The sequence below is a fragment of the Leiobunum rupestre genome, chromosome 5 (assembly GCF_980474605.1).
Source record: "Leiobunum rupestre chromosome 5, qqLeiRupe1.1.hap1, whole genome shotgun sequence".
NCBI classification, from domain to species: domain Eukaryota; kingdom Metazoa; phylum Arthropoda; class Arachnida; order Opiliones; family Sclerosomatidae; genus Leiobunum; species Leiobunum rupestre.
In genome coordinates this window covers 34,768,608-34,912,786 of record NC_143388.1, presented here as the reverse complement: position 1 = coordinate 34,912,786, position 144,179 = coordinate 34,768,608, and the positions used below count along the sequence as shown (strand labels likewise).

At 34.6% G+C, this 144,179-nt stretch overlaps 4 protein-coding genes and 1 pseudogene across 5 annotated transcripts; 4 read left to right on the top strand and 1 right to left on the bottom strand.

Moving 5' to 3' along the window:
• Positions 1 to 34,492: 34,492 nt before the first annotated feature.
• LOC149944359 (2-Hydroxyacid oxidase 1-like) lies at positions 34,493 to 43,981 on the top strand. 2 transcript variants are annotated; one of them, XM_090174690.1, is made up of 8 exons: positions 34,493 to 34,899; positions 36,057 to 36,208; positions 38,153 to 38,408; positions 40,078 to 40,229; positions 41,391 to 41,482; positions 42,689 to 42,847; positions 43,595 to 43,664; positions 43,841 to 43,981. In XM_090174690.1, exons 1-8 carry the CDS (start codon positions 34,691 to 34,693, stop codon positions 43,924 to 43,926), a joined length of 1,176 nt encoding a protein of 391 aa, XP_090030816.1. In that variant the 5' UTR covers positions 34,493 to 34,690; the 3' UTR covers positions 43,927 to 43,981. The 2 variants fall into 2 exon arrangements, with proteins under 2 accessions (XP_090030816.1, XP_090030817.1); XM_090174691.1 differs by lacking the exons at positions 34,493 to 34,899; positions 36,057 to 36,208 and adding an exon at positions 37,800 to 37,920.
• Positions 43,982 to 46,475: 2,494 nt separating this feature from the next.
• LOC149944358 (uncharacterized) lies at positions 46,476 to 47,102 on the bottom strand. Its single transcript, XM_090176318.1, has one exon. It carries the CDS (start codon positions 47,100 to 47,102, stop codon positions 46,476 to 46,478), a length of 627 nt encoding a protein of 208 aa, XP_090032444.1.
• Positions 47,103 to 67,424: 20,322 nt separating this feature from the next.
• On the top strand, positions 67,425 to 78,346 carry LOC149944357 (2-Hydroxyacid oxidase 2-like). Its single transcript, XM_090176316.1, has 8 exons — positions 67,425 to 67,624; positions 71,693 to 71,844; positions 75,311 to 75,566; positions 75,651 to 75,802; positions 76,328 to 76,419; positions 77,048 to 77,206; positions 77,737 to 77,806; positions 78,273 to 78,346. Exons 1-8 carry the CDS (start codon positions 67,425 to 67,427, stop codon positions 78,344 to 78,346), a joined length of 1,155 nt encoding a protein of 384 aa, XP_090032442.1.
• A 2,580-nt stretch (positions 78,347 to 80,926) lies between these two features.
• On the top strand, positions 80,927 to 115,871 carry LOC149944356 (2-Hydroxyacid oxidase 1-like; annotated as a pseudogene).
• A 10,308-nt stretch (positions 115,872 to 126,179) lies between these two features.
• On the top strand, positions 126,180 to 127,287 carry LOC149944355 (uncharacterized). Its single transcript, XM_090176315.1, has 2 exons — positions 126,180 to 126,259; positions 126,783 to 127,287. Exons 1-2 carry the CDS (start codon positions 126,180 to 126,182, stop codon positions 127,285 to 127,287), a joined length of 585 nt encoding a protein of 194 aa, XP_090032441.1.
• The last annotated feature ends 16,892 nt before the right edge of the window (positions 127,288 to 144,179 follow it).

The following is a 144,179-nucleotide window of genomic DNA, read 5'->3' as shown; positions in this document are numbered from 1 at the left end:
TTTAGTCGAATATTATTGCACTTATTAAAACTGTTAATAAATTTTTAAAAATAAAAGATTATTCTTATTGTTTCGATTAGACGGTTCATAAATTAATAAATTAACAAGAAGATATGTTTTCTTATATAACTTTAATTCACGGTTTTTTTTCGAAGCCGATAAAAATATTAAGCTTTTTAGATATTGGGAACCCCAGTTGGGTGAACGGCTTAAGCACCTCCAAATTTCAATTACTAGTGACGTAACTGCTCGTGGCACCGAGAAAAATCTTTTTAATTACATTTTAATTATTATCATTTAAGCCTAATATTCCGCGTATCAATCGTAAACCTGATATTTCGGCTTGGCGGAAGTCTCGCATACTTTAGACACTAGGGCGCTCTGTGCTGGTAAAACATTTTGATTGCTCAATAACTATGATAATCAGTTCCATTATAATTCTAGTGAATTGTAATACTTATTTTTTTTATGTTACTTATGGTATTGTATACAGCGAATGTTCGCACCCGTCTTCGGCACTTTCACGATGTATCGCACGAAATTCTTTTGAGGAAAGGCTTAGACTAAGTGTTAGGCTTGCAGGCGGTTCGGGTTCGTATAACAGTAACAGTCTGCATGCCTTAAGCGTATGGTCGGTTGGGGTCAAACCTCACCCGAACCGACAAATTTCAGGTTGGGTCGGGTTCGAGTTGGAAGTGGGTTTGGGTTACTTCCAACCCGACCCGGTGTTATGCTCAAGTCCAGATCGTAATATCCCCAGTAGCAATTGCCGCCTGCCCGACGGCGCCGATTTTCGGTTGGGTCGACAGTCCGACGGCGACTATTTCGTGGCCAAAATACAGTCGTTAAACTACTCTTTTGACTGGTACTTCGTCCGCCCGAACTTCAGCCGGGGAAACCATTTTTACCGCAAAGAAATTTCTTTCCGACTAACAACAAGTAGTTATTACGACACAATATTGTAATGATACCCGATTCCATTTCGGATTCATACCAGACCTGGTTTTGGAACCATACCCGACTCCAATTAGGATCTTTTCCCAACCCAATTTCGGATCCTTACCCGACTCCGAATAGGATCCTTACCCGACCCTATTTCGGATCCTTACCCGACAATATTTCGGATCCTTACCCGACCCCGTTTCGGATACATACCTGACACCGTTACGGAGTCTCATACCCAACACGAACTCTTTGGAATATTAAGATGTCTCTAGACGTACAGTGCCGGATTTAAGACTACTGGGGGCCCTGTGCTTAACATACTTATAGAGGCCCCCATGGAGGTACTTGAACACAGTTTCCCAACAAACAGGCTCCCTTTCGTGCTTCGAGCGTGGTGCCTAGCGCAGCTTAACAATCTGGACTGGCTCTTCCACTCCTCCAGGAGTCCCCTACCCATTACATACTCCCAGCCATGGGTGCCACCAGAGGCCACGATCATTCCGCGCTGGCTATCTACTCCCAACTATTCTTTGAAGCCTTAGATCCTCACCTCACAGACGCAACGGTGATATATACGGACGGCTCAACGGCTCTTCATTCAGGTGTCGCGGTTCATCCTATTAATAGGATAAAACTCTTCGCGATCCAAATGGCCCTCTCATACGCGTTCACGCATCTTAAAGGAGCTGTAGTGATTTGTTCAGACTCACAAAGTGCTCTCACGCAACTATGTCAGCGATCTCTTGACCCGGTGGTTACGTTTATTCATAATTTACGCGATCGGCACACTAGCCCAATTACCTTCTTGCGGTGACCAGCTCACGTTGGAGTTAATGGTTATGAGTCCGCCGATCGGCTCGCGTCTGTTACTCGGTTGGTTCGTCCTTCGAAGGTAGACTTCCTTCTACCTTATTCTCTTGCGGAATTAAAGGGTGCCTGTGCGTGGTCGGTCCTCTTCGCGTGGACACAGCACTGGCAGTCTATTCCGGGCTCCTGGCCCCTATACGCGAAGGGAAGACATTACCCAGTTCTAGGGATGTCTTCACCGTTAAACTCTCGCGGCGTGACGACACTCTACTTGCGCGGATCGGGTGTGGACGGCTACCCACCAATTCTACCCTCAGTCGATTGCGTTTAAGCCCAACTGACTCTTGCCCTCACTGTGGGGCAAGGGAAGGCTTCTCGCTATATACACCAATCTCACTCTCCCACGTTATTCTGCCCCCCCCCCCCCAGTAAGGTCCAAGTCGTAGAGCATCAGCGGCGTTAAAGCAAGTCGCGGCTTTAAGAAGATGTTTCAATATTATACAGGGTGTTTAAAAATTCAGTACAGAAAATTTGAGTAGTTGTAGGGGGTTGAGTAAAGATGTATAACTGTCTTCGTGGCGATCCTCTGCAACGAATTGGACAAGCGCTAGAGTCTTTTAAAGTTCGGCCCGAAGACGCCAATACAGTAGACTACCACACGAACTCAAGAACCCAGATTGGTAAGCCGATTTCAGGGGTAGAAAATGGGACTTTACAAAACATTATCGTGTGCGAAACGTTATTTTTATTAATGCTCAAAATTTCGTCCTCCAACTCTTAGAAAAGAAGGCAGCTGCGAAGAAGAGATGAACGTATGTCCTCGATCACTCCAGGTGTGGTACGAATGGGTCAATCAATTATTACAACTAAATCCACCTCTGATTCGACTGGAGGTTCCTAGACAAAATCTTTCATCCAGCCCACAAGAAAAAGTCTATCGTCTTTAGATCTGGCAGGCCTGGCGACTAGACCTCGACCAATCCATTTTTGTGGAAATTGTTCGTTGAGGAATTTACAAACCCGCAAGGAAAAGTGAGCCGGAACCTCGTCATACTGAAAGCACATTTATCGTAAAATTGCTAACGGGGCATCATCAAGAAGGTCCGGTAAGTCATCACGCGGAAAAGCACTATACGTCATCCCATTGACTTTTGGCGGCAGCATGTAAGGACCAATCAAATCGTCTCCGTTAATCCAGCCCAGAAGTTAACAAATAATCTTTCCTGATAACCACGGGTAAACGTCGCATGATGATTTACATGAGCCCATTCGAGCTGGTTGTGAGTGTTAAAAACACCATCCCTGGAAAATGTTTCTTCGTCACAGTGGTTGGAAAAACGGAATCTTGGACGGAACGTTCTGCAACCCATCGCGCAAAAATCCACGCTCAATGGGAAATTGGTTGCTGTAAGATCTTGCACCTTTTGCCGATGATAAGGGTGCTGTCCGTTATCGTGAAGAGCACGAGAAGCAGATGAATGATTGTATCCGGGCGGACTCTGTCATGATTGGCTGCCTGTCAGCAAATCAGGTTAGTATCTTTATTAAAAGGTTATTACTACACTTTAAAGTAATACCAAGTAGTTTAACTACCATATGTTACCAGTATGGTGCCTGTCTCCGCAATCAACGATGGACATTTGCTAAAATTCGTGGGTTAAAGATATTCTTGTTTGGATACCTTTCACGGTAAATTTGTTGAACAGAATATGTATTACCATCCGCTTCGTAAAATTTATGTCCGCACGTTCTTTAGTCGCGTAACGATAAGGCTCCATTATATACTTGTGGTAATTTCACAATGATTGAGAACATCGGTCAAAGCCTTTAAATACCCTATTTAACCCTGCCGATACGATTCAGTAATTTAAGCCAGGCTTTTTCTAATTGGTCTAAAGTAATAACTAGCTTCTAGAATTTTCGAAGTTTGTTGTAGTGAAGTGCGAGGCCTGGCTGTCAGCCTGCCGGTTTCGTCACTTTCATTTGACTTTTGAATCGTGTCACGGCTCGCGCGCGTAAGGGTAGGTAGGCCTAACCGAACTTACCGAAGTAAACTAGTCTTTATCAATCAAATCCTATATGGGAAGTTGGATTGAAACTTTGAAGGAAAGAAAAAAGATCTGATTTAAAAAGGTTGGGGGGACTCGAGGGAGCCATGCGCTAACTGAACCTTGATAGCGCAATAACTCAGAAAATCAGTTACCTTTAGGAGAAGAGATGAAGCCTAGAAGCGGGGAGACCCTTTCAAATCGCGAGGCCCTGTGCCGTAGCACACTTAGCACATAGGTAAATCCGGCACTGTAGACGTATAATTCTGGTATGAACCTATAAAAACGTATTATATTATAAACATATATTTATTGAGAAATAATTTATAAAATTTATATAACCATGTATTGATCATTAAGATCGGACTAGAATTTTTTTTAATACTGTTAAGATTTGCAACATTTCTCCTAGTTTTCCCTTCAAAAGGAACTTACACTTTAAATTTTGCTTGAATTATATTTCCCAACAAATTAAACTAAGTTAGGTTTCATTTATTAATGAAACATTTAAAGCAGCAAATGAATAACTAATATAATCCTTACTCCTTGGGGCTAAGCTTTCTAAAATCGTGCATGCCTTAGAGCAGGCGGATGAAACCTAGAAGAAGAAAACTTCTAAAATTCTCTATAATTGGCTATTTTAGCAATTGGTCGAAAAAACCATATTTGGTCTTTAATAACTCAATAAAACGGTAAGTTGGGAATATATCCACAACAAGAAAAAACAGTCTACTTGCGATGTGACTATTTCTCCCACACCTGAACGCTGAATATTCGGTCCGTCACTGCGTAACTTAAATAGTCTTTAAACAATCGTCTAATCAATTCGATACCGAAACCAAGGAGGATAGAAACTTAGAAAGGGAGACGAAGTAGGAGGCATGAACGCATGAACGCGCCAGTATCCTTGTTAAAAGTTTAGCGCGCGCTCGGTGGGAAAAATTGCGGGAGCACGTGGCGCAAAGTTGGTAAAATTTAAACTAGAAAAGGTTGCGTCCAAAAGGGGGTTTCAGTTTACGCATCGTCTGATTCTAGGTCTGTTACTCAGGCTTCTACTGTATTACTTGACGTTACTGGTTCGGAAAATGCTTGCATTCTCAAAGTTACAAGTGACGTCACCTGGTTCAGCCAATATGCATTGATAAATTCCAATGTTAAAAAACTAGCTCTTCTCTCGGCGCGATCTCACTCAGCCCGCCGTCAGCGTTTTCTAGTGAACGAATTATCCCGCCGCTGGAGGACGTGGCGCTTCAAATTGAGCAGGCTAGCGTGTCGATCAACCGATTTCGCTCAACGCACCGTGAAAGATCAGTGACTGAGAGAATTTCACGGTGCTCGGCCTGAGCTGGTTCAGTTTAAGAGAGAAAATAGCATCGCCAGTATTGAGCACTAGCTTACTTGATCACTCAAATTAAAAAGGTCTGAGCGTTCATTTCAGAATTCGCTCACCATTTTTTCCCACCTCTGGTTCCAGACTCCCAGCCTGATTAAAAGAACCAAAGCAAAATTTTTAAAAAGGTTGCTAATTTTCTACGTTAGATGTCAGTTTTTAACTTATGTCCAAGAGTTTGAGGTTGGTATTTAAACTCCAGAAGTCCATTTTCATCCTCCTAGGTTAACCGAAACTCGTCTAGGTGGCAGGGTGGGAAATAAGGATTTTTTTAAGTGGATATGTGATCCCTCTGGCTTAGAATAAATAAACTGGACCTTGACCAACGGGGTCTCGATCGAGAAACGGTTTGAAAGAATTATTAGATTGCCTCAAAAATTCGTCTGTTGCTGACGTCACCCAGATGATATCCCTTTGATTTTCAATAGGATCTCATATCAGTGACGTCACGATTTTCGTTAGCAACGAAGTAGCCAGACTTAGCCCTTAGCAACCACAGCGTTTCGAGGCAACCTTTTATTACTAAATTTTACTAACCTTGGACCAGTGAACGCCGTCTGCTACATTAGAATATCGTGTTTTAACTTTTATCCGTTTTCAATAGCGTGAATTCAAAATGAAGTGTTTTACAAATTACTAACAAAAAAATTAAACACCTTGAATTAACTATCCCCTCCGATTTAATTAATAAACTGGTCCGAGTAATTTTTGAACTGTTCATTTGCCCACTGCCACCGCTTTCTTTCCCACGCTGCTAGGTGGCGCAGCGACGCTGTAGTTATAGCGTCTGCTAAGGGGTACACTGCGTATCAGTCGTCTCTTAAGCCTATGCTTATTCATTACTATAGTGATTGTTATGAAATAATTATTTTATATTTCGGTCAGTAGACGGCTACAATTCGTAGAATTTACTCTACGCAAGGGGAAGCAGGGTAGGAAACATGGTAGACCTTTAAGAATAGAGAGAGGCACTTTGTAAATCTCTCGGCCAGCCGTTAACTAACTAAATTAAAAATAAGATGTTCTCGCGACCAAAGTCGACTGACTGTCGGTTGTATAAACTCAATTGAGGTTATTAGTGGCCTTTAATGCAACGGTCGGCCGACTGTCGGTAATCAGGCCCGAAACAAGTATACCGCCGACAGTTATTTGAAGAGTCAGCTAATTGTAATTTTTACCGTCTACAAACTTTGGACTCTTACCCGACACATGGACTCTTAACCAACTGTATTTCGGCGCTTACGTGCTACTGGGGATCAGTTTAAACCCATTTTATCGTTCTAAAAATAAAACATTAATCTATTTATATTTTATGATTTTTTCTCTCTAAATGATACCTTCTTTTCAAACATCATAATTTTGTTAAATATAATTTACTAGCTGAAATGTCGGGCCTTCGGCAAAAGGGTTGTGTTGGAGAAAACGCTATCAAAGTTATTGAAATTACTTTTGAACTTCAGTGACATCTACATTTTAACAACGAGTCTTCCCAGTGGTTTTTAGCTAAACTTACAGAAACTAAGATGGTTTTATCTATTCGAACTGTGGTTTATCCAATAATGAAAATTATTTTAAATTCTTTTCTTGACAAGTGTATCAAATAATTAAAACAAAAAATTATTTTGTACTTTGTATAAATGTATTAAATGGGAGTTTTACAAAGCAAAATAGCATTTGGAATAGACAATTATAAAGCACTTTAATTTCCCGAGTAAGATTTTTTTGAAATTTTATTTCTCTTTGCTTTCACATTGATATACGAAAAATCGGCTTTAGACCGAATACAGTAAAATTAGAAATAATCAACGAGCGTAGGTTGCCGCCTCGTATACACCTTCCCGTCTGGAATACACCTTCTCGCCTCGACAGCAACTTCAAGCCTCGTATACACCTTCCCGCCTCGTATACACCTTCCCGCCTCGTATACACCTTCCCGCCTCGTATACACCTTCCCGCCTCGTATATACCTTCCCACCTCGTATACACCTTCCCGCCTCGTATACACCTTCCCGCCTCGTATACACCTTCCCGTCTGGAATACACCTTCTCGCCTCGACTACAACTTCCCGCCTCGTATACACCTTCCCGTCTGGAATACACCTTCTCGCCTCGACTACAACTTCCCGCCTCGTATACACCTTCCCGCCTCGTATACACCTTCCCGCCTCGTATATACCTTCCCGCCTCGTATACACCTTCCTGCCTCGTATACACATTCCCGCCTCGTATATACCTTCCCGCCTCGTATACACCTTCTCGCCTCGTATACACCTTCCCGTCTGGAATACACCTTCTCGCCTCGACTACAACTTCCAGCCTCGTATACACCTTCCCGCCTCGTATACACCTTCCCGCCTCGTATACACCTTCCCGCCTCGTATACACCTTCCCGCCTCGTATATACCTTCCCACCTCGTATACACCTTCCCGCCTCGTATACACCTTCCCGCCTCGTATACACCTTCCCGTCTGGAATACACCTTCTCGCCTCGACTACAACTTCCCGCCTCGTATACACCTTCCCGCCTCGTATACACCTTCCCGCCTCGTATATACCTTCCCGCCTCGTATACACCTTCCTGCCTCGTATACACATTCCCGCCTCGTATATACCTTCCCGCCTCGTATACACCTTCTCGCCTCGTATATACCTTCCCGCCTCGTATATACCTTCCCCCTCGTATATACCTTCCCGCCTCGTATACACCTTCCCGCCTCGTATACACCTTCCCGCCTCGTATACACCTTCCCGCCTCGTATACACCTTCCCGCCTCGTGTATACCTTCCCGCCTCGTATACTTCTTCCCGCCTCGTATACACCTTCCCGCCTCGTATATACCTTCCCGCCTCGTATACACCTTCCCACCTCGTATATACCTTCCCGCCTCGTATACACCTTCCCGCCTCGTATACACCTTCCCGCCTCGTATATACCTTCCCGCCTCGTATACACCTTCCCGCCTCGAATACAACTTCTCGCCTCGTATACAACTTCCCGCCTCGTATACACCTTCCCGCCTCGTATACACCTTCCCGCCTCGTAAACACCTTCCCGCCTCGTAAATACCTTCCTGCCTCGACTACAACTTCCCGCCTCGTATACACCTTCCCGCCTCGTATATACCTTCCCGCCTCGTATACACCTTCCCGCCTCGTATATACCTTCCCGCCTCGTATATACCTTCCCGCCTCGTATACACCTTCCCGCCTCGTATACACCTTCCCGCCTCGTATACACCTTCCCGCCTCGTATACACCTTCCCGCCTCGTATACACCTTCCCGCCTCGTATACACCTTCCCGCCTCGTATATACCTTCCCGCCTCGTATACACCTTCCCGCCTCGTATACACCTTCCCGCCTCGTATATACCTTCCCGCCTCGTATACACATTTCCGCCTCGTATACACCTTCCCGCCTCGTATATACCTTCCCGCCTCGTATACACCTTTCCGCCTCGTATACACCTTCCCGCCTCGTATACACCTTCTCGCCTCGACTACACCTTCCCGCCTTGACTACACCTTCCCGCCTCGTCTACATCTTCCCGCCTCGTCTACACCTTCCCGCCTCGTATATACCTTCCCGCCCGTATATACCTTCTCGCCTCGTATACACCTTCCCGCCTCGTATACACATTCCCGCCTCGTATACACATTCCCGCCTCGTATACACCTTCCCGACTCGTATACACCTTCCCGCCACGTATATACCTTCCCGCCTCTTATACACCTTCCCGCCTCGTATACACCTTCCCGTCTCGAATACCCCTTCTCGCATCGAATACCCTTTCTCATCTCGTAGGATTCCTATCCTTTATAGAATATCCCTTCCCAGTTAAACTTTACAATGGCTTTAACAAACACACATTCTGGCTCTGTGTATACCTACCTGTGTAAATAATTTTGGCTGAAACGGCGTTCCATAGACCCCCGCAATTTCCAACATTATAAATCCGCGGGTTTATAGAGGTCCACGCACCCGTTTCCCTCTAGCGTTTTTTATCTCTCCAAAGGGACAAAGTCCCCTAGGAGGGGTAATACAATCACCGTGTCTGTCTGTCTGTCTGTGGGTCTGTCAGTCAGGCCTGCGAACGCGTTCGCATTTTCGGGGCCAAAGGTAATCACTGCGTTCGCAGTTTCTCGAAGGGTTGGCAAAACCACCGTGTGACGGTGAGCGTTAACGGATTGATTTGCGGTTGGGTTCGGTTTCGTTGGTCTTTTTTCGTCAACGCTCACCGTCGCGACAGTTTTAATTGGATATTTCGTTATTGTAATGTTTATGTGTAGGTTGTGAATGTTGAGTTCGTGTTATGACGGTTATGGGTGTTGAGTTTGTCGTGTTGGTGTTATGATGGTTGTAGATGTTGAGTCTGTATGGGCGTTTTCTCTCCAACTTCTTCTTAATGACTTGGGACGGACCGAGTGCTGAGTGTTATGCAACCTCTCAACGTCCAATGGCAGGGTTTCCACCAATTGTACACGGTATTCGTCTAAAGCCCAGTTCACACTATACATTTAATTGGGCCACTTAATTGAAACCAACTAATTGTAAGCAAAAATATTGAATAGTGTGAACAGAAAAATTGTAACCATTGATCCAACTTTTTCTGTTCACACTGTACAGTTTTCTTGCTCACAATTAGTTCGTTTCAATTAAGTGGCCAAATTAATTGTGTAGTGTGAACTGGGCTTTAGTATCAATTTGCGATTTTTTGGCGCCGGACGGGATTCGAACCCGGGTGTGGCTCGTGCAAGAGATGTACTCTAACCACTCAGCCACCAATGCTTGTCAATTTACGGTGTTTTTCTAAAAAACAGCTTTGGCGAATGTCCTTTACAAAGTTATAACGTTAGGTACTATAATTTATTCAACATCATTTTTAATATTTATAAATTAAATTAATCTTATATTTAATTAAATATTTATAAATTATATTAATCTTATATTTAATTAAATATTTATAAACTATATAAATCTTATATTTAATTAAATATTTATAAATTATATTAATCTTATATTTAATTAAATATTTATAAATTATATTAATCTTATATATAATTAAATATTTATAGATTATATTAATCTTATATTTTATTAAATATTTTAGTATTTTAATGTAAAATTTGATCGTGATCAGGAAATGAACTCGGGTCGCATTGTAACAATGCGGATAGTTCACCGCCGAGCCATTGACTTCCTTAGGGAAAATATTTAGGTTAAGGAACAATTATGATATGACGGGTTTTTTTTACTAAACGGATTAATACAATATCTGTATATATTGTTTATTGAACTTTGTTTGTTTATTCTTTGGTACGGTTTTTGGTTTTGTTTTAAATTTTTGTTAAATTCTTAACAAAATTTCGTTAAAACACAAAAAGTAGTTCATTGTTACCTTTTAATAACGCTTAGAAAAAGGATAATTATTCAATACTCCCGCGGAAACTATATCAAAGTAATAATATAGCGCCACCGTGTGGAGAACTATCAATCAAACCGGGTAAAAAATATAATATTTTCAATTTTTCGAACTTTAGTCAAATCTCGACGGATAAAAAAAAACACAAAATAAACGTATATAAGGCCGTTGCCGTCAATATACATGTAGAAGATTTAGTCTTTCTTAGTTCTTGGATGTCAGACGAACTACTACAGGACGGGGTCCTGGTGTCGGTCAAAAGTTATGAGGTAACTTTGCGGTTTTAATTAGTATGTTAGGTCTTCGGTCAAGAAAAAGAGTTAAATTGTGTTTCGCGTTTGGAACGTGAGTGAATGGACTTAAGTGTATGAACAGTGCGTGTTTAAGACTGAAAGTGTCAAAGTAATTGTGAACTAACTCAAGTCAGCTGTAAGATAAAAATTTTTGTTATTATTTTTTGAATTAGAATAACCTAATTATACCCTTGAAATTATCAACTCAACCTGTGAGGCTAATTAAGTAGATTGGAAGTAATTAGTAGCGAACAGCTCTGTTGTTAGTTAAGACAGAGTTTATATTTAGGTAGTTTGAATTAAGTTAAAATTACTCAGTATCATTTATGATATTTACTTAAGTGTTAGTGTGTTTTGGTTTATTTTTCAATCACGATGAACTAAGACAAATCTAGTCTTAGACACTTGAGTACAATTACGTAGAAGGGATATATATTGTTGGGTTATTGATGAAAGTTAAATCTAGAACGTTCCATAGACTGTTCTGAATAAAAATAAACATTTATAATTTTGCATAATTCTGGTTGCCATTTTATTTTCTAATCACTCGCCCACAACATTACAGTTCTGGCAATCCCGAATCAAATAAATTTTCGATATAACGGCGACGGGAAATTATTCTCGTAAATTTATCGCGCGGCCTTAGGGAATATTCTTTTAACAAAATTTCGATAAACTATCGTTTAATTAAAATCGGCCCGATTCCGTTAAAATTATAAACCAAAAAGCGAACGGTCGTTATAATACCCTCTGTAGATATTTCTTTCATTAAAATTTGCTTTGTAATATTTCCAAGGCCGTTCTAATATGACCTGAAGTAACAAATAAGTGTGACACTTATCGGAGTAATACGCGATCCTTACAATGTATGACCTGAAGAAACAAATAAATGAAGTAATACGCGATGCTTACAACGTATGACCTGAAGTAACAAATAAGTGTGACACTTATCGAAGGCCGTTCTAATATGACCTGAAGTAACAAATAAGTGTGACACTTATCGGAGTAATACGCGATGCTTACAACGTATGACCTGAAGTAACAAATAAGTGTGACACTTATCGAAGGCCGTTCTAATATGACCGAAAGTAACAAATAAGTGGAGTAATACGTGATGCTTACAACCTATGACCTGAAGTAACAAATAAGTGTGACACTTATCGGAGGCCGTTCTAATATGACCGAAAGTAACCAATAAGTGGAGTAATACGCGATGCTTACAACGTATGACCTGAAGTAACAAATAAGTGTGACACTTATCGGAGGCCGTTCTAATATGACCAAAAGTAACAAATAAGTGTGACACTTATCGGAGGCCGTTCTAATATGACCAAAAGTAACAAATAAGTGGGACACTTATTGGAGTAATACGCGATGCTTACAACGTATGACCTGAAGAAACAAAGAAGTGTGACACTTATCGGAGTAATACGCGATGCTTACAACGTATTACCTGAAGTAACCAATAAGCGTTTTTGATAACGTACATCATCCCTTTTGGCGAATGAAAATTCTTAAGTTCAAAGTCAAGCTCTGAAGTATTCTTTGTGTTATGAGTATAATTGTGATTCTATACAATATGACCTGTTTGAAGCTTCCAATTCTTAATTTTATCTTGTAAAGTAACATTCACACTATAGAAGTTTCGTTGGTTCTCTTCTTTAGGCTTAACTAATTTAACACTTCGATGTGTCAGTCATTTCGGAACCTCTTTCAACGCGATCTAGGATGATTTATACTCGATACAAGAGCTGACCTTAGACTTCGCCATTCCTCTCCCCCTTCTCTCCTTTAAAGGCATAATCCAATGGTTAAATAACCTACTCTCTATCGAAATGTAGATGGAAATTAAGTACAAAAATTTTATTTACATAATTTTATTGATTAAAACCAACTTTTAATATAATAAAATCATCGTGTAGAACTTGCCAAAAGCATACGAAATTCTTCTTCGCGGCTTGGGCGTGGGGATTACACAGCTTGGGCTTCTGGCATTCAGAAGGTCGCGGGCTTTAATTAAAAAAAAACTCTATGGTAAAAACGTTTGTACTATAGAGTGTTGTTAAATTAAATATTAAAGAAACCAATTTAACACTGTTAAAATTGATATCATAAGTCGGGGGGTTCTGGGCTTCAAAGATCGCGAATGCCCTAGGTTACGCTGGGGCTCTCTTTGTATCTTAGAATGCGGATCTCTGCTTGATATATAACGGTTCGATTGAGTGCCGGGCAATTAAATAATATTAACGCCTTCTTGGCGAACTTGTTTAGCTTTCTATTGTCCGACTCTTGGGGCTCCTGGCAATGGCCAAATGGCTGGAATGTGCACGGAGAACAGACCAGGGTCGACTTGTGCCTTTTCTTGCAACTTGGGTTTTGCAATTGACGGATCTGCCAATTTGACGTGCGGCGACAATGGAAGGTGGAGTGCTATGACGCCTCGCTGTTTTCAACCAAATCAACCTTATCAACGTTTAAAAAACACAAATAGTTAATGTGGTTTTCTCAATTCTTTACACCCTGTAGAATTAAACTTAATTTTTAATGTGGTTTTAAAATTATTAAGACGAAAAATTCCACTCTCACTTAAATAATCGGCAAAATTTTAATGATTTTTATTGATGTTTATACAACGTCGACTTAATTTAATTGGTCACGAGGTAAATGTTCAATTATAAAATTAATCAAGAGGTCTCAGAAGCGAATCTGGGGCTTTGAAATACGAAGATTCATGAATAAATTATTTTAAAGATGTTGGCAAAATCCAGGACCGACTTCTGGATTATTTAAACTCAGCATTTTCAGCTCCCAAATTATCATTGTATCAAGAAAAAGCAATGCTTGTAGGTAAAATGTCTGTTTGATTTTTGTATGTAAAAATAAATATTTACTCCCAAAACTTTATAAAAAAAATTCTAAGCACTATCACTAGTTACAACAAAATAATGAACATTTTCTTAAATAAAAAAATAGAAAATACCCATTGTATTGTAAACATTATACGTCTCACAAAATTCCTTTTAAAAAAAAAAGTTTAATTGTATAGGAAGAATAATTGCATCCTCTGCCTTTCAATAACAAAAATGTTTCGAGTTTTCAACTAGCAGATGATGCTACATTCAGATTGCTTTTCTGATAATTATGAAACATGACCACGTATTGTCTTGAAATCACGTTTTTAAGGTCCAATATACGCTTAAAGAGAGTTGACTTAAAGTGTTTTGGTTGCGAATATGTGTCCGGATATTCTAACTCCAAGTAATGGATGGACGAACGGCGTGTACGTTCAAGCGACCAGGAACTCTATCTGCAAATTCGAATGCCGCCCAGGATTCAAACTACAAGGCTTGCCGTCGCTGCTGTGTAATCAAGACTGTAACTGGTCCGGAATACCTCCAACATGCAGGTGGTAGCATTTTTAAAGAGATGTACCATGCCAAGTACGGATATTTTGATTGCGAATTGTCAATTTTGTACAATTAGATTATATTTTATTAAATTTCTTTGCAATATATGATCTTAGAACATTTAAGTATTCTGTATAGAAATTAATATATTGATTTTCATGTATTTCTTAAATTGACTTCTGTGTTATATAAATCAACAATTAAGAATACATAACTTCAGTAACACAACTTGTTGCTTTAGCCGTCAGGGTTGCTGGAATAGACCAAAAATGAATATCATCCGCTTTGCCACGTCCTAATTTTAGAAACTCAAATGATTCAATATAAAAAACCGACAGTTTTAAAGGGCTCCTCGGACTTTTTAAAAATACATGCGCGTGAAAAATAAATAGCTTTACTTCTTTGTGATAGCAAGTCTGGTAAATTAGATTCTGATATTTTTCTTCTCCTTTACTGGGAAAAGCGCGTGCAACGAGTGAAACTCGCACGCCTTTGTGTTCGTTTAAAAAATAAGGATCGAGAGTTTACTAGCGATAATAAATTAATAATATTAAAAAAAGGGTTTAAAGTAGCTTGAAATTGAAAATTAATTGATAATAATATCAATTGTGGCATTGCCCTAAATTTATCCGCCAAAACTATATTTCCCAATAAATTCATGATTTTAAAGGCTAATTTGTTCTCACCTAAAGACATGCAATAAAATGGAAATGTGACGTAAAAATGACGGGATATGAAGAAATTGTTGGAAGCTGGTTAATATACTCTGATATAATCTTCGTTCCGAATCATATTTTATACTTAATAAAGTTGAGAAGATTAGAGTTGTCGGGCATTTTTAGGGATCGGCACGTAAATTATACGTCGTAGTTCATTTTCTTCAGTCTATCCCGGGTAAATTACCTCGGGAATGCCACAAAAATAACAGAAGTTTCCGTTTAGTTTTAGAAGAGTCACGATTTTCCGAATTGACTTTCTCTCTTCTCATCTATTATAAAATTATTTCTTTCTATGAATTTGTTCAGACAAAATAGCGTCATGAAATTTGTTATTCCTTGTAAAAACGACTAATATATTGGCGAATAACCATACTTTTATCTCAGTTTTCATGGAAAACCCCATCAGGGTTTGGTAAAAATATCCGCTTAAAATATATAATTTATACAAGAATTACTATGCAACCAGCTATTTATGTTGACAGTTCATTTCTAAGGTTAACTTTCTCATTCAACCCGGGTTTCAAATATGTTACTTGACCCAAGAAAATTTGAAAAAATTTATTAGCGGGCCAGTAATACCTATAATTAAAAGGATATTAGGAATTTCTATAACAAAATTATATTCAACACATATTATATTAAATAAAACAAGTTGGCAAGCCAAAATATACCTCTCCTCGGAAGAATGGTCCCTATAGTGGTATTAATTTCTCGAGACGATCCTTAAAGATATCTCCGCAATTCAGAGTTATTTACTAAAAACGTAATCTCGGTTCAATCCCTGCCCGGTATAAAATTTTAATTTTAATTTAAATAGTTGAGACGAAACAACCGAGTTTAATTTATTCAGAATATTATAGATTAAGTAGTTACAACAGAGAGTTAGACTTACTAAAACAATGCACAATTGATTTTAACCCTATTTACAGAACAAGTTTATCAGTAAATAATACGAAGCAAATTTTAATGAAAGAAATATCTACAGAGGGTATTTGTATTTTTCTCGCTTACGAAATACTTGCCGCATCTTTAACGCTCATTTTATTTCAACACTCGCCCTTGATGAAGATGGTAGTGGACGACTCGTAGACTTCCTGTTGACGTTGTGGCACATACCGCATGAAAAAGACCAATACCATCCAATTTCCTATATCATATAATGACTCGCACACCCAGGAAATCAATGACTGCATAAGGAATCGTAGATGTCCAAATATCCACACCAATAAAAAATGTATTAACAAGAAGCGAAAAACTTACCCTCACAAAGTACAGAAAGCCACTTGACTAAACCACAGCTCGTATATCAATAAATGACCGTAGACGGAATAGTTAGTGCGACACCTTACCATTAACAAAAAGGAATTATCGACGTTATTATCATGAAACCGGATAAGCTAAACAACACGACCTACACACTATAAAGTCTCCTCCAAAACTGGACGTTTTCGTGGAAACAAAATAATCTCAAAAAACCAAAGATAAAAATATAAGATCAAAGAATAGACAAAAAACAACATTATCTCGATCAGTAAAAATAACATACGACCCTTCCTTTGCCTAAAACCCAAATACATATTATATTAAAATAATTTAAATCTTACACGAAATCTTGTTCTATTTCAATTAAACCAAAATTTCATACTCTATTAAATACGCTTCCGATAAAGCTGAAGGTCTAATTTTCAATAAAGCGTAATAAGCGTCGGTGGTTGTGTGGTAGAGCGCTCGACTGCCAAGCCGAACGGCCTGGGTTCGAAACCTGGGTGGCGCATTTGTTTTTAATCAATAGAGAAAACGCTTAAGAATTTCTTCTATGCAATAATTTAAATCTTACACGAAATCTTGCTTTTTTCAATTAAACCAAAATTTCATACTCTATTAAATACGCTTCCGATAAAGCTGAAGGTCTACTTTTCATTGAAGCGTAATAAGCGTCGGTGGTTCTGTGGTAGAACATCCGCCTGTTAAGCAGGACAGGGCCGGCGGATAATGTGGGTATGGTGGGTGTCATCAAAGACGGTACTATGGGGATAGAGCCACGGCCATTGTCACAGAATAGCTAGGTTTCCACAATTTTCCAGGGACTACGTATTTTTCCTATCCCCTCCTTGATTAAGTTAATTCATTCAGTATAAAAACTGCAGAAGTAAATTTGTAAAATAGGTTATTAAATATTAGTTTTTAATTCTAATGAGACAAGCGTGAATAGTAAAATGCAGTCTTCCCAAAAGGGCAAATCACGTTCTTAAGCATAGACCTTTGACAAGTCTTTTCATTTCCTTCGCGTCCATCCCCTTTCTATTTCTGAAAATACGGTAAAGACTGACTTCTATCGGGAAGTGATGCAGAAGTTAAATACAACACTATCTTTATCTCATGCTTTAAATATCGGTGCTGTTGAAAACTATGCACGCGGCACTGCCCCGATTGAAATAGATTAAAGTAAATCATCAAAATTAAAGTTTAAAAATACATAAAATGACAAAAGCATAATTTTCATAAGTGTATTTAAACGTTAATGTTTGTCGTCATTAGTCTCTTTGTATCAAACATTTATATAAAATAGTTATTAACTAGCTCCCGTTGTGAAGTAGGAATTATAAGTGCATATACATACACTATAAATTTTAGAAGGTAAACGATACTAAATGTATATTACATATATGATATTGAGTTGATTATTTGGTTAGTAGTGGGCTCTAATGTAAGTGTTCAAAAAATAAATAACTGATTCTCCCTAAACTGCTTATTTGACACCAAAGCCATAAAGTCTCCATTTATTTTTTAAATAATTGTAATTTAAATAATCGGTGCCTAATTTTAAGGATCGAAGTCTTCTACCACAAATTGGGGTAGTAAAAGTACCCACAGTTGTCAGTACTACGTTTTATAACGTTGTCTCTACCTTTCTATATAATTGAGTTTAAATATAAGTACTCAGATCCGTCAAACATCGTTACACGTAGCCATATGAATTTTAATAGCTACATGAAATCACGCGTCAAAATATTTGGAAAAATTGTTGAATCAGTTCATTTCCGAAAATGCAAAGCGCAGTACAGTTTTTGCATTGCGCAATTAATACTATGTAATAATAAATTTGAATAATACTAAATTTTTGTAGTTTTTACCTCTATCAATTTCTCTTAATTAGTATTATATAGGCCTATCTTTTTATGTAGGATAACCCAATAAATCCGCCCCCCCCCCTTCTTCTGACTACCCACCCGAGATTAACACGATCCGCCGGCCCTGAAGCAGGTGGTCTCGGGTTCGAAACCCGCCCGATGCTATCGCAAATTGATACTAAGACGAATACCGTGAACAATTGGTGGAAACCCTGCCATTGGACGTTGAGAGGTTGCCATAACACTCAGCACTCGGTCCGTCCCAAAGTCAATAAGAAGGAGTTGGAGAGAACGCACCCATAACAACTGGCGCGACGGTGAGCAAATTTAGCCGTTAACGCTTACCGTCACACGGTGGTTTTGCCAACCTTTAAACTGCTAAAACGGCTATTCGACTGCGTACGCAGTGATCCAAGAAACTGCGTACGCAATGATTACCCTTTGCACAGACCCACAGACAGACAGACAGACTGACACGGTGGTTGTATAACCCCTCCTAGGGTACAACGTCCCCTCGGAGAGGTAAAAATGCTTTTATCAAAGCAGTTGGAAGGTTGATTTAAGGCGTAGTTCTGATCATATTGGAAATGTTTTAGAATTAAAGAGTTATTTTTTGGAATTATTCTAAAAAGCAAAATATATTTCTAAAATAATTTCCATCAATTTTTTATCACCTTTTATATATTTTAAAACCCTTTCCTTAAATTTGAGCCTTGAATCTGTAACAGTAAACTGAGAAAATTTTCAATTGTAAAGGAGTACGCGTGTTTAGTTCAGAATTATGCATATTCTAATGGAAATATTTAAAATGAATTTTAAAATCGGCCGCCATGGATATAAAATAGGGCTGTGGGATGAAAAATTCGAAAGAAAAATACATACTACCAAGGTTTCTTAAGAACCCTTGAAACTACGAGCTGAGTTATGTTGCTTGATAAGGCACCATATTTTTTAAACGCTTATTTCTAGAATTGATTTTCAATGCTATAGACGCAGTGCTTCCATGTGCATTGAATTTTTCCTTTTTCCGGAATTTTTCAACCTTTAAAAACGCTAAAAGGGAATAATGCAATTTAAGAGGAAAAACGGGAAAAACGATGGAAATTTAATAAAGGGTCATTATAAAAGTAATGAAAGTCACGAACAAAATATCTAAAGCAACTTTTGAGGATATATGTTTATGCAAAATTATTCAAATGTAAGTAATTTTGTAATAAATATAACCTTATATTTGGATTCATTTTCAGAATTAATCTGAATATCTATATAAATTAGTATTAAGAGTGAGGGATACAAAATGGAAATTTCTAGGTCGAAAACGCGAAAAACGGTATTTTTGATTTAATGAAATTATCGCAAGAGGAAAATTTTATATCAAATGTGGAAGCCCTGTATAGACGTCTCCTATGCTATCGTAACTGGATTCTGTAGTTTGATTGTTTGAAACATCTGCAGTTTTGTGTTTCAAACTACTACTCGCAAAATATTATAACTTTAATAAATATACTGTTTTATATGTATAATTAAAATTTTGTATAAATATATAAAAAAAAATAAACGGTCAAAGGAGTTTGCAACTTTCTATGCAAGCTAATTCTCTTAATGAATTTAATGAATTTATAAAACAGACATGTACTTAATTCTATCTATTCAAGTCTGCACTTATTATTTTAAACTTCGGGTTTAAAGTAGAATTATACATCAGTATTTAAATTTGGCATGCATCATGAAAAACTGAAGATCCTCACAAGTCAAGTACCCGCTGGTAGTAAAAAAGAGTGATCTTAGAGTTACATTAAAATGACCGTATTTCTTTCTAGAAAGGCCTGATGAAATGTGTGCAGTTACACTGCAGTAACCTGTTTGAATTGTTAAAGAGACTTTCAAGAAAGACCTAATCGAATTGAAATAAGTCATTCAGTCGTAACTTTGGGTTCACAATGTACGGCATGTTAACTTTCATAACTTTCTTGATTAAATTGATTGCAAATCTCTTTTATTGATGACTTTTTTACTAGTTTAGTTTCTATAATGAGTTTCAGCAATTTAAATGCTGTAATTTTACACGTAATCCTTTACAATTGAAAATTTTCTCAGTTTACTGTTACAGTTTCAAGGCTCAAATTTAAGGAAATGGTTTTAAAATATATAAAAGGTGAGGGAAAATTTATGGAAATTATTTTCGAAATATATTTTGCTTTTTAAAATAATTCCAAAAAATAACTCTTTAATCTAAAACATTTGAAAATATCTGTGCCTTCATAGATCCGAACTACCCCTAAAATCAACCTTCCAACTGCTTTAATAAAAGCATTTTTTGTTTAATAGCTGTCTCTTTGCTCTGCCCCACAGGGCATATTTAGCCTAAAATTTATAATTGAAAATAAATGCCTTAAGTTAGAAAATAAATAGGTTTTATTTTTAAATATATTTTGAACAGACATTTTAATATTATTGAATGTAATTTAAAATATTGAATATTATTTTAAATATTTTACTTAACCAATTATCATCATTATTTCAAAATGTTATGTCAAATTGAGTTTTAATTTCCCATTAAGACTTAGAAAACAAGATAATAGGTGTATAACTGGTTCTAGTAACTTAGTAAGCAAGTGAAATAAGCTAATTTTGGTAAAACTTTCAATAAAAAACAGACCTTTTATAAGATAGTGATTATGGGTAGCATAGCATGATTTGTGAAGAGCTTTTAATCGTTTACTTTTATCTCAATCATGTATCAAGAGTTTTCCAACTCTGCTGAGCTTTGAAATAAAAAACCAACCATGTGTAATTTATATTAAAAAACTAAAAACAAATTCTACGCGCGTAGTGTAAGTAAGCACATTTATCAACAGTACTTTAATGTCCTGTTCTGACTGTACTACCTTACAACGGTATGGCTCGTACACTACTGATCCTCAAATAACAATAATTTCAGTCTACTCACTCTTTAAGCTTTTGAATAATTAAGACGCCTTTACATAGAGGATTAAGTTTGAATGCCCAAAACGTTTATTGTTATGAAGAATTATTCAAATATTTACCACACTACATTACTGTAATTAAAATTCCCAAAATTATTCACACAATGCTAGATGGATACACCTAAATGAAAATAAAATTCTTAAATTATTTTTTAACTCTGTATAAAATCAGCTGGGTAAAAAAACTTATGGAAGAGATAAAACAAAATTAACTTTAAACTAAATTTCACTTTCCACAAAATTCTTTCTGGTACTACTAAATACGTTATTTTTAACCTAGAATATATGATCGGGTTCAACGGGCTAATTTTCCCTTCGAAGCAAAGGCTTAACGGTTAAATGTAAATTACTATTCAACTGCAAGTAAATTAATTACGATAATGATATTTTTTACTAAAACAATACAGTACCCCCGCCAGGAATTTTTAACACACAGGCCCGGTCTGATTTAAAGACTCCCCTATCTATATATTTTAATTTTGAAATATCCGATTTTAAAGAATTGTCTTGACTTTAGTTAAAATTTTAAAATTACGACACTAATATGTTAATTTAAACCTTTTCTTAGGAAAGATAAAATTTTCTGCCCTCGCAATTTAATCAAAGAATGATTCTCTTCGATTAGAGCTTTTACCAAATTCGTCAACCACTAAATTAGGGTTTTCTTTTAAACAATTCGACAAATCCCGATTAATGGACAACGTAGCCAGATTTGAAAGTCTAAATTATCCCATAGTTGTTCGAAGACGTGTTTCTGTTCTTTCAGGGAACTGAAACTTCATTCTGAGATGGTGTTTGCGACAGGAATGCATTGAACAACCTTGTAGTACTTAACAAGGTCAGGGAAGCCTGGTCATTAAATAGTGGAAGCGGTCGCTTACGCTGTTAAATTTTTTGGGGATAATTAGATTTCTCGCAATTTCAATTTTACTTTTTAAGGAATCAAGGTCGAAATGAAACCTATCGTATGTGTTACAATCTGTTAGGATATCGATTTCGTTTAGGAAGTTCTCAGAGTTAGGGTCAGACGCCATGATACCATTATATAGACCAGAGTTTTCTAATAGCCGGATTTTCATTTCAGAAATAAATTTGTCTATTAATTCGAAATAGGTGGACCTCATCTGGTCTATTAGGGTTTTTGCTTCAGTTTCCCTGGTCCCCGTTGTAATTGTTACCACACTATGTTTTAATCTCCTGTTAGGGATAATTTTATGTTTACGTAAAGCTAATGGTTCGCTGTTACGGTCAGGTATTGCAATAAAAGCCGATTCCGCGATTTTAGTAGCTTCTTCCCAAATAGAATCAAAGCGTTCAGAGTTACTACAATCTTCTAAGGTCTTGACAGTAGCTTGGCAAATGGCAACGGCTTCCGTAAAAATAACTTTGGAATTTTGTATATATTCCGACAGGGAATTTGTTACACCTAATACTTCGTCTAATGCAACGACTTATATTAAGTTGTTAAAGTTATGTAATTGGGATATATACCCACGACACTTAGCAGCCTCTTCGGGTTTTCCGTTTTCAATCAGATTCTCTAAAGTTAAAACTACGGAATCGAGTCTATTTCTAAAATAGTTAATCCCTTTTTTTTTCCTCCTCCATCGAGTGTCGCAATTTTGTGGCATTTTCAGTATGTCGTACCCTAGATCTTTTTGAGAGTTTTCAAAATATTCACTTCTAATAACCGAATTGCTTTGAAAGTTGTAAATGGCTTGAACCAAACCAAGTAATTCCCTAACTGTCGATATTTTGGAGCAACAGTCAACTAAAACTAAATTTAAGCGGTGGGCGTAGTAATGAACGTACGGACAATGGCCACCTACTGCTTCTTCTACTTTAACCCTTACTCCTTTTACGTGTCCACTCATTACACTAGCTCCATCATAAGTCTGTGCAACACAATTCTCCAGTTTGAAACCACCCTCTTTTAAAAGATTTATAATTGCCAAGCTGATACTCTCAGAATCAAACTTGTGTAAATCTGTGAACCCTATAAATCGTTCTACGACACCTTTTTCTGCTTTAGTATATCGAATACAAAGACTTAACTGCTCTACTCCCACGTTGTCTCGTGTTTCGTCAGCTATTACAAAGTAGAATCTACCGGATTCGTTGACCTCTTGAACAATAATTTTTCTCACTAAACTTGCACAAATGCCAATTATTTCATTTTGTATGGTGCTGTGCAAATATTTTGGCATTATTCGGCATATTATCGCACTTGGCTTTTAAATTAGGACATTTTCTTTTTAAAAGATCTAATATTGCAATGAAGTTTCCCCTATTCCCAATATTGTCGGCGGATGTGTAAGTGTTCCCCTGAAGTGCTAAATCTTGTTGGGCACATAAAATAATCACTTCCACGTGTGTAGATAGGACCTCTCTGTTTCTAATAACGTCTAGTCTATGGTGATCGTTAACCTGGCAAACTATTGATCCACGGGATTTGGATTCCATGTAGTCTAAGTACATTTTGTAGGCTAGTTGGTGAGAAGATTTGTTGGAAGTGAAGTGTTCTTCAAATTGTCTCCCCATGTTTTTCCAATCCGAAAATCCCTTTAGAAATGCAGTGTTTCTACTGCCTAAAAAATGACGGCAACAAAAACAATACACTGCATCCTTTTCAACTGCATATTCAATCATTTGATATTTGTCATACCAAGAAGAATTGAAACCTCGATTTTTACCGCCAATTAATCTTTTAGGAAAAGGATTTAGTTTAGGCTGAACTGGAAGGCAATCTTTGCGCCGACGATTTCAAAAAACGTGCCAGTGCACCTTTCTGACTACTAACGAAACTATCTTCCCTTTTCCGTTTTTCTCGTTTTTGGGACCCAGATAAAAATTTTCGGGTACTCGTATTTCAAAATGCTACTATTATATACTAATAGCGAAATAACCTTAAAAAGGTTTAAGAAAATAAAGCTTAGTTAAAGCTATGTAGTCTTCAAACAGACTTTTTAATAATACCAGCTATATCAAAGCCCTGAAAAAAGCTGTTTGAATATTTTTTCTAGAATAGCTAATTAGCCTTGAAAAAGGCTTTTTGAATAATTTAGCTAGAAAAGCTAATTAGCCTTGAAAAAGGCTTTTTGAATAATTTAGCTAGAATAGCTAATTAGCCTTGAAAAAGGCTTTTTGAATAATTTAGCTAGAATAGCTAATTAGCCTTGAAAAAGGCTTTTTGAATAATTTCGCTAGAATAGCTAATTAGCCCTGAAAAAGGCTGTTTAAAAATTAGCTTAAAACAGCTAAATAGCCTTTAAAAAGGCTGTTTGGCAAAGTTAGTCTCGGAAGAGACTTTGGAAAAATTTGACTGGGAGAGAATCGAAATTGAGAACTACCTGTTTGTTCAGGAGCAGAAAACGAAATGAAGAAACGCGCGTTTTCTGGGACAAGTCCGACCACCGAAGGTCTAGGTCCTTTCTCTACGATCAGTGGTCACTGATATCACGTGATTTCGCAAAAGGGACAAAGTGTAAAAAAGAAAAACCCCTAATCCCCAGGACGCTCTCTATTCAAAGTAGTGACTGGTACGACGCTTTACGCTTCGACTTCAGCTCCGCGGGGATTTCCCTTCGTTTAAGCGTTGCAACGGTTTAAGTCGTATTAAAGAAATCCAGTTTCTCACTTTATGCCCCCTTTTGTAGAATTCCTAGAAACTAAGCTTATGTTTATTGTGTTGGTTGGAGCTAAGTTATCACTGAGGCGAACAGGTGGTTTTTTTGCTGCTTTCCTTGATGACCAATTTTTAAAAATAAATAAAATTTTAAAATCACATTTGGAGGCCCCAGAGGCAATTTTTTTAAACATTTAGAGGCCCCTAAAATAGGCCTAAAATTTTTGAACATAGGCACGTGCCTACTTGTGCCTACTGCTGGCGGGGCACAGAAAAAATACTTAATTACCTGTAGCCTTTTTAGACGTTCCTTTTTAAAATCGTTGCCCGATTTAAGATTTCGATTTAACATATTTATTTCTACGCGCTGGTTCACGAAGCAATGCGAAGAGGGTTCGGCCAAAGATAATATAACTAAGTATCCTAGATTCGAAATCTCGGCGTTTCTCGATAGACTGTTTTCTCGTGAGGCTTTTACTGAGTTCGCGCCGGAAGTCGGAAAAATCTGGCTCCATAGCAGCTGGGTGAGAAATAAGGAATTTCAATAGATAACCCAAAATTATATTACTCCCCTTTAGTTTTCTTTCGTTTAGAAACATTTTTAGAGCTACAGGCATGATCCATTATTGTTTTAAAACCATATAACGCACAAATATCTGGTATCTTGAAAACCGCAAGTCAAAAACCACAGCGCAATTTTCACTAAAACTTTACGTTTTAACTATATGTCGGTAGCCCTGCCAGCTCCATTGAGGCAGTTTTTTCCGACTTCCGCCGGGAACTCAGTGAGCCTGCGTTACGTTCAAGGAGCTTGATTTCCAAACTAGGGTACGTAGTTATATTATCTTTGGTTCGGCCAAGGATAATATAGATAAAATATATATTATCTATGGTTCGGCTCGAGTTTCGGCGGGGAAAGCACTCGCTTGCACCTTTTTCGGATAAAGCAGGATACACGAAGAAGAAAAAGTGACTGAACGATACTACAGCAATATTCAAAATCCCATTGGACTACAGTCAGGGACGTCATTTCTGGATTTTTCAGGCGGGGCCAGAACTTGATTTAATTACAACTTACAAGAAATTACGTCTTTTATTTTCTTAAAAAAACACTATTTCGACTACAGTCTGCAGCCCTAGGTACTACCGAAAATGCCGCAGTTTTGGTTACAGTTCCTCAGTCCTACTAAAAACGAAACAATACGGCGAAAACTTTCCAGTTTAAAATGTAAAAAAAATCGATGTTTAGACTATCGCGTGTTAAGTCACTGAAGCTGCATAGTGTAAATGGATATCGCCGAACTACTTAAGAAGGAAATAAATAATAGCATTAAAGCCAAAACAATGTATACATGAAATTAAACAATACCTTTCTAATGTAGTTATATGAAATTTTTTCGTGACCTTTTTGGCTCACAAAAATGGCGGGGGGCAATGCCCCCTGCCCCATTCTAATGACGTCCCTGACTACAGTTCATGCTTAATATGACGTCGTCATGTATTTTGTTGTAGCAAATATTGTTACGACGTTGTACTAACGAATACTAGTTGTTATTTAGGGCTCGTGTGAACTACATTTAGTAAACTAGCATTGAAACGGTTAAACCGTTTTTAGCAGCTAGTTTATAATGTACTATCGAATCGCAAGCGAGGGGGTCCGACACTCTATCAAATTTCGTACACGCCAGTGATTTGAAAATTTCCAAATTTCAAATTTCTGATTAAATTTTAGGAAATCTTTTCAAATTTCTCAAATGTTTTGGCAAATTTTCAAATTTTTATCGATTCCGACAAATTCCTCAAATTTAATAAATCTTATGAAATTTGATGGTTTTCCGCAAATTTTTATGAAATCTTGCAAAAATTTGTAAATTTGAATTGAAATTTTAGCAAATCTTGAGAAAATTCATAAATTTCTAAGGGAAATTTAAGAAATCTTCAAAATTTACAAATTTACAAAAATCACAGCGAAATTCTCTTCGCCCTCGCTAAGATATCCGAGCTCGGCTTTATAGGGTGGAACAATGGGGTCGGCCCTCGGATCTACCATAGTGATCTACCTAGTGTTCGTTCACATACTATATATTTGTAAAACAAATGGGATTTCTACCATCAACTTCGAGCGCTCAACTTAGTCTAGCATTGTTTTTGTATAAATCGTAGTTCTACTTCGACCTTGAATTTTGTCCCTTTTGGTTTTTGTCTCAGTTGTTCGCTCGTTTTTACACACGTAATAAATAAGTGTGATCAGAAGTAACAAAGAAGTATGAAACTGATCGAACTTGTCTTGGTCGTAAAACCAGAAGAAATAAGTGTAACAATCAACGGCTGACTAGTAGTAACAAATAAGTGTGATCAGAAGTAAAAAATAAGGGTGACACTGATCGAAGGAATCTTCGATGTTTTCAAAGTATGACTAGAAGTAACAAATAAGTGTAAATACAATTATGTGTGGATATATATTGCTTGTGATACCGGCGTTGCAGGTTGCTGTGAATAGCTCAAACAAACTTAACACAATAGAAGGATTGTGTGTATTCTGACCGTCGTACGTCTTGTTGTTTCTCACTCGGTCCAGAATTAAAGATATTTCGTCGAATTTACAAATTTAAAAGTACTGTTACACTCTTGTCTATCGAAAAAATACTACCTGAATATTACGGTAAAATCCGAGCGGTAAAATCCCGGACATGTTGGTAATCTCGAAATGTTGATGTACTACCCTTTGGTCATAATAAACCGAGTAATATACACTTTTAGATTGATTAGTTAAGTAAATTCAATAAAATTGGCCTCTTAACACAACTTTAGAAATTCAAATGCTTAGATATCCCTTAAAGAAATTACTCTGGTTTCGTTGCTTTAAAATTATATAAATTTCAAATTTAAATATCTAACTGCAGTAAGTTTCCTAATTACAATCAAAATTTGCGTTTCTCATAAGCTTTGGTCACACGTTGGAATCGATTTCGAAACGGTTTTGGACTACTTTGGAAGGACGGTGTTACGTCACGAAAACGATTTCTGACGAAAATGGTTTGAAGCCCCTTGAATCGATATGAGATAATGAGAGAAATGTGAACCGAGCTCGAAAGAGCTATAGATTTTCGAAAAACAGTCAAATTAATCAAATATTAAAATGACGATCACGATCAAATCTCATGAAAATTTTAAAATGACGATCACGATCAAATCTCATGAAAATTTTAAAATCCCTATCAAATCTCATGAAAATTTCCAAATCCTTATCAAATCTCGTTAAAATTTCCAAATCCCTATCAAATCTCATAGAAATTTGCAAATCACATATAAAATTTGGAAATTCTGCAAATTTTGTAAATTTATGAAATTTCGGTCAAATCTTCAAATCTGGACGAAAAGATTTGAAGATTTTCAAATTTCGTACGCATTGTAGACGAGTGTCGGACCCCTCGCTACAGAGTCCCAAAAAAACGTATCCTAGCTCGAAACAACAAATTTCGCGACAATGTCCGTCATTCTCTATTTTCACAAACAGTTTATTAAAATATTAAATAAGTGTCTGTAAACGACGGGAGTAGTGGCTCACTCCTGTAATCCCAGGCGTCCGGGAGGCAGAGTTTGTGGAAGGCCGTGTGAGGACGACCACTAATCCCCCAACGGGTGGTTGTCATACTTCCGCCACGGGTGTCCCAACCCTATCCCCAAGTATCCCCCCGTTGGCGTGGCCGTAACACATATCTCGCACTTGATTAATCAAATGGACAAGCGGACTGTATTGTCCCACCCGTCACAATTAAAAAAAAAGTGTCCGAAAATGCCTGGTAGATAGAAATCTCTAGTGAATCTAGAATATCACCAAATAACAATTTTTTTTATCATGTTACCGATAACTATACTTTTTTATTTGTATTTTACATTCTTATCTTTTTATCGATTTTCTCTTGTTCTAGTTTAGAATCTCATTTTGGGGCAATTTTAGGAATTTTTGGGCACCTACAATGTTATGGCTTGCGGATTTTTTTCCCAGATTTTTTGCGCCCTTTCAGCTTTCAGGTCGGGACATGGCCCACCCTGGCCCTATCGTGCGCACGCCTATGATTTTAATAGACTATTAAATAGTATGAATTTTAGAATTTATGATGTAATTGAAATAAGGTAAATTTAATTTTTTATGCTTCAGAAATAGTCAACTTAAGAAATGAAAGTAATCAATATTTAGTAAACTTAAGAAATTAAAGTGCTGAATAATTAGTAAAATTAAGAAATTTACTGTTCAACAAATAGGAAAATTTGGGATTTAATGTTCCGTAAACATTGAAATTTATTTAAAGTGTTCCATTAATAGTAAACTTAAGAAATTATAATGCTGAATAAATTATTAACTTAAGATATTAAAATGTTGATTAAAAAGTAAACTTAAGATATTAAAATGTTCATTAATAGTAATCTTAGGATATTATAAAGCTGAATTAACAGTTAACTAAAGAAATTATATTGCTCAATAAAAAGTAATTTTAAGATATTATAATGTTCAATAAATAGTAATTTTAAGATATTATAATGCTCAATAAATAGTTATTTAAAGATAGTATAATGCTCAATAAACAGTACTTTAAAGATATTATAATGCTCAATAAATAGTAATTTAAAGATAGTATAATGCTCAATAAATAGTAATTTAAAGATAGTATAATGCTCAATAAATAGTAATTTAAAGATAGTATAATGCTCAATAAACAGTACTTTAAAGATATTATAATCAGAGAGTGTAAAGGTTATGAGAGGCGTCTCTCTTTCAAAAAAGCGTACTAACTTTTTTTTCCCAAAAATGTCCACTACTACCGTAAGAGCGATGGCGCCACCAGTGGCGCCGTTCTCACAGCGCGTGCGTTTCGATGTTAGGTTTAAAAGAGACGCAAAAACTTTCCAGATTTTTAATGCTAGTTTTACAAGGTTTTTAAATAATTTAGTGGGTCTGGGGTATATTCTTTTGTTTTAAATTGTAAAATATTGAAAACAAGAAATCCTTGTTCATCTTTTTTTAAGTTTCCAAAGGAAAAAGACTGGTAAATTCGCATTTTCATTAGATAGGCTTTGGCATATTAACTTAATATAAGGTTTAGTTCTATTTTGTGGCTGAAAAATGTAAATAATGATGGGCTTACAAATAAAACTACGGAATATTTACACGTTAACCATATAATTTGCGCGAATAATTTCATTGATGCCAGTTTCATGAATATTAGAACTAAAAATAGGCTCACACCATCCGCTGTGCCAACAATTTTCAGTCTTAATGACTCTACACCATTGTAAATTTCAGAAAATGGTAATTTCAATTCAAGCCTTGCTACTCCTCTGGGAAGATCTAAAGGATAAAACCAAAATTAAGTTTTTATTAACGGACAGGATTAGCCAAGATTTTGTAGATAATTTTCTTGGATCTATAAGACAGAAAGGAGGCAACCGCGAGTCCGTGATCATCCCAATCCACAACAATTTCGAGCTGCATACAGGGCGGCCTCTGTGAATAATCTCTTGAAACCACCGGATTCTAATTTTGAAAATCTTGTAGTCTCGCAAAGCCAGGGGCAATGTTCCGATGAAGACTTAGAATTTTGTAATTCTATTGGAAGTCCAAACCTGCTAAAACAAAATGTTCTTAGTTACATTTCAGGATATCTAATTCACCGCTGCTACTCAAACCTTCAATGCTCTTCTTGCATAAGTCAACTCAAAAAAGGCAATCCAATTGTTGACCCAACAAATCTGCTCTTTTACTTTAAAGCTTTCAAAACAGCAAAGAATTCTTCTATCAGCTGCTCAGCAGCCTCATCGTACCAACTGATAGTTTCTTCAAATTTGTAACGGAGACAAATGAATTAAGTATTTGACACCAGTGTTAAGCTTTTATCGCACATGACAAATATTAAAGGACGTTTGGAGAGATTCATCATTCAAAGAATTGACAAGAAATATTTTAAAGCTAATGAAGATTCTCCATGTGCAACTGCATACCAAAACATGATATCTTTTTTCATAGTATTCTGCATACATAGTTCCCTTAAAAAACAAGATCTCAATTAACCAAGAATACACGAAAACCCAGAAAAGATTAGATAGGAAACTGTTAAAAATACAACATTAATCTCATTTTACAAACTTCAATGTTTCCTCGTATTAAGTTATAACGCTCTGTTCTCGTTAAGCCTCGGCCATTTCATAAAATTTCCAATGAATTTCCTTGGTTAATCAAACAAATAATTCTTTTAGTATCAAAATATTATAAATAGTCCGCTTTCTTGTACTTACGTTTCGTTATTTTTCATGGAATTGAATTTTATTAATTTTAAATTAGCATAATTCAACTATGTTTAACAGCCATGACTGATGAAAAACTTTTCGGATGTTTACAAAATTTAAAAATTTTCCAGTAGCGACATCGTGTGTCGGATAGTATCGTAACCTCTCCTATGGGCGCGCGCTCTCAAAATCTTGTACGAAATTTTAACATTACGGGAATAGGAAGAGACGCCTCTCATAATCTTTACACTCTCTGTTATAATGCTCAATAAAAAGTAATTTAAAGATAGTATAATGCTCAATAAATAGTAATTTAAAGATAGTATAATGCTCAATAAACAGTACTTTAAAGATATTATAATGCTCAATAAATAGTAATTTAAAGATAGTATAATGCTCAATAAACAGTACTTTAAAGATATTATAATGCTCAATAAATAGTAAATATAAGATATTATAATGCTCAATAAATAGTTATTTTAAGATTTTATAATGCCCCATCAATATTAATTTTAAATATAAAACTTAAGCATTTATAATTTTCCGTAAACTTTGAAATTTATTGGTAGTGTTCTTCAAATAGTGAACTTATTTTATAACATTCCTTAAATAGTAAACCTAATTTATAACATTCCCTAAATAGTAAACGTACTTTATAGCATTCCTTAAATAGCAAACGTAATTTATAACATTCCTTGAAAAGTATACTCAATTTATATTATTACTTAAATAATGAACTTTATTAATAATATTCCTTAAATATTGAACTTTATTTATAAATAGTTTCTTTAATTTATAATATTCCTTAAATATTGAACTTTATTTATAAATAGTTTCTTTAATTTATAATATTCCTTAAAAAGTTTATTCAATTTATAACATTCCATAAAAAGTCATTTTCTTCAAAAATTAAATAAAAAGTAAACTTTATTTAAAATATTATATAAAAAGTAAACTTTATTTAAAATATTATATAAAAAGTAAACTTTATTTAAAATATTATATAAAAAGTAAACTTTATTTAAAATATTATATAAAAAGTAAACTTTATTTAAAATATTATATAAAAAGTAAACTTTATTTAAAATATTATATAAAAAGTAAACTTTATTTAAAATATTATATAAAAAGTAAACTTTATTTAAAATATTATATAAAAAGTAAACTTTATTTAAAATATTATATAAAAAGTAAACTTTATTTAAAATATTATATAAAAAGTAAACTTTATTTAAAATATTATATAAAAAGTAAACTTTATTTAAAATATTATATAAAAAGTAAACTTTATTTAAAATATTATATAAAAAGTAAACTTTATTTAAAATATTATATAAAAAGTAAACTTTATTTAAAATATTATATAAAAAGTAAACTTTATTTAAAATATTATATAAAAAGTAAACTTTATTTAAAATATTATATAAAAAGTAAACTTTATTTAAAATATTATATAAAAAGTAAACTTTATTTAAAATATTATATAAAAAGTAAACTTTATTTAAAACTAGCTGGGAAGCCCGTCCTTTGGCCGGGCCCCATCTAGAACTAAAATCCCGTTGAGACTGAGTCATGGCATAAACAAAACTCTATCCCCCCCCCCCCCCCCCAGCGCAGCAACTAAATTGACTGAGTCAAAAAAATATTGGTTGTATAGGTGTATGTAGGTTGCAGGATTCACGGCACCTTTCCAGGGGCAAAAATACATATTTTGACTCGCTTTGTAACATTATTGAATTAATTAACTTAACCCAAATTGGAAATCGATGAAAATAGCGCGCCTCGCTGCCTTTGAGCCATAAGAATAGCTGTGAGAAATTTGGAGGTCCTAGGTTGAACGGCTCGGACGTCTATAGAGAAACAGATGCAAGACAGACAGACAGACAGAAGACACTTAGGAATATAGTATAGATATTTAATAAATGGTAAACTGAATTTTTAACATTCCATAAATGGTAAACTTAATTTTTAACATTCCATAAATGGTAAACTTAAATTTTAACATTCCATAAATGGTAAACTGAATTTTTAACATTCCATAAATGGTAAACTTATTTTTTAACATTCCATAAATGGTAAACTTAATTTTTAACATTCCATAAATGGTAAACTTAATTTTTAACATTCCATAAATGGTAAACTTAATTTTTAACATTCCATAAATGGTAAACTTAATTTTTAACATTCCATAAATGGTAAACTGAATTTTTAACTTTTCATAAACGGTAAACTTAATTTTTAACTTTCCATAAACGGTAAACTGAATTTTTAACTTTCCATAAACGGTAAACTTAATTTTTAACTTTCCATAAATGGTAAACTTAATTTTTAACTTTCCATAAATGGTAAACTGAATTTTTAACTTTCCATAAATGGTAAACTTAATTTTTAACTTTCCATAAATGGTAAACTGAATTTTTAACTTTCCATAAATGGTAAACTGAATTTTTAACTTTCCATAAATGGTAAACTGAATTTTTAACTTTCCATAAATGGTAAACTTAATTTTTAACTTTCCATAAATGGTAAACTTAATTTTTAACTTTCCATAAATGGTAAACTGAATTTTTAACTTTCCATAAATGGTAAACTTAATTTTTAACTTTCCATAAATGGTAAACTTAATTTTTAACTTTCCATAAATGGTAAACTTAATTTTTAAATTTCCATAAATGGTAAACTTAATTTTTAAGATTCCATAAATTGGTAAAATTAATTTGTGATGTTCCATTTATTTTAACTCAATTTCTTATATTCCCATAAATATTAAACTAAAAGAGTTTCTTTAATTGGAAAATGTATTCATATATCGTTTGCTATATTATGTTTCAAAACATTGGAAATGCCTAAAAAAATTACCTGCCCTTCTCTTCAAAAAAATGGGTTTTAATGTGAGTAAAAAAAGATATCTAAATCATAAAACGTAATTTTTTTATTTTTAACTCGTCTGCCGAATTATCAACCTGCGAAAATTGTTTGAAAGAAGTCTGTTCGATTATGGCCATAGTGCAGCTGTAGAGCCGTTTTCATCAATCCGGTTATTTTTCTCGGTAAAATATAAAGTGTCAGGCTTTAACCGCAGTTTCCAAGCGTGACTAACAAAAAGGTGTGGAAATTTAGTACAATTGCCCATTTGAGAGTAATTTTCGTTACATCGTTTTCACTTAACCATTTATTAACTACCTATAGGGTTTTATTAAAAAAAAATTGTAAGAAATATACCAATTTCAGTAGAAAAATAAGGTTCTCTGAAATTATTCATCACGTGTTTAAATAATGCTGTCTCATAGCGTTTTCCTTTGACCTGGTCCGAGTGATCGCGGACTGCTCTTAATTTTTTTTCGTTTTCCATTGGGTAGAAAAAACCTGCTCCATTGGCGGAATCACTCGCTCGCGGACCACTCAAAACTGGTCTGTCTCGAGCTACAGATCAACTCTATTTTGCTCTCTCAACGATTTCGCGTCGGTCCGAGTAAGAGTCATGACGTCATCGTAAAGTCCCGAGCGGTCTCCGAGCGGTCTCCGAGCGATCCCAATGGAAAACGCTATCAGTCATTAAAAAAAAACACGATCTGATTTGGAATCGACGGTTCGTCGTGTCAAGACCTCATCGTTCAAATTAAAATCTATAATGCGTTTTATTTTAATTGGAGCTTCGATAATTTGCCTACTACAATTTTCTATCGGTGACGCTGCGGATTTGTCGTGCGATGGTTTCGTGAACGTTGAGGATTTTCACAATTACGCCAAACAGAATGTCGAACCTCGGGCTATGCAATATTTCGATGGCACCGCTCTGCTTGGATTCACTAACGAAGAAAATATTCAAGGCTTCAGCAGGTACGTGGAGTTTTTTTTACGCAACTCAATCAACCAATTTTAACTGTAGGGGTTAAGGACTGTGACCCTTCTAATAATAGATTAAGCGTGGTACTTCAACCGATAATTCGAGCGACGAACACTTGGTTCGTTAGTCTTGAGGTGAGTCTTTACCCGATTGGTCAATCACATCTTTCTGTAGCCCACAAAAATAATATATGCTAATCATCTATCTCAAATACCCATCTTAAATTTTCCTACCCATACACTCGCCTAAAACGTTATTTTGGCACCTTTTTTTAACCTCCAATTTAATTTGAAGCTTCCATTACCACAGTCTCATCTGCTTGTGCATGTAAATCACAAAAAATTTATCTGATCTTCCATTGTTTTGTGAAATATTGTTTTTCATTCAAGAGTGTGACCTAGATTGAAAATTCATCTACTAACACGCGCTACTACTTGGTTTAAACTTAAATTGCAGCCACCACCACTACCTTCTGTCAAACCTGTTGGCAGTAATGTGATATTCTTTTATCCTTCATATACATGTAAACCCATTCTTCATTTAACGGTGTTTAAAGTAATTTCAAAACTGAGCCTAGAAAAAGTGGCGTCGTTTTTTTTTAATCTTCATAGGACACTAGGCCTAATCTAAGCTTTTCCGATGATTACACCTACATGTATTCACAGTATTTCGAAAAGCCTATTTCATGGCAAAACGTATATGGTGTTCCGATTCGAAAAACAGTAACGTTTTAAGGTTAAGGAACGGTCTAGGAACGCAAAAATAATCCCCTCCCCCTTTGCAACCAGGTTAGATTCACATAAGGAACAGCGGATTTCGATAGCCTTTAGTGACGTTAAGACGTTGGGAAAAATATATTAGTCCGTTACTTTAAAACCTGTCTCAAGTTATTTTTAGGATTTTAAATTTCGTCAAACTAGAAAGTAGATTTTTCAAAACAAGTATTTTGATATTCAAGCATCAAAAGAACTAATTTATTCTCCGTTTAACTTATCTGGAAACTAAACGCATTGCGTTAACAAGTGAATCACCAAGCCAGCGATGATTGGTTTCGCACCTGACAATTATTTTTTCTGAAAACTCTTATTTGATAAGATAATTGATAATTCTATAAAACAGTTGACTAAAAACGTCTTATTTTTCTTTATAGGCTTCGTATTAAGCCACGTTATCTAAGAGATGTTTCGAACAGGACTTTGGCCACTTCCGTTTTAGGACAAAGTGTTTCCGTTCCTATTGGCATATCTCCTCACGCGGCGCAGTGTGGAGCCCACCCGGAAGGCGAGAAAGCGACCGCCCGAGGTATCCAAAATATTGGGCGGAAACTTTAAGACCATAACCGATTATTTATAGGAATTTGGCTGACCCAGAAAATGTTTAAAAGGGGTCATAAACCATTGGCATTGAATTTTATTGCCGTGGGGGCTGCCTTCTTTTTACGAATGAAGGGCTTACCACCAACCTCCTACGCAAATTAACTCGGTCAGCTGAATTTATGTCAATAAAAGTCACTAACTGATTTGATTATTATTATTATTGATTATTATTATTGTTTATTATTATTATTGTTTATTATTATTATTGTTTATTGTTATAATTGTTTATTATTATTCTTAAGATATGGAAAGAATTGCCATTATACGCCATATAAAACATGATCTTTCTCAGATCTTACCCGACAACAATGAGCCCGTTTTAGGCCTAATGACCTTGTCCGAAACTTACAACAAACATCAGCACGATATATTTTGTCATTTGTTATTATATATAATCGTCTTTTCTCCTAGAAGCTTGACCTCGGTTCGATTTAGATATGAATACCTAAAAACTAAACCAAGATAATTAAGAACTAATTTTTTATTACTTAAAGCTAAGCAATTGCTAATTAAAGATCGAATAATTTAGTTTGTTGTAGTATTAGAGCCCTATTTTGTTTGTAAAAGCTAATTTGATTTACGAACGATTATCATCGTGCCCCCCGGTAGCAAAGATATATCAACTAAAAAGCGTCAAGAAGGTTTAAGCCTAAGTTAGTGCCAAGGGTATTAGCCTAGCTGACCAAAAAAAGATGGAGAAAATCTATCTAAAGTCAAAATTAAGGCCAGAGATTCCAACAGTAGACCGGTTTCGCCCTCATCAGAACTGTATAGGAACTCTGGCTATCCTCGGAAATCTGCCGATATCAGTAAAACTAATAAACATTCAGAGTGCCATATATGTGAAAAACCTTTTAAACGATGTATTATTATTAGTTTAAAAGGAATAATTTAATTTAAAGGTATCAGAGCGGCACCTTTGAAAAATAATAATTTTTAATAGGCCATCATCTAGTGAATGATGTCTGAAACGTAATTTTTAACGGCTTGTTTCCGAGATAAAGTTTCTGGTGTTAGGTGGACGGTGGCCATCCTGATGACGTCATAATTTAAATTGCGCAACTTTCTCGCTCAGGAGCCGCCAGATTCGGTATCTGCGTCCTCAACAATTTTCGAATTAATGAAAAATCTTTTGTCCGTCGGAATTTGACGTTTATATGAAACACAGGTTTGGGATAAAAAATTTACGCTATCAAATTATCCTCGACGTAAAGAAAATAACAAAACATTTAGTGTAAATATCCCGCAAAATGCCTCCTGAAAGCTAAATTTTCTTGTATGTTAAACCTATTAGCAACAAACACAAGGAGAACGCAGCTAGCCTTTAAACACACTAACGCAGGGTTGTGTACGAATTTCATTGGACGAGCGTCACGAGCCTTTACGCTAAAAGTTTTACGGGCGGGGGGGGGGGCTAGACAATTTCCGAATTTTCCCCTTCCAACAGCAGCAGGCGCTAAAGCGTCTAGCCAATGAAAACTGTACACAAGACAATCCACGGCTTTTGACAGCTTGCGTTCGCCTTGTGTGGGGTGTTGTGTTTGTTGCTCCTAGGTTAAACCGACGTGGTCTTTGCCCGAAAAATGGCTGGTTTTCAATGGAGCGACAATGCAGCGATCATTTACGCAAAAATAAGTAGTGAGTTTTTTTTTAAATTAAAATCATACTCAAAGAAAATATTTTAGTCTTAAAAATAAATTCCTAAACCAATTTGACTAGTTTGACTTGGGTATGGATTGTAGTTGACGTTTCAATCTAGCCAGGCGAAGAAAGAAATTGATCCACCAAAACATTTGATCGAAAGTTAGCGCTTTGGTTTCGTAAAACGGACGCTAAAGTGCTTTTTTCATTGTGCATAACTGTACTTTAGCCGCGAGAGATTCTGGAGCCATTATGGTACTGAGTACCTACTCAACGATATCAATGGAAAAAGTTGCCGAAGCTGCGCCTGGAGGAATTCGCTGGTTCCAACTGCATTTATTTCCCAACCGAGACCTCACTGTAGACATGGTCAGACGAGCCGAAAGGAACGGATACAAGGCTCTCGTCCTTACCATCGATTTCCCTTTGCAAGGAATTCGCTATTTCCGGGACAGAGATCGTTACAGTTTTCCGGACGGATTTAGGTACATATTTTTACATATCTAAAATTTTAGGATTTAAATACTCTTTTTTTTTATTGAGATATTGGCTTCATAACTTTTATCATATAGCACCAATTTTTAGGAATAGATAGAATTTGAATTATTTTTAATTAGGATCAGAATTTACGAAAGGGATGATCTAGTGTGAAAAGTTGTTACAGATAAAAAATTATATCCATTATTTAAGGAAAAGTCCAGGTTGGGTAAAACTTGGGTCTATTTGAAAGATCATGTTTAAATATACTGAAAAATATCAGTCGTAAAATTGTATCTTTTTTAAATGACGAGAAATTAATTTTTAAACGAGCCAAATTTACCCGCCAAGCTAGCTGCCATTTTCTTTTGCCTTCCCTCCGCAGACCGCACGCCGAGCAAGCGCGCGCAGGGAACAGAGCGCTGTAATAGCGCTAACAGCGCGTGATTAAAGTCCTAAAACTTCACCGTGAAACAAAATGGGAGATCGCTTGGCGGGTTAATTTGGCTCGTTTAAAAATTAATTTCTCGTCATAAAAAAGATACAATTTTACGACTGATATTTTTGAGTTTATTTAAACATGATCTTTCAAATAGACCCAAGTTTTACCCAACCTGGACTTTTTCTTTAAACAATGATGTATGAACAGAAATTATATTTTCCCACTGAGTATTACAGATTTTTTTAGATCACTTACCAAAATGTTTCGTAAATTATTTAAAGCTAAAATAATTTCCACGACTTCTTATTACTAGATTTTCACATCCCTGACATTTTCAGAATCAATTCTTTTCTGGTTTATCTTTCTCTCCGGAACTATCTCCATACCACCTTAACTCTAATGATATATTATTTTACGAAACCATCTTAATCAACTTGGTCTGTTGTTCTCATTTGATAGTGAGCTAAGTTTTCTTAAAAGCACTAAAAATACTTAAATTGATGGTAATTACCTAATTTTACGTTTTTGCCAACTTGATAATCAGAAGCCAGGGATAACGGGCGCTATAGACGCGTTATCGATAGGTCGTTGCGTTTGTTAGCCAAACCTTTTTTTATCTACAATGTACTCTTTAAGAATTAAAGACAATCGACTAGAATTTATTAAGATATATTATAAAACTATTAGGCCTAGATAATAGGCGCTATATTAAAAAGATACATATTTAAATAATATTAAAGCTTTTTAACGTTAATATTGCACATGTTGATGACTTGTTAAATAAGACCCCCTCAGCTCCGTAAAGCCCGGATTGTTGCCCGCTAATCATTTTTACGTTTTCAGTATCCTTAAGTTTAAATACATTACAGCAGTGGTCTATTATTATATCAAGTCTTCCCTTTTCTTTGATTTGCCTCTACAATGTACTTCAGTTTTAATTTTTAGCAAAAAAAAACGATTTTAGCAATCGTATATCTGGTTAAAAATCTACTTTATTGGCCCCTTTTATTGTTCCAGTTTACGAAATTTCACAACCATCCAAAATTAGTTAGCCGTAACTGATATATTAAGGTAGCAGTTGGCTTACAAAGGTTAAAAAAATCTTTCAGGCTAGTTGAGCGTTAGTTATAAGCCACTCCATCGTTGAGTTGCATTTAAATTGGTTTTCCTTCCATATAAATTTGACCCCTTACCTTACTTCCAAGCCTTAACTTAATTTTAAAATTATTTTTTAGCTACGCTAATTTTGATATCTACTTGAATGGAATACACCCGCATATAAAACTGGCCCGCGTCGTTGGTCCGGATGAAAATAGCAACTGGGCCGACATCACGTGGCTCAAATCAGTCACTGCTCTTCCCATTGTCTTGAAAGGAATTCTAACAGGTAAGTGTTTATATGTTTTTATTATCCAAAATGTCACCCATGAGAAGTTTCTTACCACAAGTGTATTTGTTTTTGATACTGAAAATTACGATCGTAATTTCAATAAAACCAGGGCCATGTTCATGACCCTTAAAGTAATCTGGGTTGAGGCACAAAGTGCATTGCTTTACCCACAAATCCTCTAAATACGGACCTGATGAAATTTCTTTAATGTTGAAACGCATTGATGAAATGGCAAATTTGCCGGTAAATTTACGGCAAAACTAACTCTTGGCTAAGGGCCCAGTGATATTAACCTAAATCCACGATCACGCAAGACATAAAAAATAGTTTAAATTGGTTTGATTACCAGTTTTGAACAACGAATTTTCGAGAAACTAGCCATTAATTTATTAGTCAGTGCATGAAGTTTCAATCAGTCTGATTAAAGCTTAATAATAAAATTCAAGTTCTTATTACAGATTAGGGTAGGATAACCATTTTATATACATACGAAATTACCATCGTCTGCGATGGATAAATGCAAAGATTAACTTAACAAATAATTTTTTTAATCACGGTGTTTGGCTATAGAATAGTTTGTGCACATTTTTATAAAATGGTTTACTCGTGGTTACATCGATTTACCCTTATCTGGTCAGTAAAAACCGTAATAATATTAATCGGCAAGGCTAAAACCTTCGAACGTAGTCCAAGTAACGTAAAACGACCAAAATGATGTGGTTAAGTGGAGGCAAGCCCTTCGTGCCACGCGAGATAACATCTACCTAACCTTACAACTACCCATAAACTCAACAAGCTTTCATGGATAGTGAGGAATATTTTTTTAAATTAATATTTTTTGCTGCTTGTCAATGTTAGGTTTTATAATTGCAATTGTAAGCTTTATATATATTTACGTATTTATAAACCAAATATTTAAGATGCAATAATTCTACAAAATGACATTTATCTTGGTCACTCCCTGTATGAGCTACATTTAATGTTAAGGCTTCAACATTAAAGTCACGTTAAGAAGAGAAAGTACATCAATCAACGTGCGTGGAATATGTAGATAAAATAAAAATGTATGTTTTTGAATTATGTGTCTGGTTTTCATTTCTTATATTTTATTTATTCTAGTTTTCAAGTGATTTAATTGTATCTTCTTTTTTCAAAAAGCTGAGGATGCCAAATTAGCTATTCGTTATGGAGCGTCTGCTATTTTGGTTTCGAACCACGGTGGAAGGCAATTGGATGGTGCGCCAGCCACGGTAAACTACTATTTATGTTATAAATTTGTTGGAGGTGCATAATTTTCTGAGAAGGAGATTGCATTAGGTTGCTATCTCCGATTCTATTGAATTTATGTAGACCGTAATATAAAGAAACACTACCTATTAACAGCCGTCATTACAATAAATATGTAGAGTTTCCCATTAAACTAAAAATTTCCTACATTTTGGAAATTTAGTATTTGAGCGAGATTAAATTTGGACCCTTAAAATCTTGTATATTTTACGTGATTAATCACGGATAATATATTAAATTTGACAAAAATAGAGGTCGGTGGAACGAGTAAATTAACCGGCAAAATTTCGATTAAACATAAAAAAATTTAACTGTTTTTTATGAACATTTTATACGAATAAACAACGATTTAACATGCAGAAATAATCGTTTTTTTTTCGTATATTTTTTTGGATAATTTGTGGTTATGAATAAAAATAAATAATTGGATAATTTCTTATTCAAACGCCGATCTCTAACAAAAAAACATTCGGTTCACATGGTAAAATGAAATTTCAATATTTCTATTCCATCAATTAATTTTAAAAGATATATAAGTGCTATGTAGTACAAAGGGGCTGTTTACAAATTACATAACGAATTAAATCACCGTTTGAGAGATCCCCTCGTAAAGAAAAGTAACATTTAGCAGGACTCTCACCACCTAAAGCACCTAACCAAAAAATTAAACCCTTTGAAATACAAAAGCACCAGGAGCCTTATAATTATACCTGTATTGCTTTAGTGTAGACAACTTATCATACTATGACAAAGAAGAAAAATAATTTAATTTCTAGTGTACTTTTAAATAATTGATAATTTGGTTAGAAGTATAGAATGACGGTATTCGATGTAACATTTCAGTGACACTGACTCTCATGTTAACTTTTAATTTTATTCTCACACAATTTGTGAACGGTCCCTTATTAAATTTTTAGAAATGCTCGATTATTTAACTAGGACTTACTAAAAATACCCAAAATCAGAAAACCAATTATTGGGTCAAAATTAAATCGGTAGTATAAATTCTGTACAGGTGTTAATTCCTATTTCATAAAAAAGGTTCGGATAAGTAAAGGTTACTTTGATCTTGGTTGTAAGGATTTACTGTTACAGAGGCGGCAGTTGCCTTAGTTGTGGGTCCCCAAGTTTTGTGCCTCATTTAATTGCTGCGTGAATTATCTTTCTAGATTGACGTCTTGCCAGAAATAATGACAGCAGTTCGAGATCGAATCGAAGTGTACCTGGACAGTGGTGTTCGTACTGGTGCCGACATGTTCAAAGCGCTCGCTTTAGGGGCCAAAGCGGTTTTCTACGGAAGACCCAATGCCTGGGGGCTTTCGTATCAAGTAAGTTTGGAATTTAAATAAAGTGGTTGACGTTTTAACAACACAAGTTGGGATGTATAGTTTATATTGCGTGGGATGAACTATTTTCTGCCGTAACAATTAAGCTGAAATTAGGGTAGGATGCGCTATTTTTCACCAAACCGAAACCACGATTTAACCCTATCAATTTCGTTATTTACTAGGGTTAACAAGGGTTCGTGATTTGTTGATTATTTAGAAAACACACCAGAACTAATTGCCACCGAAATATGATTTTAGGTAGCCCAATTGATTACTTAAATACTTTTATTATTTAAAACATTAAATGTGCTATTATCACAACGGCGTTTGAATTTCAGATATTGATTTCATTTCCAAGTCTGAATATCGAATTCAATTAAGTTTCTGTATTTCTATAGCTAAAGCTAGTTGGCGCTAGAAGTACTTCTTTTCTGCTTTGCAATAAATGTTGAAAATAAGGTTAACCATATGTGCAAATTCAATCAAACAGGTTTTTGGCAATACATGATTTAAATTAGACATTTTTAATGAACAAAACTTATAACTAAAATATCTTACATTTTAATAGGAAAAGTCGGGATTTCGAAAATTATTAAGACTTAAACAAATTCAAATTCTTAATTTCTCGAAATTTTAAATATGGAACCTTTTTTGACATCAATTATTGAAAATTAAAATTAAATATAGTTTTAAGTTACACACAACACTGTTAAAATGAATTTAATTAATATATTTACGTGTTAACAGGGTTCAAAAGGAGCAAAATGCATTATTGACATTTTTAGAAGAGAATTGGATACAACTATGGCCTTAGCAGGTAAGGGAAATTTCACATGTTTTGTAATAAAATTTATTGTACTATTTGTCTTTTTACCTTGGACAACACCAATAAACTAGCAGAAAAACAATTATAACACTGTTTTAGACTTTATAGCTCAAGCGATGTTAAATATTTTATATTTAATTCAATCAATAATCTATTTTATTTCCTAGGGTTTAATAATGTAAATGCAATTACTGGAGATGCTATTGGAAAAGGATGCCAGAATCTCTACCGACCATGGTCAAAATATCTTTAGTTTTTAAAGGACTTCTAGAGATTTTTAAGGTTTTAATAAATATTATAACCAAATAGATTGTTTGAAGCTTTTTAATCTAATTATGTCTAATTAAATTCATTTTCGGGATGTAACGTTATTAACAACTGAAATTTGAAAGGAAAAATGGCATATATTATTTTACACCATTAGTCCATTACACAGATTAGGAAAATGGTGTCGATTTTTACTTTGATGAACAATAGTTTAAGCATTATCAAGAAAGGATAGATAACTTCTTTTCTTTCAATTGTCCACTATTCATTTGAGTCCCAGTTAAGTTATAGCTAGCTGCAGTTACTAATATGTCATCTGCTAGGGATATTCACTTTAGTAAACATGTGTACAATAGGCGATACTATAAAGTAATTTTGGCCTTGCTCAACTTGTTAAAATGGGAAAAAGAAACCATGTGATATCACTATTCTACGGCCGAACGCGCGGTTGAAGTTGGCCATGAGAAGTGATACTTTAGCCAAAGCGGACTGTCTGCTACATAATACCCTATGCTACATTTCAGGTATTTATTATAATGTAATAATTTTAATAACTATATTTGCTTAAATAATCGTTTTATTTATTTATTGATTGAACTTTGTTTTAAAGGTGTTGAACCATGGAGCTCGAACTAGCCCAGAAATTAAAAAAGGTAAGAATTAAAATATAAAGAAACTAAGCCTTGACCTTTTTCTTGTCTAACTATAATATTTATTATAAACTCTAGGACTGCTTTGAAACATAAAGCGAAGGCGGTTAACAAGAAGTTTACTTTAACAAATGGAAACTGGACTAAACAGCTAAAGATAGTTCCTGTTACTTTTAATGAATCCAACATTCCCAAACATCATTGCAACTCACAAGCCAAAAAACATTTAACTCTCGGGTATCGCATGTTTATGGCAAATAAAGTTGGTCGATTATTTTTAAATCCTGGATCCAAATCAGTGGAAACTACTTCGACCAAAGAAATTTCATCAGAAACATGCATTTATATTAAAAGCTTAGCTGAATCTTCATTTACAATATCAACTAAGTATGAAGTTGCGATAAAAATTAACAAAACAAAGTGGGGAAGTTGAAATGGCTTGGGTGTGCCTGTAAAACTGGGGTTTGTGGTGTTTGCAAGCATGTTGGCGCTGTTCTTTGGTATATTTTGGATTGTTTAAGAGAGGAGAGGTCTTTTATTCCTGACGACCTTGCTTGTACCGAAAAAGCCAGAAGTTAGGGTGTCTCAAATGGAAATAGTAAACTCAACAAGAAAGCTTTTACTGATCTAGATTTTATTAAGCATGCCCCTGGCAAGTGCAGCAACACTCTCAAGTTGAGACAAAAAAATCAACAAAATTATTCCTCTTTGGATAACGTGGGAATGCCAGAAAATAATAACGAAATGAAAAATAGGATCAAGCGGGTAACTGAAAGATTAAATTCTGGAAAACGGCGCCCATTCTTTTGTCTCATTCAGGAAGATAACAATTTTTCACCTGTAAAAATCATAATATCTAGACCTGAAAATATTTCGGATATCTGCACCAGCTCGGTACCACTAACTGATGAGGTTTCAGTCATTAGAATCAATCTTCCAATAGCAGTTTTAGAAATAACAGATGACGTCAAAGAGCTTATTACCTCCACAATGATCCGAACGCCTGATGTCTTGAAGCTTACGTTATATGCAGCGATCAATCTGGAAGTTAAAACAAGGGACCAGTCAAACTGCCTTCTTTGGAAGAGTGAAAGAAAATTCAGGATAACAGCGTCCAAGTTTGGTGCAGTATGCAAGCGTCAAAAAGAAGAAAATGAAGCCTTTTTAAAAACAATTTTTAATGGAGCAGATCTATCTCGTATGAAATACGTTCAAGAAGGTTTAAAAAACGAAGAGATTGCTACTCGAAAGTATGAAAATATTCACATATGGGCTAAAACCTTTTCTGTTGGGTTGTGTGTAAATCCAACGTAACCTATGCTAGGTGCATCTCCTGATAGATTAGTTTATCAGGAAAATACTGGTTATGGGATAAAAGCCCTTGCTAAATGTAAAGAAAAGGGGATGAGCATCAATGAAGCTTTAGCAAAAAAGAATCTACTTATAGAAAAAAAAGATGAAAATGGGGAGATTTATTTAGACCAAAACCATGCATTTTTCTACCAATTTCAAGGTCAGCTTGGCTTAACAGGTCCAGGTGGTGCGACTTTTTAGTTGATATAGGGGATGAAAATCCATTTTGCCAGCTTTGGTAAAATGATTACTATTTTGCTCACGTTCTACGTTAATCACAGCCTACCGTACCTTGGAAAGAAGATGTGATATTTTAAAAGTTAACATTTGTGATATGAAAATATTAAGAGCATTTGTGATATGAAAAAATATTAGAGCGTTTGTGATACAAAATTACTCATGAAATATATTTCAAAATTTTAATAGTTCCTAACGCTTAATAAGCAACATGTTCTTGTAATATTTTTTTCATATTTACAAACTTTTTTCAATAAACAATTTTTAAGCATTTTCTGGGCTATTTTTTACACTTTTATCTGTCTAATAGAGGTTCTTTGCAGAAGTTTACTAAGTAAGTGCATATTTTCCATACTTTGTTAAGCTGGTTATGCATAGAGTTTGGGAAGATGGTACTTAATATGTTATACTCTTTCATGCCTCTAATCGCTCTTTCAATATGTATTCTTATACTTGCTATCTCTCTAGTGTAAACTTCCTCTTCCAATGAAAGTTGAGCTTTTAAATTGAAAAAGGGGGGCATGTTTAGAGAGACTCCTTTCTCTTTTAATTGGTCAGAGATTAGGAAACCCCTATCCGCCATAACAGAATCACCAGGTTCAAGGAGGTCAATTAATCCCGATTCTTGAGTGATCTTGACATCGGACATTCTTCCGGGTACTAAGTTGGAGACAAAACTGATGAAGCCATTTGGTGCTATACCTATAAGTCCCTTGGCAGTGTTACGAGTTTTATATGATGACCATGCATCACTTTGAGTTTTGAAATCATTGGGTTTTTGGATGAATAACTCCGTCGCGTCTACCAAAACTCTAGTTTTTGAAAACTTTGATATAAATTCCTCTGGCATGAAGCGATCAATTAATTCTTGTGAGGGCCAAATTTGAAACTGGGTTAGTCGCTTTTCGAACAAATCAATCATAGTAGTACAAATATTAGAAACTGTACAATGCGATATGCCAAATCATCCTCCAAGACACCTACTCTTAACCCGCACAATACCAGAATTAGTTGTTCTTTAAAGGGTAACGCCATGGGTCGTCCAAATGATTTTCCCTCCTTCCTGTCATGTTTTCTCTTATAGCCCTTGCGCCATTGTACAGTTTTAACTCTTTTAAATCAGGCTCTATAACGCCAAAAAAATCATTGAAAACATCCATACTCTCGCAGCCTGTGTAAAAGTTCAACATTGCCGGAGAATTTTCTACGCTTTTCAAAGAAAATCTTTTTACTTCCTGTAACTTCTGTTCTAAATGGTTCATCTTAGTTTCATACTCATTATTAAGAGCTATAACAGTTTTGATTTGTTCTGATAAACTTTCATTAATTTTTTCTAAATTAGTTTTCATTTTCATTCCTTCATCCTTTAAGCCCTCATTCATTACTTTCAGTTGTTTATTTTCCATTTCAAGTTGTTCTATGGTAGTGATATATTCTTGGCTCTCTGACTGGATATATGTTATAGTTTTAGCCAGTGTTTTATAGTCTTCATAAAGGCAGTAGTTATGATCTGTTTTAAAATACACCCAAACTCAGTAACCATTAGGTTTATTAGCATTTAGCCTAGCTTGAAATATAACGTTTCCTAACGTAAGCCCAGCGTACGGGAATGTGAGCCTCTTCCTTTAAAGCATTTCTTCGCTGATGAAAAGTCATACCCAAATAGAGAGCCATTCCCACTAAAACATACCAAATAACCGAGGGACCTCCCACCAAAATATTTCTTTTTGCAGAGGAAAATTCATTCCCAATTTGTGCTACTAAGCACAGGCTACAATGTGTAGCTAGACGCCATAGCTGAACATCCGGGGCTCTGTCTCGTGAGTTTTTCCCTAGACGCAACGTAACGCGACCCCTTTCTATGGGAAATTAACCTAATCTAAGCTCGAGGCCCTAAAAGTGTCTCTAAGCGCGGGGCCCTAAGTGGTTGTCTTGTTCGCCTTGCCCTGGTTAGAGTGTCACAAAAAATTAAAAAATATTGAAAATTTAAAGGTTTCATACCAGCACTGCCGCGGATGTCATCATTGTCTTTAGGAGAATAACTGTCTAACAAAAGAATATCCATTCCACAAACAGACGAAGATGAAACTACTTCTTCCATAACATCAAATTCATTGGATAAATCTGGACCATCGTTCAGTTCAATTAATTTGCCAAAATACTTAGGAGTTTGATCTTCAATCTTTCTTCGGCCGGTTGTATTGAAGTCCACACGTATTTTGATGTTTAACCCCTAGCGGTTTTCTAACTGGAGTACTCTAAGGTCGTCTCTCTAGTTTTTCAACACAGTTTGAGCGTTTATCTCTATAATCCGAATCCATTCTTTTCGTAAATTTTCATTCTTGGGAAATGGGCTAAATGTTACATGTGGATTTCTAAGTGGAGTCAATTTACACGCAGGTACACAGCATTGACGACCCATTATTTATTCCAAATTGTCACCAAAATAGAATATTATATATAACTACGCGGGTAAACGTTTAAACTTTAACCTCGAGGACTCGAGGTTAGACCAAGGCTTCAGTAATGAGATAAAACTTCCTAGATAAAAAACATTATGACAATATTTTAAACATTGAATTTCCGTGAAAATTTAAAAAAGAACTTATACCTGAATCAGGTTGAATCAATGTATAATTTATTTAAATAAATCTAATTAAACATGTGCGTTCACTGCGTTGGGTAATACGAAACATCGAAAGTTAGAAACTCAGGCTGCTCAGCCACTCTTTATTTTATTTCTTGTGCTAGATGGCGTTACAGATAAATTCATGAGATCATGACGTCACTTAGTCACGTGAGTCCCATTTTACCTTCCCCCTTCGACTTAATAGCTTCGCCTATTCGTAGGTTCTCGTAGAAAATCTTTAAAATCACTGATAAATTATGAGAAATCGCTGGAAATCACCGCGGAATCAGTGAAATTGAACGTAGGATTTTTGAAAATCAGTATTCGGTACAAAGATTAAACGAGTGATGACTTAGGCCTAAATTTAGCATTGATTTTGTCTTCAATAAAGTATGAAGTCGGTTCACCCATCGTTAAACGCATTGCTTTTGAATATAGGAGTAGTGATATTGGACAGTCTTGAACTTAAAAATAAATAAACATAAAAACTCACCACTTTTGTACAAAAAAGCATTTTTGTACCTGATATTTTATAAGATAAGGGTAAAGTATTAGTTTAGCCACAACAATTACATTCGAAGAAATAACTGTAACCAAACGGTTATTTTACCCCAAAATTTACAGTCATATGAACGTTTAAATTTTGCACTAAAATTTACGGTCAAATTAGTGTTATATTACTTAACGGTAATCTGATATTTAAAATGACGGTGATGTGAAAATTGATTTTTTGTTAAATAGTGATAATTTATTTTAACTTTACAATAACACGACATTAAATAACAGTGTTGACCGTTGAAATAAGTTACTAACCCTAGAGCTGGTAAGAAAATGTTTTTCTACGGTAACGCTACATTAAATAAAACACTGAAACGTCGATCAAAATGGTTTAAAGGAAACTATAAGCTTAGGTTTTATAGAACATTTAATAGTTGTTTTCATAAAGAATCCTGTCCTTGTTTAAATGTGGCTCTTACGCTACAGGCTCAGAGAGCGCGTTTCAGACCCGAGGAATAGAGATTTTCTACCACGTGTGCAAATCGCACGTGCGAAGGCTGTACCTCGTGACGAAAGAGCAACATTTGGTTTTATTTATATTCATTTTATTTTATAGAAATATCTATTGAAATATAAATTTGTTTCAATGTGTTTCCATAAAATGAAACTATAAAATATTTTAATCCACGTCAAGGGCTTATAGTGCAGGCGTTGTTGAAAAAAAAAGGTTCCGCTTTGATGCTCTGTAAAAAGCGATTTACCTCTAGATTATAATATAAGGGTCATTAACAAAAAATAAAACCAATGTTACCACTTTGGCAGGTCCGTTTAAGGGGGTGAAAATGGGGGATGAAATTTCACTTTTCGGAAGATCTTTTTTAATTTATTTTAAAGCTACTAATTAACTAAAAAATTGCTCTCAATGGCATTTGTTTACTAAAAGTGTGGATCATTTAGGTTAATTTTTCAATAATCACTCAGGGGCGTCGTTTAGGAGGGGCGCGTCATAACTCTTATCCCCCCCTTTTCTTAAATCTCATTCATGGCCGGTAGTAACCATTATACAGAGTGTCTTAATTTGATCGGCCCAGGCGTTTTTCTCAAAAACTATAGTTGCTAAATTTGTGAAATTATCAGGATAAACTCTCTCGGAGAGGACCCCTTTGTTTTGAAATTTTCAGAAAAACCGTGAAATGTTTCACATTTTTGAAATATTTATTTTTTGAACGATAGGTGGTAAACAAAAATTTTCAATCAACAAGTTGTAGAGCGTACTCGAAAACATTTAATGAAATTGGTGTCGTCCAAAATTGGACAATTTTTCGTTGAAATAATACGTCATGAAAAAAAAACAAGTTGGTACTTCCCAAAAACGTTTACGTCTCATGAAAAAGAAAGTTAGAGAAACCTATCTAATTTGAAATGACCGTATGTTTGTAGAGATAAACAAGTTCGCCAAGAAGGCGATAATATTATTTCATTGCAGGGCTCTCAATTAAACCGTTATATATCAAGCAGAGATCGGCATTCTAATATACAACAGACAGCGACTGCGTTCGCGAGTCCCAGCCTAACCTAGGGCTAGGCGATCTTCGAAGCCCAGAGCCCCCCGACCTATGATATGAAGTTTAACTGCGTTAAATTGGTTTCCTTAAAATTTAATTTAACAACACTCCATAGTACAGTGTGTCAGAATTTATAGCCCGGTGTACCTAGTAACAAAGACCATACCACCGGAGGCCTGTCATCATAGTGCCCTACGCCAGCGTCCCCAAGACCGGACAGGTGACAAATCCAGCATCGGTAGCACCTTAGTTGCAAGCCACTCAACCCAGCAAAAGGTGCAGCAATGGGTGGACCACTCCCCACTTCGCACACAGCAGTGGGATTAAGAGTGGATGCTATAGCAACTCCAGCCGACACCCTACCTACGTTGGAGTGAGCTCCTAAAGAAGAACGACGAGCACACAGCAGCCCAAGTAACCCGGCACAGCTGGCACCGGAGATCCCGGTGGACCCCAAAAGTCTGGGAAACAGCAGGCTACCCAATCTGCCGAGGCGGCCAGTTTGCCTGGACCCTTTCCGTTAGCCTGAACCGAAGCGCAGTATCCAGTCCAAACCTGACCGAAGTCGGAGGTGGAGATAGGACCATTTGATCAGAGCTAACATCTCCCAGTGCGCCACCGCCCTTTTGGGTTAAGAGCTGGACCCCAAATTCCCGGTAAATTCACCAGTTATTCCACACTCTAACCCATTTAGGGCCACACGATTTGGCTGAAAACAGCGAGGCGTCATAGCACTCCATCTTCCATTGTCACCGCACGTCAAATTGGCAGTTCCGTCAATTGAAAAACCCAAGTTGCAAGAAAAGGCACAAGTCGACCCTGGTCTGTTCTCCGTGCACATTCCAGCCATTTGGCCATTGCCAGGAGCCCCAAGAGTTGGACAATAGAATTCTAAACAAGTTCGCCAAGAGGGTGTTTATATTATTACATTGCCCGGCACTTAATCGAACCGTTATATATCAAGCAGAGATCGGCATTCTAAAATACAAAAGAGAGCCCCTGCGTAAACTAGGGCATTCGCGATCTTTGAAGCCCAGAACCCCCCGACCGATGATATCAATTTTAACAGTGTAAAATTGGTTTCTTGTAAATTTAATTTAACAACACTCTCTAGTACAAACGTTTTTACTAAATTGTTTTTAAAATTAAAGCCCGCAACCTTCTGAACGCCAGAAGCCCACGCTGTGTAATCCCCACGCCCAAGCCGCGAAGAAAAATTTCGTATGCTTTTGGCAAGTTATACACGATGGTTTTATTAAATTAAAAGTTGGTTTTAATCAATAAAATAATGTAAATATAATTTTTGTACTTAATTTGCATCTACATTTCGATAGAGAGTAGATAATTTAATTATTTGATTATGTCTAAGGTCAGCTCTTGTATCGAGTATAAATCCTCCTAGATCGCGTTGAAAGAGGTTCCGAAATGACTGACACATCGAAGTTTTAAATTAGTTAAGCCTAAAGAAGAGAACCAACGAAACTTATATTGTGTGAATGATACTTTACAAGAAAAAAATTAAGAATTTAAACTATCAAATAGGTCATATTGTATAGAATCACAATTATACTCATAACACAAAAGCTACGTTTATACTTACCCCTAAATTCGCTTCGTTTAGATAACTGTTTTTTAAAACCAACGTGAGAAATCGCGTCGTGTTTGTTCGGGAAGTAATTCGTCCAAGTCGGTTCGCTTAAAATCGCTTTCAAAACGACAAGGCGGGGAAGTCAAATTGCTCGTATTTTCAAAAATAATGGGGATAAAATTCTAAACAATGTCAAATAATATTACTATATGTATATTAAACATGATTAACTAATTGTTTTGGGATACATTTTAGTATTTTCAAAATTCTAGTCATAATTTGAAATGGCGTTAATCTTTGGCTATAAGCGAACCAGGGTGAAGCGATTTCGCACTTGTGAGCCAAGAACTATCGTAGGCGGTCAAAACTGGCATTCAAACTGACCTTAACTGGGTTTTAGGCTCTAGTGTGAACGTGGCTAAAGAATACTTCAGAGCTTGAATTTGAACTAACGAATTTCCAATCGGCAAAAGGGATGATGATTTGTTACTTCCGGTCATACGTTGTAAGCATCGCGTATTACTCCGATAAGTGTCACACTTATTTGTTACTTTTGGTCATATTAGAACGGCCTCCGATAAGTGTCACACTTATTTGTTACTTCAGGTCATACGTTGTAAGCATCGCGTATTACTCCGAGAAGTGTCACACTTATTTGTTACTTCAGGTCATACGTTGTTCACATCACCTATTACTTCGATAAGTGTCACACTTATTTGTTACTTCAGGTCATACGTTGTTAGCATCGCGTATTACTCCGATAAGTGTCAAACTTATTTGTGTCACACTTATTTGTTACTTCAGGTCATACGTTGTAAGCATTGCGTATTACTCCGAAAAGTGTCACACTTATTTGTTACTTTGGTCATACGTTGTAAGCATCGCGTATTACTCCGATAAGTGTCACACTTATTTGTTACTTCAGGTCATACGTTGTAAGCATCGCGTATTACTCCGAGAAGTGTCACACTTATTTGTTACTTCAGGTCATACGTTGCTCACATCACCTATTACTTCGATAAGTGTCACACTTATTGGTTACTTCAGGTCATACGTTGTTAGCATCGCGTATTACTCCGATAAGTGTCAAACTTATTTGTGTCACACTTATTTGTTACTTCAGGTCATACGTTGCAAGCATTGCGTATTACTCCGAAAAGTGTCACACTTATTGGTTACTTCAGGTCATACGTTGTTAGCATCGCGTATTACTCCGATAAGTGTCAAACTTATTTGTGTCACACTTATTTGTTACTTCAGGTCATACGTTGCAAGCATTGCGTATTACTCCGAAAAGTGTCACACTTATTTGTTACTTTGGTCATACGTTGTAAGCATCGCGTATTACTCCGATAAGTGTCACACTTATTTGTTACATCAGGTCATATTAGAACGGCCTTGGAAAATGTCAGAGAGAAATTCACGACCTCCGGTAAGCGTCACCCTTATTTGTTACTTTCGGTCATATTAGAACTGCCTACGGTAAGTGACACACTTATTTGTTACTTCAGATCATACGTTGTAAGCATCGCACTTCGCACTTATTTGTTACTTCAGGTCATACGTTGTAGGCATCGCCTATTACTCCGATAAGTGTCACACTTTGTTATTACTTTCGGTCATATTAGAACGGCTTCCGATAAGTGCACACTTATTTGTTACTTCCGGTCATACGTTGTAAGCATCGCACCGAAGGGATAATTCAACTTAATCCTTACCTATCCAATAATATTTTTTTTAACGTTTCCGGACTAAATTTTTAACAAAATATCTACCACAGAAAGCCAAACTCCCGAAAACGTTAAGTTAGGCAAATATTACATAGTATTTAATTTTTCGCGGTCAAGATGGTATTTTGCGCCACCTATCAATTAGGTCTTCCAATCTATAACAATTTTACAATAGAAGTTTTAAAGCGTGTTTTACGAGATAGAGGATGGCGTAGATCGTAGTGACGTCAGTTTTGGAAGCGGACCCTCTCTAATATTTCATTACCACCTATGTGAGGCAGCAATGAAATAAAAAGGGACTGTTGTTTAAGTCAAATCATTTTAAATAATTTTTTATAGAAAATACAATTTACATAGTAGAATTCCAGAATTCACGCGTCTTATTTGGGGCAAGAATGTTGCAAGAAGTCCACGAAACCGTCTAATTTATGCCAACTGAATTTCCCACGTGTTTTTTTTATTTTGCACTACTCTGTCGCTTAAAGTGTGGCTTCATTTTAGTATTTAAAGAGAAACAGCTTCGTTTTAAAATCATTCTCTTAACGTACTCCAGTTAAATAAAAAGATGCCTCGTTATACCTGTGAACAGCGGTCCAGGTTGGTCGAATTATACTACGGAGATGTTCAACGAAATGCACGTGAAGTGAATCGATTATTTCAAATTTTTTATCCTGACAGTCGTCCAAATCACTACGTGCTCTCCGTGACTTTGAAAACGAAGTCAACGTGTATAGCAGATTCCGCGGACATTGCCATGACAATATCAACATGGAACACACAGTCATCGCCTACTTTGTCACCTACCCTCGAGCAAGAATAAGAATAGCCTGCTCTGCTTTGGACTTGTCAAAGTACTACGTTTGGAGTGTCCTTGACCGTCATAGCTATCACCCATTTCGTGCCACTCCCCACCAAGCACTTTACGATGGTGATCTGGATTTCTGTAACTGGTTTTGTACTATGGCCGAAGGAAACGAAGATTTCCACCGTTTGATTCTTGTGCCCGACGAGTGCTCCTTAGGTAGAGACGGCCCGATAAACAGCCAAAATAACCACATCTGGATTGATGAAAATCCGCACTGGGGATTTCCTCATCACAATCGGGTACAATTCCGTTTCAACGTCTGGGCTAGTCTTCTGGGAGATCGCGTTATTCGGCCATTTTTTCTTCCGCGTCGACTCAATGGGCAGAACTACCTGGCCTTTCTACAAAATGAAGTCGCAGACGAGTTGGAAGATGTGCCATTAGTCGACGTCCCACGCCGTTGGTTCCAGCATGACGGTGCACCTGCCCGCCAAGAAAGACACGTCGTGTAGTACCTTAACAATGAGTTCCTTGGGCGATGGATAGGCAAGAACGGTCCAGCACGATGGCCTCCGAAATCCCCAGATTTCGCACCGCCGGACTTTTTCCTGTGGGGATTCGTCAAGGAGGAAGTGTATAAAACGCCTGTCACTAACGAAGAAGATCTAGACGGCAGAGAATCATCGCAGCGTTTCAACTCGTAACTCCCGAGATGTCCGTGCTTCGTTTCAAAATATGCTTCATCGCGCACGGATTTGTATTGCAGCGGACGGTGGAATTATTGAACCTCATTTAAAATAAGACGCGTGAATTCTGGAATTCTACTATGTAAATTGTATTTTCTCTAAAAAATTATTTAAAATGGTTTGGCTCTAAGCAGACGACGAGTATATGGACGTTTCGGCACCGGACGTCGCGATGTTTAGAATGATTCGGTGGTGAACGTTTCGGTTCCTCCAATAAAATGATCAATAAATAGTGCTATAAATAATTAAAAAAGCCTCCAATAAAATAATAAATAAATAGAGCTATATATAATTAAAACCTCCAATAAAATAATCAAGAAATAGAGCTATATATAAATAAAGCCTCCAATTAGATAATCATCAGAGCTATATTTAATTAAAGTATCCAATGAAATAATCATTAGAGCTATATATAATTAAAAAAGCCTCCAATCAAAAAATCAATAAATAGAGCTATATATTATTAAAATAGCCTGCAATAAAATAATCAATAAATAGAGCTATATATTATTACATATATTGAATTGAATTGAGTATATTGTCCCATAAAGCAGAAGTACATCCAGCAAGTTATAAGACACAATATAGTCGCGGCAGATACAATAAGAAAGAAAATTTTAGCTGGCGTAAGCCAATGTCATATTATATTAAAACATTATAAATGAAAAATGAAAAAAAAAGAGAACAATAGTTAGCAGTACGTAAAGTTAAAAAATATAAGTTCCAAAGGACTAAGTTGTTATATTTATGTTCCTTAATGCAATACATTTGTTAAAGATGTCGTTCATATGACCAAATTCGGTAAAAGTACACTTAATACGGTTCATTACATTTGATTCCCTAAAACCTGGATAAAAGGTATTTCTTAGCCTGTTACTTCTGGTATTACAATTAAACATCAAACAGTTTAAAGTTCTGGGCACTGTAATCGTGAGAAAACTAGATTATTTAAAAACTTAATGTCAATTTTTTTAATGTATGATTCATCGAAACTAGTTTGTATTTGGATAGAAATTGCTCATAATCTAGATTTGAAATATTTCTAGTTACAAGTGTTGAAATGTGGTTACATAAATGATATAATTTCTTTTGAATTTTTTCCAATTTATCCATGTTTGTTTCACATGTACTACTGTAAACTACTGAACAATACGTTATGGAGGATTTTACTAAGGATTTATATAACGTTACAAGGCATGAGGTTGATTTTAATTGCTTAGAAATTAGGAGGCTCCTAATAATTTATTAGCTTTAGTTAAAACCTGATTTATTTGAAAAGTAAATAATAATTTATGATCAAATACTACACCTAGATCTTGGACGATATCCTGCCTTTTCAGAGTGTATCCGTGTAATTTATAATTAAAAACAATTTGATTTGTTCTTCGGGTAAACGATAATACAATTGTTTTAACAGTATTAATAGGAATATCATTAATTAGGCACCATTCGTTTAATACATTAAGGTCTTCTTGGAGAGATATACAATCACTGGAAGTTTCAATTTTTTTACATAGTTTGTGATCGTCTGCCAATTGGAATAATTTGGAGTGTTTAATTAACGGTGGAATGTCAAAAATGTAAGCATTAAAAAGCAATGGACCAAAGGAGGACCCCTGAGGAATTCCGCACGTGACTTGATATGACACCTTTGTTATTTGTCCATTAATTTTGAGAAAATTACAGCGGTTCAAGAGGTAGTCCAGTACCCACTTTAGTAAGGGTCCAGATAGTCCATGATACTCCAGCTTTTGCAATAGCCTAGGATGAGACACCCGGTCGAAGGCTTTGGACAGGTCTATATAGATTGTATCGACCTGTCCGCGGTTCGTGACGAAGGGTTGTACGAAATTGGTGAAGCAAGTCAGGTTAGTCTCAACTGATTTGCCGCGTACGAATCCATGTTGCGTTTCAGGCAAAAATAATCTAAACCACTCGTATAAGTACTTGTTCATGATATAATCGAAAACGATCGCAAGCGAGTTTAAGACTGTGATTGGACGGTAGTTAGATGGCTCACCTATAAAACCCTTTTTAAAGATCGGTGAGATTAATCCGGTTTTTCAGATATCAGGAAAGACCCCGCTTTGAAGTGATAAATTGACAATGTGAGTTAAGGGCTTACGCAATATATCATTGCAGCCTTTGATGACGAAGTTGGGGATAGAGTCGTGTCCTGAAACTGTAGTAGGTTTGATCTTCTTTATGGCGTCTGATACATCATTCTCGCTAATTCTTAAGTCGAAAAAATTATTAGCTTGGATATCTGGAAATTGACTAGTTACAACGTTCGGATGGCCATCGTCATGTGCTACGTTTTTGAAACAAGTAGCAAATTCTTCTGCTATTTCTTGTTTCCGATGTAAGTATCGTTTAGATTTAATCGCTTTTCGAAGCTCGAATGAGAACCAGTTAGGGAAGGAAATTTTATTTTTCCTCTTGCTGGCAGTAGCGTTTATAGTATTGACTGGAATGTGAGTATCTATTGCTTCCCGTAGGCTTGTTGTTAGGAACTGGGCCGCTTCGTTCACATTGTCGTTCTCATACAACGGAGTCCAGTTGAATGATTCCAGGCTTTTGTATAGGGAGTGATAATCACCTGCCTTGTAATTGTACGATGAACTATGTAACTCCAAGCGTATATATATATATATATATATATATATATATATAATATATAAAAATATATTGATACATATATATAAATATATTGATACATATATATAAATATATTGATACATATATATAAATATATATATATATATATATATATATATAAATATATATATATATATATATATATATATATATATATATATATATATATATATATATATCTGTTTATCTATCTGGTAGTCTTAACAACGCGTGCTTATGTTATTGGTAGCCTTGGCGGCGCATGTTGTAAAATAACCCTTAGCACGGTCACGCCATTCGCGGCAAATACTTTGTTTTGAGATTTCGATTGAATAACTCTAGCTAAAATTTAGACTTGCAAGAATCAATCCTGACACGGAACACCAGTCCTATGCCCATAGACCAAGTTTATAATGGTGACGGATTTTTTCGCTTAAATCAAAAATTTTGTTTTACCGTTTTTACGCCCAAATAACTTTACATATTTCATGTTTTAGAAATGTATCGCGATTTAAGTACAAATCTATTGGCCTTTTTAGTTTGTAGCTCTGCCGTATTTATATAGTTCTAAAAGCTATAACTGTGCATTTAAACCTAGCTTTATTATAGGCTTCGTGCATAGTTTAAACTTTGGTCAGAGATATCGCAGCATACCGACTAAGTTTTAAATAGAATGTGTGAAAGCTGTCTCTTTATTCAAAATTATCTTGACATAAAAGCTGAACGTCTCTGCATTATTTTAAGCGTTTGTAACGTGTGGGACAAATTCAGTCCGCTCGTCCACCTGACTAATCAGGGTGAGATGTGTATACGTTGGGACAGGGTTGAGGTCCTGGGGACACCAGTGGCGGAAGTATTCCGACCACCCGTTGGGGGATTGGTGGTTGTCCTCACACACTTTCTGCCTTACAGACGTTTGGGGTTACAGGAGTACGCCACGACTCCCCTCAAGGCGTCTCAGCTTAAGAAAATTCATATTCATTAGTCGTCTGCTATAGTTTCTACAACAAATAGTTGACCGGTAATAACGTAGATGGCGCTATATTTTCTAAGCCCGAAGCCTATATAGAAATCTATTAGTGCACGGTCATTTTGGGTAGTTCTAATTTTAAATGGTCCGTTAAGGATTTTTCTAAAAACTATTTAATTTGTGCTTTGCTACAGCTGACGCTTGCGGGGCTCTCTATAATACAAAAAGTACGTTCCCAATTCCTAAAATTCATTTTGAACAAGACTGATAGTTTCTAAATCAAACTTGAACAGCACTGCCACTATAACATTGTAACCTGACAACGCTGCTCATAAAAAAAGCCTAATAAATATTTATATTTCACATTTCCGGTACTAAGTCTATTTGCACACCACGATGGCAGTGCTTCCACTTTGAGGGATTTTATCCCTTTTTAGGGATTTTCCGACCTAAAAGTTATTTTATTTTGGAAGAGAGGGAAAAAGGGAAAATTGAGGAATTTTTTGAAAATAAACGATTTTGGGAATTTTTCTAATTTTCCTTAGAAATATTTTGGTCTAGTACTTCAAATACCGCGCCTCTAACTTTATTGGAATCCAAGAATGAAATTAACTGGGAGTTGGAAGTGTGTCATAGATTTTAAAATACTTTTAAGATTTTTTTTCTTTATATAAGGCCTAAAAATTATAAATGTTATTGTTTTAGTACAAAAAATTGCGAAAGGGATTAAAAGGGATTTATTAGAACCGACAGAGGGAGAAATGAGATTGTCCAAGTGGAAGAACTGCACGATGGAGAATTGCGAGTTCTTTGCTATGCAGTCTTTGCAGTGTGGATATTGAAAATTTAGTTAATGATTGTGATTATTCTTTCAAAACACAGTTTTCATACTAATTAAACTTGTAAGTAATTATAATTAACACATATTATTAGAAAGGCCGGTTATTAATTTTGGCAACTAAATTACATATTCCGGTAGGATTTTACTTAATGGTATCCGCTAAACTACTGGTGCTATTCTAAATATTTAGGCATTAAAAGATACTTTTTGGATAACGTAGAACTTATGACGAAAAAGAAAAATGTTGAAGCCAATTCTTAGCAGGTATATCCGCACTCATAACCGAATAACACATCATGTAGTAAACAAAGTTTTGTAAAAGTACAAATATCGGGTTGACGATATCTTGAGGCCCCCAGCGTTCAAGCGAAGCGAGTGCGCGGCGCTGTCAGGCGCCAAAACTTAGTAAAATACGTATAAATTAAAAGGTGGGTTAAAATGCCGACCCACCCAGCAAATTTTTAATACTAGGATTTCCAAACTCTAATTTGACTTGAGACACATTGTTAGATATTTTCTTTGGGCCAATCGGAAAAATCACTGATATTATAATAACAACATGTAGTAAACCATACTACTCTGGTAATATTTAATAATATGGGAATATTATAAAATTGCTAAAATTATTTGAATATTCTTTTTATTTGTTAAATGATGTAAATCAATCCAAAGATGTAACATTCTATTACTAATATGTGTTTTATAGTAATGCCCTTATCAAAGTGGGACTATAAAGCTCACCCACTTAAAATTGTTTCTTTCGAGGTCATGTAATATAGTAGATATACCAGAGATATATAGTAAATATTTCTTAAAGAGTGTACAAACTTGCATGTTTATTGTGGATCAAAGTCGAGTTAAACATTTCTGCCGCCAGGATTAAAAGAAGCCAGAAGTTATGGGCGCTAGTTACGATAAAATACAGTGTATTTAGCAGACGGTTTTCGACTTGGTGTAAACTCACTTTAAGTGATTCAATATCCCAAAGAATATACAAAAGGTTGTCTAAGGTACGTGTTTAGGCAACTGAGCTAATTTTAATGACAAACACTTTTTTAGAAAGCGCTAACCGATAAGGGCATCATCAAAGTTTTCAACTTTTATAGCAAACAATTGCTTTCGAATGAAACGGAAGTGTCAGGTGCGTTATTCAACGATATTTTAAAATGCATAATTGTATGCCAATATTTAACTCGCTGTCTGCTTATGTGCACTGCGAAACTACGCGTACATTTCAACGATGAAATTTGGTACAGTTTCAGCATTGACCTATACAGGGTGTCTGCATTTGATCGGCCCAGGCATTTTTCTCAAAAACTATACTTTTTAGAAATGTGAAATTTTCAGTATGTACTCTCTCGGGGGTGATCGTTATTATTTGTAAATTTCAGAAAAATCGTGAAATTTTTCACGGTTTGCGAAGTGTTAGTTTTTTAATATAGTGGTTTTAATTTGGTGACATGATAAGGCGCCGTTCCCTGATAATCCTTTATAAATAGTTCTGCAAAATAAAATTTACGACTTTAAACATTATTGGACGTTTCTTTAAGGAACGAAATAACAATAAATACAGTAAGATAATCTTTTAGTTTACCAATTTATTTATGTGTGGATAAGGGAAAATTTCTCGCTTTTAAATGAGAGCGTTATAATTAACTTCGTCTTCAAATATATATTCCATAATATTATCTGTACCGTACATATATGTATATAAAGGATGCCTTTTTTGCTGTGGAAAGGTGTTTTAAGAACAATTGACTACAGGTTTATCATTAGTTACTTAAAAAAATCAGTATGACACTGAACGATTTCGGTTATTGATGGTCTGTCGTAGAGTTATTGCGCAATCGGAAGTCATGTAACCAGAAACTCGCTTCTTGCTGTCGAAATTACTGCCAAATTACTTTGACGGCTATTAATACGAGCAAAAACGCGTTCAAGTCTCAAATTCGAAAAAAAAAACTACTAATAAAATCGTGAATTCACTAGTCAAAAGCTTGTCAATCCTTAGCCACATAATGATTTATATAGTCATTGCCTTGGCGAAACAGGCTATCATTAAAGAACTAAGCGTTGAAAGAATAGGAAGTGTCATTCTTATGTTTATTATATGGTATATGTATGAAGTCGGGAACTATCTAATAAAAATGCATGTTTCAACCGCTGAGTGATAGACAAACTCTTTCAATGATAAAGTTGAAGAGCTAACTCAAAAACGTCCAATAATGTTGGTTCGGTTGAGAATTTCAAAACTCGACTTATCTTAAAACACCGTTTTCAAGAAAGAAAGACGCCCTGTATTAATTTATGCTTGTTTTTGCGGTAAGACCAAAATATATCACTTATAAATAAAAAATAATACATAACAGAATCCGGTATTTGAAATGGTTATTGTTCAGATCAAGGTGTTGTTTAGCGTTAGTTTTTGGTCAGACGAATAACCGCTAACAGGCGTTTTAAACTGAATGTGTGAAAGCTCTCTGTTTATTCGAAATTAAATCTGTACAACAGATGAAAGTTTAAGCCAAGGAAAACTTGAATCTCAAAATCGATTGCTTTTATCATAACACATTTAATTAGCAGGTACTATAGCTGATGGTGCTCCGGAGGTTTGGGTTTTTAGTCAGTTAGTAGACATTAGTGTTATACTCTGACTGTGGAGGTGGTAAAAACCAGGTGGCAAATAATTAAAAAATTGACGTAATAATAATAATCAGCTAGGCCTAAGTCGGCAAGCGACTTTTAAAGCCATTAATCAAGGTGGCCGGGTTACAATGCGTAGGAGGGTGGTGGCAAGCCCTTCGTGCTACGCGAGCCAACAGCTCCCTACACTTACTATTGCGGTTAACCTCGACAAGTTTTTATGGAAACCGAAAAACTCGGGGGAAAACCCCTTAAACCAGTGAGGAGAGAACTTGCAAACTCAACGCCGAACGAGTAGTTCTGAGTTTTCACCCAGTGCCACTAGCTGGGATCGAACCCGGCTCCTCTTGCTGCGAGGCGAAAGTGCTAACCACTCCGCCACCCACAATAATAAAGTGGATAGAACGTATTTAATAAAAAAATTATATTATATATCCGAGATATTCTGAGACAGATTAAAGTATTACACCAAGAATTGACACTTTTTTTATTTATTTCATAAAAATCAAATCAATATCAGTTAGCTAACATTGAATTTAATGAAATCTTAATTGAATTTAATTATTTTCCAAAATTATAGTTTGCTCAGATTTCCCATGTAATTTGATGTTTTATGTACCTATTTTTATTCTATGTTTAAAATACATTGTGTGATTAAAATTAATGGTTTTTTAAACAATCAATTCACTTAAATTTTGATTAAATTATTAATTAAATCAAATTGATTAAAATCAGCCAACCTTGATTCCATCTTGTACTTTTTTTACCATTGTTTGTTGCATTCTTGATTAATAAAATGCTACTACTCTAAAATTAAATAATGTCTTTTAATAATTAACTTTTATTAAGCTTTAATGGTCGTTTTTGACCACTATTATCACCATTTTTAAATTTCCCCCACATTTTTCCACGTTTCTTCATCTTCATAAACAAGTGGCCGTTTGGTGACATAACTTACACTTCATAAAAAAAATTATAATTCAATTTATTCAAAATAGTTCTTCTCTTTTTGTATTAAACGTGTGAGCACTTTCATTAATACTCAATTTGAGGTTTTTGGTTATTACAGATGAAGTGACGACAGCCTTATCTTCACTGCGTTTTCCATTAACATCGATGTTTTTTTCAATACGTCATACTGTTTTATGGAGAGGCTTTTGGTTACAATTACAGTGCTTGGTATTTTGATAGAAAAGGTTATTTGTTCTTTACAATTACACTCTTAAATGTACTGATCACTTTTAAAAGAAGCCTTTTCGCAGTGGCAAACATATTAGGACTTTTACTATACGATTGATTTCCTTCGTATCTCTCCAAAAACCTTTCTACAATTCAATCTCCATTGGATCCAAAAATTTCATTTCGAACCGTCAGAAGAGGGGACTTTCCTCAAAGTGATCGAAAGATATATTAAAAAAATAAAGATATTTGCGAACGAAATTATATTCAAGAAATCGTCACTGAAAAGAAAATACACGTTTTACGAGAAGATATTTCTGTGAAGCAAATTATGGTGCCCGTTGACTACAAAACAAAATGAGGGACGCTTTTCAAGAGCCAGAAATCTTCAATATTGTCTCGAAGGCGGAGTTAGCGATCTCGGAGGACAAGACTGGATTTTCCATTTGGACGAAGACAGTCTTCTGACAATCGAGGCAGTCAACGGGATGATTCGATTCATTCAAGAAGGAAAACATCAAATTGGGCAAGGACTCGTGACCTTCGATCCCGAAGACAAGTCTAGTTACGCCGCTAAATTTCAAATGATATCTAGAATAGGACTGGATTACGGGCTTTTTATAACTTCAGTAGACTGACCTGCGTAATAAAAGGCTCTTTGTCGCGTATAACGTGAAGACGGAAAAAATGATAGGATTCGACGTGGAGCTGATTATTATTATTATTATTATTATTAATTCACTGACCGAGCAGGGAATTTATTGGGTAAAATTGAAGCTCATTCCTTTTACTTTGAAATCTTGCCAGGAATAATTTTGACACACAATGCGTATGCTGGATTTTTCTATTGTATTTTAATAATAATAATAATAAAAATAATAATAATCAGCTAGGCTAATACCCAAGGCACCACCTTAGGCCTAAGTCATCAAGCGACTTTTGAAGCCATTAATTCAGGTGGCCGGGCTATACCCTATTCAGACAAGGCTAATAAAACTGGGTTCAGTAAACCAAAGTTAAATATTTATAGCACATTTCAGTATAGCTAAATATGCTCGGGTTTGAAAAACGGGATCTAAGCCCGGGTTTATAAGCCTCGTCTGTAAAGAGTATTACAATGCGTAGGAGGGTGGTGACAAGCCCTGCATGCCACGCGTTCGAGCCAACAGCTCCCTACACTAACTATTATCGTTAACCTCAACAAGTTTTTATGGAATTTCCTAGGTTATAGTCCTTCAAAGATGACAAATGTCAATTTTGCAACTTTAAATAAAGTACAAACGGCCGAAAAAATCCAACCGTTAAAATGGCTGCTTTGAACTTTCTAGAAATGAGACAGCGCTGTCGAGCCGGTCGTCTTATACGTAGAAGATCACGTGAATCTTTTAAGAAACCCCGGTTTGGGTTGAATGTTTTAAATAACCCAAATATACTTAAAAGTGACTAAAATTGTGTTTTAAATTTTAACTAAGAGTTCGGTCGTATATCTTGACCCAAAATTTTTACCCATTTTAAAATATCTAATCGACAAAACACCAAGTTAAGTTATTTTTTACTAATGATGGGTTACGGCGAAATTATTATTAATAATTAATTAATTAATAATAATAATGATGGGTTAAATATATTTTAACTATATTTTTTTAACCCAACCATTTTAAGAGTGTAAGCAGTTGTATGTTAGGATTTTGTTTAGCATTTCAAGCATATTGGCGTCACGAAGAAAGAATAAACAGATGGAATTTACTTGAAATAGGACGACTTTGATTAATTATTTACCCCATAAATTATAATTTCACACGTATAAACCTTTTTGCATGCCAAAATATGGGAACAGCCGTTTAATGGTGATTATTTATAGGTAGATAGTATATTTTCACCTAGATTCAGGAAGAAAATAACCTTGTTTCTCTTTTTTTTTAAAGCCAGTCATCACATAAAGTTGTAGTAAGCTAAGGTAGCCTATTTGAAAGAGTATTTTTTTCAAAAAGCATAATTAACATAAAATTTAGATATCGTAATTCCACGGTTTAGAAAGGTGAGTTTTAAACATAACACTGATAAATGAGTAAGGTTTCGTTTTCATATTTTAAATATGGCTAAACCTTTTTGCCCTTCATACTGAAAAGTCAGAAAGAACTATAACAAAGATTGAATTATCATCATTGTAGGAGCATGGGAGGCAATTTCCAAAATCACCCACTATTACCATTTCGAGCTGAGCGAGAATAGCGGACGATGTGAGCACTTTTGAGGATTTTCACCAAATTCATAAAGGAAGAATACACTGATATCTAAAGGCTTGTGTTTGCGTGGAAATCGGTTTGTTTGCTCTGTATTAATATTATCACATATACTAATTGACATTAAAATATGTCATGAATTTTCAGATATTGAAAATGTTTTATTGCAAGCATAAATTGAAAAATAAAAATGTTTACATTGAATTTATCTATAGAAGTCAGGGGGCTACTCAAAAATATTATTTATTAGATAGTCATTTTGAAGGTTGATATCACCAGTTATCCGGTCAAGAGTTTAAGAAAAAACAGTTGTGCACAAATAAAAATGCCGCATTTACGTTTTCTATAACGGTGTTTCAACTCAACCGTGTTGTATCAAATCACTCCGCTGTATATTAATTACTCGCCTTATTTCACAGATAAAAATGTATCAACTCCTTTAGCTTTGTATCGTCTCACCCCACTTATACGTATTATTTAAATGTACTCTCAGTTTCAAATTTGCAGACGCCTTGATGTATTTCCGAAATAAAAGTACTAATAGATTGAGATTTTTATCTTCCATGCCCTTATTTAATTCAATTAAATATAATTCCGGTGATAGACAAATTATTTTAAAAATACCAAAGCTTGAAAAATGCTATTTAGCTTTTTAAAATTTTAGGATATAAAACTTTTAAATAGTTTTAGAAACAAATTTATCGTCAAAATGTGAACGTTTTAATTAGTAAATATAAAAAGTTTAAATTTAAAAAAAATATTTAACTTCAACAGTAAATAGAGGTTCATATCTACCCATATTTTTAATCGAAATCCATTTTTAATGTCCAATGACTTACCAATTTTACCAGAACTGCCAATTTGAATTTTCCGTGCGACAAACCACAAATTATTTTGCCGCGTCTGCAGTTCTGGGCTCGTGGTTGTTGATTTTCCGTTATTTTTACAATCGAAAAAACGATTCGTCTAAACAAAAGAATAAATAGGAAGTTACTTCATAAATTAATCTGTCCTATTATTTTTCAAGACTAAGCAACTTTTGAACTTGAATGACATTGATTATTTATTGATCTTTTACGGGCGCTGTGAAATTCGGTATAAGATTCAAACCCGCATTCCGTTCACGATTGATGAAAACGGTTGGTCGTAGCTAAAGCCAAGACACTTCAAATGAATATCTCGCTCGTGGTTGTGCTTTTTCTCTTTCCGTTCCACTCTTTGGCCGGCGATTTGTCTTGCGATGGTCTCGTGAATGTGGAGGATTTTCACAAATACGCCAAAGACAACGTCGAACCACGAGCTCTTCATTACTACGATGGAACCGCTCTGCTTGGTTTCACCTACGAAGAAAATATAAAAGGTTTCAGCAGGTACGTGTCATTTCAAATATATTGTGTTTGTATTGTCATAGATAATAAGGTGACATTTTTTGGTGGACGAGAAATATTTGATGTTCTTTTCCATTTTGGGTCGTTTTGCCCAGTTTTCCAAGGAATTTCGAATTTCCTCAATTAATTATATTTTATTTATTGTTTTGCTATCGTCTTTGCCCAAGTATTTTCGTGTTTTGTACATGGCACTTCTCAAAATATTTTCAAATTGTTTGGTTTGTTAGGCTTCATTCGCCTGTTTGGTTTAATGCCTGAAGTACCACGTTAAATTCCTGAAAATCTTAATTTTTTTATTTCATTGACCGTTTTTACCATAATTGAACTTGTCTTCCTTACTGTTTAATTTATAATATCTTAATAGATTAATAGCGCCACCCGGAAGCGATTTCGTAAAGTTTACTCTAACTACTTGTTGTCTTATTAACTAGGTTTATATTAACAATCCCTTGCATTTTTTAATTAATAGTTTATGGCCATTTATCCTAAAAATGTGCAATTTCAATGAAAACTAAATTTTTGCTTTGAATAAAGAACTCTATTTCAAAATATTTTTATAACTAATGTAGCGCCAGGGAAGCTGTTATTTATAGTCCGGTTACCTACTTATCAGTCAGGCAAAGTATCGTTAGTCGTTGGTTGAGTTCATTTCCGCTCTTGTTAATATTAAATAAAACTTTTCTGAGCGATAAAAATTCACTCTTAGTTCATAAATATTAAAAGCTATTCTTCTGTTAATAAACAGGGTAATTGAAGCCTAGTGGACCAGCTGATTGAGATGGCCTGTTTCTAGTGATCCGGGTGTTTGAGATGGCTTTTTCCTAGTGGAAAGGGTTATTAAGATGGGCTTAGCTGGTTATAACCTTCTTTAAGTTCACTTGATGGCCCACAAATTGATTTTAAATTCACTTGGGAAATATGGGGAAAATTCCCACCTTATTCCTAAGAACGTTCTTAAGAGTTTCTTAAGATATGTTTTAAAGTACATTCTTAAGAAACCCTAAAGAATGGGTTTTTCTAAAAACATATATTCTAAAGAATACCATAAAATTCCCTAAACATAAATTCTAAAAAACACAATAAAATTCCCTAAACAGTTCCCAAATAATGCCTTAAACATTTTCTAAGCATTACCTAAACAGTTCCCAAATAATTCCTTAAACATTTCCTAAGCATTCCCTAAATATTTCCCAGATAATTGCCTAAACATTTCCCAAAGAATTTCTAAGATAATTGCCTAAACATTTCCCAAAGAATTTCCCAGAGAATTGCCTAAACATTTCCCAAAGAATTTCCCTACAATTTTAGACAGAATTTACGGATACTAAAAAATGATTATTATTTTGGATTTTTTGCGAAATGTTAAAATATTTGACAATTGATTTTTATTTGACATTTTTTAACCATGTTAATTTTAGATTTAATATTAAATATTAAAACTCAATCAACTGGTAATTGATTTTTATTTCAAATGTTTTTGGTTCATTTTTAAATGGTTAAGAAATATTTAAACCCAATGAAATGATTCATTATTTATATAAGATCTGGTAATATTAGCGCAGGTAATTTTTGAAAATTCTCCAAAAGTTTAATATTGGGCCCTTGTCTTTAAAATAATAATAATATAATCAAACAATTATTCCAAGGAAAACCAAATTCTTCTTTTATTTTCCCTTTATTTTTCTTCGGTTTTTCACAGACAAAATTTTCCAATATTTCCCTAAAGGTTATCCCTCAAACTTCCCATTTCGTTTTTTTCAGAAATCATAAAAAATATTTTCATAATATATTTCAAAGCAATTTATCGCAAGACTTACCTTTAACTTTCCAAAGAGTTATTAAGATAATATTTCGAAACGCTCAAATCATCTAAGACTTATTAGAGCTCCCTTGGATTTTATTAAGATTTCTGGATAATTTTTTTGTAAGGGAAAGATACGCCATTTTTGAAGAAAAGTAATAGCCTACATCTCGTTAAATTCTGGCACCGTTACTAACCGTCACTTGGGTTGAAAGTACTATTAGGTCTAATACGTTAATTTACAGGTTTCATAGTGAACAAGAGTTAAAGAGAACGTTGTACCGGTATTTTCTTACCGGTCAAGTTTATTTTCAGTTTGTTAATGCTCAGTGTGCTAAGTGTGTTTAAACACAGAGTGTTGGAGTTTGTACTTAATAAACTATTTGTTGATTATAAGTCATTTGTTGATATAATGCTTTTAGTAAGTCAAAGTACAAGGTGTTTGAAATGTTTAATCCAAATTTGATTTAAATAAGGAAGATAACTAGACCCATCGATGGGAGGTTTACTTACCTTTATCAGTACTTAGATGGTATTTTTGCGAGGTAATATTGTATTATTGAATCCGAAATTTGAGTTGATTAGGGGCCATTTGTAAATGAAGTAAAGAAGTAGTGGGAAATGTTTGTTTAAGAGTAACTAAGTGTTACAGGAGTAAAAATGGTCACTGGCATTATTTCTATTACAATCGCAACTGTATTCATTGGTTCCCATTGCAATATCGTAATTTGTTTTCTATAGGGATAAAACCATAAATGAAAAGATTTAATTTTGCGAATAATTGCGTAATTTTTGGGTTAATGGTGCTTTTATAATTTATTGGATTTGAGTATTACCTATATAATAATAATAATAATATTAATCAGCTAAGCTAATACCCAAGGCACCACCTTAGGCCCAAGTCCGTGAGCCAGCCAAGTTACCGGTACCAAATGTGCGCACCTAGGTTTGATCATATTTTCAAATTGGTCTACCCCCAAGGGTCATGGGAAAAATTGGTGGAAATTCGTGGGGGGTAGCTGAAATTTCGAAAATGGGTTAAACTGAAATTCATTGCATTGGATACGCAATCACCGTTAGAGTAAAGCATGTTCGGGAGATGGTATGGATGAGAAGCATTTAAAAAATTTATATCGTCACTCAAATTGAAGCATGCATTCTAAAATAATTAAAGGTCATAGAAGAAAAAAATGGCGGTTTTATGAGCTCGTATCTCATTATCTAATTACTTCAAAGTATTGGGTATCAGATTATTCGATAGGCCATCAAACGTACAAAAAGTCATGTTTTATGGCTTATTGCAAAATAACGAGCGGCTCGGGAGCAATTTGATTTCAAGGTGGTAACAAAACCTTTTTTCGAATCGCTCAAATCGAACCGGACGTTCTTGACACTTTTCATCACATTTTAGAATTATACGCCTACACTCTAGTTCATAACAACACTTTGCCGACATTTGGAGTGGTAATTAAACCACTATTTTGCCCCAAAAGGACTTGAAAATCTAAGAAAGTGCTAGAAATACGGTTTCTTGACCGCGTCCACCTTCTTACCTAATAGCCTTAACACGTTGGAGTTTATTGCAATGCGTAGCTATTATAGTTCCTACATTAAATCATATTTAGTGCTATATTGCTGTTTTTGGGGCAGTACTTTTGACGTTAAAATTTTAAAATTAATAGATTAACATATAATTATAACAGTCCTTTTTTGGAATCATTCGTTTCGTGTCCACAATAAAATATTTGGTTATTTGCCATCTTAACACGTTTCATTTAGTTGCGTGGCTACGTAAGCGTTTTCACCCGAGATGTAAGAACAATTTTTTTTTATTTATTATTCTGCCCCTCCCCACCGAATGGATAATTCAACGGTTTTGTTAGCTTATTTGACGTCAACCTTTATTTTCAGTTTTATCGTATTAGCCGAGGTTGAATTTGTCTAACTAACAGAAAAATACTGAAAAACTAGGTTAACTACCAAAAACCTCTTACTAATTGGTCAGTAAATAGTAACCCTTCTAAATCAAGAATGAATTTCTCAAGATGTACTGTTCTTCAAGCTGGAGTGCTTGTATAAGATGAAATGAATAAGCTATACAAATATTATCCCGCTCGACAGTCCCTATAAACCGAAATCATAATATAATCGCGTCAAAGAGGACATAATCAACAATTATATTAATCACATCAAAAAGCAAATATTTGGTTACAAGGAAGTAAAACATGAAAACTTGTATTTGCCTTCAGATTACGAATCAGACCTCGATATATGAGAGACGTTTCACACGGAAATCTATCCACTTCGATCTTAGGATACAAAATCAAAATTCCAATTGGTGTCTCGCCTCACGCGGCGCAGTGTGGAGCGCACCCGGATGGAGAAAATGGAACAGCCAGAGGTAAGAACATAGTGATACTGTCCACTTTAATCATAATCAGATTCATAAACGTTTGCTGATCACATGATTTGGTCACTTTCCGTCTAGTTTCTAAATGATCTCAGCTGATTTATCGTCTCGGGGGCGAGTCGGGTCTCTTTAGGTCTATTATCTTTCGCCAATGTAATGAGATAAGTTTCCTCTATTGAAATATATATATGAACTGGAGGTAGCTTCAGATGCTTGAGACAATAGCCTTAATAAGGATGGACTGTACTTAAAACATCTTATAATGAAATAAAAGATGAAACATTTATTTATTATTATATACCTCATGCAGCCCTCATACACAGCAGCCCCTTCATAAGAAAACTGCTGGAAGTTACATTTTAAAACGATGTAAAGGCTAGTTTCCTTTATGGGGTGCCCGAGTGGTGAAAACTAGGAACAACTCCGTCTACGTTGAGTTTGCAAGTTATCCCCTTCTGGTTTAAGGTGTTTTCCCTGAGTTCTTTCAGTTTCTTCTTTTTATAAAAACTGGTTGGGGTTAGCCAAAATTGTAAGTCTAGTAAGCATTCCAATGTATTGTTACTCAGTAACCTAATTTAAGGGCAATCAAAGTCGCTCGATGACTTTGACTTTAGTGGTGTAGTCCTAAAAAGAAAGGAACCGGGGCGCTACCTGAATACGGCCAACTTCGATTTCGCGCGTGATCGAACCGGCCGCTATCAATGTACATCCAACTTCGATGTTTATAGCTATTGAAGTTATCCGTACCCAAGGTTCGTGGAAATTTTCTGAAAGAATTAACAATAATTTAAGGCACTCATTCATTCACCATTTTAAATTGCCTCGACTTACCTAAATGCACGGCAACGATGCCAAAATCCACTAATTTTGCGACGCTGATCTCATAAAGAGAAAATGCTTGCTTGAGTAGCGAATCAAAATAAGGAGCTTTACTCCGGCCAGGTACTTTCGCGAGGCTAGGATGAAAGTAATACTCAGCATTCCGATGTTACCGAATTCTACGTATCATTTTTGAAATAAAAATTTATATTTTCTAACAATCACTAACCGTAAATTGTGAACCTGACTAAGATAACCAAAAACCCTACTCGTGTTTTCTAAATATGACATCATTCGCTGATAGTAGTTAGTAATTTAAATTACGAATCTGCCCATGATAAAAATATTAAAATCAGATTGATTAAAACATTAAAAATAAAATAGAAGAAATTTCGTGCTCCCCAGATAAAGAAAAAATTATGATTAAAAAACAATTAGAAAACTGTAAATACCCAACAAATGTAATTGATAAAATATTCAACGCACAGATCACTAAAAATGAAGTTAAAGAAAAAACCAAAGTAAAGAATATTATAACCTTACCATATGTAAAAACGATAAGTGAACAAACCAAACGACAGCTAAAATTATTAAACGTAAAATTAATTAATAAATTTGATAACACATTAAAAAGTATGTTAGTTAAAAATAAGCCACAAGAAAAACTAAATGAATGTACAGGAATCGTATATAATATCCCATGTGATTGTGGAAAAAACTACATAGGCCAATCAAAACGTAACTTAAAAATTAGACAAAAAGAACATTTAAAATGCGTAAAAGAAGGAAATATGCAAAATGGTATAGCGAAACATGTATGGAACACTAGAGGGCACGAAATTAAGTGGGATAAAACAGAAATTATATGTAAAGAAAATGATTGGTATAAAAGATTATTCAAAGAAAGCGCGCTTATAAAAAAACAGGGAAACTTAAATCTCGACGACGGTCAAAATATCGACCTAAAAAAATGGGGTAGCATTATATATAAAAAAAAACAACTTGTAAATCTGCGCATGTGCAGGCTCAAACGGTGCAATATTGTAAATTTAAAATTCTCCTTCAGTTGATAAAGAGCCTCGAGCTCGAAAGCTCCTACGATAATAACCTAATAAAGGTTTTTAAATTCTAATCTCCATGTGTAATTCTTTTATTTTTAAATTACTAACTATAGTTTTTAACCATGGACAATAACAAATTTTGCATTTATTCGCTAATAGTATTAACAAATTTAATTTAAAAAAAATCACACAGTTAACAGCTATTACTATTACGATAACTGGACGCTTAATCACTCTAGAGTAATGGGATTTATATGAAGGATGGCAGTAAAGTAGGAAACGATAAGATAAATTAGTAATTGGATGAAAGGTACTGAAGATCAATATTGTTAATAAACAAAAATTTTAAGCCAACTACTACGCAGTCGCAGTACCAATGATTTACGAAATAGAAGCAAGGCGCACCCTGGCAAGTTGGAAAATAAGAGACCGGGTGCGCTCTGGCAAGATGAAATAAAGAGGCAGGGTGCGCCCTGGAATAACGGAAAAACCAAGGCGGGGCGTTGCCCTGGCTCGACTACACCACTGGTGGTGCCTAGCTAAATTAGTATTACTATTATATATATTATTAGCTAAGGCTAAATATTCTATTACTCTTCTTCACTTTCTATGGTTAAATCAAAAATTTATTCTTATAAAAAAGTTATCTGGCTACAGGGAAAAAGAGCCTGTAAAAAGAGTTAAGTAAGTTGAGTTTTCTTTGGTAAATCACAAAATGAGCAGGGTAATACTTTCATAAACGATCATTATGTATCCGCTACTGCCATATAAGTAAGTCGCGGCTAAAGTGTAGTACCTGAATGGTACACTAGATGTCGTTTTCAGCAGGGCTTCATATATAATGTAGTAGGTCCGATTGTTTAGAATTTATCAAGCCTACGAACGGATCATACGGTTTCGCTTTAAATTCCTAGTCTCTCGAATTTAATCCATTAAACGTCTTATGAATTACGATATGACTAAGGCTTAGCATCAAATATTAATCGTCAATAGGCGCTTTAATAAATCATCCTTCAAGGAAATCGCGAAGAAGTACCATTATTTCTATAGTGCTTATTGAAATAATGAACTTTTTCACCGGTAAACAGAACGTCGTGTTTTTGCTGAAAAAAGCTACCTGTTTAAAAGGGAACGCTTGTTGCTGCCGTAAAGGTGAAAAAGTTCCATTATTTTAACAAGCACTATATAGATAGTGACTTGCAGGTACGGGCTCTCCGAAATATTATTTCTTGGCAATTTCCTGGGAGGATGATTTATTGAAGCATCTATTATAACAAACATCTTTTTGATTGAGCAAAAATAAATTAAAACATGAGCAGATATTGTAGTTGGTTAGGAATTTCTTTAAAACGTTCTTCTCCGGCTGAACTGATAAAGAGCACATTTCCGATTGATAAAAGCCTTACGCTCTCGTTAATCCAGACAATTATTTAAATTTCAATTGGAAAATTTATGCGCTTTATCTTAACCTTATCATAGAATGATAACTGGTTACACTTCTTATGTTTTATTGATATTTTAATATTTAATGGTCTCTTAATTGACATGCAAAACATTGAAACCTACTCCCTCCGCAGCTGCCCGTGATTCAGGAACAGTCATGATCCTGAGTACGTATTCCACGTTGTCCATGGAAATGGTCGCCGAAGCAGCGCCAGGCGGACTTCGTTGGTTTCAATTACATTTGTTCCCCAACCGTAACTTGACATTCGACATGGTGAAGCGAGCTGAGAGAGCCGGTTACAAAGCGTTGGTTCTCACCGTCGATTTCCCCGTAGAAGGCATTCGCTATTTTTGGGACCAGGAACGCTTCAGTGTGCCTGACGGAATGACGTTCGTTATTTCATCTTTTTAAGAAACTGAGTAAACTACGGAACCAAAAATTGAAATAATATTAAATTTTCACTTTCATATCAGCTATGGTAACTTTGATATGTACATCAATGGCGAACATCAGCACATATTTCTGAGTGAAGCTGTTGACCCTGATGCCAACAACAGCTGGAACGATTTAACTTGGCTGAAATCTTTGACACGTCTTCCTATTGTCTTAAAAGGAATTTTAACAGGTCAGTAAACTAGAATTTTATCCGATGGAACTAAGTTCGGGAAAAGTAAACTCTGCATTTCTACATTAATTTCAAAATATTAAACTATCAAATTCAAAAGTGGTTTACAGTCAGAGAAGGGAGAAGCGTTGATTTTGCCCACAATTTTTCCGGTGTTTTTTGACGAAATGTTTGCCAATAAAATAAAATTATCGGGTCGGCCTCCTCATCCTCTCCAAAGGGACATCATTGTTTAATTGACTAACTATATCGAAAGGCACTTTTAAACCGAACTCATTTATACGTAAGCTTAAAAGAAATGTTAAGTGTTTGCGCAGTGATTTAATTATATATCCTAATTTTACATTAATCTAAATCTGCACTTCGCTATAAAACGAAACAATTTTTACCGAAATTAAAACTGTGAACTGTTTAGCAGAATCTTATTTAACCGAGATAGGAATCGAGAATAGGAATGCCAGAAATCAATCAAAACAGAGCATATCCTTTAAGTCTTTCGCGCGGTAATCAAACTTTATGTTATAGCCGATGATGCAAGATTGGCCGTCAGATATGGGGCCTCTGCAATTCTTGTCTCCAACCACGGAGGAAGACAATTGGATGGCGTCCCTGCTACGGTGAGATCAAATTTACAATATTTTTTTTTGCTGATGATCAACGTCGTATAAGCTAATCAATTCATAGAGCTATATTTATATTTCGTAAACTTCTTTCTGGATTCAAGATGGCGGAAATCATTTATAAATTAAACACTTGAATCAGCTTTTAAAAATTACAAAAGTTAATTTAAATTCAACTATTTAATAACAAAAGATGTTTTTACGCTAACCATTTCCGATAATAAATTAGAAAGATAATTTTACGCTAACCATTGCCGATGAAAAATTAAAATATAATTTTACGTTAAATATTTCTGGTGATAAATTAAAATGTAAAATTTAAGATCGTTGGCGTAATAAAAATGGGAACTGTATATCAGCAACGAAATTTGTTAACGAGTTAAATTGCAACACGGGTAATTAAATTTTATTACTCTGTCGTGGCAGAAAAAAAATCCAATTGTATAGATGTTCCCAACTTCTATTAGAAGGTAATTCAAATTTGAATTTCATATATTGTAATTGAATTAAATAAAACACATCTTGAATTGAATTTTTCTTCCCAATTGGTGATATATTTTTTAAAAATAAATTGATGTACCATTTTCATAAGTGATATAATCCAAAGGTGTAATATTATTTACAGATTGAGGTACTGCCCGAAATAATTAGAGCTGTAAATGGAGCGATAGAAGTGTACATGGACAGTGGAGTGCGAACTGGAGCTGATGTTTTCAAAGCTCTAGCTTTGGGCGCAAGAGCTGTTTTCTATGGAAGGCCTAATGTTTGGGGACTTTCCTACCAGGTAAAACCAAATTTAAAATTTCAAGGTTTAAATGCAACTGCGGTCAATGATGGATAAACTGGACCGTCAAGGAAAAATCCATGATTAATTATTTTAAATTACTTTTAATGACAAGTTAAATTTCGATTAGCCAGCAATTGGTATCGAGTGGATTTTTCTATATTTAAAACAAAAGCCAGTTTGGATCTGGGTCGCCTTAAGAAGAGCATTAAAACAATTTTTGCAAGATATTATAGTTTCCTTTGAAATCTGTGTGTTGTTTTGTTTCTGTGGTAAATGTTTTTCTGTTTTTGTATTGAAAATCCAACTCAAAATTGGTTAATTAGGAAAAGTTAAAGTTTGCACGCTGGTTCAAGACGTCATGGATATGTTTATCCAAATAGTAATTATATCCAAGGAACAATTAGATTTTCAGTTTATTTTGTGTACAAGTTTTGAAAACGTTTGACCTTATCGTATATTAATGATTGAAATTTTAAAGAATAATCTATATTGTTGAATTAAAATGATTTAAATTTTTGATCATGCAGGGTGCTAAAGGGGCTAAATGCATTATGGACATTCTATCCAGAGAACTGAACACCACTATGTCTCTCGCAGGTAAAATAAGATTCCTCAAACAAAATAAAACTTTTGAGATTAAAACACCACATCAGTACCGAAGTTTGTGAAGAACTCTTAATTCGGATTGGCAACACGTAGAGATTGAGCCGTGAGCAGTGGCGTAAATAGCGCACCCGCAGACCGCGCGGCGCGGGGGGCCCCCGAAAACTAGGGGGCCCCCAAATGTTTATGATTAAAATCGGTGCTATTTAAAAGGGCTCAGAGTCGTTTTTCGTGGGGGCCCCGGAGTTCCTAGTTACGCCACTGGCCGTGAGATCAAATTCAGCCCCTAACCAAAATACTTCCAAAAGTATAAACAATAATCAAAGCTTATAAGAGCATAATTGGGCTTTCTTCTCATGAAAATTTAAAATTTGACTTATACCAGCGAGCCAGCTTTCTAGGCTAGTCTATTACTTTTATCTAAACAGGATTGTTAATAACCATTAACATTTTTTTTAAGGTTTCAAAAGTGTAACTTCTATTAGCAACGATGCTCTGGTAAAAGAAGGATACTATAGTTACCAAAAGTGGTGAGAAAGATGAATGTCAATAATGACCAAGATTCATTGGCGACTCTCATTTCAACTAGTGACATTTCACATAAAAAGAAAACAATTTTATCATCAGGCACATATTATCCAATATATATAGCCCATAACGTACTGTGACTGACTTAACACCGTTTCTAATGGTCGTGATTTTTAAGCTATTTGCCAGCCGAATTAATCCACTTAACAATGTAGTAGTTTTAAATAAGTAAAATTTCCGACGCAATGTTATTTAAAACCTTATTTTATCTCTGTTATATTTTTTGATTTAACGTAATACTGGTTATGCATAAACTTGAATTGATATTATCAGTATATATCTATCTTGAAAATATATTATATAGTTCTGGTAAAAGTAAGTACTGAAATAGTTATGGTTGAAATAATTGAGAAATAATGTCAATTATAATTGTTGATTAAATATTTTTAAGAAAAACCGATGAAAGTTAATAAAAATAATTGTATTTAAATTTAACTGAAAATTAAAATTGTTTGAATTTTATATCGTTACATTTATTGAAGTAAAATATTGAACCAGTTTTTAAGAATGCCAACACCGTTAACAAATGTTTTAACTAGGCTTTTATTTGTAATATTTATATGATTTTTCATAGTTTAGTTTTTAATTTTTTCCAAATAATAGATAAAAATAGCAGTTTTGAGGTTGATTAAATTCTAAAATAAAACGAATTACTCCACTTGGCTTTCGCATTATTTACAATAACGCAATCACAGGAAATAAGCTAATTTGCCATTTACCTATTTCTCTCATAACAAGAAAATTAAGAAAGTAATATATTATTTTATTCCAACAAATTGTATAGTAAATAAGAAATACAAATATTGAAAAAGATCTGGGCCAAAACTATTAAAGGCAGTGGAAGAAAATATGAACTGGTTTATTAAACCATTAACTGGTCTAGTTTTTACTCATGTATTCAACCAAGAATTGATTTATTTGAACTAAGGGAGAATGACTATGATGAGACGACATGTGGGGATCATGGTTGAAATTTCCCGCAGCACGAAAGGGGGAGGGGAAAATAAAACTCATCTTCGTGCGCTTCAATCGCGTCGGTAGACCAATGAGAGAACACACTGTTTGACGTACCTTTCGAGAATGCAGAGGTGGGCAAAAATTGTGAGCGAATTCTGAAATGAACGCTCAGACCTTTTTAATTTGAGTGATCAAGTAAGCTAGTGCTCAATACTGGCGATGCTATTTTCTCTCTCTTAAACTGAAAAAGCTCAGGCCGAGCACCGTGAAATTCTCTCAGTCACTGATCTTTCACAGTGCGTTGAGCGAAATCGGTTGATCGACACGCTAGCCTGCTCAATTTGAAGCGCCACGTCCTCCAGCGGCGGGATAATTCGTTCACTAGAAAGCGCTGACGGCGGGCTGAGTGAGATCGCGCCGAGAGAAGCGGTAGTTTTTTAACACTGGAATTTCTCAACCCACTGAGCGACGGGATAGTCATTTTTCCGGAATTCGCTCACAGCGCGGTGAGAAAAAATTATACAAATAATATTTTATTGTCGATTTTTTATTCAATGCACTTTTTTATGAAATAATTTATAAGAAATGAAACTTTTTTCTCACAGCGCTTTGAGCGACTTCCGGGAAACAGTCAACCTAGTCGTTCAGTGGGATGAGAAATTCCAATGTTAAAAAACTAGCTCTTCTCTCGGCGCGATCTCACTCAGCCCGCCGTCAGCGCTTTCTAGTGAAGGAATTATCCCGCCGCTAGGGGAAGCGGTGCTTAAAATTGAGCAGGCTAGCGCCTTGATCGGCCGATCTCGCTCACCGCGCCGTGAAAAATCACTGACTGAGCAAACTAATCGGCGATCACCCTGAGCTGGCTCAATTTCTCTTTATCGCTTAACAAAACCAACCGACCTTCGTATTTGAAGTGCTCACTCGTTTCGAGAAGATTTTCAAAAATGAACGCTCACAATTTTTGCCCACCTCTGCGAGAATGAGGAGGATTGGGAGCAACGATACAAATCTTCTCAATTTAGGCATTCTCCTTAAAAACTCATCAATTCATTTTTGAAGCGACTTAAAGAACCCCAGAATCTATTGAATTTTGATCCGTTAATAGCTGATTTAAAAATAAAGTGTTTGAATTTCGAAATTATTTTTATCTCCAAGATTTCTTATAATATTTTCTTTAACCAAGGATTTAATAATTCGTACAAAAATACGGTGAGATTTCGTCTTTATTATTTCGAAATAAATTGATAATTTTCCATTTTATCGATGTACAAATGTAAAATATAAAATCCTTTTTAACATACTAGATTCCAAAATAGCGATCAGTTTCCTTCTGTCTCCGAACAAACTTTATCGTGTTTATACCTCTTAGCAAAATGATTTGGATATTAGGCTTCGTCTTAGTTTGGGTCCTTTTTCCGAGTTATTCTAAAACGGAGAACACCACTAAGGCCTATTGCCTCAACTATACAGTTAAAGATTTCCACATCTACGCGAAAGCTAACATCGAAGCAAATGCACTTCAGTGGTACGACGATGTAGCTTCACGAGGGAATGCCTTTAAAGAAAAACATGGCAGCATTTAACAGGTAATTAAAAGTAATTTCACAAAAGCTATATGACTGTTATTGCTGGAATGCTGGAAATACTATTTTTAATGATAGATTTTTCGAAATGTGTGTTAAATTTATTTTGAAATTTAAATTAAATTAAAGTGTTTTTCGGTGTTAAAAACTAAAACATCGAATTTATGAATATTTACAATTATCAGCGAATAAATTACAGAGTTCAATTGTTGTGATTGGATTTAAGGAAGTTTAATTACTAAAATATCTTTTCGACTTTCGTAATCGAAGGCAAGAATAAAATCTTTTTTAAGGGGAAAAGATACTCTAATTACATGAAGGTCTACTTAACACCAGAGTGGTGTGTTTGATAACCTTATACACACATTTTATTTATTTCGTACATTATAAATTAAGGCTTAATTGTTAAAGAAACTCGACTTTAATAAAGCCAATATAATTGTTTAAAAATTTACTTTAAAAATAAATGATATTTTTCGGTGATATTCTGGTCACTATCACCGCAAACCTTTGTCAAGAGTGACTTATGTGACAGAATTCTTGGCCTGTTATATTACATAACGCAGTAAGAGGGGTGTGTTAAAGTTAAAGAGTTACAAAATGTGACTTCATATATCATTAAACTTTATAGTAACCTATATATATAATTAATTTTGGGTACACAAGCAATAGAATACCTGTTTTCTACATTTTAATTTGTAGGCTTAATTAGGGTTAATGGTGCTTTCATAATTGAGAGGGGTTTGAGAGTTTAAGGGGTTGGGTCTTTGCAAATGCTGGATTATAAATATTAAACAGCATCTTATATTTTGTTATTGATTTCAGATTGCGCATTAGACCAAGGTTTACGAAAGACGTTACTGACAGGGACTTAGAAGTAACATTATTGGGACAGAAATTAAGTCTTCCAATTGGAATTGCCCCGGTTCCATCTCAATGCGGTGCCCATCCAGACGGCGAAAATGCAACCGCTAAGGGTAAAACATTAGTTGGGTTGTAAGAAGTTTGTTGCCCACCATACCCGATATTACAAGTACTTATAATTTTAAGATTAATCAGAGTCGTTTCAATTATCAGTAACACCATCTTAAATCACAAATGGTTTTTATTAAATTTCTGTTTTTTTACCACGAAACCGGTATGTTTTGGGAACTTGCGAAAATCTTTAAAAAGCATTAGTTTGTCTAATAATAATAAGGATTAGTAAGGCTAATTCTGAATGCGCCACCCAAGTCATCTGCTATTAGAGATACCTTATAAACTTCTGTTTATAGTAACTTATTTTTTTACCTTTATTTGAAACATTAATCAGGATTTATTTAAATTACGCACGTTTTCAATTAAATGGAATACCTCCATATCATCTTCTGCCGTTACGCCACATCTGGGCAGCTTTTCGTTGTTTGGTGATATCACTGTGCGTCTAGCACTCTGTAGAATTTATAATCCACCCTGGTCGATGTATGGGAGAGCAATTTTATGATAAGTGCCCGCCGACTGTAACCTAAGCGCAACTAACCTTTTAGGTATAATTAAAATCACAAAACTGGTATTTAATAACTATTGAAAAGAAATTTAATAAACTGGTGAGTTGAAAGTTACAAAAGTTACAAATTTAAGTGAGTTAAATACTCAACAACCGAATACTAAAAGGAACAAGTGAGCACCGGTTGTTGTCCGCTCTATTATAAAAATCCAACTGAGGACCCACCCAAAATGGAAATGACCTGCCTCTCGGTATAATCGCTGTTACAGAAGAGCCCTCCGTTCCCTCGTCCGTTTCCCGTTTTCTTAAAGATAGTTCAAAAATATAATACAAAACATAATCATTTAACAGATATATACATTTTAAACTAAATACAGAAAGTTATGAATTAAATTAATACAAATAAATTCTAATTAATTACTACGTCACTGTAACAAATTATCGTTTACAAATTAAGTTTAAATTGATGATAATTACGGCTCCAATATTCTACACACTGTCAAATCTTTTTAATAAAAAATAAATTTTGTCGTTTTAATTTTTGCTATCTTATAAAAAAACTAATCTATTGCTGAAAACAGAATATTTGAAATTATCTTTAATTGTATAGCTGCAAGAAACGCTGGAACTGTGATGATTTTGAGCTCTCTTTCAACCATCTCTCTGGAAGAAGTGGCTGCGGCTTCAAACGGAGGATGTCTTTGGTTCGGAGTAGCCTTCAACAAAAATCGTAACATCACTTTGGATTTGGTCAGAAGAGCCGAGAAAGCTGGCTACAAAGCTATAGTTCTAAACATCGACAATCCAGGTGCCGCCAAGTATTTGCGAAACCGAACACGTTACAACTATCCTGATCCATCAAAGTAGGAATTATTTACAATTTTTGTTCTAACAATAATGCCAATGCAATATCACAGTGTTGAAAAGCTTTTAACAATATATTTTATGTGGCCAATTTGTTTAAAACATTTTGAACAGTTTGAGGCAGTTTTATACAATTTTAAATGTTTTTTGGGAGAGTATTTTAATTAATTGTCTTTAACAAAGCGTTTGTTACGAAGAAAAGTTTTCAACAAGTTTACTCTAAGATTTTTTAATTCAAGTTTAATAGTAATTAATCGTTTTTCCATTTTGGCCACCTAATTCATTTGAAATGTTTATCCCGGTAGCTGTTTACAACTAAGGCTGGGCGAATAACCCAATTAACCGAATAATTCAGTCAAACATCGTTTAACGTATCTTTTTGTATTTGATCGAATAACGAACAAAAAATATTTAGGGCAATTCTATATAAAAGAACGTACGTCATTGGTCAGTTGGCTCTCAGCAGATACTTTGTTGTTTGTACAGATCGTTTGTTATTTATTTACGTCATAGGTCAACTATAACGTCATTGAATAATTCAGTTCTACCATTAAGTTATTAAAATTTAAAATATTTCGACTATTTGACCTGTTATTCGATGAATATTTGCGCCTATATTCAGCGAATATTCGAAAAGGTAGTAGTTGCATTAAGCCTAACTATTCGGTATTTGGTTCGAAAACTATTATGCGTCTCGGTATTCAATAAAACAAAAGTAGGTATTTGATGTTCGTCTCGATAGGCGAAATGTGTTATTCGCACAGCTTTATTTTCAATTTTATAAAAATAATGTTTTCGGTTGTCGTTGACTGTTACAATAGGCCCAACATTAAATGAGATACATATTTCAGCTTGATTGTTAGGTAAAAGTAATGTAGTTCATTTATAATTTTAGTTTACTCACTAAAAAAGTAAGATTTCCCATAATATATTGACCGTTTAAAAAAATTACATTTCTAAACTGAAAAATAATCAGCTAAGGTACCATTAAAAGGTTATGTCGTAATTGTTGATAATGCAAAGACAAGGTAACCAAAGAACTCAGATAAAAAATATTGAAGCTGTGGGAGTACTTTTTAGAAAAAAATCATACTTTTCTCTATGAAACCTCTTTTGCTTTTGAAGACTTCCTTTCTGGATATGTATAGCATAGAGAAACCTCCAAATGACTTAGTTTTCCAATATTTTTATTAATAATAGTTTCCTATCTGGTTTTCGTTGACTCGGACTAAAATACTTCGCAGCTATAAAGCCACAAGCTAATAGGACATCTGTTCTAGATTATCAGTTTTTTATGATTCATGCAAAATGATCATTATTATAACTTATTTATTTTTCTGATTATCAGATTTACAAACTTTGATGAATATCGACATAGTGGTCAAATGGAGGGCCCACCCGTTCCTGATTGCAAAACATCGTGGAAAGATATTTCTTGGATAAAATCAAAAACGGTCTTCCAATTGTGATTAAAGGGATTCTAACAGGTACATTTACAGTTCTGGTAAATTGAGTTCAGAAACCAGCTATAATCTTCAAGGTAAAATAGCGCATTTTAAAATAAATGCTTCATCCAGAAGTTCTTCTCAGCAATATTTGGAATTACTATCTGCATTTTTTAGATAGGCTTGCAAGACACGTAGGACAATACTACCATAAGTCTTTACTTTTATCCATAAGTGGGTTAGCTAGTCAAAATAATTATTGATAGCTATGTGTGAAGAACGAATAGGTCCTTCGATTTTGCAAGGGCTTACTATGATGACGAGATTAACATTAGACTTAATGACATAATTGTTAATCTATGATATACCAAATATGTTTAGTCAACCTCGAAAAGTCTTTAAGTAAAATTTCAACATGGTTAACTAAGAAACTGGCACATTTACGTGAATAAACTTATGATACTACTTCATCTTGCTTAACAAGTGAAGTGTTTTCTTCAATAGCACACAAGCTCGATTTGTAGCAAATAAAGATTTAAAGGTGACCAAGAAAATTTATTGCTTACGTTTTTAGTACAGTCTGTTCGTCTTAAATTCTCATTCTATCTAAGAATAACATATATCTAAAATTTCATTTCATATGATGCATGTGTCATTTAGAGGAGTATGCTAAATTGGCCGTCAAAGAGGGTGTAAAAGCCATAATTGTGTCCAACCACGGTGGAAGAACTTTGGACTGCGCTGCTGCAACTGTATGTATTCCATAATCATATATAAATCATCACTGCCGGGTAGTCCCGGCCCAGCTTTGCCAACCGTACGATATCTATCGTATTTGTACGATATTATGGGCTCAAATACGATGTACGATAGTGGTCGACTATCGTACGCAAAACCTACGATAATTTGAAATTTTCAAATAATCGTATGCAAAACGTACTATAGTTTGAAATTTTCAAACAAAATAATTTATTTGTTAAAAAACCTGATACTATTGAAATCTAGATTCCGCCAAAACCAATTAGAAAGGTGATTTATACCATATAAATCAGCTTTCTAATTATTAATATAAATTATACGCTAGATTTTCCCCTACTTTTCTTCTATCCTCACTACTGTTTTATATCCGAAACATATTTTTGGCCTAAAATATGCAGTCAAGGTCAAACCCAAACGCGGGCGAGGTTTTTTAACTACATTTTTATGATCTTTTAAAATTCCCACTCGCCGCTCGGGTGGGTGCATGTTCAGAAAACACTTCTGAAATGACTAAGAAATCTGGAAAAAGTTCGCATCGGCTGAGCCTTTTCAAGCGTACGAGAATTTTAGCGAAAATACGATAATTTCGATCCCCTGGTACGATAGACACTTCTTTAATTTTGGCAACGCTGTCCCGGCCCGACAAAAACCGATTTTTTCAAACTAAGTACGGAAGTTAAAGCTGAGCTTCCGTTCGTACTTATTCATGGCGCGACAGTCTAGGCCCAGTAGAAAATCCTCATGCGAACCAAAATCCCTCCTCGCAGCAGGATAGAAATTTGAAATTTCTTCTACGTTCTATAAAAACATTATAGACCAATTCCCAAATATATATTTTAATCATTCAATTTCCATGTTACTTATTTTATAAGAAAGTCACAGGTGTATCGATACGATAAAATTAGACGATAGGTATATGCAGACAAAAGTATAAATTAATAATTGTAAGGCATTTGGTTTTCCAACATGAATTTAAGGATGACTAGGATTTAGTTGAGTCTACGAAACCAATATAGGGCAGAACGAGCAGGGGTCATTTAAATCGGTGCAATTTTAATAGTTCACGTTGCTTAATATGTTTATAAGCTAATGCGAAAATATACTTAACTTTGGTCTTCTATAACTCAGAGGTGCTTATCTACACGTTAAAGTATGATTAACGTTTTTCGCAATAACCAAAATTATAGGAAAACTAAGGATTATAAATTGAAATATTGTAAAATTTTCAACTTTTTAGTTTCGACAGCAACTTTCTTAGCCAAACAATATGAGAGTTTTTTGGAACTATGGCGAGATGTTCGTTTATAACGATTTTAAAATTTATTATACTAAATTATCTGTGGTTATTAAGTAAAGTTGTAAAATAATGTACACTTTGATGCAATTATATTTAAGCTAACTACGTGGTATTTGTAATATTTAGATTGAAGTATTACCAGAAATTGTGAAAGCAGTTGGTTCCAAGGTAGAAGTCTACATGGATAGCGTAGTAAGGAATGGCGCGGATGTTTTCAAAGCCTTGGCTCTAGGTGCCAAAGCCGTCTTTATTGGCCGTCCTATCATATACGGACTCTCCTACCAAGTAAGCGTTGTCTTTCAGTTTTAGCATCCTGCTTTTGTTACCGTCAAACCATAGACGAAGAACGGGTAACCCCTGGGCACGCGACGTACGCCTCTCTCCGCGATTAAATGTTCGGGCCGCGAGAGGCGCTGCTAGTTTGTTTGCTGGAGCGAGCGCTCCACCCTCCTCCTCTTTCGTCTTTAGCAATTTTCGGTGTCGACTCACGTGGGTCGTGAAGGTCCCACACGTTTAAACTAAAGCTTAGCAACTTGACTTGAATAAACAATGAATTCACACGTTAACGATGTATTTATTGATGAAATGTTTAATGGTGAGTATTTTTAACATTTTATTGCTTTACGGAAAACACACCCATAATTGTAGATTATTTATAATAATCTATTTCCAAATCACACACTTAATGCAGGACTGATTCAAACTGACATAAGGCTTACAAAACGGCGCAACTCAACTTGACTATGACCCCGAGACCGGAAATTAGTGAGAAACAAAAGGTCGCGCACCAGTAAATTCCTAACAATTTTCAAAATCTATCTCTCTACTGGGGAAGGCGTAATTCACGTGTCGCGGGTTTACCCGTTCTTCGTCTATGGTAAAACCTTGAACGAAAAGTTCATTAAATAATTGTTACAAACTTTAACTGTGGTTTTTTGGCTTCACTTTTTTACTTCAATATTAGGACGCAATATTAGATTTACTTCATTTCTTCTCCAAATTAATTTGTTTAATTAATGAGTTTCTTGTACTTAAAAGGGTTACATTGGAGCGAAATTTTTCTTAAATTTTCTCGAAACGTGTAAATGATAGAAAAATGAAACCCGGAGCAATTTTCAATATTTTTTTAATTCCTTTCACGTTATATTATGTTAATTGTAGTAAAAACAATTTTTGGTGGAATCGGTTGAGGGAGTTAAATGGTGGCAACAAGTGATCATAGTTTTCTACACCAATTTTTTACTTTTATTGTTTCCATTCTCGTCAAGCCTATTTTTCTAAGACGTTCCTATACAATATTAATTGTTGTTGAAACGCTCTGCATTATCGGGGGAATACCACAAGTAATATTTGACGTCTTTTAGTTTTTCCCAAATGGAATCGAAAATTGCAACCGGCTATAGCTCCTCAAGCGTTGGTGGTAGAGCAATGAGAGTGACACTATCTTTGAATTGACCACCCTAAATTCGAAAATGCCGGTTTCAGGGGCGTAACTCCATTATTTGAAAAGTTGTCAAAAACGACATATGGTGTTTCCGCCGTAACTATTATCGCTTTCAAAATACGATAACTCCATGTGAAAGGAAATAAAAAAGTATTAAAAATTGCTTCAGGTTTCATTTTTCTATCGTTTACACGTTTCGAGAAAATTTGAGATAAATGCAAAAACTCCCTTTGTCGAAGACTTTTGTAACAGACTGTACCTACCTCATCTGCCTGCGATCGCCAGTTAGCCAGCCGGGCCAGACCCCCCCCCCCCCTGGCCCTACCTTAGACTGTACTTAATTTCCCCCTTTGAACATTCTCATACCTCGACCCCCCTTGTCGAATTTCTGGCTACGCCTCTGCTGCGCAGTACCAAGTGTATTTAATGAAGTACTTAGCGTTACTAGTGGTGAAACAAGCTTTGCTGCGGTTTCTTATCCCCCCACCATTAGAAATTCATCAATTGTTTATGAAAATAAAACGAAATTTCTGCGCAAGGCTTAGCGTTTTACACTATTTTTTAGGCGAAAATTATTCGTTTGTCCGGGGAATACGGCGTAGGGCAAAAGGTGTAAATTGAATTTCAAAGATGACGTAAGAGGGTACCCTAAAATTTTCGATCGAATAATTCGTAAAAGTAAAATTTCGGCCCTATTAAAACCAAAATGGCGGATCTACTAATGGAAATTTTAAGTTATCTTCATCATCTGAGGAAGAGACTGAAATAATTGAAACTGTTTTTCTTACAGCCCGTAACTTTAGAATGAGTATTTTAAATTACGAAACAAATGTAGTTACAAATTATACCTCTTTCGAGTTCAAAACCTTTTTTCGTGTTAAGCCTTGTGTATTTCAAAGCCTAGCCGCCCGTTTCGGTGAATCGGAGTTTTACGTTGGTGTACCTCTTCAAGGTGAAATAAATATAGGGGTGTGCGGGTATCCGCCCCGATACCCCAAAGAAATATTTCTGATTTACCCGTACCCAACCCGAAACAGAAAAAGCATTACCCGCACACCCCTAGAAATTATGGGTATTACATTTGTTAAATTGTAATTCGATTACTTTTTAATAATTTTATCTTAATAGGTGGTGGACGGCAACCTATGTCACCAGAAAAACATATGTTAGTATTTCTGTGGTTTGTTGGACACCGGGGCCAAACATTAATTCAGCTGTCAGATCGCTTTAATTTTGCCCAAAGCTCAGTAAGAAATATAATTAACCGAGTTACCAAGTTCTTAGACAGTATTGCAAAAGATAAAATAAACTGGCCAGCGGATAAGACAAATCTTAGAGAGAGTTTCGACAGAAGAACTGGATTCCCAAATGTATTATGTGGTTCTTAATTTTTATGCACAAGTAATACACAAGTACCACTTCATCATATCTCCATGTTATTTTTATAAAGACCCTATTCCGGGAGCTATTATTTCTAGGTTTTGTACCAATAGTATAAACTGATTTTTAATACTAGGATGTGTTGATGGAAGCCATGTTATTATAAATGCTCCCAAAGAAAAACCAAAAGTATACTTCAATCGAAAGAAAGATTATTCAATACAGGTATAAAATCATCATAATTCAATTAGAACAATTTTCTTTTAAAACATTCTTAATAGTTTCAAATAATTTGTGATAATGACAAAATAATTTTGGATGTTCTTTGTGGATACCCTGGCTCGGTGCATGATGCTCGAGTGTATAACAATTCTTTTATATATCCCCATCTAGAAGACATTTGTGAAGGTACAAATTGAACATGTGAGATTTCATAAGCATTGGTGCACTATTTTAAATTCTCAAAACTTTTTAAAGCACTTAAATTAACATAAACGAATGGTTAATGGGCTAACAATTTCCCCATAACTTATTCTAACTTCTTAGTTTTCATATTTGTTTTATTTTTTGATTTTTCAAATTAATTTTCCCAGGTAAGACCCGCATCTTGGGATGTGCTTCCAAAAATGTGGTTAATATTACTTAAGATATTTTTTCTTTATAGGTGGTTATATCTTGGGTGACAGTGCTTATCCATTAGAAGGGTTTTGTTTAATACCATATAGTGACAATGGGCATTTGACAGCTTCACAGAAGTTGTTCAATAAGACTCACAGCTCAACCAGAGTTGTTGTAGAAAATACCATTGGGGCATTGAAACGCAAATTTCCAATTCTGAATTTTATTAACTTGAGGAACGTGGAAATAATTTGTGATATAATCATCTCGTGTTGTGTTCTTTATAATTACTCACCAGCACCGTCCCTTGGGTAGGGCGAGCGGCGCAGCGGCCCAGGGCGCAAAATTGAAGATTTTTATTTAAAGTAGAAATTGAAAAATTAAAAATTTTATTAAAAATAAATTGAAAATATTTCACTAAAACTCGAAAATAATTAAACATAATTATATCTGTATTAGAATTGTCCAAATAAGAATTTTGCTTTCCATAGTCCGGCGGCTACACTGCCGTCAATTCGCCGAAAAATGTTTTTGGGATGCAGTAGAACTCACGAAACTAAAAAAAGACTTATCGAAATGTTAGACTATACTAAAGCTCGTATAACTTTCATAGATGGCGCCAGTTTCAACATTTAAAATGGTTTTATAACTAAACTAGCTTAAAAAAACAAAGAAAATGATAAAATCAAAGCTTGAATAACGAATTTTTTTTTAAATTAACTACATAATAATAAATGAACTGTAAAAATATTTAAGTATTACTAAATCTGACGAAAATGGATCAAATTGAAACTTGAATAATGCAAAAATTGTGAAATTAATTATTAGGTAATTATTATTTGTTAATTATTCATAAGGGAAAAACGATTAAAACCTAGAAGTTGGTTGCGTAATTTCGCGTCATATCTCCATAACGACCAAGTAGAGCTCTTTCATATTAATATACTAGCCGAAGTAGTAGTAAACTAAAACTTAGCACTTTTTTCCAAGATGGCCGCCAAGATGGCCACCAAAACAACCCCCCCACCCCCCCAAAATATTTTCCAAAAATTTTTGTCCTTGGAAAAATCGAAAAACATATTTTTGTTTTCAAATTTCACCTTGAAGATAATCTTTGACCTCGACGCCTGACACCTGTACACAACCACTAAGCCTCGGTCTATCAAATCAACAAGTTTGGTCACGATCGGACAAGGTCGAACCGAGATATCGGCGGTAATGTGTGACCCCACCAAATACTTATGTTAATTTACTTTTGGTGTCATTTTTTCGTTTTTTTTCCTTTTTTCGCCGTTTAAAATGCTAATTAGTTATTTGCGAGATGGGGAAACGAATTCGCGACCTTCGCTTTATACCCTTGGCGGTTTTGGCCCCACCCAAAATACTTTAAACAGCTAATAAACGTGTCTAAACTTGCAATAATAACTATTTCTATAAATAATAATTGTTTTTACATTTAAAAGTCAAAGGATATGTGTAAGCGTAAGACGTCTCAAAAATCGAGCTCTTTAAAGGTTAAAAAAATGAAGTTATTTATGGGGAAACCAGAAATTAAATGCAAATCGCCTACCGAGAATCCTTGTTATTATAATGAGCCATGTCGCAAACACGCTTTTAATTTCTTTGATAATTTAAACTTTAGTGTTAAATGCTGGATTTGTCAAGAACAATGTCTTGACAAGACAATTTTTAAACAACACTTAATGGATCACTTATCGAGTAGTTATAAAAATCAAATTCGTATTGATGTTTGCGATTGTCTTCATTCAAAGAAACCAGAATATACAACCAAAGAAGAAATATTAGACGATCAAATTATTGATTATTTAAACGAGTTTAACGTAAAACATCAAGAATGGTTAAACGAGTTTGTTAATGGTACTGGAACTCCAAAGAAAATTCAACGTAAAAAAAAGACAACTGGTATTAAGTCCGAAGAAACTTTAAATTCAACAATAAAATCAAATGTTGTATTTCCACCAGACTTTGTCATGCCATCTGATGAGCAGATGGAAGCAATTATTTTTTTTCAAGAATATTGTAAAAATAATCAAATTTTAACTCTTAATCAAGTTGAAACACCCATTGAGGTTTTGGAAAATCTTGAACAAACTTGTCAAATGATTGAAAATATGTAAAATAAAGATGATTTTCTAATATATTGTGATTATTTTTTTCCTACGTAAAAATAGATATTTTAACTCTTTCATGTTAAGGTTTAGCGTGGTAGATCGGTAGCGTTGCAGGACGTTATTCAAACAGTCTCAAGTTCAAATCACAATCCTTTCGATCTATCACGCTAAATCTTTTATTAGTATAAAACGAGATGTCGCCCAACTGAAACTGTCATTATAAAGATGTCAAGTTTCGTAGTATTTCTACCTTCGAACGCATCACCCGATATTTACCCGGAAAATACACCTTCTAGCTTTAAAGTTCAATTAGCAAAACCTTTAAATTTTAATAATGAAAAATGGTCTTGCGCATTAGCAGAAATAATTCTTCCTGAAACTTATTCGAATATAACAAATGAGTATTCGCATTTCCAAGTAGGGCACGTGTCAGATGTTATTTCACCCGAAGAAAATCAATGGGATTATATTAAAATTGAAATTCCACCAAAACGTTACGAGGGTGATCTAGATCGAAATAAGAATAATATTCCAACATCTCTTCAAAATAATATACTCAACGAGTTTGCTAAAACTATTGAGGCCAATCAATCACTTAAAGGAAAAATACATATGAATACGGTAAAAGTTGACGAAAACGAAGACAGTTCAAAATTAAAAATACAGTTACAAAAAGATGTGCAAGTAAAAATACCTCAAGCATCGCCCCTAGCATCTGTTCTGGAATTTCGAGAAAATGATTTTGTCGACAGTGATTATCTTTCTAATTATCCTCTCTCGAATCACGCTAAAACTATTTCCTTAACTTACGCAACAAATTTTATCGAAGTACGAATTAAAAAGGCGTTAGTTGTGAATAAATATCAACAAAAATATTTACCACGACAAATTCCCGTGGAAGAAATACAAGCACAACCCAGGAGAAAAAAACAGAAAATTAACAAGAAACCGAAACTAAAACCAGAAGTGAAACAAGAGGAAAAACCAAAACTTGAACCAAAAACAAATTTAGAAGAAAAGTCAAATTTTAAACTAGAAGAAAATATAAACAACATTTTACCAACAGAACCTTTAATTCTAAATATTAATGAAGACGTCAATCAACCAGAAGATTTAAATCCTTCCGAAGAAAATAATCTACCAAGTTCTCTCCCAATACCCATTAAGCCACCATCTCAGCCTGTTATTAAACAAATACAATGGAATAATTACGCGATTGTTTTTGAAGCGGTCAGATATGAGGGAGAAAGACAATATAATAATGAAATTCAACCGTTCACATTACACTTAATTATACGTGATTTATTAGAACGATGTAAACCAAGACAGTTTGACGGATTAAAAACAGCGATATCTTCCGATGATGAAGATAATTTATATTTTAATTTAGAAATACCGGTAGGAATGGAAATTAAATTTCAAAATCCATTAGCAGATCTTTTTAAAATTCCAACAGACACTTATTTTACGGGTATTCAAAAATTTGGCCCGCTAAATAATTTAAATAATATTACTTTTAATTCGCGTACTAATTTTATCGACATACGTATTGAGACAACAAAAATACCGCAATTTGAGCAGGAAGATTGGGCTTTCTATTCCGTATCAATCATACAACCTTTTTTATTTGAAGGTCAGAGAGATGATTTTGGAAATATTATCCCATTATCTTTGCATAGGCAATTAAAAAACGAGATTCAACAGGCGACTAACTTCCCCCCTTTAAATCGGTACGAAATTAGTTACGCAATAGAAGAAATAAATCGAGGTCATTACTTGAGAATTTCATTTCCTAGAGATCTACAAATTGCCTTCACTGGGAGATTAGCAAATATTTTTAATATAAACGCGCCAGAATTTCAAAATGGTGTAATTAGCAGTAAAAATCCTTTAAAAGTGTATGAGGAAAAATTTATGTCAGATGAAGAATCGGTTATAGATTTTAGGTACAATAAAAATATTCCAATCGAACACCCTAACTGGGAAAATGACAGTTATACGTTTGAACGAAACTATTACGAGGCTGATAAAGATTTAGGCGGGAATTTTATACCGTTATCTCTTCATTTCAAAATTTTGAATGAACTTCAAAAATATTTTGATTCGCATATCTCACTTAAGGCGGGTTTTTTTATTTTCAAAGAAAATGGAAATTATTATTTTCAAATTGAATTAATGAGTGGGTTGGAAATTAAAATATTCGGTCCTCTAGCAGACCTCTTACAAATTGAGTACAAAGTAGATTATATATCCTCAGTTTATAAAAGCAAAGCATTAGACCCTCTTCAAATTAGATTAGAAATAGATAATACGACTAATTTTATAATTTTTCGAAATGATTTAAACAGAGTTGAGAATAGTCGACGACAAAAACGTGATATTGATTTCCACAATTACGAACATGGTAAAAATAATAAACTAAATATTGTAGACAAATTCCATTGTCGAATTCCAACTGGTGTGTACCACACTATTGATGATATTTTATTAGCAATGAAACAATCATTGCCACATCAGAGTTGGGCTAAATTCGAGTTTAATTTTAATTCAGATTCGACAGTTTCAGTTAAAGGTTTGGGTGGAAACAGTTTTTTAACCTTTCCAATAGATAACCCCAAACTCGGGAGAATGTTAGGTTTTTCAAACAATCAAATTGAAAGGCCTCTTTTTAACGAAATAGGCATGTACCCCGCAGATCTCAACCACGGAATATCCGGAATTTATGTCTATACAAATATTATACAACCTATAATAACAGGACACACTAATACCCCCCTGCTGAGAATTATCAAATTAAACGAAAATAAAAATCGAGCACAGGTTGAAAGATTTCATTTTTTAGACCATTTTCCAGTTCTCTACGATCAAATACAGACTATAGAAATTTCTTTAAGGTCGGATTACGGTGAACTCCTGCCATATAAAACAGGCAAGACTATTATTAAATTAATATTTAAAAGACTGGATGCTTAGTCTAAAGTACACTTAAAACAAGCTCATCATGGAAAGATATTATCATCATTATGTTCAAACAGGACGCGGATATAACATCTTTCGAGGAAGTCAATATCAGACTGGTCGTGGATTTGGCGCAATTTTTAAAAGTTTAGCAAGATTCGTAACACCTCTTTTTCGACCCGTAGCTAAATCACTCGGTATTCAAGGGTTGGTTATGGGGAAAAGGATAATGGACGATGTTGTTGCTGGTCAAAATTTTAAGGAGTCGTTAAAAAAAAATAGTAAAATTGCTGGAACAAATCTTTTAAATAGTCTCGGGGATACCATATTAAATACACAGAAAGGCTCTGGAGCTCGAAGAGTAAAGAAGCGCAAATCAAAATTACGCAATAAGCAAAGAAAACGCAAGAGAACAAAAACCGATTTTCTTGACTAAAGCATTATGCCTCAATTTGAATCTATGTGTTCGGAGTTGGAGCTTTTTAACGAACCCCTGATTAATGGTAATATTGAGGGAAATAAATTTGTAGACTATTTCCCTATAGCTCCCTTGTCTAATGCTACACAGATTGATTTTTCTATCCCCGGGGGAGATTATTATATTGACATGTCAAACTTGATGCTTAAAATTCGAATTCGGGTTAAAAAAGAACAAAACGGTGTTTTAATAGATATACCTGCAGCCGAAAAAAAGTATCATTATGCAATCTTCCATTGCATTCTATTTTTAGCCAAATAGACGTGTTTATGAATGAGACTTTAGTACAATCTAGCAACAACTGCTACCCATATTTAGCATATTTAGCAACAGTTTTAAATTTTGATAAAGGCGCCAAACAATCTTACAAAACCGCCGAGGGCTATTACGAAGACGGGTTTTGCGACCCAACGCTAGCGTTTAACGATGTTCATAAAGATAAAAAAAATAATGGAATTTTAAAAAGAAGTAAAGATATTGCGGGATCGAAACTTTGTGAATATATGGGAAGACTTCATGTAGACTCTTGTAAAATAGACAAATTTCTTTTAAACAAAGTGAATTTAAGAATTCGACTCTTGAAAAATTCCGATGAATTTATAATTATATCACAAGAAGATGTTAATATCAAATATAGATTAATTATCGAAGACGCTGTTCTTACTGCTAAACATATTATCGTAAATCCAGATCTACAGCTGGCACATAATGCTATATTGCACAAACAGAGGGCTTTGTACGATCTAACACAAACTGTTGTTAAAACTCTGACAATTTCAGCAGGCGCGAGCGATTTCGTGAAGTCAAATATTTTTTTAGGTAAAATTCCAAATCGGGTAATAATCGGAATGGTAAACAATTCTGCTTACAACGGGTCTAGTCGAGAAAATCCCTTTCAATTTAACCATAATAATCTCTCGTTCTTACAACTTTCATTAGACGACCAGAATATACCAGAAACTGCTCTAACTCCAGATTTTAATAAAAACCTCTATACTCGGTCGTATTATTCACTATTCTCGGCAATGGATTTAATTGGAAATAACTCTGGTAATTGTATTGATTACGAAAATTATAAAAACGGTAATACATTATTCGCGTTTGATTTAACTTACGATTCCTCGGCAAACTCTAACAACCTCTCAATTCAACGAAATGGTAGTTTACGTATGGTAATGAAGTTTGCTTCCCCCTTAACTAATATTCAAAACATAATTATTATTGGAGAATACGAAAACCGATTTGTCATTAACCAAGAGCGTCAAGTTACGTATATTACGGAATAAAATCAATCAACGAGGGCAAAGATTGATTAGTTGTTTCGCGAAATCGTAGTGGTAAAGATGTCTCGAACTCACAGTCTCTCACCCAAACAAGAAGTAACGGTGCTAGGATATGTAAATCCATCCATCAAAATTTACCGACTAGACACTTGCGCCGAATTTGAACTGAATTTAGAAGCCTGGCAATCTCTATTCACATTCGAAAAGGAAATAACTGATTTTTTTGAAGACCAAGTTGCTAGTTTTCACACCTGGCTTCCGCTTGAAGGTTCAAAGATAAAAATCGACTGTTTCAAGGGACAAAAGGAAAAACTCGTGGATGTGCGTGCTTGTGCCAGAGGAAAAAACCATTTGTATCATCTTTTCTATTCTACAAATTATGGTTTTAATCTCAACCAAGCAGGGTGGAAAAGATTAAAACATTGTAAACATACAATTGATCAGGAGATTAATTTAATTTTGTCGGCAAAAAATATTATGCGTGACATAATTGTACATGAGCTTACGGATAAAATGTTTGAAATTACCGAAAATTGTCAGAGTTTTAACAACAGTTTGTGTTAGATCGTACAAAGCCCTCTGTTTGTGCAATATAGCATTATGTGCCAGCTGTAGATCTGGATTTACGATAATATGTTTAGCAGTAAGAACAGCGTCTTCGATAATTAATCTATATTTGATATTAACATCTTCTTGCGATATAATTATAAATTCATCGGAATTTTTCAAGAGTCGAATTCTTAAATTCACTTTGTTTAAAAGAAATTTGTCTATTTTACAAGAGTCTACATGAAGTCTTCCCATATATTCACAAAGTTTCGATCCCGCAATATCTTTACTTCTTTTTAAAATTCCATTATTTTTTTTATCTTTATGAACATCGTTAAACGCTAGCGTTGGGTCGCAAAACCCGTCTTCGTAATAGCCCTCGGCGGTTTTGTAAGATTGTTTGGCGCCTTTATCAAAATTTAAAACTGTTGCTAAATATGCTAAATATGGGTAGCAGTTGTTGCTAGATTGTACTAAAGTCTCATTCATAAACACGTCTATTTGGCTAAAAATAGAATGCAATGGAAGATTGCATAATGATACTTTTTTTTCGGCTGCAGGTATATCTATTAAAACACCGTTTTGTTCTTTTTTAACCCGAATTCGAATTTTAAGCATCAAGTTTGACATGTCAATATAATAATCTCCCCCGGGGATAGAAAAATCAATCTGTGTAGCATTAGACAAGGGAGCTATAGGGAAATAGTCTACAAATTTATTTCCCTCAATATTACCATTAATCAGGGGTTCGTTAAAAAGCTCCAACTCCGAACACATAGATTCAAATTGAGGCATAATGCTTTAGTCAAGAAAATCGGTTTTTGTTCTCTTGCGTTTTCTTTGCTTATTGCGTAATTTTGATTTGCGCTTCTTTACTCTTCGAGCTCCAGAGCCTTTCTGTGTATTTAATATGGTATCCCCGAGACTATTTAAAAGATTTGTTCCAGCAATTTTACTATTTTTTTTTAACGACTCCTTAAAATTTTGACCAGCAACAACATCGTCCATTATCCTTTTCCCCATAACCAACCCTTGAATACCGAGTGATTTAGCTACGGGTCGAAAAAGAGGTGTTACGAATCTTGCTAAACTTTTAAAAATTGCGCCAAATCCACGACCAGTCTGATATTGACTTCCTCGAAAGATGTTATATCCGCGTCCTGTTTGAACATAATGATGATAATATCTTTCCATGATGAGCTTGTTTTAAGTGTACTTTAGACTAAGCATCCAGTCTTTTAAATATTAATTTAATAATAGTCTTGCCTGTTTTATATGGCAGGAGTTCACCGTAATCCGACCTTAAAGAAATTTCTATAGTCTGTATTTGATCGTAGAGAACTGGAAAATGGTCTAAAAAATGAAATCTTTCAACCTGTGCTCGATTTTTATTTTCGTTTAATTTGATAATTCTCAGCAGGGGGGTATTAGTGTGTCCTGTTATTATAGGTTGTATAATATTTGTATAGACATAAATTCCGGATATTCCGTGGTTGAGATCTGCGGGGTACATGCCTATTTCGTTAAAAAGAGGCCTTTCAATTTGATTGTTTGAAAAACCTAACATTCTCCCGAGTTTGGGGTTATCTATTGGAAAGGTTAAAAAACTGTTTCCACCCAAACCTTTAACTGAAACTGTCGAATCTGAATTAAAATTAAACTCGAATTTAGCCCAACTCTGATGTGGCAATGATTGTTTCATTGCTAATAAAATATCATCAATAGTGTGGTACACACCAGTTGGAATTCGACAATGGAATTTGTCTACAATATTTAGTTTATTATTTTTACCATGTTCGTAATTGTGGAAATCAATATCACGTTTTTGTCGTCGACTATTCTCAACTCTGTTTAAATCATTTCGAAAAATTATAAAATTAGTCGTATTATCTATTTCTAATCTAATTTGAAGAGGGTCTAATGCTTTGCTTTTATAAACTGAGGATATATAATCTACTTTGTACTCAATTTGTAAGAGGTCTGCTAGAGGACCGAATATTTTAATTTCCAACCCACTCATTAATTCAATTTGAAAATAATAATTTCCATTTTCTTTGAAAATAAAAAAACCCGCCTTAAGTGAGATATGCGAATCAAAATATTTTTGAAGTTCATTCAAAATTTTGAAATGAAGAGATAACGGTATAAAATTCCCGCCTAAATCTTTATCAGCCTCGTAATAGTTTCGTTCAAACGTATAACTGTCATTTTCCCAGTTAGGGTGTTCGATTGGAATATTTTTATTGTACCTAAAATCTATAACCGATTCTTCATCTGACATAAATTTTTCCTCATACACTTTTAAAGGATTTTTACTGCTAATTACACCATTTTGAAATTCTGGCGCGTTTATATTAAAAATATTTGCTAATCTCCCAGTGAAGGCAATTTGTAGATCTCTAGGAAATGAAATTCTCAAGTAATGACCTCGATTTATTTCTTCTATTGCGTAACTAATTTCGTACCGATTTAAAGGGGGGAAGTTAGTCGCCTGTTGAATCTCGTTTTTTAATTGCCTATGCAAAGATAATGGGATAATATTTCCAAAATCATCTCTCTGACCTTCAAATAAAAAAGGTTGTATGATTGATACGGAATAGAAAGCCCAATCTTCCTGCTCAAATTGCGGTATTTTTGTTGTCTCAATACGTATGTCGATAAAATTAGTACGCGAATTAAAAGTAATATTATTTAAATTATTTAGCGGGCCAAATTTTTGAATACCCGTAAAATAAGTGTCTGTTGGAATTTTAAAAAGATCTGCTAATGGATTTTGAAATTTAATTTCCATTCCTACCGGTATTTCTAAATTAAAATATAAATTATCTTCATCATCGGAAGATATCGCTGTTTTTAATCCGTCAAACTGTCTTGGTTTACATCGTTCTAATAAATCACGTATAATTAAGTGTAATGTGAACGGTTGAATTTCATTATTATATTGTCTTTCTCCCTCATATCTGACCGCTTCAAAAACAATCGCGTAATTATTCCATTGTATTTGTTTAATAACAGGCTGAGATGGTGGCTTAATGGGTATTGGGAGAGAACTTGGTAGATTATTTTCTTCGGAAGGATTTAAATCTTCTGGTTGATTGACGTCTTCATTAATATTTAGAATTAAAGGTTCTGTTGGTAAAATGTTGTTTATATTTTCTTCTAGTTTAAAATTTGACTTTTCTTCTAAATTTGTTTTTGGTTCAAGTTTTGGTTTTTCCTCTTGTTTCACTTCTGGTTTTAGTTTCGGTTTCTTGTTAATTTTCTGTTTTTTTCTCCTGGGTTGTGCTTGTATTTCTTCCACGGGAATTTGTCGTGGTAAATATTTTTGTTGATATTTATTCACAACTAACGCCTTTTTAATTCGTACTTCGATAAAATTTGTTGCGTAAGTTAAGGAAATAGTTTTAGCGTGATTCGAGAGAGGATAATTAGAAAGATAATCACTGTCGACAAAATCATTTTCTCGAAATTCCAGAACAGATGCTAGGGGCGATGCTTGAGGTATTTTTACTTGCACATCTTTTTGTAACTGTATTTTTAATTTTGAACTGTCTTCGTTTTCGTCAACTTTTACCGTATTCATATGTATTTTTCCTTTAAGTGATTGATTGGCCTCAATAGTTTTAGCAAACTCGTTGAGTATATTATTTTGAAGAGATGTTGGAATATTATTCTTATTTCGATCTAGATCACCCTCGTAACGTTTTGGTGGAATTTCAATTTTAATATAATCCCATTGATTTTCTTCGGGTGAAATAACATCTGACACGTGCCCTACTTGGAAATGCGAATACTCATTTGTTATATTCGAATAAGTTTCAGGAAGAATTATTTCTGCTAATGCGCAAGACCATTTTTCATTATTAAAATTTAAAGGTTTTGCTAATTGAACTTTAAAGCTAGAAGGTGTATTTTCCGGGTAAATATCGGGTGATGCGTTCGAAGGTAGAAATACTACGAAACTTGACATCTTTATAATGACAGTTTCAGTTGGGCGACATCTCGTTTTATACTAATAAAAGATTTAGCGTGATAGATCGAAAGGATTGTGATTTGAACTTGAGACTGTTTGAATAACGTCCTGCAACGCTACCGATCTACCACGCTAAACCTTAACATGAAAGAGTTAAAATATCTATTTTTACGTAGGAAAAAAATAATCACAATATATTAGAAAATCATCTTTATTTTACATATTTTCAATCATTTGACAAGTTTGTTCAAGATTTTCCAAAACCTCAATGGGTGTTTCAACTTGATTAAGAGTTAAAATTTGATTATTTTTACAATATTCTTGAAAAAAAATAATTGCTTCCATCTGCTCATCAGATGGCATGACAAAGTCTGGTGGAAATACAACATTTGATTTTATTGTTGAATTTAAAGTTTCTTCGGACTTAATACCAGTTGTCTTTTTTTTACGTTGAATTTTCTTTGGAGTTCCAGTACCATTAACAAACTCGTTTAACCATTCTTGATGTTTTACGTTAAACTCGTTTAAATAATCAATAATTTGATCGTCTAATATTTCTTCTTTGGTTGTATATTCTGGTTTCTTTGAATGAAGACAATCGCAAACATCAATACGAATTTGATTTTTATAACTACTCGATAAGTGATCCATTAAGTGTTGTTTAAAAATTGTCTTGTCAAGACATTGTTCTTGACAAATCCAGCATTTAACACTAAAGTTTAAATTATCAAAGAAATTAAAAGCGTGTTTGCGACATGGCTCATTATAATAACAAGGATTCTCGGTAGGCGATTTGCATTTAATTTCTGGTTTCCCCATAAATAACTTCATTTTTTTAACCTTTAAAGAGCTCGATTTTTGAGACGTCTTACGCTTACACATATCCTTTGACTTTTAAATGTAAAAACAATTATTATTTATAGAAATAGTTATTATTGCAAGTTTAGACACGTTTATTAGCTGTTTAAAGTATTTTGGGTGGGGCCAAAACCGCCAAGGGTATAAAGCGAAGGTCGCGAATTCGTTTCCCCATCTCGCAAATAACTAATTAGCATTTTAAACGGCGAAAAAAGGAAAAAAAACGAAAAAATGACACCAAAAGTAAATTAACATAAGTATTTGGTGGGGTCACACATTACCGCCGATATCTCGGTTCGACCTTGTCCGATCGTGACCAAACTTGTTGATTTGATAGACCGAGGCTTAGTGGTTGTGTACAGGTGTCAGGCGTCGAGGTCAAAGATTATCTTCAAGGTGAAATTTGAAAACAAAAATATGTTTTTCGATTTTTCCAAGGACAAAAATTTTTGGAAAATATTTTGGGGGGGTGGGGGGGTTGTTTTGGTGGCCATCTTGGCGGCCATCTTGGAAAAAAGTGCTAAGTTTTAGTTTACTACTACTTCGGCTAGTATATTAATATGAAAGAGCTCTACTTGGTCGTTATGGAGATATGACGCGAAATTACGCAACCAACTTCTAGGTTTTAATCGTTTTTCCCTTATGAATAATTAACAAATAATAATTACCTAATAATTAATTTCACAATTTTTGCATTATTCAAGTTTCAATTTGATCCATTTTCGTCAGATTTAGTAATACTTAAATATTTTTACAGTTCATTTATTATTATGTAGTTAATTTAAAAAAAAATTCGTTATTCAAGCTTTGATTTTATCATTTTCTTTGTTTTTTTAAGCTAGTTTAGTTATAAAACCATTTTAAATGTTGAAACTGGCGCCATCTATGAAAGTTATACGAGCTTTAGTATAGTCTAACATTTCGATAAGTCTTTTTTTAGTTTCGTGAGTTCTACTGCATCCCAAAAACATTTTTCGGCGAATTGACGGCAGTGTAGCCGCCGGACTAAGGAAAGCAAAATTCTTATTTGGACAATTCTAATACAGATATAATTATGTTTAATTATTTTCGAGTTTTAGTGAAATATTTTCAATTTATTTTTAATAAAATTTTTAATTTTTCAATTTCTACTTTAAATAAAAATCTTCAATTTTGCGCCCTGGGCCGCTGCGCCGCTCGCCCTACCCAAGGGACGGTGCTGGTGAGTAATTATAAAGAACACAACACGAGATGATTATATCACAAATTATTTCCACGTTCCTCAAGTTAATAAAATTCAGAATTGGAAATTTGCGTTTCAATGCCCCAATGGTATTTTCTACAACAACTCTGGTTGAGCTGTGAGTCTTATTGAACAACTTCTGTGAAGCTGTCAAATGCCCATTGTCACTATATGGTATTAAACAAAACCCTTCTAATGGATAAGCACTGTCACCCAAGATATAACCACCTATAAAGAAAAAATATCTTAAGTAATATTAACCACATTTTTGGAAGCACATCCCAAGATGCGGGTCTTACCTGGGAAAATTAATTTGAAAAATCAAAAAATAAAACAAATATGAAAACTAAGAAGTTAGAATAAGTTATGGGGAAATTGTTAGCCCATTAACCATTCGTTTATGTTAATTTAAGTGCTTTAAAAAGTTTTGAGAATTTAAAATAGTGCACCAATGCTTATGAAATCTCACATGTTCAATTTGTACCTTCACAAATGTCTTCTAGATGGGGATATATAAAAGAATTGTTATACACTCGAGCATCATGCACCGAGCCAGGGTATCCACAAAGAACATCCAAAATTATTTTGTCATTATCACAAATTATTTGAAACTATTAAGAATGTTTTAAAAGAAAATTGTTCTAATTGAATTATGATGATTTTATACCTGTATTGAATAATCTTTCTTTCGATTGAAGTATACTTTTGGTTTTTCTTTGGGAGCATTTATAATAACATGGCTTCCATCAACACATCCTAGTATTAAAAATCAGTTTATACTATTGGTACAAAACCTAGTAATAATAGCTCCCGGAATAGGGTCTTTATAAAAATAACAAGGAGATATGATGAAGTGGTACTTGTGTATTACTTGTGCATAAAAATTAAGAACCACATAATACATTTGGGAATCCAGTTCTTCTGTCGAAACTCTCTCTAAGATTTGTCTTATCCGCTGGCCAGTTTATTTTATCTTTTGCAATACTGTCTAAGAACTTGGTAACTCGGTTAATTATATTTCTTACTGAGCTTTGGGCAATATTAAAGCGATCTGACAGCTGAATTAATGTTTGGCCCCGGTGTCCAACAAACCACAGAAATACTAACATATGTTTTTCTGGTGACATAGGTTGCCGTCCACCACCTATTAAGATAAAATTATTAAAAAGTAATCGAATTACAATTTAACAAATGTAATACCCATAATTTCTAGGGGTGTGCGGGTAGTGCTTTTTCTGTTTCGGGTTGGGTACGGGTAAATCAGAAATATTTCTTTGGGGTATCGGGGCGGATACCCGCACACCCCTATATTTATTTCACCTTGAAGAGGTACACCAACGTAAAACTCCGATTCACCGAAACGGGCGGCTAGGCTTTGAAATACACAAGGCTTAACACGAAAAAAGGTTTTGAACTCGAAAGAGGTATAATTTGTAACTACATTTGTTTCGTAATTTAAAATACTCATTCTAAAGTTACGGGCTGTAAGAAAAACAGTTTCAATTATTTCAGTCTCTTCCTCAGATGATGAAGATAACTTAAAATTTCCATTAGTAGATCCGCCATTTTGGTTTTAATAGGGCCGAAATTTTACTTTTACGAATTATTCGATCGAAAATTTTAGGGTACCCTCTTACGTCATCTTTGAAATTCAATTTACACCTTTTGCCCTACGCCGTATTCCCCGGACAAACGAATAATTTTCGCCTAAAAAATAGTGTAAAACGCTAAGCCTTGCGCAGAAATTTCGTTTTATTTTCATAAACAATTGATGAATTTCTAATGGTGGGGGGATAAGAAACCGCAGCAAAGCTTGTTTCACCACTAGTAACGCTAAGTACTTCATTAAATACACTTGGTACTGCGCAGCAGAGGCGTAGCCAGAAATTCGACAAGGGGGGTCGAGGTATGAGAATGTTCAAAGGGGGAAATTAAGTACAGTCTAAGGTAGGGCCAGGGGGGGGGGGGGTCTGGCCCGGCTGGCTAACTGGCGATCGCAGGCAGATGAGGTAGGTACAGTCTGTTACAAAAGTCTTCGACAAAGGGAGTTTTTGCATTTATCTCAAATTTTCTCGAAACGTGTAAACGATAGAAAAATGAAACCTGAAGCAATTTTTAATACTTTTTTATTTCCTTTCACATGGAGTTATCGTATTTTGAAAGCGATAATAGTTACGGCGGAAACACCATATGTCGTTTTTGACAACTTTTCAAATAATGGAGTTACGCCCCTGAAACCGGCATTTTCGAATTTAGGGTGGTCAATTCAAAGATAGTGTCACTCTCATTGCTCTACCACCAACGCTTGAGGAGCTATAGCCGGTTGCAATTTTCGATTCCATTTGGGAAAAACTAAAAGACGTCAAATATTACTTGTGGTATTCCCCCGATAATGCAGAGCGTTTCAACAACAATTAATATTGTATAGGAACGTCTTAGAAAAATAGGCTTGACGAGAATGGAAACAATAAAAGTAAAAAATTGGTGTAGAAAACTATGATCACTTGTTGCCACCATTTAACTCCCTCAACCGATTCCACCAAAAATTGTTTTTACTACAATTAACATAATATAACGTGAAAGGAATTAAAAAAATATTGAAAATTGCTCCGGGTTTCATTTTTCTATCATTTACACGTTTCGAGAAAATTTAAGAAAAATTTCGCTCCAATGTAACCCTTTTAAGTACAAGAAACTCATTAATTAAACAAATTAATTTGGAGAAGAAATGAAGTAAATCTAATATTGCGTCCTAATATTGAAGTAAAAAAGTGAAGCCAAAAAACCACAGTTAAAGTTTGTAACAATTATTTAATGAACTTTTCGTTCAAGGTTTTACCATAGACGAAGAACGGGTAAACCCGCGACACGTGAATTACGCCTTCCCCAGTAGAGAGATAGATTTTGAAAATTGTTAGGAATTTACTGGTGCGCGACCTTTTGTTTCTCACTAATTTCCGGTCTCGGGGTCATAGTCAAGTTGAGTTGCGCCGTTTTGTAAGCCTTATGTCAGTTTGAATCAGTCCTGCATTAAGTGTGTGATTTGGAAATAGATTATTATAAATAATCTACAATTATGGGTGTGTTTTCCGTAAAGCAATAAAATGTTAAAAATACTCACCATTAAACATTTCATCAATAAATACATCGTTAACGTGTGAATTCATTGTTTATTCAAGTCAAGTTGCTAAGCTTTAGTTTAAACGTGTGGGACCTTCACGACCCACGTGAGTCGACACCGAAAATTGCTAAAGACGAAAGAGGAGGAGGGTGGAGCGCTCGCTCCAGCAAACAAACTAGCAGCGCCTCTCGCGGCCCGAACATTTAATCGCTTTACAACTTTAGAGTAAGGAATACTAATTTTAAAAAAATAATTACAATAATTAAAATAAATATTTTTATTTAGTTGCAAATTATCTCGACCGAATCAAAATTTGAACGATCGTCGGCAACTTTTCCAACTGCGACTCAAGGTAATTACAAAAATTTATTTATTTTTAAAAAACTAAAACTATTTATTTTTTGAAATAGGACTCAAACCTGATAAAATTTTAATTTTTTTATTTAAAGACTTTTTTGTGTTTTTATTTTTTAATTTGTTTATTTTGGTGAAAGGTTTTAATTTTTAAAATGTTTTATATTTTTTATTTTAAATGTTTTTATTTTAGAAAGTTTAAGTGTTTAAATATGTTTTCCAAATCAACTAGCTTTATTAATTTAATTCAGGCGGTGGAGGTTGTTTTTAATATTTCATAATCTACTTTTTCTTTTTTAACTAGCTTTATTAATTTAATGTTGGGATTGGTGTAAAGTTCTTTTTTCTCTATATTAAATTTTGCTTTCATCTTTTTATCCAATAAGTTTTCAAGAAATGATATTAGTACGCTTTGTATTAGATTTAATGTTTTTCTATTATTATTATTATTATCTTTTTTGTTTTTTTCATCTCTTGCGCTATCTTTTTTGTTTCTTCATCTCTTTCGCTATATACACTTGAGCATATATACAACCTATCGCACATATCAAACGACCCATTGATTATTTATTATTCTTTCTGTTTTTTTTTCGGTTCTTTTTCATGTATTCTATGTACTTTTTTATACTAATATCTGTTAAACTTTAATGTTTTATGTTTGTTTTTGTAATTGATTAGTATATTAACTGAAAAATGTCTAAGTACATTTTGTACTAGGTTGTTTTTATTAATTTATAAAAACATGTTTAAGAAGGATAGGGATAATTAGTTAACCTTCGTTGTATTAAAAATTAATAATTATTCCCAAAGACAATATTTTTAAATTTTTAAATAAAAGTCGGGCTTAAACTATAAAATCTCAATGTAAAGGATTTTACCAGGAGAAATCTAAACTCAAGATGTCTGGTGAATTACATCTAAAGCCTGTACTTTCTTTTGCCGCGATCTTTAAAATTTTTCTCTTCGAGTAGTAAGAATGTTTATTCTTTGTAATACTCGTCAAATTTCGCGATGGAATCACAAGAATTTAAAGTCTGAACTTCGTATGTTAGATCAAATTCAACATGTTGGCATTGAACAACATTCGATCTGTTTTAATTCAGACATTCTCGAACTGTATACTTCCGAAGCGATTAAGACCAAAACCAGTGTTTTATTCGTGCGATGATAGAGCAACAAAAAGAATTCTTGTGGTAAATATTTTTTAGATATATTCATTTTTAATAGGTTAATTTATTTATATTTATAAATTCTAGCCTGAATTTCCAACCCGACATCTCGTTTTGTACCGAAGAGGAAAAATACCTTCTACGAATTGATGTAATTATAATTATTTTTAATTATACACTTAAAATATTTTTAACATTTGTGTTTTTATATTTTTCAGCCTTCAAATTATTTATACAACCTTCTTTAATTCTTTATTATTAATTTAATTTGTTAGCTTTTAGTTTTATTGTTAGTGTTTCATATTTTGTTAAATGTTTAAAAAAATATATTGAAATATCATAGTTATTAAATATTACAATAACTAATTGTGTTTTTTGATTACTTAAACTAGCATTGTTTTTAAAATAATAAAATATTTGCGAAAAATGAAAACTTATTTATATTAGTTTAATTATTTAAAGTATTTTGGGTGGGGCCAAAACCGCCAAGGGTATAAAGCGAAGGTCGCGAATTCGTTTCCCCATCTCGCAAATAACTAATTAGCATTTTAAACGGCGAAAAAACGAAAAAAACGAAAAAATGACACCAAAAGTAAATTAACATAAGTATTTGGTGGGGTCACACATTACCGCCGATATCTCGGTTCGACCTTGTCCGATCGTGACCAAACTTGTTGATTTGATAGACCGAGGCTTAGTGGTTGTGTACAGGTGTCAGGCGTCGAGGTCAAAGATTATCTTCAAGGTGAAATTTGAAAACAAAAATATGTTTTTCGATTTTTCCAAGGACAAAAATTTTTGGAAAATATTTTGGGGGGGTGGGGGGGTTGTTTTGGTGGCCATCTTGGCGGCCATCTTGGAAAAAAGTGCTAAGTTTTAGTTTACTACTACTAGCCGAGATGCCCGCTTTACAGGCGGGCCCTCAGCTAGTTGTGTGTTTCGAGGCACTCCACCATAGTACGCCCCCCAACCCCTTTTACCCATGCGAGAATTTCCATGGAATCCTTTACCCCATAGTCGAACCACCACCGTAAGGCACCCTCCCCCTTTTACTAATGCGATAATTTCCGTGGTACCCTTTACCCCATAGTCGAACCACCGCAGTAAGGCACCCTCCCATTTTTACCCATGCGATAATTTCCGTGGCACCCTTTTCCCCATAGTCGACCTCACCCCGTAAGGCACCCTCCCCTTTTTACCCATGCGATAATTTCCGAGGCACCCTTTTCCCCATAGTCGACCTCACCCCGTAAGGCACCCTCCCCTTTTTACCCATGCGATAATTTCCGTGGCACCCTTTTCCCCATAGTCGACCTCACCCCGTAAGGCCCCTCCCCCTTTCCCCATGCGATAATTTCCATGGTACCCTTTTCCCCAAAAGAGAACCACCCCAGTAAGGCCCTTCCTCCCCCATTCCCCATGTGATAATTACCGGGGTACTCCCCATCTTCACCATGTGATAATTACCGTTCCTCCCCTTTTTCCCCATGTTATAATTACCGTGGTACCCACCTCCCCCCTTTTCCCATGTGATAATTATCGTGGTACCCACCTCCCCCTTTTCCCATGTGATAATTATGGTGGTACCCTTTTCCCCATAATAGAATCACCCCAGTAAGGCCCTTCCTCCCCGATTCCCCATGTGATAATTACCGTTCCTCCCCTTATTTCCCATGTTATAATTACCGTGGTACCCTCTCCCCCTTTTCTCCATGCGAGAATTTCCGTAGTACTCCCCTCCCCCTTTCCAACGCGATAATTTCCGTGGTAGCCTTTTCCCCGCAAAAGTAACCCAAACTCGCAGTCGTACCAAACCCCCTGTACCACTTTAAGCCCCCTGTATACAATGGCTGATGCATAATGGCCACGGGACTAACGTACACCGAGAGAGCCACGGGACTTTCAAATCGGAACGAACCCGAAACCCCCCCTCCTCCTCTCACAGGACTGCTGAAACTACCCCATAAGATCCCCCCCCCTCCGTAATCTGCGACGGAAAGAGAGATAAATTCGGGTGTATTGCGGTTTGGGACAAACACGGCCCAACTCTCACGGGCGACAGATTTTGAGCATTTTTACCTCTCCTAGTAGGGGTTATACAACCACCATGTCTGTCTGTCTGTCTGTCAGGCCTGCGAACGCGTTCGCATTTTCGGGGCAAAGGTTAATCATTGCGTACGCAGTTTCTCGAAATCTGCGTTCGCAATTGCTTGGAATTAGGGAACGAAGTCGAAAGATTGGCAAAACCACCGTGTGACGGTGAGCGTTAACGGATAAATTTGCGGTTGAGTTGGGTGTGGTTGTTGCTTTTCGTTAACGCTCACTGTCGCGAGAGTTTTAACTCAGTTTGATTGGAAATTTTTTTGTAATATTTATGTGTTGAGTGGGAATGTTGAGTTTATGTTATGATGGTTGTGTTTGCTGTGATTGTGTTTTTTCCCCAACTTCATCTTATTCTTGACTTTTGGGACGGATCGAGTGCTGAGTGTTATGGCAACCTCTCAACATCCAATGGCAGGGTTTCCATTCGTCTTAGTGTAAATTTGCGATCGTATCGAGCGGGATTTGAACCCAAAACCTCCTGTAAGACAGGCGGACGTTCTACCACAGAACCACCGATACTTAGTACGCTTCTTCGGAAATTAGACTTTTAGATTTATCGGAAGTGTATATTACTAATTAATAGATAATTAAATTTCGGTGTTTATTTATATAGAACGAAATTTCGTGTTCGATTTAAATTTTTGCATCGAAGATATTGTTATGTAGCGTCTTCTCTGTTGATTAAAAACAAAAGCGCCACCCAGGGTTTGAAACCGGGCCGTTCAGTTAGGCAGTTGAGCGCTCTACCACAGAACCAACGATAACTCATTAGCTATACTTCAAATAAGACACTCATCGTAAGCATAATAGTGAATAAAGTCTTGAATTTTTTTGTTTAATATAATAAGTTGCTTAATTTCAATTTGGTACTTTTGTTTAGTGTTTTTTTAATGAATGGAGTTAAAGATTTTTTTCTTCTATTATTTGACGTTTTATTTTTGCTGTTGTATATTTTTTATCTTTTATTCTTTTAAAATTATTTACTTCTTCCGCGAAATGGTTAATTTTTTTGGAGGAACCTTTTTGTCACTTATTTTTTGTCTATTAATGTTTTGAGAACATTTACGTTTTCGGAAAGAATCATTTTTGATGGAACCTTCAAAGTGTATACGTCGTATTTTCCAACTTCTGCGGTTTGATTATAACTAGGTCGAAAGTTCGTAATTTATTAATGCTTATTGTTATCGACTTAAAATTTGTGATATTGTTGTGTTATTGCGGTGGTGTTAGTTTGGCGTTTAATATTTAAAATTAAGTTAAGTGCCTTTTCTGTGCTTTGTCAAAGGAAAGGTGTGTTTAGTTTTTTGCTTTTAATTTTTTTATTGGTGTTGGTGTTTGGATTGATTCTCTGAAGCCTGATCCATTGGGTTGTTATTATTAATTTTTCTATTAGTTATTCTGGCTCTGAAGCCTGATCGATTGGGTTGTTATTATTTATTTTCTATTTGTTATTCTGGCTCTGAAGCCTGATCGATTGGGTTGTTATTATTTATTTTCTATTTGTTATTCTGGCTCTGAAGCCTGATCGATTGGGTTGTTATTATTTATTTTCTATTTGTTATTCTGGCTCTGAAGCCTGATCGATTGGGTTGTTATTATTTATTTTCTATTTGTTATTCTGGCTCTGAAGCCTGATCGATTGGGTTGTTATTATTTATTTTTCTATTTGTTATTCTGGCTCTGAAGCCTTATCGATTGGGTTGTTATTATATATTTTTCTATTAATTATTTTTGATCTGCTCTGGTCTGATTGATTGGGTTGTTATTATATATTTTTCTATTGGTCGTTTTGGCTCCAAAGTTAGGTCGATTGGGTTTTTGTATTTTAATTTTTTGATTGTGTTGAGCTTTTGGGCGGTATTGTTAGCTTTTAATTATCATTTTTTCGTGCGAAGTGGTTTAAAGCAGGTTTTTTTGTGTTATTTCGTAAGCGAGAAAAATACAAATACCCTCTGTAGATATTTATTTCATTAAAATTTGCTTCGTATAACATTTAACCAAAGGTGGGCACTTTCTGCTCATTCACATTTTGAAACCTGTATCTGAACAGGGAAAATCCAATAATGGGAGAAAATAATATTTACTTCCGAAACTACGAGCTTAAGTTTAAAACATGAAAATCTCCAGATATGCAACCTAGCAAATATTCTTTAGAAATCTATTCTTTAAGAAAAATTACGTCAGAACACTAACTAATAAAAAGATATTTCGAAATAAATTTTGTTTGAACATATATTTTGCGATCAGTTTGATAATTACTACCGTAATTAGATATTAGAATAACTTGCGAAGGTCGTTCCCGGCGAAATCACTTCAAATAGATTTTTCGTCTAATAATGCCGCTCTTATCTTGAAAATAATATATTTATCGGGGATACATAGTTTTATAATAATATTTTTGGTTTGGGCGAACCATAATATTAAAAAACTGGTCCAGACAGTAAGTTTCTAGTTCAGAAACAAATATTGGACCTATTATTTTGTCACGGGATTTTAATATTTTATTTCAGCTATACGCTCCTCGTAAATGTTATCAGTTTGTTTAAAAAAATGAAAACCTCTACTATGCGACCAGAGGGAAGTAAAATGGGAGGAAGAATTATCCAATAATTAAAAAACTAATAATAAGGAAAGAAAATATTTTCGGGTATGTTTGGAAATTTCCAATCAAATTGAATAATTAACTGTATGGGTCTCATTGTCCAAGTAATTGATTTAAAGGTCAACGACGCAATTGACATCCAATATTTCGGATATGTTGCCTATCGTTATTTACCTTCCCCTTGTCAACTATAACTCAACCGAACTAATAGTTACCAACGTTTTAATTTAGTTGCGATTCTGATTCTATAAGTCAAATTCAATAGCTTTCTGTGTCAAGTCTAGTATTCCAGAAACGAAAACGCTTTAACTAGACCATCACAGAACTGACGTCCCCAAACCGTTGTTGGATTATTTTCTTGTTTAGTGTTTGTGGATATGAGTAAGGTTATGATAAATATCTTGAACAACCTTGATTGTATTTCAAGGTCGATCTCGCTTGGAACTATTAGAACAAACAATTTCAAGAAAAATATTCGTAGTGTCGATTTCGATTTCTAATGAATACTGGCGCTGGACATTGTTCTCGATAAAACCTGAATGACGACGAGCGATACATTTTTTTATGACTCTAGTGTTCGGTTTTGATAAAAGATTATTCAAAACTTTGAAAAAATACCTGTGTTCAGTAAAAAGATACTTTACGAACCGATTATAGTTAAAAAACGATATTTTTTCAAGTTACGAAATGGCACGTTAGCAAAAGAAATGATTAAAAATATTGACCAGAAATAATTTGCTAATGTTATCTCCGATATCCGCTGTTCAAACTCGCCGATAGCTTATTCGTATGATGATATTTCGTTAAAATATCAAAATAAATTGGTTTTCACCTATAAAATACTGTCGTGAATGAAATATACCTAGGTTTTGTACTGAAATATTTAAAACCACCAGTTCAGCCCCTTGATCTCGATTTAGGATCCATACAAAAACCGATTCTCCAGTGAATAGTTTTCAATTATATGATCACTTTTATAAATGAGATGGTAATAACCAAGGGCTTTGTACTAATACTAGGTATTTTGTAGATGATTTGCCTCACAGATGATCGTCTCATTATAGGGTATTTAAGGTCAGATTGTTTGAGCCAGTGAATGAAACAAAAACCAAAATTTCACGAAATGCCCACCTTTGCATTTAACTGATAACCTTGTTCTTTAAATAGGGTTAAATTCAATTGTGCGTTGTTCTAGTTCGTCTAACTCACTGTTGTAACTACTTAATTTAGAATTCTGAATAAATTAAACTCGGTTGTTTCGTCTCAATTATTTTAATTATAATTAAATTATATACCGTGCGGGATTGAACCGGGATTACGTTTTTAGTAAATAACTCTGAATTGCGGCGATATCTTAAAGGGTTATCTCGAGAGATTAATTCCACTAGGGACAATTCTTCCGAGGAAAGATATATTTTGGCTCGCCAACTTGTTAGAAACTGACATTAATCAAAGCCGACTCGATGCGAAAACGCGAATCGCAGCGTAGGTATAAAAATGGCACGCGACCCTCGCGCCCATAACGCGCGCGCGAAAAGCATCAGAAAATCGAGAAATAAATCTCCAAAATCGGTTGACGGTTGACGAACGACCCTACCACCCAAACAACAGCTTTTTATTATATAGTTGCTACTCTACGCTATTAAACCTTTTGATTAAAAGAAAAACTGGACTCCTATAGTTTTCATAAAATATCGTGAAGCAAAATATTTCTCGAGCGATATTATTTTAAATAGTACTTTCACGCTTGCTTTGTTTCACTTAAAAATTAAATTAGGGTTAATTTTCATGTTTTCCGTCATTACTATTTCTTCAATAACTTTACAACCACAAATCCGATTTGAAAAATGAAACCAGATTATGTTTCCGAATATTATGACGCTTGAACAATCTTAGGCACGAGATATTTTATTTTTTCATGACGTCATTTTGGAGGGGTTTGGCTATTTCCGGCTTTGCTCGCGCCCTAATTGCGGTAGGGCATTATTTTTCAACTATATTATTTTCGTGAGGGTTTTATTTCATAGAAGCCCTCATTTGGCTCTCTACCTTAAATAGAAACAAAATGGCTGCCGAGAGAAAACGGCCAGAAACGTTTGATCGGGACTGTACGTTTCCAGTTGAAGATTTAAAACCAACGAGCAGTCAAATTAGGCGAAAAATATCCAGGTGACATAGATCTAAAGGAAATATCAGCAGAAATTGAAAGTTTTAAATATCAATTTAGTTCTTTAATGGACAATCTTGAAAGCGCAAATTCTCTAGATTTATTAAATACCATATTGGAACATTCGCTGACAAATGTATATCCAAATATAACAATTGCCATTAAAATTTTCTACAAATCTCTTAATTTTATCGATAGAATACGAAATGTCCAAAAAATCTAATTTCGATATGGTTATCGACAAGTTTGCGGCAATAAAGGCCAGAAAAATTAAAATTTAAAATTGTAAAAATAAATATCATATGTATGAGTATGTAAAAATAAATGTTATTTTAAAATAACTATTTTTCTCTGAGTATTAGTTTTTCGTAAAATATTTCTACCTAAGGTTATGAGGGCGCCATTTTGATGTTTTGCCCAGGGCACCATTTGGTCTAGGTACGGCTCTGTTACTCACTGGATTCTAATGATTCAGAAATGAATGAAATAGAACTGTATGAAGATGAAGAAATTCAGCTTGATCACAATGAAGAAATAAATGTAGAGTGTGGAATGCGACCTACGGTAGCGGGTATTCAAATGAGAAACAACTTCACTAATAGATTTTATGAGCTCGATCGCGCCAAAGAAGGGCTACGCAATAAAGTTCAACATTGTTATCACAACTAGTTTTTTGAACTCTTGAAAAATAAATATTTTTTTAATTTGAAAGTAAATGTTAAACTTTTAGAAAATTTCTTATAACTTTTTTCATATATAAACCAAAGAACTTAAGTGGACTCTAAGTTATTAACAGAAGTTTTGGCAAGTATGAATTCTTGGAGACACTGTAGTTTTTCTTTATGGCGACGTTCTTTTGCAGCCTCTTTCTCTTCATGACGTCTGTCCAAATCTTTCCGTAATGCCTTTAATTGGTTGGCCACAGTAGTACGTCCCCCTAATAATGTATCTTCAACATTATCTGAATTGTTAGAACTTGGAGGGATTCCTTCTCCAGCTCTCAGAGTTGAAGGTGGCACGGATTTCGCTGTTAGAGTTGAAGGAGGCACTGAGTTCGCTATTGATGTTAACGGTGTGGAACTTAAAAACATGGACGTTTGAGCTACTGAACCATTATCAACAGTTTCAAAGTGCACAGTTTCTGTGCTTCCTTCAATTGTTGAACTAGATTGTATTATTTTAACTCTATATTTAAAGCTAATTAGTATACATCCATAAATTAAATTACTTCAGTAATTCTCTAATCTTGTTCCTCCTTAAAGCGTTTCCTGGACATCTTAAGACCACGGGAGTTATATTAGGATTGTCAAGGAAAGCTTCTCCAAGTTCTCTGCAAGATAAATGTATTGAGTCATAAAACCACCCAAGGATATATATTTATCTTTAGTCTTACGCTTGATAACTACAAGTTACACGCGATCTCTCACTTTCATTATTCAAACGTTTAGCACTCTTATAAGATCGTTCCAATGTTTTCCATCTAAAGCAAACACATACACTAGATTAGTATTGATCATATAAATTTATTCTGATCACGTACTTGTTTATTACTTGATCCAAATTAATTTTGTGGTCTTTCTCTGCAAATTTGATATGAATTATTTCAAAAAGTTTTTTTTTAGATAGATGTTTTCGTTTAACCATAGGTGCTTGTTCATTGTGCAATGCAATCAAGAGCTTTGTTAAAGAATCAGGCCAACGGAACTGTTTATTCTCTGATAAACAATTCTTAAACAAGGAAAAGAAGTTGAAATTTGAAAAGGAAAAGGAAAAATTTTACTTCTTTTAATGTACCGGGACTTCTTGATTATTCAAATCATTTGAATGTTCAGAGAAAATATCAGACTCTACGTCTTGAGCACAGCAATCTGTGGTCTCTTGCACAGTGTTTCGTAAAATTAGTTTCACGGGTACATTTTGGTCATTGAAAGCAGGAACCTCAACGGGTAATTCATTGATATCAGTCGGTAATCGGAACAATATAGGTTCCTCCCTCTAAGTTGGAAATATTTTTCCCTTAATAATAATTCAGAAAAACCGCTAAACAAAACGTATTACCCTCTCCAATGAAATGATAATTGTTGTTTTCAATGTAAATAAAACCATTTACAATTAATAGTAGGTCTCTCATCATTAAATTCGTTAAACACTTCCATGTTTGAGCTAACGCTTGGCGCTTCCATTGCAGCAGCCGAATTAGTCGTAGCAGACAACAAATCAGACATGTTTTAAAGCTATTTACAACGATTGCCCCTACTACCAAGGAGGGGTAAAAGGTGTAGCACCTAAAGTCCCAAATGCCCCAAAACTCTACCAATAGTTTACGGTGTAGTGTATTTGGAGTAAAATTGGGACGCGAATAATTTGCAAAAGCGTAAAAAGTTGACACTTTTCGTCCCGGTGTAAGCGTATAATTTTCACCTCATAATACCGCTAATTTCCGAAAGTGATGCGCTCTCTCATTGGTCGAGAGTGTCAAGTGTTAGCTTCGCGGTGATTGGTTGTCGGTTGCTTACCGGAGTTCGCGGCAAATACAGTTGTAAGAGTTCTAAATTGCAAAGGCCCGTTTTTCAAAAGTTTTTAAGTTATTAAAAATTGAGTTTAATCGATACAAAATTGAGATTATAATTTCGTCCTTTTTTGGTTTAGACATCGATATATTATAGGTTCCTTTAAACTGCAAGAAACCATTGTGCGAACCACTCTGGTAAGGACATTTGATACATTCTCTGTTAAGACTAAATACATTGTCATGTAAAAATTTAACAAAGTGACAAATTTTCTATAATAAAATACTTAAGTTACTGGACTACTCTCTTTTTAGTCAACCCCGCTTTTTTGATTTGAAATATAAAATAACTTACCAATGGTCTACGGACACTTATAAGAATAACACTGGTTTCTCGCATAATAATTGTATTACGCTTAAAAGCTGAAAAAGGTTAGCTAGTGCGAGCTTTTGGAATTTTGTTGACGCCTTTATTATTCATCGGTCGTTGGGACACGCAACTGAGCAGACCACAAAAAGGGCAGCATATATTGTGTCTATTGTTGGGATTTTTTAAGGGTAAACTTGCGTGACTAACCATTCCAGATACCAAATCCAGATAATTGGTACGTTCAGTAGCCTTCAAAAAATCTCACTCAGGACGATTTAGAAAGCGGTTTCTTACAGCAATAGGCACAGGCAGACCGGTGCCTACGTTGAAATATTTTGGGCCTACTTAGGGGCCCAAAAATTTCAAAAAAACTTCCCTATAGTGCCCTCAAAATGTGTTAATAATGTGTCTATTTAAAGTCTGGGTTTTCATTTTTTTTTAGAAAAGGAAGGTTTACTCTGTGTTTAGAGTGTTTCTCTTAACATGCCAAAGGTCATTCTCGAACTCTAGTATACTTTTCGATTGTATGAAATATTTATCAATATTATATTTCAATAAGAGACTAGAACTGGTTTGGTTCCAGGTAGCCCGATTTACCCATTTAGCTGAACAAATACAAATACAACCTGGTAGGTTGACACCTGCAATTTAAGGGGGTAGGGTAGTAGGCGGGATTGTTCTTCGACTCTTTGAGATAAGAATCCCAAACATTGGCCGCTATGTGACAATAGTCAAGCTAATATATTAAATAGTTTCTTGTTCGCATTACATTTCGTATTGAGCGTTAGAACGAGCTATACAACAAATAACAAATAGCCAAATAATTTTACTTAAAAGTAAAGTAAAAAGTTCCTGTTAGTATTTAGTGAAAATTACCAAAAAACGGCCTTTTTAAAGGCTAATAGTCTCAATTCACGAAAATCTTCATTGAAATCTAATCTTGGTTTATCTGGTCAGTTATTTTTACGTTTTTAATTTTTTATCGACAAAACAAATCAAATCGACAAATTATACGCACATTTTACTGATTAATGAGTAATATAGTTGAGCAATGAGCGGCAAAAACATTTCGGGGGCTTAAAAACTGCGAAAACGTAAAAGAGAAGTCTTAGAAGATAACATTCAGAAAGATGCAATGAAACGTTTCTTGCAATCATCAGACAAAGGGGATATCAGTGATCTGGGGTATGAACCTTATAATCAAGGTATTGCAGAAAACCATTTTGCACAAAGTTAAGTTGAATAAGTGGGAAACTTTAGTTCTACTAAGGCAAACGTTAGTCCTGCTAAGGAAATAGTTAAGGCTTGCGAGATCTCAGATACCTAAGGGATTGATATTAGTTTGAGTAAGGATTGTCTGCCAGTTCAGCCTAAAATAACTTGTTTTCCTAAAACTTTAATTGGTGGTAAAAATCGAAGTTTCAATTCCTCTTGGTATGATAAATATAAAATGCTCGAATACTCCGTAGAAAAGGATAGAGTTTATTGTTTTTGTTGCCGCCATTTTTTGAGTAGTAGAAACACGGGTTTTCTTAATGGGTTTTCAGATTCAAAAACTTATCCACCTCACAGGAAACGTTGCATCCAAAGTACAATACTTGAGGACTTGCGACAACGTATAAATGAAGGCTGTATAAATCATTAGAGGTATCTGCCCCTCGTCTACGACAGACTGGAGAGTTTCAGCAATTCCAAATCTAAGCGCTTACGCCAACGTCTGCACCGTTCAGGAGATTGGTAGACCTTCGCGTAAACGCCTATAAATGGGTTTGCTGAAACTCTATTATCATTAACCAAAATCATTCAGTGTCATACTTTTGTTACTTATGGTAGTATGCGCTTAATTAGTCCAAACTAACTGATTTCTGCTTTTTGGGGGACATAGGGATAGTCGGCCGTAAAATTTCGCTGAGTTAGACAGTCTAGCTACTTCGCACTGTTTTTAAATATGTGTAGTGAAGAAAAGTTGCTTATGACGTTGATATGCCGACGTTATTTCCCGGAGGTCGTTATCATTGAGGATATTAAGATTTTGAATGATGGAAAATAAGGTTTGCCATAAAATAAATAATAACTTTTTGAGCGACAATTAAACTTTTGATTTTTGAAGATAAGGTATAAAATGTTGTTGAAATTGTAATTGGCTTAACATGCATATACCTGAACAATTTTTCATTTGACCTTTTAAAAATTCATTAACTACTATTTAGATATACATATTCCGAATACGTCACCGCTCAATATGTAACGGTTTAGCTAGTGGCTGCATTTGTAGATTTCTATTTGAAACATGAGCAAGTTCATTAGATTTAGTTAAAATTTAAATAATTTAAGAATAATTATATTTTAAATTCAATTAAATTCATTTAAACAGTTCCAGGATATTAAGCCTCTGAAAACGTACTTACAAGGAGACTACCCGAGGTGGTTATTTCCGATTTTGTTCAAACTCGGGTGGTAAGTAGACCTTCATGTAACTTGAAAATCCTTAAAATGGTGGACAAGAATGGGCTTTCGTTTTGCCATGGCAACCAAAAATGTTTTTGACAACTTGAAAACTGTTTTTCTCTATGGAAATTAACATGGTAAAATCGAATACAATAGTTTTTCAAAATATTGAAAATTTCATCAACTAGAAACATAATTCACATCATGGCTCAATATAGTACATTTGGACCAATATACGTCAATTTGGGTAAATATGAGTAAATATACATATATTGGGTAATTACGACTAAATATACATATATTGGGTAATTACGAGTAAATATACATATATTGGATAATTACGAGTAAAGATACATAAATTGGGTAAAGTTTTGAAATTTCTGTGATTTTGGGTTATAACAAGACAGGATAAGTAAATTGGGTAAATTTGGGTTAATATTCTTAAATTGGGTAAATATAGATAAATTGGGTAAAAACACGTAAATTGGGTAAATACGAGTTAACATACGTAAATTGGGTAAATTTGGGTAAATAAACGTAAATTTAGTTCTGAAATTTATATGTCAATTTGTTAAATTTGGGTTAATATTCTTCAATTGGGTAAATACGAGTTAATTGGAAAAATTTGCGTAAATACACGTAAATTGGGTGAATTGGGGTAAATACAAGTAAGTTGGATAAATTTAAGAATATTTACCCCAATTTACCCATTACGTATTTAAACTCTTATTTACCCAAATTTACCTAGTTTACCTATACTACCCCAATTTAAGAATATTAACCTAAATTTTCCCAATTTAACAAATTTACATATTAAAGCCAGAACTAACCCAACTTACGTTTATTTACCCCAATTTACCCAATTTAGGTACAAATACTCGTATTGACCCAATTCAAGAATATTTACCCCAAATTGACCCATTTTACGTATATTAACTCGTATTTACCCAATTTACGTACAAATACTCGTGTTTACCCAATTTAAGAATATTTACCCCAATTGACCCATTTTACGTATGTTAACTTGTATTTACCCAATTTACGCGTTTTTACCCAAATTTACCCAATTTACCTATATTTACCCAATTTAAGAATATTAACCCAAATTTACCCAATTTACTTATCGTTACTCGTTATAACCCAAAATCACCAAAATTTCGAAACTTTACCCAATTTAGGTATATTTATCGTAATTACCCAATTTAGGTATATTTATCGTAATTACCCAATATATGTATATTTACTCTTAATTACCCAATATATGTATATTTACTCTTAATTACCCAATATATGTATATTTACTCTTAATTACCCAATATATGTATATTTACTCGTTATTACATAATATATGTATATTTACTCGTTATTACCTAATATATGTATATTTACTCATATTTACCCAAATTGACGTATATTGGTCTAAATGTACCAGATTGAGTCATGATGTTATTTATGTTTCTAGTTGATGAAATTTTTTATATTTTACCATGTTATTTCCATAGAGAAAATCAGTTTTTAAGTTGTCAAAAACATTTTTGGTTGCCATGGTAAAACGAAAGCCCATTCTTGTCCACCCTTTTAGGGATTTTCAAGTTACATTAAGGTCTACTTACCACCCGAGTTTGAACAAAATCGGAGATAACCACCTCGGGTAGTCTCCTTGTTAGTGTGAATATGTACCTTGGCCTTGTGAGGTTTTTAGTTCCACATCGAGATATATATATATATCGAAGTGGGACTATTGCTATGGACGGATTGTCGTTAAGTGTTGTGTGTGTGTGTGTGTTTGTTTGTTTGTTGTCGGCGTGGAAAGCGACTACATGGCAGATGGCGCTGCGAAAATAATTTGCAGTTTTCGCGAAAACGGGATTCGAACTCACAAACGGCCAGTCAAAAACTCTGATTCATGACGCTTTTGCGCTCGCGGCTACTGGAAGATTACAACAAAATGTTCGGAACTTCTACTCTATCCTCGTCAGTTTTAGCGACGCGGGGGGAGTTGGCTAGTTAAGTTGTCGAAATCCTTGTCCCTTTTTTCGCCTTATTTTACGTATATTTTCGCCGTTTAAGGTCAAGTGAACCTCAAACTTCGCGTCGGGTGGTGGGTGGTGGGTGGTGGGCACACTCGCTTAAGATGCCTCGCTCGAAAGTGAGTTCTCGAATAAACGAGCTCGAAAATTTTAAATGTTCGGGTGGTGAGCAGTGGTAGGTGGGCACACTCGCTTAAGATGCCTCGCTCGAAAGTGAGTACTCGAATAAACGAGCTCGAAAATTTTAAATGTTCGGGTGGTGAGCAGTGGTAGGTGGGCACACTCGCTTAAGATGCCTCGCTTGAAAGTGAGTAGTCGAATAAACGAGCTCGAAAATTTTAAATGTTTGGGTGGTGAGCAGTGGTAGGTGGGCATACTCGCTTAAGATGCCTCGCTCGAAAGTGAGTACTCGAAAATTTTAAATGCCCTCTTCCCCATATGTACTTATAAATGCTCTAAAAGCCCCACAATGAGATACTTATTTTCTTATTTAAATAAATCAACAAGAGACATTAAAAAACTTCATCACTCGTTACACCAAACAAAAGGTTCAAGACAAACTACGAGTTCAATCCACACTGACGAACTTCCTTTTGGGTAATAAAAGCAATAGAACCATAGAGAAACAATTATAAATTGAAGTCACTATCGGGAGAAGGTATTATATTATTAAGAACACGCGTACGCTTAAAAAGTTAAAGCATTGAAGACTCTATTTCCCTTCACACACTTACGTACCGCCATTATTAATTATTGGACTCCCATACTCATCCAAAAACTAGGGGCATTCGGGCATATGTAGTTTTATATCTATGAAGGTAATTTTTTATTACGATAATCTTTGCCGTATACCATTCGCAAAACTTAGGTATATTAACTTACAAGTTCACGTAAAGACTACCCATTTATAGCTCTACCACAAATAGATCGAAATTTAAAATATAGCTTTTTGTCAAATTACCTTGCAAGTTAAGTCAATAAATGACCTCAACAGCTTATGAATTGGTTTGCCCACCCATGTATCCTGAGGGTGGGCGGTGGCCTCTCTTTAACATAGGATGGTAAATAGTATATCTAACTATAGGAAATCACATGGGCTCAGCAGTTTTTATATTAGTTTGCCCACCCGGGTCTCCTGATGGTGGGTGGCATCCACCCTTTCACTTAGGGTGGCAATTTATATATCCAACGATAAGAAATCACAAAGCCTCAAAAGCTTTGTATTAGTTTGCCTACCTGTGTCTACTAAGGGTGTATGGCTTTGCCCATTCGAATACACTGATGTGGAACTAATATTACGGCCTGGGCCGACTTGTTTCTTGATAAGTGCTTTCAAAATAGAGAGCCATTGGTACGGCATTGGAAGTCATGGAAGGAAAATGTTCTATGTAGAGTAAAACTATCCCCCCCAAGAAAGGTTTTGAAGCGTCGAGTGAATTATTTATATCCAAGAAAATGCCTTGGTTCTTAAAGCTATTAGTGATATGAAGATAGTTAAAAATAAACTGAAAACCACATTAAATCTTTAATATTGCTAATAAAGCATTCGCGATGCACAATTTACTCTCGATTTAACCAGTGAATAACGTTTTAAATATACCATTTATCAGGTCATAATAGTTAATTATTTAAATAATTTAAGTAAAAACCTTCCAAATTATATTAATACGAGTGACTGGATCTTTATGTTTTTGATTGTAGTTTTGAATGAAAACTAATTAACAACCACCAGTAATGCACTTTATTCCAAATTGTCTTACATAATAATCACACATATTTAATTCTTATTTAAAACAATCAACTAGTTAAAAGCAAAGGCCACTCCATAGGCCTCAGTCATCAAGCGACTTTCCAAGCCAATAATTCAGGTGGCCGGGTTACAACGCGTAGGCGGGTGGTGAAAAGCCCTTCATACCACGCAAGCCAACATCTTCCTACACAAATTATGACCTTTAACCTCAACAAGAGCTCGGGGGGAAACCCCTTAAACCAGTGGGGAGAGAACTTGCAAACTCAACGAAGAAGGAGTTGTTCCGAGTTATCACCCAGTGCCACAAGCTGGGATCAAACATGCCTCTTCTTGCAGCGGGGCGAAAGTGCTAATTACTCCGCCACCCCACATTCGAGTAACGTCTCGTGTGATTTATTCAATCTAATCGAGCAGCTACAACACGCTCACATATCTATTGAGACTCATTGCATAGAAGGTCATATTTTTTTATAAATCTTTAAAAAGTGTAGGTGAACAGTTTAAAAGTGGCTGTTTATAGCAACATATTCTTGAAATAGATTACAATATATTTGCGGCACCAATTTAAAAAATGTATTATTAACGTTAAACGTTTTATAAGATAAAATTGTGTCAACTAATGTTACGAAAGACGTTAGGAACCAAGGGGGTCTCTTATGCTGAAAGTATTGACATTGGCTGTTAGTTTTTATAGCTTTGTGATAAAGATGGTTCGAAACCACACTATAAGCAGACGATATTATACAGAGAAACACACAAAAGTATTGGGAATAAACTTATAATTTAAATATTTGCTTATTTTGTTTAATGAAAAAATATACAACGAATAAACAAGGTAATATTTTATTAAAAAAGGAACATAATAAAACATTTTATTAATACTGAAATGCTTTCAAAAAGACCGAGGTTTATGATCTGTATAAAATCAAGGATATAAACTCATTTCGTGTAAAAAATCATTACACATCAATTCTATGGAATAATCTATTTCATTTTCTTCCTCCCCTCATCTGTTTCCTTATAATTTTTGGATTTATTTCATTTTGCTTCTAATATTTTATTTAAATATTTTATCCGAATAAACGTACGAGCTCTAACGTAACACAGAATCAGTTCTTTCTCGAATTCTGGGATTTTTAAAGGAATTATATTAGAAAGATTCGACACTAATTGGTGGTGCCTTGGGTATAAGCCTAGCTCATTATTATTATTATTATTTTCTTAGGTTATCTACGTGATACGCTTTAAACTCACGTAAAAATGAATATGATGGTTCAGTCAAACCACCGAATGAGAGTTGGTTTATCCAAGAAGGAACACAATAAATGTGATCCAGAATGTCTATAATAATAATTTAAAATTAATTAATTATGCTTTAATAAACGCATTTAAATTATTGGTTTTTAAAATAAAACATATTGAAATTGTAAATATTCAAAATTTACCAATGCGATCTATCTCTACTGTTGACTGATTCTCGTTTAAGAAGCCCTTTGGCTATTTTGTTACGATTAATCAAATCTGTTTTAGTGATATTTTTGGATTACGCTTCGACAATTATTATTGAAAGTAGCAATAAGGTCAGAAGCTTCACTAATTCTAAAACTTGAGCTTTAAAATAATTGAATTACCAAAGAAAAGCGAGTTGGGACATTATTAACCAAGATATAATGTCTAAAAGTACTCTAATAACTTAAAAACACTAAATCTATTATAATTATCAGCTAGGCTAACACCCAAGGCACCACCTTAGGCCTTAATAATCTAGCGGCTTTTAAAGCCATTAATTCAGTTCGCCGGGTTACAATGCGTAGGATCTGTTTATTCAATTCCGTTAGGTCCACTAACGGAATTGAATAAACAGATCCAGATGGAGTTGTTCCAGATGCCTGCCGTAGACCACCTCTTGGGGCGACTAGCCGAGCGCGAAGATATTTTCGAAACTGGATTGTAACTCCGGCTATTGGCAAGTACCTCTTCACAAAGATGGTTTTGTGAGTGCTTTAGGGACTATGTCACCGGTATACACATAGTCCTGGAAACTGATCATAAACCTGTATTGTCAATTCTACAGACAAAACCACTGAATGACTTATCAGCGAGACTACAATGACTGAGGATTCGGCTGATGCGCTGCTCCTTCCAGATTAGTTTCGTTCCAGGAAAGTCACTGGGTCCGGCTGAAACCCTATCACGGCCTCCCTTAAACATAGTTGACTACGATATACAGGACGAGGTAGGCGCACACGTGCAACTGGTTATAGCGTCACTTCCAGCTTCAAATCAAAAATTGGCCCAGATTTTTCAAATTCAAAGTCAAGATGAGGTCTGTTAGACACTGGTAAATACGTTCAGAAGGGTTGGCTGAACAAGAGAAATGTACAGCCCAGGTGCTTGGGATATTACCCGTCACGAAATGAGATAAATGTCCAGGAAGGACTTCTTATGTACAACGAACGACTTCTGCTCCCAGAGCTTATTCGCCCAGAAATATTGCAACGACTCCATCAGTATTTTCTTGGTTTGGGATTACGGAAGTTGTCCGGACGGACAATGGCTCACAGTGGACTTTTACCCGTTCAGACCAGTGCAAGAGGTCTGCGAGGGATTACGGCTTCCAGTCAGTTACCAGTAGTCCTAAGTTCTCTCAGAGCAACGGATGCATAGAGTCGTTGGTCAAGACTATCAAACTCAGAATAAATAATAGTGAGGACATCTATCTAGGCTTGCTGGCTTATCGATCGACTCCCTTGGCGAACGGATTCAGCCCAGCAGAGCTAATGATGAACAGGAAACTGAGAAGTGAGAACCACGGTACCCATCCAGCCATCACTGTTGCTTCCGGCGATACCTCCACGAGATACTTTGGTAAAGAGGGAAAACATAGCCGGACAGACTCAGAAGGTCAACTACGATTGTCATCACGGGGTCAAAAATCTACCGGACCTTTAAGAGGGAGACAGGGTATGGGTGGTTGACAAAAGAGTGGAAGGTTGAGTGGTCAAAAAGGCGAGCCGCCCCAGAACCTACATTATCGAGACATCGACGGGACACTTACAAAGCAATCGTTTCCATCTTTTGCCGTTACCGCCTCAATCAGATCAGTCCGGTCCACCGTCAGCATGGGACTATACAGCAGGTGATCCTTCGACTTCGTCACCGCCGATCAGTCGCCACGGTTCATCTAATACGTCCAGTCCTGCTCCAGATAATGCCCCTGAAACCACGTTTTCACCTCGAGTCACGACCAATGTGGATATTTCTGCGACTCCAAGAACCACACGATACAAATGTAATGGATAATACCATTCATAATTTGCTGAGCGAAATAAGAATCTTGAAAAATGGCTGTCACAACAGGGAAACCAATTGTTCAAGATTAAAAAAAAACATAAATATTAAGAAAATTAATAAATGCAATTTCCTTGGTGGTAATATGCGAAAGATATTATACCTGGTGCTAACAAACAACAATAAATTCAGTGCTGCCGGTATTTTCAGTAAAATCTATTGAACGTTAATGAGCAGTTCAACACAAATACCATATTTAAAACCAAGGTTCCCTGAAGTTCGGATCTGGAATACGGGAAACAAAAAATAAATGGTATAAGGCATGATGTAAGATTCAATATTAAATTCCTCCTTCAACTGGCATTTCGTGTTGGATAAATCTACTTTTCTATCATGTGTTGTTACGAGGCAGCACTCAAAAAAGGGCAATAATCTCAAATTACAAACAAGGAATCAAAGAACTACGTAATTAAAAATATAGCGAATGTTTTATAAAATTAGATTTTTAATTTTTAATTGTTAAGTATATTAAAACAATTCATCCTTAGAGCTTAAAGGCCTTTTTCTTGAAACCAGCTTGAACTTAACTAGATAGATTATGAATGACGTAATAATATTTACAAAACAGTTGTCATTTCTTAAATATTCCATGACAGATGTTTTACCATCATTATGTGAAGAAATTTTATTTAATTTTCTTTATGTCCCTTATAAATCAATGCATTTTAAACCCCTTTTCTTATATTAGCCTAGCTGATTATTATTATTATTATTACTTTTCGTAAAGATATGGCACAAAATGCGTTTCATGAAACACAACATATTTTCCGGTTAGCATACTTTTAATACCAGAATTTTATTTGTCATATTTGCAGAATCAAACTTTAATATTCTTCAACGCTTTTTGTATTCTTCTGTTTCAGCATTTTTCTGAAAAAATTAACATTAATTTAAGTTGATGTGTGTGTTAACGTTTTGCACTTTTCAAATTTATCGCTTTCCCGTAGAAATTTTAAATAATTCTAATCAATGACGGGTAAAGAAATTTATTCCTTTGCTTTAAGGTTGCATGGGTGGAGCCATAAAACATCTGTCACCCAATAAGCTGACCCCACCTTAGTTTAAGTTTTTTTAAAAATTAAGTATAGGTTATTTCAATAATTTCAATTTCGTGACTTAACAAAAGTTGTGTTCAGTTTGGGGATGTTGCCTTCTTGCCTCCATTTCTTCCACAAATTAAGGGCCTATCAACCACTTTATTGTCTTTTTCAAACTGAAGTGGCCTAAACAAGCGTCCAAATTCATGGTGAAACGGTTGCATAGAGTTTCACCCCATTGCCTCTATCTATGAGACAAAAGTGCAAACCACTCCGCCACCCCACAACGGATTGTTGGAAGTGCTTTATTTGACTTCGGATATGGAAGTTTCTGATTTTGTATGATATAACTCTCAACGAAACCTTTCAAAACGCTTCATTTGGTGCCCTTCACACTCACTGTTCTCAACTTTGATTCACTAAAATTAAACTTTGTCAGGCAGCTTATAAAACCATAGTGACGATTATAAGAGTAATTTTGACTTTAAGATCTAAAATACAATATTAAAAGTGTCTTAAAAATATTTTTTGAAACACTTTTTATTATTAAATTGTTTTACTAATAATAATTTTACAAGAAAAACTATCAATAGAAAAGTCTTTATATTACGTTTTGTTTCCACTTATAAAAAATGTATCAAGTAATCTTAAATTTTTTTAAAGGTAATCTTTGGAATTACTTAGGGAATTCCCTTAAGACGTATAAGGAAAATTGGCCCCTTTTTAGAGTTTTTTTAAGAAATGTTTAAAATAAATTCTTAAGAAATCCTAAAGATTGTGTTTTTCTAACCTTTATTCTGAAGATTAAACTTTTCCCGCAGAATTCCCTAATTATTTCTCTATGATTTCTCTAACATTTCTCTAAGAAGTCCCTAACATTTCTCTAAGAACTCCCTAAACATTCCCCAAAGAATTCCCTAAACATTTCTTGTAGAATTCCCTAAACATTTCTTGTAGAATTAACTAAACATTACTTGTAGAATTCCCTAAACATTTCTTGTAGAATTAACTAAACATTACTCGTAGAATTCCCTAAACATTACTTGTAGAATTTCCTAAACATTTCTTGTAGAATTCCCTAAACAATCTTGTAGAATTCCCTAAACATTTCTCGTAGAATTCCCTAAACATTTCTTGTAGAATTCCCTAAACATGTCTTGTAGAATTCCCTAAACATTTCTTGTAGAATTCCCTAAACATTTCCTAAAGAATTTTTGACAGAAATTAATGATACTGAAAACTGATTATAATTTCGGATTTTTTTGCGGAATGTTAAAATATTTTACAATGTTTTTCGATTTGATATTTTTTAATAATGGTAATTTAAGATTTTATTTTAAATATTAAAACTGAATCAACTGTAAATTTATTTTTATACCAAAGTTTTTTGTTAATTTTTAAATTGTTATCAAATTTTTAAACGCAGTAAAATGTTTTATTATTTTTATAACAAGATCTTGTTATATTTGCACAGGTCATTTTTTCGCCTATCTCAAAAAGCATAATGTTGGCCCATTGTCTTTCGTAATATAATCAAACTTCAATTCTTCTAAAACGTCACTTTATTTATGCTAAGTGCTCTTAAGAATACTATTCCAAGTAAATCCAAATTTGTATCTATAACTCCCTTCATTTTTCTTACGTTTTCCACCAACCGATTTTCCCAATATTTCCCTTGAAGTTGTCCCTCAAAATTTCTATTTTATTTTCTTCAGAAATCTTACGAAATATTTTCCAAATATATTCCACAGAAATTTCTCTCACAACTTCCCTTTATCTTTCCAAAGAGTTCTTAAGATAATATTTATAAACGTGAAAACCCGCACAGACTACTTTGAGCTCCATAGGATTTTCTTAAGATTTCTTGAAACTTTTTTTCAAATCAAAATATATTGTCAAATATTTTAACATTCAACAAAAAGTCAAAGATTATAATCACTATTCAGTATCACTAATTACTGTCTAAAATTCTTTGGGAAGTGTTTATGAAATTTTTTGGGAAATGTCCAGGGAATTATTTGGGGAGTCCCGTACAGAAATTGTAGCTAAATAAATAAAATAAAATATATATTGTTTTTTAATATAATTGTCTTAGTCCATATTTATATGAAGATTTTCCAGAGATATTCTGTAGAAATTTCAATGAAGTTTGGTCGAATGTCTATAGATTTTCTATAGCAATTTAACTGAAATTTCGTGGAATCTACAGATATCTGTAAAATTTCTAAAGAAATCTACAAATTCCTACAAAATCAATTATAGAAACACCATAAAAAACTTTGTGTAAACTACAAATCACCACGATAAAACATTAGAACCGCAACTTAAATAACCTAAAATTTACACACAAACTTCATGTATGTTGGTTAAATTTCTATAGAAAATCTTACTCTGAAAAACACAGAATTTCTAAGATATTTTAAAAATATTCTGTGGTAATTGTGTAAATAATTGACCCAAATTAACCCACAAACTTTTTGTATTTTCTACTAAATTTTTATAGAAAATATAACATAGAAAAAACCAAGCATTTCTTAGATATTTAAAAAATATTCTGTGGTAATTGTATAACAATTGATCCAAATTTACACACAAACGTCTTGTACTTTCTACAAAATTTCTTTAGAAAATATAACACAGATAAAACTCAGAATTACTAAGCTATTTTAATATATTATGTGGTAATTATGTAAAAAAATGACCCAAATAAACAAACAAACTTCCAGTATTTTCTATTATATTTCTATAGGAAATATTACTCAGAATTTCTATTATATTTAAAAAATAATTCTGTGGTAATTGTGAAAAAAAGTGACTCGAATTTACTCACAAACTTCTTGTATTTTTTAATAAATTTCTATAAAAAATGTTAATCGAAAAAACTTCAAATTTCTAGGATACTTTAATAAAATTCCGTGATAATTGTGTCAAAAATTGACCCAAATTTACACACAAATTTCATGAATTTTCTATAATATATCTAAACAAAATTTCGTATAGTTAATCTAGATATATTTCTACAGAATATTTCTGTACAGGGTGTTTATGGGATCTGTTAAGAGAATTTAATGTTATTCTTTAGAATATATGTTTTTAGTAAAACACAATATTAAGGGTTTCTTAACAATTTATTTTAAACATTTCTTATGAAACTCTTAAGAACGCATTTGAAAAAATGGGCCAACTTTCCCCATATTTCCCAAAGGAATTTTTTTAAAAATTTCAAAGATTACCTTTAAAAGATTTCTTGGGTTATTTTTTATTATCGGAAGATAGGAGTAAAAAAGGCCATTGCGTCAGAAAATGAACGGCCGACGGACATGGCCAAAAGATACAATAATCGGTGCGAGGAGCTTCCAAGTATTCGATTAATTCAAATTCCGCGTCACATTTTTGAGGGAAAACCGGAAGGAGTCACCCTAGATCTCCGAAAGTGAACCCTACTACAGCTGGGGTTGAGGGGCGCGCATATCGGGTCTCGTCTCGCAGACGCGCTTAAGCAAACATTTTCAGTAAAGCTGGAACACAACAGACTTTTTACGGATTCTACTAAAGTCTCGCGATGGATAATTGAGTGAACCAAATTCGTCAACTAACTGGCCCACTAAATTGGCGGCATTGCGAAGGAAAAATAATTCAGCTGATCTTCTGACAAGAGGAAATTCTGGTACAGTTAGCTTAAAACCATTTTTAGTGGGTCGGCCCAGAGTAGTTCGTAAGAGGCAACGAGCTCACTACTCGAATCCAGAGCCACAAGGTGGATTTGCAAATGGACGAAGTAGAATTGAGAGCGGTCTACCGGGAAACCATCCAAAACGTTTGCTCCATTCAAAATTTGATTGGCCCAGTACCGGAATTTGGCCATGTTACACCGAATTAAAGAAGTATTTGAGAATAACTGCTCGAATAAGGAGATTTTTAATGATCATTATGAAATAACAACCAGAAGGACCAATGTCACCAATCGAAAGGGAAGTGTATCTGGTTAGAGTAGCCCAGAAAGAAGCGTACACGGATAAAATGACTGGTTTGACTAACCCAAAACCTCTTTGAAGAGAGTCGTCACTTTAAACGCTCCAACGGAATTACGCGCCTAAGAGGGCGCTTGAATAGAGACAATTTCATCTAGAGGGAGAAACATCCTCGCATTTTGGCGCCAAGTCATCGCTTTTCAGAAATCCTACATGATTGCTCCGTATGCAAAAAAATCAAGGCCAAACCTTCCTTCATGGCCACACTAACTACCCCGGGGCCTATATTTCAAGTTACCTATACGGATTTCAAGGGTCTTTTCTTCTCAAAGAACATGGACTAGTGCTACATGGCGCTCTTTACATGCCGACTTCACCAGACTGTTTGAAAATATCCGAAGTAAGAAAGTTATTAATTTTGTCGGTGCTTTTTAAAATTCCTGGCGATTGATGCACAGCGCCTCTAGGGGCGAGCTCGCGCGTAACTTGGTTAAAAATAAACTACAATTCCCGTTGACGCTAATGTAAATGTAGCGATGATTTAAAGTAAATTAACAAATCGTTTTTTGAAAAAATATTTGATTAACATGTTTCCATAATAAATGAATTTATAAGAAACCCAAGAAAGCCTTTAAGATATATTTTATCGTTTAATTTTTGAAATAGGCGGGCTCAACGTTCACGCGTTTGCCTAGATATACATCTAGGGAATTCCCGGTGAATTTTAAATACTTCTATCAAGTCATATTTATAATTAATTGATGACAAAATTGGCGAAAACTAATAATATCGTTCCGAATTACAACCTACTTTCCAAAATATCATTTTGCTTTCTAATACGCGCGTTGACAACGCAAACTTTACCTAGACGAGAATCGGTTCGATTATCTACATGGCGCGTTAAAAATATTATTTTTGAATGTTATAAAGCGATAAACGATTTTTCAAGACGATTTTATATTACATTTAAGTTCATATAAACGGGAGAAATTGTCAGTGGAATATTTCTTATATCATTTCGTAGGTTAATTAACGTTTAATTATCGCCAACTTTACATGATTGCTCCGTATGCAAAAAAATCAAGGCCAAACCTTCCTTCATGGCCACACTAACTACCCCGGGGCCTATATTTCAAGTTACCTATACGGATTTCAAGGGTCTTTTCTTCTCAAAGAACATGGACTAGTGCTACATGGCGCTCTTTACATGCCGACTTCACCAGACTGTTTGAAAATATCCGAAGTAAGAAAGTTATTAATTTTGTCGGTGCTTTTTAAAATTCCTGGCGATTGATGCACAGCGCCTCTAGGGGCGAGCTCGCGCGTAACTTGGTTAAAAATAAACTACAATTCCCGTTGACGCTAATGTAAATGTAGCGATGATTTAAAGTAAATTAACAAATCGTTTTTTGAAAAAATATTTGATTAACATGTTTCCATAATAAATGAATTTATAAGAAACCCAAGAAAGCCTTTAAGATATATTTTATCGTTTAATTTTTGAAATAGGCGGGCTCAACGTTCACGCGTTTGCCTAGATATACATCTAGGGAATTCCCGGTGAATTTTAAATACTTCTATCTTGTACAACCTAGAGTAATATTTTATAGAAATTATATGACAATTAAAATTAAATTACTTACATTAATTGTTATATCATAGACATTTTTAGTCACCGACGTCTCTCGCATGCATTGCCTTTAAACTAATGAGCTGTCATCGTTAACTGTTTCCCTAACGTTAAAATACAATTGCCTACCAAAAGAGCCTGACCTTTTCTATACTTAGATTCTCTTAACCATTTAACGCCAAAAATCTCACGTATTTGTTTCGTATTACAATTAGCGTTCGCCATCATTTAACGATAGTAATCGGGTTTTTCCGTTTCAACGCGGTAGATTAAACCGAGGCTTAAGACTGGCAAAGATTCACCGCCTTAAAATTTTCGTCTACTTTAAAGATACATTGTGAACGATCCAATGGATGAAAAGTTATGAAACCAACTTTTAAATAAACCTTGAAACTCATTTCAAGTCATATTTATAATTAATTGATGACAAAATTGGCGAAAACTAATAATATCGTTCCGAATTACAACCTACTTTCCAAAATATCATTTTGCTTTCTAATACGCGCGTTGACAACGCAAACTTTACCTAGACGAGAATCGGTTCGATTATCTACATGGCGCGTTAAAAATATTATTTTTGAATGTTATAAAGCGATAAACGATTTTTCAAGACGATTTTATATTACATTTAAGTTCATATAAACGGGAGAAATTGTCAGTGGAATATTTCTTATATCATTTCGTAGGTTAATTAACGTTTAATTATCGCCAACTTTACATTAATTTCAATGGGGCGGGGAAAAACTTTTAACCAAGTTACACGCGAGCTAGCCACGAGAGGCGCTGCGTGTCATTTTCGTTTGAAACTGACAAAGCCTATATCGTGAATTGCAGCACTTGGTCAGGTCTTGGATCGAGGCGGCCATATATTCACGGCCCCTCACTTTTATTTATGAGGACTTGAATGAACCAATACTTTAAATAACTAATAATAATAAACTCATAGCACTACTTACAAGTGTTAGTTTATCAAAGACTGGCCGTATTACTATCTCCGGTTTTCATAAAAAAACGCAAATTTAAACCCCAAAAAGGAACAAATAAAAAATTCGGTTAAAACACCGTCCAAGTTTGTTGGAACAATTTTGGTCAAAATAATTATAATTTCACCGTTCATCAATTCTAAATTTGAATCGTTTTGTATTCGGGGAGAGATTTCGATTTTCATAACTAATTTATCTCCCCCAGTTAACTATTTCGTATCACCACCTGGTATTTTGGCAACTACTTAACCCAACCAAATTTATGGATCTCAATCAGAATAAACACTCTTTGGCTATTTCAAAGACACAGTATTACCCTGCTAAAGATAAATTAGATAATGATGCTATGAACTGCCTTACTTTAAAAATATGTTCGTTTATATACTGCTGGTGACATAACAAAAATTTAGAATTTTTCTTTTGTAGAACTTTGAATACATAAAAAAGGCTCGCCAACAGAATGATTTATTAAAAGCAAAAATGGAAATGAACTTACTTTTTCTGTTTTGTGAGGGATGATAATTTTGCTGTCGCTGTTGGCAGAGGGGCGCCGCAGAGCTCCATTTTCCGTCTTGGCCGCACGTCATATTGGCGGATCCTTGAATTGCGAAACCAGAGTTGCAATAAAACGAGCAAGTCGACCCAGGTCTGCTCTCCAAGCACATTCCAGCATTTTGGCCATTGGACGGTGTACTTAGAGCGGGACAATGGTATTCTAAAGAAAACCAATACCCACAATTTAGCTTCACAACGGTAATAGTTAGTGTAGGGAGCTGTTGGCTCGCGTGGCATGCAGGGCTTGCCACCACCCTCCTACGCATTGTAACCCGGCCACCTGAATTAATGACTTCAAAAGTAGCTTGATGACTTAGGCCTAAGGTGGTGCCTTGGGTATTAGCCTAGATAATTATTATTAATTATTATTATTATTTTTACAAAAATTAAAGGATTACTTTGTTATAGAAAAATATATTTCAAATTTTGCTTTAAAATTTTCATTACTCACTGAAAGGGTTTATTCAAGTGACGCTTTATGGATAAATGTATGAGTTGATGATGCTATGAATTGATCAAGCGTTAAAAATATATTCGGTTATACATATAATACTGGTGACTTAACAGAATTAAATTTAGCTCTAATAGAACTTTGAATACTTTAAAGAAGGAATTAATAAAAACCGAATAGGAATAGAGCTCACTATTTATTGTTGGTTGAGGTCTTTGATTTTGCTGTTGGCAGAAAGGCGTCATAGCACTCCATTTTCCGTCTTGGCCGCACGTCAAATTGTCAATTCCTACAATTGCGAAGCCAGGGTTGCAATAAAACGAGCAAGTCGACCCAGGTTTACTCTCCCAGCACATTCCAGAATTTTGGCCATTGAAAGGTATATTAAGAGCCGGACAATGGAATTCTAAACAATAGCAATGACCAAAGATGAGCGTTACAAAAGGTTAATTAACAAAAATTAAATGAAAACTTTCTTTTAGAAAAATATTTTTGAAATTTGACCTAAAAATTTCCACTTTGTCCCTGAAAGAGTTTATTCAAGTGACGCTTTATGGGTTAATGTATGAGTGGGATAATTCTTAGAGTATGTCGCAATATAATCAGACCATTTAAAACTAACATTGGATTTATACAGAAATTAATCTCAAAGCAGCCTTGGATTGCATTCAAAGTTATTCTATACAAAATTGGCTATTAATGTAAAATTTTGATGTAAATTAATTTATGTATGGAGTTATGTTGGTAATAACTTTGGTTTTGTATTTGGCTTATATTATACTAGCCGAGAAGCCCGCTTTACAGGCGGGCCCTCAGCTAGTGGTGTGTTTCGAGGCACTCCACCCCAGTACGCCCCCCAACCCCTTTTTCCCATGTGATAATTTCCGTGCCACCCTTTTCCCCATAGTCGAACCATCGCATTACAGGCGGGCCCTCAGCTAGTGGTGTGTTTCGAGGCACTCAACCCCAGTACGCCCCCGCAACCCCTTTTTCCCATGTGATAATTTCCGTGCCACCCTTTTCCCCATAGTCGAACCATCGCATTACAGGCGGGCCCTCAGCAAGTGGTGTGTTTCGAGGCACTCCACCCCAGTACGCCCCCCAACCCCTTTTACCCATGCGAGAATTTCCGTGGCACCCTTTTCCCCATAGTCGAACCACCGCAGTAAAGCCTCCTTCCTTTTTTCCATGCGATAATTTCCATGGTACCCTTAACCCAATAGTCGACCTCCCCCCGTAAAGCCCACTCCCCCTTTTCCATGTGATAATTTCCATGGTACCCTTTTTCCAAAAGTAGAACCATACCAGTAAGGTTCTCCCTCCCCATTTTCCCCATGTGATAATTACCGCGGTACCCACCTCCCCCTTTTCCCCATGTTATACTTACCGTGGTACCATTTTCCCCATAGTAGAACCACCCCAGTAAGGCCCTTCCTCCATCTTTTTCCCATGTGATAACTACCGCGGTACCTTCTCCACCTTTTCTCCATGCGAGAATTCCCGTAGTACTCCCCTCCCCCTTTCCCAACTCTCAGGGGCGACGGATTTTGAGAAAATAGATAGTCGAACCACCTCAGTAACGAAGATAAAGTCAGTCTCGCTTTCCCTCTTTTCCAAGGGTCGCTTTTTCCTCAGCGGCCCGCCTTCGTCTTCCTTACTGATTAACCAAAAGCTCGAACGACGACGATGACGAAGTGGTTTTTAGTTCCACATCAAGATATATATCGAAGTGGGACTATTGCTATGGACGGAATGTCGTTAAGTGTTGTTTGTTTGTGTGTTTGTTGTGGAAAGCGACGACATGGTAGATGGAGCTGCGAAAAATAATTTAATAATATAATTTATATTAGTGGCCTCACCGAGACTCGAACACAGATAGCTGCGGGCCGCGTAATCTCCAAAAAACTGACGGCTTACCAACCTACCCACGCCGTCTTCAGTAAACGTTCGCTTGAAATTTTACCGTTGAACAGTTTTTGTTTAGGGGGGCGCATTTCTTCCATTGGGGGCGGAACGGAATTTTGCGTTTACTCAAAAGCGGGACAAGTAGATTGTTAACTTGTAGTGCCCGTAAAGGCAGGAGAGAAGACCATTTCGCCCCTCGCCCCTGAAAAGCGAGGCCCCGCTGACGGTGCAGTCTGCGAATCGGACTGATTATTTGCGAACAACCATATTCCGTTCTCTTTTCGTATCACATAGGCTTTTTCGCTCGTCAATTTTCTCCCTCGCCCCTTAATTGCGAGTCCCCGCTGACGGTGTGGTCTGCGGGTCGGACTGGGGATTTGCGGACAACCATATTCCGTTCTCTTTTCGTATCACATAGTCTTTTTCACCCGACAATTTTCTCCCTCGCCCCTGAATCGCGAGGCCCCGCTGACAGTGCGGTCTGCGGATCAGACTGGGGATTTGCGGACAACCATATTCCGTTCTCTTTTCGTATCACATAGGCTTTTTCACCCGTCAATTTTCTCCCTCGCCCCTGAATCGCGAGGCCCCGCTGACGGTGCGGTCTGCGGATCGGACTGGGGATTTGCGGACAACCATATTCCGTTCTCTTTTCGTATCACATAGGCTTTTTCACCCGACAATTTTTTCCCTCGCCCCTGAATCGCGAGGCCCCGCTGACGGTGCGGTCTGCGGATCGGACTGGGGATTTGCGGACAACCATATTCCGTTCTCTTTTCGTATCACATAGGCTTTTTCGCCCGTCAATTTTCTCCCTCGCCCCTGAATCGCGAGGCCCCGCTGACGGTGCGGTCTGCGGATCGGACTGGGGATTTGCGGACAACCATATTCCGTCCTCTTTTCGTATCACACAGGCTTTTTCACCCGACAATTTTCTCCCTCGCCCCTGAATCGCGAGGCCCCGCTGACGGTGCGGTCTGCGGATCTGCGGACAACCATATTCCGTTCTCTTTTCGTATCACATAGGCTTTTTCGCCCGTCAATTTTCTCCCTCGCCCCTGAATCGCGAGGCCCCGCTGACGGTGCGGTCTGCGGATCGGACTGGGGATTTGCGGACAACCATATTCCGTCCTCTTTTCGTATCACACAGGCTTTTTCACCCGACAATTTTCTCCCTCGCCCCTGAATCGCGAGGCCCCGCTGACGGTGCGGTCTGCGGATCGGACTGGGGATTTGCGGACAACCATATTCCGTTGTCTTTTCGTATCACATAGGCTTTTTCGCCCGTCAATTTTCTCCCTCGCCCCTGAATCGCGAGGCCCCGCTGACGGTGCGGTCTGCGGATCGGACTGGGGATTTGCGGACAACCATATTCCGTCCTCTTTTCGTATCACACAGGCTTTTTCACCCGACAATTTTCTCCCTCACCCCTGAATCGCGAGGCCCCGCTGACGGTGCGGTCTGCGGGTAGAACTGGGGATAATAAGTGTGGCACTTTCGTATCGAAACCGTGTATGGTCAGAAGTAATAAATAAGTGTGGCACTTTCTATAGCGGTACAAGTAGATTGTTAACTAGAAGTGCCCGTTAAGGCAGGAGAGATAGGTCCGTTAGACATTGCAGCAGAGAGCATATACTATTATATAATAATAATAATAAGTGTGGCACTTTCTTATCGAAACCGTGTTTGGTCAGAAGTAATAAGTGTGGCACTTTCTTATCGAAACCGTGTTTGGTCAGAAGTAATAAGTGTGGCACTTTCTTATCGAAACCGTGTTTGGTCAGAAGTAATAAGTGTGGCACTTTCTTATCGAAACCGTGTTTGGTCAGAAGTAATAAGTGTGGCAGTTTCTTATCGAAACCGTGTATGGTCAGAAGTAATAAATAAGTGTGTCACTTTCTTATCGAAACCGTGTATGGTCAGAAGTAATTTTATATCAAACAATAGGAAATCACATGGGCCCAACATATTTTTTATTAGTTTGCCCCCCCGGGTCAGCTGATGGTGGGCGGCATCCACTCTTTAACTTAGGGTGGCAATTTATTTATCAAACGATAATAAATCACGTAGCCTCATTAGCTTTTGTATTAATTTGCCTACCTGTGTCTACTAAGGGTGTATATGTTTGTCCACTCTAATACACTGATGTGGAACTAATATTACGGCCTGGGCCGACTTGTTATAATATAGATAAATAAGTTTTTCATCTGCAAAGCTATATTTATTTGCTCGCGGCTGCTTCGATCTACTCTTGATACTAACAAAAATAAAATTAAGATATTTGAATATATATTTCATATATTTTAGTTGCTTCGTAGAAAAGGACACTCATTTTGGTACACGTCAGTTTACCAATTTTGATTTAATTTTATGGTTTAGTTTCCCGGTTTGGTACTCACTATTATGTTGTCGGCAAGATGACGGATTATAATCCCAGCGTCCACCATTGGTACATGTTAAAATCGTTTGTCCGAATATTAGGTAATCAGGATTGCAAGAAAAGGTGCATTTATCGCCAGGTTTGCTTCCTGAGCACGTTCCAATTATTTGACCATTCACTGGCTGGGAAATGGATGGACAGTATAAATCTGAAATGAAACGTTTACATTTTTGGTGAAAAATAATTATTATTACAGTTGTTGTTGATTCGAATAATAATTATACTGGTCCAGAATTGAATTTGTGAACGTTTAAATTAAAGTATTTCAAGAGCCACAGAATCGTTTTGAATGTACAAATTTGTATCTCGACCCGAATTTTTCAAAGAATTTTCAGGATATTAACGGTTTTCGGTTAATAAAGTCTTTGACAAGTTACAATTTTTATTTAATTTTAGTTTTATCGAAATTTTAAAAGGGTAGAAATATAAGTCTAAATGCGAAAATTTTTAATGTAAAAGTTTATATTCTACGAAATAACTTTTTATCGGAAAATCGCCGTTTTAGAGGACAATTTCAAATTATCAATGATTTTTAAAACTTTTTTACGAAGCTGCGTTTTGCATTTTAGTACCTTTTCTTTAATCATCAGGGGCGTAGGAACCGGGAGGGGCAGGGGGCAATGCCCCTCCCTAGAATTTTGCTGGGAGGGGCAACTAATGTTATTTCCCCCTCCAACCTTTGGTCAGTTGAAATCTTCAATAGGCTCAAATTTTCATTTTAAAAGCATATACAGTTTATAGAACCTCAACTGTGTTTAAATTTCCCGCCAATTTACATAGAAGTAACAAGTACACATGCATTCTGGAGAAGCTACACGCCATTAAAAATTAAAAACCATTATCCAGACCCCTTTTCGTTTATATTTGCCCCCTCCAACTTCTAGAACGTTCCTACGCCACTGTTAATCATCATAAAGAAATTATCAATATTTTCGACAGGCCTATAAATGTTTTATAATGAGTAAGTTCTATTTTAACTTAGTTTTTGAACAAATAAAATAGAACTAAAAACTCAATTAAAAACTCGCCATGCAAGGACAAGCATTTTTGATGTCAAGAAAGAGTTTTTCATATTTCTGCCCATATATTTTTAACGGCGCTCATGTGCGAACCTTAAGGTTATTGGTCGGATTTGTTTTATTAATAGAACACATGATATAAATAAATCTAACTTAAATCTTAATTAGTGTTACTTATATAAATTCAGCGATCTAATTTAAATCATAAATAGAGTTACTGATAAAATTAATCTAATTTTATAAATTAATAGTGTTACTGATATAAATGAATCTTATTTTATAAGTTAATAGAGTTATTGAACTAATTAAATCTTATTTAAATAAGAGTTATAATTTAACTGATATAAATTAATCTAATTGTTCATTTAATCAAACTAATTATTGGAAATAATATGATTATTTAGGTAATCAAACTAATTATTGAAAATAATATGATTATTTAGGTAATCAAACTAATTATTGAAAATAATATGATTATTTAGGTAATCAAACTAATTATTGAAAATGATATGATTATTTAGGTAATCAAACTAATTATTGAAAATAATATGATTATTTAGGTAATCAAACTAATTATTGAAAATGATATGATTATTTAGGTAATCAAACTAATTATTGAAAATAATATGATTATTTAGGTAATCAAACTAATTATTGAAAATGATATGATTATTTAGGTAATCAAACTAATTATTGAAAATAATATGATTATTTAGGTAATCAAACTAATTATTGAAAATGATATGATTATTTAGGTAATCAAACTAATTATTGAAAATGATATGATTATTTAGGTAATCAAACTAATTATTGAAAATGATATGATTATTTAGGTAATCAAACTAATTATTGAAAATAATATGATTATTTAGGTAATCAAACTAATTATTGAAAATGATATGATTATTTAGGTAATCAAACTAATTATTGAAAATAATATGATTATTTAGGTAATCAAACTAATTATTGAAAATAATATGATTATTTAGGTAATCAAACTAATTATTGAAAATGATATGATTATTTAGGTAATCAAACTAATTATTGAAAATAATATGATTATTTAGGTAATCAAACTAATTATTGAAAATGATATGATTATTTAGGTAATCAAACTAATTATTGAAAATGATATGATTATTTAGGTAATCAAACTAATTATTGAAAATGATATGATTATTTAGGTAATCAAACTAATTATTGAAAATAATATGATTATTTAGGTAATCAAACTAATTATTGAAAATGATATGATTATTTAGGTAATCAAACTAATTATTGAAAATGATATGATTATTTAGGTAATCAAACTAATTATTGAAAATAATATGATTATTTAGGTAATCAAACTAATTATTGAAAATAATATGATTATTTAGGTAATCAAACTAATTATTGAAAATAATATGATTATTTAGGTAATCAAACTAATTATTGAAAATAATATGATTATTTAGGTAATCAAACTAATTATTGAAAATGATATGATTATTTAGGTAATCAAACTAATTATTGAAAATGATATGATTATTTAGGTAATCAAACTAATTATTGAAAATAATATGATTATTTAGGTAATCAAACTAATTATTGAAAATGATATGATTATTTAGGTAATCAAACTAATTATTGAAAATAATATGATTATTTAGGTAATCAAACTAATTATTGAAAATGATATGATTATTTAGGTAATCAAACTAATTATTGAAAATAATATGATTATTTAGGTAATCAAACTAATAATTTAAATTAATATAATTATTTTTGTTAATCAAATTTCTATTAATTTGAATTAATTTATTTAAATTGTATTAATTTGTCAAATTTGTATTTATTTGTCAAATTTGTACTTATCTGTAAAATTTGTATATATTCGTCAAATTTGTTTTAATTTGTAAAATTTGTTTTAATTTGTAAAATTTGGTTTTAATTTGTAAAATTTGTGTTAATTTGTAAAATTTGTGTTAGTTTGTAAAATTTGTTTTAATTTGTAAAATTTGTTTTAATTTGTAAAATTTGTTTTAATTTGTAAAATTTGTTTTAATTTGTAAAATTTGTTTTAATTTGTAAAATTTGTTTTAATTTGTAAAATTTGTTTTAATTTGTCAAATTTGTTTTAATTTGTCAAATTTGTTTTAATTTGTCAAATTTGTTTTAATTTGTCAAATTTGTTTTAATTTGTCAAATTTGTTTTAATTTGTCAAATTTGTTTTAATTTGTGAAATTTGTTTTAATTTGTCAAATTTGTTTTAATTTGTCAAATTTGTTTTAATTTGTCAAATTTGTTTTAATTTGTCAAATTTGTTTTAATTTGTCAAATTTGTTTTAATTTGTCAAATTTGTTTTAATTTGTCAAATTTGTTTTAATTTGTCAAATTTGTTTTAATTTGTAAAATTTGTTTTAATTTGTAAAATTTGTTTTAATTTATAAAATTTGTTTTAATTTGTCAAATTTGTTTTAATTTGTCAAATTTGTTTTAATTTGTCAAATTTGTTTTAATTTGTCAAATTTGTTTTAATTTGTC

What these genes read in the sequence shown, in the direction of transcription:
- LOC149944359 (XM_090174690.1), top strand. Translation starts at nt 34,691, where the DNA reads ATGCGTTTTATTTTAATTGGAGCTTCGATAATTTGCCTACTACAATTT. An exon ending in TGGATGGTGCGCCAGCCACG is followed by an intron (nt 41,483 to 42,688) that starts GTAAACTACTAT and finishes TTATCTTTCTAG; the next exon opens with ATTGACGTCTTGCCAGAAAT. An exon ending in TACAACTATGGCCTTAGCAG is followed by an intron (nt 43,665 to 43,840) that starts GTAAGGGAAATT and finishes TTTATTTCCTAG; the next exon opens with GGTTTAATAATGTAAATGCA.
- LOC149944358 (XM_090176318.1), bottom strand. Translation starts at nt 47,102, where the DNA reads ATGATTGATTTGTTCGAAAAGCGACTAACCCAGTTTCAAATTTGGCCC.
- LOC149944357 (XM_090176316.1), top strand. Translation starts at nt 67,425, where the DNA reads ATGAATATCTCGCTCGTGGTTGTGCTTTTTCTCTTTCCGTTCCACTCT. An exon ending in AATATAAAAGGTTTCAGCAG is followed by an intron (nt 67,625 to 71,692) that starts GTACGTGTCATT and finishes ATTTGCCTTCAG; the next exon opens with ATTACGAATCAGACCTCGAT. An exon ending in TGGATGGCGTCCCTGCTACG is followed by an intron (nt 76,420 to 77,047) that starts GTGAGATCAAAT and finishes TATTATTTACAG; the next exon opens with ATTGAGGTACTGCCCGAAAT.
- LOC149944355 (XM_090176315.1), top strand. Translation starts at nt 126,180, where the DNA reads ATGGAGTTGTTCCAGATGCCTGCCGTAGACCACCTCTTGGGGCGACTA. An exon ending in GATATTTTCGAAACTGGATT is followed by an intron (nt 126,260 to 126,782) that starts GTAACTCCGGCT and finishes TTCTGCTCCCAG; the next exon opens with AGCTTATTCGCCCAGAAATA.